Source organism: Erpetoichthys calabaricus, chromosome 4 (assembly GCF_900747795.2).
Source record: "Erpetoichthys calabaricus chromosome 4, fErpCal1.3, whole genome shotgun sequence".
Lineage (NCBI taxonomy): Eukaryota > Metazoa > Chordata > Cladistia > Polypteriformes > Polypteridae > Erpetoichthys > Erpetoichthys calabaricus.
Window position 1 is genome coordinate 193,025,865 of NC_041397.2, and position 123,725 is coordinate 193,149,589.

Sequence of the window (123,725 nt, forward strand, 5' to 3'; positions counted from 1 at the left end):
AATGTTTTTCCAGAACTGTGCTGGCTTTTTTAGATGTTCTTTAGCAAAGTCCAATCTAGCCTTTCTATTCTTGAGGCTTATGAGTGGCTTGCACCTTGCAGTGCACTTTCTGTATTTACTTCCATGCAGTCTTCTCTTTATGGTAGACTTGGATATCGATACGCCTACCCCCTGGAGAGTGTTGTTCACTTGGTTGGCTGTTGTGAAGGGGTTTCTCTTCACCATGGAAATGATTCTGCGATCATCCACCACTGTTGTCTTCCGTGGATGTCCAGGTCTTTTTGCGTTGCTGAGTTCACCAGTGCTTGCTTTCTTTCTCAGAATGTACCAAACTGTAGATTTTGCCACTCGTAATATTGTAGCAATTTCTCGGATGGGTTTTTTCTGTTTTCGCAGCTTAAGGATGGCTTCTTTCACCTGCATGGAGAGCTCCTTTCACCGCATGTTGTCTGTTCACAGCAAAATCTTCCACATGCAAGCGCCACACCTCAAATCAACTCCAGGCCTTTTATCTGCTTAATTGATAATGACATAACGATGGACTTGCCCACACCTGCCCATGAAGTAGCCTTTGAGTCAATTGTCCAATTGCTTTTGAGCCCCTGAAACGAAGGGATTGTGTTAAAAAAATGCTTTAGTTGCCTCACATTTTTATGCAATCGTTTTGTTCACCCCACTGAATTAAAGCTGAAAGTCTGCACTTCAACTGCATCTGAGTTGTTTCATTTAAAATTCATTGTGGTAATGTACAGAACCAAAATTAGAAAAAAGTTGTCTCTGTCCAAATATTTATGGACCTAACTGTACATTTGAAATGAAGATTAAATTGATTTTCTATTCCAGATAATTATTATTGTTATGTTTGTGTTTGTGATCTCAGAAGAAAAGACATAGAAAAAGAATATTATAAAAGATCCCAGGCTAGAAAATCTTTCATCCCTAACAATTAATGATGCCGGCAGTGAAATCTAACTACAACAACTGAAAATGATTAAGATATTTTTTGTCAACAAAACAGAAATGTCACCTCTAAAGTAAGCTTTGTGCTAGTTGTGACTGTGTATTTTTAATGCCCAAGAGATTAACTCTATATTTGCACAGTTTAGGATAGCAGAATTGGGTGGTGCAAGGCTAACAGTTAAGAGTAAAACACGAGCAATGTTTACAGTGATGAAGGGGATCAGAAAGACTGAAGGAGTTGGAGCCACAGCCAAATGGAGACAGAAAAGCTATGAAGGCATGGTATACCAATAATAGTGAGCAGATCTGTGTCAGTAAAATGGAAAGAACAAAAGAAAGGCTTGTGTGTGTCAAAGGCAATGTTGCTTAATTGGGCATATATCTGCTTAACCATTTTCCACTTGTCTACCTTTAGATTGGATTTTCAGGCCAGTTGCAATCATGTCCAGAGTGGTACAGAGTTTTAAATGACATTAACTAATTTTTAGGGTCTTTATGTGTTTCCTTTTCCTTTTTTGTTAAAGCTTGTCACTGTACTTCTGATGCATGGATGCTCCTTTTACTGCAAAATGCTATGCAAGTGTTATACAATAAAAAAAACAAATATCCGCGATGCCTTTTCCTCTGAAAATATGTAATCAAATCTTTATGCTTTCATTTTTTTTTTCCATTTTATTCTTCTTTTAAGGCAGCGGTAAGTTTTTAATGTAGCCCTTTGCTGTTAAATGTGAAAAGGCTCAAATTGCTTTAGTGTGTTGTGTTTTTTTTTTCTTTCAGATCAGCTTACTTTGCATTCTGTAAGTGTATATACATATACAGTGTATATAAATATTAAAGGTGTAACAGTTCATAGATTTGTTCTGAATTGTTTTGGATAAAGCTTATATTCCACTGATTAATAAGTTATAAAAAAATGTAAAAAAAAGTGTAATCTAACTTGTTAAAAAAAAAAAAACACCTAAGCAAGGTTATTTCCAATATGCATGCCTGCTGCACTATATTTTCATATGTAAAGCAGAGAGCAGAAGCCTCTTAATAATCCAGCAGGTATTTAATTTGCTTAAAGGCACATTATGGTGTTTTAGCATATTGTGTTCTTTTGTGTGAGAAAGTGTCATAATAGCTTTTGATACATTGTCTTACTTTGTATTTGAATGTGCAAAAATTTGGCAAGATTCAACTCACTTAACTTTCACTCCACTTATAATGGACAGGCAAGACCGCCTTATCTTTAGCAACACTTTCCAGCCTCACCTGGGGCATTTCTAAATTTTTTTCATGCCAGTTAAGAGAAATAATCCCTCCACTATTTCCTGGGTCTGTCCTAGCTTTTCGCCCAATGTGCTTGGCACAACAGACCAACAAGAAGCAACCGTGGACATCTTAACAGTATGTGCCCAAAGGAACTCACCTGACTTTTCTCAATTTGGAAAACAGTGGTTCCAAGCTCCTCCTAGTTGGCAAGCTTTCCTTAAAATTAACACTGTATGGCTTTATAGCTACATTTTCAAATTATCTAACTCCATGCCCATTTGAATTCCTTATGATTTCATAAAAGCTGCATTTATTAGTTGGAGATCTGTAATAAAGACAGAAAGATATAGGTATCATGCTGTACTTAAAGGTGCAGGTATAATTTTAGAAGGTCATCTTGCTTTTAACTGGAATGCTAGGTCCCCTTATGACATTCCTCCATACTCATCATTGGTAGGGAAAAATTGTGTAGTTAGAACCTTTTTTTACAGAACATTTTTACAGTTGATTCTTAGATTAAGTGCTTTGTACAGGACCCCACATAGTGCTGAGTCAGGAGCAGGATCAGTACAAGCAACTTTGTGATTTTGAATTATCTTTGACTCTAACACCATCTGTGCACAAAACATTAACTAGCACAATACCTGAAACAATGACTGCAGAGCATTGGGGCTGTATCAATAACCACTGCACCACCTTATCACCTTTTAGTTAAATCAAAAAGTTAAAAGCACTATTTTGTACATTAAGTGAAAAACTGTTCATGCAAGTAAACATAGCATTATGTAACTTTATGCTGTTCACAATTGTTGATGTTTGTCAATAAGTGCTTGCATTTCATTTCCTGTCTGATGTACTTAGCTTTGATTCCATTTCTCCTAAAATATAGTTTTGCAAAGTTTCTTATTAAAGTTACATTAAGATGGTATTACATAATGTCATATATATTTTAGGCTTAAACATCTGAATCTCAGTTATGACCTCAAATGACTGCCCTACTCCACAAACGTTAGGATTCATCTTACAGAGCTAGGGATAGACCATGTATCAAAGGGTATGTTATTTAATGTAACTCCATATTAGCATTTAATTTGGAGACTGTTCCAACAAGTTGAGATCCATTTACACATTTAAGATTTAAGTGGAATGAATTCAGTCAAGGCTTGTCTTTATTTTTCTTCTTTTAGACAACACATTTTTGCTTGTAAAAATATATGATTTTAAATTTAAGTCAAAAAGGGAATAATATATTACAATATTATATAGTAATGGAGAATAAAATCATAGTGCTATCTTCACTCACGGCCACTTTATTTTGGTACACCTGTTCAACTTCTTGTTAATGTAAATATCTATTCAATGAATCACATGGCAGAAACACAATGCATTTTGACATGTAGACATTGTCAAGATGACCTCCTGAAGTTCTGTCTCAGCTTAAGAATAGGGAAGAAAGGTGATTTAAGTGACTTTGAATGTGGCATGGTTGTTGGTGCCAGATGGGTTGGTCTGAGTATTTCAGAAACTGCTGATCTGCTGGGATTTTCGTGCACAATCATCTCTAGGGTTTACAGAGAATGGTCAAAAAAAGGAAAATATCCAGTGAGCAACAGTTCTCTGGGTGAAAATACCATGTTGATGCCAGGGGTCTGAGGAAAATGACCAGACTGGTTCTAGCTGATACAAAGGCAACAGCAACTCAAATAAACACTTGTTACAACCGAGCTATGCAGAAGAGCACCTCTGAATACATAACACTTTGAACCTTGAAACAGATGGGCTATAGCAGCAGGGGACCACACCAGGTGTGAATCTTGTCAGCTAAGAACAGGCAACTGAAGCTAAAATCCACACAGGCTCACCGAAATTCGACAATAGAAGACTACAAAATGTTGACAGCTCTGATGTGTCTCAATTTCTGATGCAACATTCCGACGGTGGGATCAGAATTTGGCATCAACAACATGAAAGCATAGATTCATCCTGCCTTGTATCAATGTTTCAGGCTGGTGGTGGTGGTGTAATGGTGTGGGGAATATCTTCTTGGCACACTTTGAGCCCCTTGGTACCAAATGAGCATCATTTAAATGCCACAGCCTACTTGAGTATTGTTGCTGACCATGTTCATCCCTTTATGACCACAATGTACTCATCTTCAAGCAGGATAACGCACTATGTCACAAAGCTCATATTATCTCAGACTGGTTTCTTGAGCATGACAATGAGTTCATTGTGCACAAATGGCCTCCACAGTCACCAGATCTCAATCCTATAGAACACTTTTGAGATAAGATGAAATGGGAGATTCGCATCATGGATTTGCAGCTGACAGATCTGCAGTAATTGCATGGTGCTCTCATGCCAATATGGGCCAAAGTTCCCGTGGAATGTTTTCAGCACCTTGTTGAATCTATGCCACAAAGAATTACAACAGTTCTGAAAATAAAACGGGGTCCAACCCAGTACTGGCAAGGTGTACCTAATAAAGTAGCTGCTGAGTCTATTAAGAAACTTGATAAAAAATAGCAGTATTATTGTATCGCATGTCAACTATTCTGTTTTTTTTTTTGTTTTTTTTATATGTTATATTAATTTCTAATTAATATATTATATGGACATTTGAAACTCCAGTAATACTGAAGGAGTAATGTTGGTTTTAATTTGTTTGGCATGGATGCTGTTAAACATGACAAGGTGACGCCTGTTCTTCACAGTAGTGCTTAGAAAATGAACCAGTGTCATCTGTTTTACAGTACATGAACACAAAAGCCAAATTTGTATTTGAAAATTGTTTGCCTTATATATATGGTAAAATATGTTACTTTTTACTCTTGAGTGATTAATTTTATTTCTAAGGTATACACAGATGTCTTCAACAAATGTCTTTTTTCCTTGTGATTTAAAACATGATTCAAGCCATTGAATTAGTGAACTGTTACACCCCTAATATATACACATACATATGGTATATACAGTCAGTTTGTTTTATATATATGTATTCATTTATACACATATATATATTGCACATTTTAAATCATCTGTCAAGTACCAATAATAGTTGCCAGTCTCTCACTGATTTGCTTCTGTGGCTTGCTAGTAACAGTGCATGTAGCCAAACCTAATTGTAACTGTTTTCTTTCCTGCTGTTAAACTCACTTTCTCATCTTTTTTTTATTTCTGCATCTGAGTTCTTATTTTGAGTTTTGCTGTTTTAATATTTTTAATTCTTATAGATTGTTAAACTGGGTCTTTATATGTAAAAGTGCTCATTTTGTTGGATAGAAATTGTTTATTTTAATTTTTCTCCAGTCTGGCACATCCATCTAGACTAAAAAAATAACTTAAACTTTGTTCTTTATTGTTTTACAACCCTATAGCAGTACCAGTTTACTGACAGTGAGACAGATGTCGAGGTAAATGAATTCTAGCAACGCAAGTAATGCAGTAATGTTGCTGCATTAGCGTTTGTGACTTTTGGTGTGGTTCTGTCAGTGTAGTCAGATCGCTCACCACTCGTGCTCCATTATTCCTGGCAGCACATCCATTTCAGCATCTCCGACTTTCTAGTGGGAAGGGAAGAGGGTGTATCTATTTCTGTCAACTTTATTTATTCTAAAAAAAAAAAATTGTCTTTTATTCTTTCACTGCATTGTTAAAGTGATAAACTCTTTTGCATAATTAAAAGTGATTACATATACTAAATTGTTAACTTATAAATAAGTTTCTCTTGAAAAATGAAAGGTGTTTGGTGACGCATGAAATGGATAGTCAAATCAAGTTTTCTGAAACAGAAAAACTTATATACTTACCCTGTCCTACCAACCCACTGAACTACTAAATGTTTGGCTTCTGTAATCCTTACTTGTATTTTTTTATTTAATTTTTTTTTCTTTTTTTATAGAAAGTAGTGTTAATATTAGTAGATTGTTGTTGTCAAGAAAAACATTTTTGTTGTCTTTAACAACCAAGACAATTCATCCCAAAGTCGTTAATCTGCTAATAAGGGTTCTTTTATGTGTGGATCTAGAACTGTGACAGCTCTTTATAAATAATTAATAGTAATATAAGTATATTCAGAGCTCACTTGCAAAAAAAAGGAAGTTTTAAAGCAAAAGTAAGCTGATGCAAAAATGATTGCTGTCAGTGTCTTTTGTTAAATTGCTCAAATTATGAATTTATTCATTTCATCCTTTGATTGTTACTAAACAATAACATTTTGAAAATGTACTGTAGCCTGCTCCAAATGCTGTTACTTCAGCACCTGGGACATCTGAATGAGTATTTTATTAAATTATCAAAATTATTTTACTTCTGTATAAAAGGATCAAACATTTTCATAGACTAAATTCTTAATATTCACTACAGTGGAAGGATGAAAACATTATGCTTCGATGCTTTAGCAACTTCAATCATAGAAAACTCAAAGCTAGCCTAAGAGATTTGGCTTGTTTGTTTTTTTCTTGCATTAAAACCGTCCAAACCTTTTTTTTTTATGTATCTCATTATTTTTGCCAGCGTTTCTCAAACTGATTTGACCATAATTTATTGTTGTTCTTTTGAATGCCTGGGGCTATAAGTAGAATTATTTTAATCTAATTTATGCTTCTTAATATGCTGGCTAAAAGATGAGTGTAATGTACTATGGTGATTATTGTGAAGGTTTTAATGCTGTGCAAATTATTGCAGTGTTGTTCTTCTTTTCTTAACTTTTGTATCTTTTACCCTTAAGGGGTTTTAACATCATTCCCACTTTTTTGTGTCTTTGAACCGTTGTATGCATTTTTTTTGCAATGAGAGTATTACATTTTAGAATTTTTAGTTAATATGAAGGATGTGCTGAATCCAAAATGTTCAGATGTAGTTTGCTACAGAGACATGACATAATTCACATTGCTATTTAAATAGAGATATCTAAGTAAACCAAATAAATATAAATACACTCCATGATAAAAAGTCCACATTTTATTAAAATATTTACATTCAGAGCAGGCGATTAGCAAGTAAGAGATTAAGTCTTAAACCAGAGAAAAATAGTAAATGATTGGCTCAAGCAGGAGCTCCATGTAAGTGTCATTAGTATCAGAGGGAGGTAAACATCCAAAGAGTAAAGCAGATAGTAGTGTAGAAAATTGACCTACACATGGTCCCTGCAAGACAGGGAAAGCAGAAGAGACATTTACCAGTGTGAGGATTGACAATATCTCACAAAAAGTTGTGTAGCTGCAGCAACCTAGTTTGCTTGAGGCTCACATCTGTCTAAGGATAGTTGATAATAGCAAGCATAAATCACAGTAAATGTCTTAAATTAAGTTCCACTTCTCCAGATTGCTGTTCAGTGGCATCGCCTGGCAGTTGGTGGAGGCTCCACTATTTAAAAGGTTAGAAATATTCAAAGAGACACATTTTACCCTTTTATTTTGTTGTTCCTCTGCGTCATCTAGAATATTCCCAATGGATGCGAATGCATTTGTACGAGTATGGTATTATCTTGCTGTCATATCTGTGTTGGTCAATATCTACTGATACATAGGACTAACCATCCTTCCTTATTTAGACCAGTAATTTGATACCTATCAGACTCTATCAGTGGCTCAATAAACTGACAGATACACTGGGGTTAAAGAGTACATTCAGTATACCTGATGAAAAGCTGAGTCTTGTACAATATCAGGTATGGATATTTGATCTTGAAAGATAAAGATGATATGCAGTCATGGCCGAAATTATCGCCACCCCTGGAATTTTCCCAGAAAATGCACCATTTCTCCCAGAAAATTATTACAATTACAAATGTTTTTGTATATACATGTTTATTTCCTTTATGTGCATTGGAACAACACAAAAAAACAGAGGAAAAAAAGCCAAATCTGTCATCATGTCACACAGAACTCCAAAAATGGGCTGGACAAAATTATTGGCACCCTTTCAAAATTGTGGGTAAATCGTTTTATTTCAAGCATATGATGCTCGTTTGAACTTACCTGTGGCAAGAAACAGGTGCTGCCAATATAGCAATCACACCTGAAGCCAGTTAAACCTTTCTGTTGTGTGTCTGAGTGTGCCACACTAAGCATGGAGAACAGAAAGAAGAGCAGAGAATTGTCTGAGGACTTGAGAACAAAAATTGTGGAAAAATATCAACAATCTCAAGGCTATAAGTCCATCTCCAGAGATCTTCATGTTCCTTTGTCCACTGTGCGCAACATAATCAAGAAGTTCACAACACGTGGCACTGTAGCTAATCTCCCAGGACGTGGACGGAAGAGAAAATTTGATAAAAGACTGCAACGAAGGATAGTCCGAATGGTGGATAAACGGCCCCAATCAACTTCAAAACATATTCAAGCTGTTCTGCAGATTCAGGGTGCAACAGTGTCAGCTCGAACTATCCGTCAACATCTGAATGAAATGAAACGCTATGGCAGGAGAGCCAGGAGGACCCCACTGCTGACACAGAAACATAAAAAAGCCAGACTGGAGTTTGCCAAAATGTACTTGAGGAAGCCAAAATCCTTCTGGGCGAACGTCTTGTGGACAGATGAGACCAAGGTAGAGCATTTTGGTAAAGCTCATCATTCTACTGTGTACAGAAAACAGAATGAGGCCTACGAAGAAAAAAACACAGTACCTACAGTCAAACATGGTGGAGGTTCTAAGATGTTTTGGGGATGTTTTGCTGCCTCTGGCACTGGATGCCTTGACTGTGTGCAAGGCATCATGAAATCTGAAGATTACCAAAAGATATTGGGGCACAATGTAGGGCCCAGTGTCAGAAAGCTGGGTCTGCGTTAGAGGTCACGGGTGTTCCAGCAGGACAATGACCCCAAACATACCTCAAAGTTCTGAAGTGGCCAGCAATGAGTCAGAATCTAAATCCGATTGAACACTTATGGAGAGATCTCAAAATTGGTGTTGGGAGAAGGCGCCCTTCAAATCTGAGAAAACTTGAGCAGTTTGCAAAAGAAGAGTGGTCGGAAATTCCAGTTGAGAGGTGTAACAAGCTTGTTGATGGCTATAGGAAGCGCTTGATTTCAGTTATTTTTTCCAAAGGGCGTGCAACCAAATATTATGTAGAGGGTGCCAATAATTTTGTCCAGCCTGGTTTTTGAGTTTTGTGTGAAATTATGTCAGATTTGGCTTTTTTTCTGTTTTTTTGTGTTGTTCCAATGCACATGAAGTAAATAAAAATGTGTATACCAAAACATTTGTAATTGCAACAATTTTCTGGGAGAAATGGTGCATTTTCAAGGAAAATTTCAGGGGTGCCGATAATAGTTTAATAAATAAGAAAAATAATTCTGTGCAATCAGTGTCTTGCATTGCCCTTTTTGTCTGAAGTATTGTCTTGTAGGTGTTTTTTATAATTGTCTATCAGTCTCTTATATTCATTTGAAAAGAAGTACTTGCCTACTCCTCTTTACAGAACTTCAGATTTGTGATGTTAGAGGACTTTCTTTTATATACTGCTCAAATCAAGTCCCCATGCTGGTTTTCCTTGATTGTGTTTGGTCTTCCTGGTAAGGTGCTTCAGTCTCCTTACCAGATGGTTGGTTCATGTTGACATAGAGACAAGATCTGTTCATTTCTTGAGGTCATCCTTATGGTCTCTGAGACTTTCCATATCAGTTTTGATGGAACAGCCTGGCCTGGATATATTGTCAGTGATTTGAAATTATCTCCATTTATAGTCTTTAACACAGTGGAGTGACTGATTAAAAATTTTTATTTTGGCCCAATGTACTTAGACACCGCATGAGCTAGGACCAAATCACACTTTAGCTTTCTGATATTTACATAAGGCAGGCCTCACTAACTTACTCTCTAATGAGGTTTTAATCATTTATCACTAATTCTAATTACAGACATGTAATACAGTGATAAATGTGGTGGTGTCGTAAGGTTTTTCATACAAAAAAATTATACTTCTGTTTACTTAATTAGTACAAATGAATAGAAAATGTTACTTGAGTGTTTTTTTTTAATTACATTACCTTTATCAGCATTGTTAAAACAAAGGTCAGATATTATTTTGTCAAAAATATAAAATAGGCCAACCATTTCATGGGATATACTTAGTTTTTCATACAACTGTACATTATAAAAGCACCCATGGTCTGTGGTAGAGACAGCCCACATGTTGAGGGCAATAAGTTCCTATGTTTTCAGTTTGCAGGCTGTTTTTGATAATCCTAAAATACGATCTTTAGTGTCAATTATGAGTAAAACAGACATACAAGTACAAATGCTTTCCTTTTCATACCTTGCTGTGCAATGTTATGATAATGGGATCAAAAAGCCTAACACTAAGAGGCACACATCATTCTAGTATAGGTGAATTGTTGTTTACTGTTAGTGCCTCTAATTGATTGCTATCCCACTGCGAGATATAGCAGCAGTGTAATTTAGTGCAGTCCTATTTAAATTACTTGCAAGTCTGATTGTTTAGCATAGCCAAATTTTGGAGCATGAATTTGTCACTAAGCAGTCTTGTTATTAAGTAGCTTAAGTCATAATATCTGTACATCTACCAAATTTCATTTTGCAAGATGATCTCAAATGCAGCTTCATAACGTTTTAACCTTTGTGCAGATTTTCAAAAATATTAATGTGATAGTCTGAATCAAATGTAAAATAATCTAGTTAAATCATAAACATGATGTTGGATTCAGTTCATCCCTAGTTAATATAGATCCAGTGATGAAATGAAATTTGCTTAAGCAGTTGTACATCTACATTATTGTACATCTGTTTCAATTGTTAGCTGTTTTCATGCTAATTCATAATATTAACTTGATTTGCAGGCTGCCAACAAAACGTCACATGTATGTTTAGTCATTGTCTTTTAAATCATATTAAACTATTTTAGAGTAAGTTATTATCAGTTACTGTATACTTTTCTGTGTGTGTGTATATGTTTTAATTAAATGTCTAGCAGAATGATTTTATGATTTTGACACTTTTTCTGCAGCCTTTGATTCCTAACTTATACCATTTTCTTTTACAGGGTTTCTTTGAAGATGAGGATGGCAAGGAATACATATACAAGGAACCTAAATTTACACCCCTATCTGAAATCTCACAACGGCTTCTTAAACTGTACTCTGACAAGTTCGGTCAAGAAAATGTGAAAATGATCCAGGATTCAGGAAGGGTAAATCAAGTTTATAGGAACAAATTAGTAATTGATAGCTTTTAGGAATTAAATTATCATGTATACTTCTGAAACCAGTTGTGCAGTGTTACTGTTTTTATTCATTGTTGTATACATGTACTGTAAAGTTTCCCGGCAAGGAACATCTTAATATATATATGGTAGATGCTTCTTATCTAGTAACTTAGGCAATCCTGCGGAGTGGTATACTCCAGCAACACGAGTAATTTTGCAATTTTGCAAGTAGGTGCCCAGTTTTCAAATACCTTCCATGATTAACTGCAATCCAAAATAAACCTCAGTAGTGGCTTATGTAACCAAGTATGCCAGTGAATCGAATGTCTCCATACAATTAAGGTAACAAACCCATTTGGTCTTGAAACATCCATCCATCCATCCATCCATTTTCCAACCCGCTGAATCCGAACACAGGGTCACGGGGGTCTGCTGGAGCCAATCCCAGCCAACACAGGGCACAAGGCAGGAACCAATCCTGGGCAGGGTGCCAACCCACCGCAGGACACACACAAACACACCCACACACCAAGCACACACTAGGGCCAATTTAGAATCGCCAATCCACCTAACCTGCATGTCTTTGGAATGTGGGAGGAAACCGGAGCGCCCAAAGGAAACCCACGCAGACATGGGGAGAACATGCAAACTCCACGCAGGGAGGACCCGGGAAGCGAACCCGGGTCCCCAGGTCTCCCAACTGCGAGGCAGCAGCGCTACCCACTGCGCCACCGTGCCGCCCGTCTTGAAACATATTTTCCCAAATTTTTTTATAAAGTTATAATACACATCAATGTTAAGTGTATGGCTAAATGTGCCTTTAATACTAAAACACTGATGTCATGTTTTATTGTGTTTGTGACAACTTAGCTAATAATATTTAAATGCTATAATAAGTCCAGTTCTGGTAGTCACATATTTTAGCTTATTTCTTAGAATAACATTTGGCAGTGCAATAGAGTAGCAATACAGTAGATTACTGATAACATGATACTCTCAAATGCTTTATCTGCATTTTACTTATCTGAATTCACATAAGACCACTGTCTACTTTTCCTAATTGTTTAAGAAGCATAATTCTCCTGAAGAATTTTTACTCTTCTACCAAATGTTTGGTTAAATATTGTTGACCATCACTTCTGCAACAAGGTGAATATCAGTTGATCCTTTTTTTCTTCTTTTTCTCTTCCATGTTCATGTGGGTCAATCCTTATTACATTGCAAGACATGTCAGATAACTCCATTGCACTCACTCACATTCATACTTGCATTGACAAACTTACAAGCAAATATTTGTCACATGTGAGGAGTGCATGGTTAAATGTCAGGGACTGTATAAATTCCATGAATGGAAAAAGATGGTGCTTATTTGCCCTTTTGGGCAGAAATCAATTTAATTTTCTACTTAAAATTGCTGATGTATATAAGGTGACATTCCAGTTTTGAACAGAATCTCCTACTCTCAAGAGCTTCAAGTTAGGCTTTTTTATTTGTTTTACGCTTTAATTCTGTTCTCTTTTATTGTAATCTTGAATCAGCAAAAGTCATTTTTTGCCAGCCTTGTTCAGATTTTTTTTGTTTGTTTAGTCATCTCAGAGGTAGGCTTAACCTTGTATAAAATATAACTCTCTCTGTTTTCTCAACATGTCACCAGAGCTTTACCACAAACAATTCAATAATTCAGTACTCTGTATGACTTTCTTCCCAACATGAAAATTTAAAATACTTCCCTTTGAACCTCAAAAATGTAACACTATATTTTCCATGTGCAACATTCTTTATATTTTACAAAGTGCTCATTTTAAAAAGTTTTAGTTTTGATTTGTAATCAAATGTAACTGTCTTCATAATCACTTTTAATTTCTTCTTTTTGCAGTAATAAAGAGGTTCAAAGACCCCTAACATATATAGGTTGTTCAAGACAGCTTACTGCAGAAACTGTTGATCAAGTTTTTATGTCAATAGATTTCTTAAATGTCTGTAAGAGTGTTATAATATTTAATTCAATAATGCATTCACTGTCAATAAAATTAATACTGGGTTGTAAGAAAATAAAAATGAATTGCAAATAGTCTTAGTACTCAACCTTCCAACCAGTCTGAAACAGCAGTTTATGGAACACAGTTGTGTTGAAACCACTGTAGAACTTTACTGCCTTTGATGAGTTAATCAGATAGCTATGAAGACATACATTCCTTATAGGTATAATAAGGAAGTAGCGCAGCACAATCTTCATGTCAGCATCCTTGGCTTGGCTTAATGTCTATGTGGACTCTGCACATTCTCCAAGAGTCTTTGTGCAATTTATCCAGGTTCACAGTTCCGGTTAGTTGGTAATTCTGATTTATGCAGTTGTTGTTTTTGTATTGAATCCTATTACCTAGTATCAGTGTCTCACAAATCACTTAAGGCTGATAAATATAGGCAGTATTCAAAGAAGTTCATGTCCTATACATATAGTCCTGAAACAACTAACTTGAAATTAAACTAGGCTACTTCAGATCCATCACTGAACCACAGAGTAATCATGTGAATAGCAAACATTAATAGCCAATAGAAACTGAAATGATCAAGACTAGATTTCAGATATTAGTAATGAATTGTATGGCTAAATATGTGTATTGCATAAAATTTCTTAAATAATGATGTGCCTGAATTTCATACACAAATTGATGTTGCTAGGAAGAGGTATGCGATAGAGACATTAAATGTGTGACTTTTTTAATTTCAGATATAAAAGTTAATTAATATAAAAAACACATTGCATAAAAGTTATAAATTGATTTGCATATCATTGAGAGAAATAAGTATTTGATCCCCTACAACCCAGCCAGAATTCTCGCTCCCACAGATTAGCTGTGTGCCCATGTGTCACACAGATTACAATCAATCAATCAATTACAGATACTCCTGATCTCAACTTATGTCGAGGGTTAGAGTTAGCGGGCGGGGCTCTGTCGTGCGTATCCCATGACGCGGGAGGAGGGTTAGAGTTGGCGGAGTTGGTGGGCGGGGCTCTGTCTTGCGTGCGTCTTGCTTGCCATGGATTTAGTGAATTATATATATATAGACTAAACATTAAGCCCGTTACAATAATGGACGCTTGAACAGTAGTGCATTCTCTTTGAGAATTTTTTTACGCTCATTTTCCTGTTCTTCTATAGATCTATTTGCTCTTCTGAGTCTTTCTCTTTTAGTGTTTTTCTGACGCTCATTTTCTTTTTCTTCTTTTTTGGCTGGCATGTTGTTAGTAGATAGTCACAGTAATATAGGCTTGTACGTCCGTAATATTTTCTGTTACAGTAATACTGGCTTGTATGTGGCTGTAATATGCGTCACTGTATTGTGTGCCTTTAATTTTCTCTCGCAGTAATACTGGTTTGTATTTCCATAAAATGCCTGTAATTTTCTCTTGACAGTTATATTGGCTTTGATGTCCGTAATATGCGTTTAATTTTCTGTCACAACAGTGGGCAATCAGCAGATTCTCCCCAGCAACTGGTGTAATGTGTGGCGTGTAGTTGATAATCATGCTTGTGGCGTCTCTCCAGCAAGTACTGTGCAGTTCCCCAGAAAGTATTTTAATCTGTGCTGTCGTGCAGCTGATTATTGTACAGTATGTGTGGCGTCTCCCCAGCAACAGATTTTATGTGCGCGAAAATAAATCTACTTTTAAAAGTCATCCTATTGTAATATCATGAAAATTCGTATATTTGCCCGAGTAGTCAACCCCACTTGTCTTAAGGTTATAGTTTCTGTTTAATAAGTTCCAATCTCTTATTGTAGTTTGTTAATGCACAGCACCAAATCCCTCAGTGCTTTAGTGATTTAATTTATTTTTTTAAATTTGATAGCCAATAAGGCATATGCAGGGCACGCTGAAAGGTAAACATGCACATAAATTTTAAAAATGCCATACTATTGTTTTTGTAATGTTTTTAATATGCATACAAGGGACAACGTTTCCTTGAGTTATGTGCGCATATATCTGATTGTTGATTTCATTTATAGAAGTGCTGGTATTTGTGTGAAGTTTTTGCAGCACCAGGGGTATTCTGAGCAAATACAGCTACTAGAATCTATAGTGCAGAAAATAGTGTAATTAACATTAGAGAATTTTTTTGTTTTAAATAAATAACTTTGTCTCATTTTTTCTGGTTGTGTATCTGGTGGCTCCTTCTTTCACATCTGTATTTTTTTAGTGAATTAATTTGTATTGGAATTATTATTCATTGATTTTTTTTAATACATTTTAATATAATTATGCCACAACCCAAAAGTATATTTTTCTAAATAAATTACAAGTTGTATATAATGCATCTCAATGAGGTCTTTGCTTACTTGTTGTATTATTAGGTTAATCCAAAAGATTTGGACTCCAAATATGCCTACATCCAAGTTACTCATGTAACTCCTTTCCTTGAGGAGAAAGAACTTGTTGACAGAAAAACAGATTTTGAGAAGTGCCACAATATTCGCCGTTTTGTGTTTGAAATGCCCTTCACAGTTTCAGGAAAGAAGCAGGGTGGTGTGGAAGAGCAATGCAAGAGAAGAACAGTTCTTACCAGTAGGTGTTTTTTTTTCTTTCTAATAGATTTATAGATTTGGCAGAAAAAAAATGTAATACATAAGTAGACTTGAATATTGTAATTATATGACATGTCTGACATGATTCTAGATCAGGGGTTCTCAAACTCAGTCCTGGGGACCCTCTGTAGCTACAGGCTTTTGTTCCAATCAGATTCACAATCAGTGATAATAATTGATCTCATTTAATTTTTTGGTCTTTTTCTCTTTTCTTATTCTACATTCAGAAAACCACACAGCGTTTTGTGAAAGTGTTTATTTGATCTTTGAACTTCAGGCTTCACACATTGTATAGTTTATGCCTACATTTTGTAACATTTAGTACTAAAATATGAAAAAGTTTCTGTTTTAACAATGTGTTTACACAGATTACTGTCGAAACAGAACACACATGAAATGCATGTGTTCCAAATAATGATCGGATTTATGGTGGGCCGGATTTACGTTTTCTTGTAGGCTGTGGTAATTCTAGTGTTAAAGCAACGACAAGTTTAATTTCAAAGAAAACATAATTCAGTCAGGTTTATATTTAAGATCACGGAGAAGCGATCACAACGCGAGCAGCAGAGACACGAAGTAGCAAAAAGGAAAGCAGCTGTACAGGCTTTAAAATGAAAAAAAAAAGCAGCTGCCCCCCTTCACAACGCGAGCAGCGTTATACGTCCTGCAAGAAAGAGATTTAACCATGCCCGGGGCCGGAAATTAAGGACAATTATTGTTTTTCAACGTCACGCAAGACAATGCAGTGAGCCATCATTTAAAACAAGTCCACAGGCATCTAACCTAGCAGTTGCTGGATTGCTTTTGGCAGACATGCATCATGTGCTCCCAGCTCGACATGCGACAAGCAGAACAAGCAGCTAGCCAACAGGAGAAAGACAGCAGATGATCCGACGGCATATCCTTAGCGTGTGTTCAGCCGCCTCCACCCCACTTTACAACGCGAGCAGCGTTATACGTCTTGCGAGAAAGAGATGTAACCACGCACAAGGCCGGAAATAAAGGACAAGTATTGTTTTTACAAAAGTTTTTAAAGTAAAAGTGAAAATAATGCATATGTAACAATTCCCATGAAAATAACAATCTCTTTAAATTGTATATCGGGTAAAACCAAACACAGGGGTGGGCGAGTGAAGCGAGTTTTTAAAAAGTAAAAATACATTTCCCATGTAACTGCTTAGTACATTTTGATAAAAATTTACCAAGGTTAGTTTTGTAATTTTTACTTTGACTCCAAAACACAGAAACTGTATAGTAACAGATCACTTCATTAAGCTAGCAGTCCAGTTGAAAACAGAAGTTGGCTGGAACAAAAACCTGCAGCCACAGTGGAGTGAGACTAAAACCACTGTTCTACATAATCTTTTTTTTTCCACAAGAACAATCTCTACAGTAAATAGAGGGAAAACAACAGATCTGAATTCCAGAAAAATCTGCATTTTTTTAAGTAATAGAAACAAACAGTTTTACAGTATGTAAAACTAGTCATGGACTGAAGCAGTTTTTGACAACATTATTTTAAGGAGGCTTTAAGGGAAAATAAACATGAAGAAAAAATTTTCTAGTATTTCTTCATGCATCTTGTATTTTCTCCATGTGGATTAAAGTTAAAAAGAGATTCTGAAAATCTATTTAATTAGTAGTAGTGATTCAAAGAATATTCTGTTAAATCAGAATGATTCAGTTATATGCATTGTTTTCATGGTGTGAAAGTGCAGGTAACTAGATGCAAGCAAAATGACAGACACATTGCTCCTAGAACCTGGCTGTAGATAGTACAGCTTTTATAGGATAATTTTATTTATTGTATTTGTGGTAATGAAACACTGTAATAAAATTGCTGAAAGAATGAATGATGTAAAAACCATTAAATACTATCTGTTATCACAATCTACACAAAATCAGGTAGCAAAACTGGCTTAACTTTCACATTTGTCACAACAACCTGGCAGAATATTCATGTGAAATCTTCCAATGGGTAGGTTAAATTTTCTCCTGACAGGTTGGGAAATGTTTCTGCTGGGAACATGAAGTATACAACTTCTCCTGAATCAAATAGTATACTTTTCTTGTATTATACAACTGCTGATAGTAAGAGAATCTTCAGTATTGTGAGCCAAAAGAAAGCTGAATTCTGATCAAGCATTTCCATTGATAACATCATGATCAGAAAATGATGATGAAAGAAAATGACTGTTGCTAACAAAGTGTTTTTAATATATTTTTATTTCAGCTACTCACTGCTTTCCCTATGTAAAAAAACGCATTGCAGTCATGTACCAGCATCATACAGATTTGAATCCTATTGAGGTAGCCATTGATGAAATGAGCAAGAAGGTGGCTGAACTAAAGCAGCTTTGTTCTTCCTCTGATGTTGATATGATAAAACTACAGCTGAAGTTACAGGGCAGTGTGAGTGTGCAGGTAAGGACCTGAAATCTTTTTGTTAAGGTATGGTTATGACTTGAGTATGGCTTTAACATTATATAGGTGGCATAAGACAGTTGAACTTAGAATCTATAAACCAGAGGAGTAATCCATAATATTAAAAATAATCTCTTTGTTAAAAACACAATTGTAATGAACTAAAGAAGAACACAACATATTCAACACTATAGTCTATTATTTCATGATCCTTCTGCACCACTGGCCATACAGTGAAGGAACATTTATAATCCAAAACTAAATGGACAGCCGCAGGCAAAGTATACACACCTTTTTTTGTTCATAGTACAATCGTGTATAAGTGGCACTATGCTGATGTAGAATTGTTCCTCACATGCATGATGGCCTTTTCTTAAAACATGGCATGGCCATGTATTGTAGTCTAGCAACATGCACAGTCAATATGTATAGATATGCACAGGATCTCCTGACACAAAAGCCTGGGGATACATAACCACAGACAAGCATGTCCATACAACAGGAACACTGACAATAGTTATGTCACTTGGAAGCTCATGGGTACACAAACTCTAAAAGTATAACCGGGCCTTAGGTCAGAATTGTAACATCTTATTCAGTGTTGCTTCCTCAGTGTGAGGTGTCACAGTATACTTATGGCCTCTGCAGTAAAAGCATACCAATGACCCCTTAACTTGGTTCTAGACTGTTGGCCCTTATTTATCCTAAGCAGAAACTCACATTTAGTACCTTTGTTGGACCTGCCTGCTGTCATTAGTCAACCTAAAAGAACAATGCCGGTATCTTTCATGCCAAGTGTCTTTGAGAGCTTCTTCACTAGACACTGGAAACTGTTGTCGACCAGCTTAAGTATATAGAGATGTTATCCATTCATTTGAGTGGGTTTCCCTGGCGGCCATATAAATGACCTCACTTCACTCTTTCAACTCTGTGCCTGTATCCCTACTCCCTGTAGCCCCTGGCAAACAATATAATCTTCAAAAATACATGACATGTTTTTTTTTTTTTTTGGACTAGTAAATGGTCTTCTAGGTATCAAATCTTTATTCTGTCTGTATCATCCAGTCCAGGATTCACTCAAACATTACGTTTTTCAAGTACTATAATATTTTCAGAATCCTTTATTTTCGCATTTTTCTCATTCACCTAACCAACAATTTAAAAGCTGGTTTTAGCATCACATAAATTGTTTCTTTTAAAAATATCCTTTAACATAAACGTTTCACAGTACCCTTTTTAGTTTGGGTATTATTGATATTTTGGAATATGTAAGTGTGATGAGTTTCCTAAATGTAATAGTTTTTCTGTGTTTCATATTTAGGTCAATGCTGGTCCTTTGGCATATGCAAGAGTTTTCCTAAGTGACAGCAGCACAAAGAGATACGCTGACAACAAAGTGAAACAGCTCAAAGAAGTATTTAGGTGAGAACAGACAGTCCTGTGGAATCGGGGAACTCTTGCAAATCTAGTTGCTGTTCACTGATTTTTGTTTTTCGCAATCATATTTACAGACAGTTTGTGGAAGCTTGTGGTCAAGGCTTAGGAATAAATGAACGGCTAATTAAAGAAGATCAGCTTGAATATCAGGAAGAAATGAAAGCCAATTACAGGGAAATGGTTAAAGAGCTTTCTGAAATTATGCATGAACAGGTATGTTCGACTTTTTATTCACACATCAAAAGTGTGTGTGTGTGTGTGTGTATATATAAAGACAAAGAAAGGAAAGTAAAAAGAATTGGAGTACCAGCTGATAACCTTGTTTAATGAAGACAAAGTGAAAACGTAAAGGCAAGGGTTTGATTCTTCCACCTTAATGGATGTTCCTCAAAAGAACCCTGACATCTGGTGGCTTTAATGGTTTGATACTGCCAGCATGTAAAGGGGTGGGGCTTTGTGACAGAAGCAGAAGTTAGGTCAGTTGTGGCCTGGCTGACAAGGATCTAGAAAAGCAGATGGTATTAATGTGAGTGCGCCCCCCCACCCCTGCTCTAGATAGTATTGCTAACCTTTTTGAGCCTTCAGGATGTTCCACAAGTGTGCATGCTCAACACTGTATTTGTGTGTACTCTATAATAGAGAATAGCTCCAAAATTGAAGTAGATAACACCATCAGTTTCACAGTTTACAAACTTCTTTTTCTTGGTTCCTTTTTCATTCCAGGGTGATGTATGCCTTTTCATTTTCCTTAACATTTCAGATTTGTTTTTTTTCTGTTAATCATTTTAATAATTTCTGATTGGTTTGATCTTTCAGAATGAATGTGGCTCTTTAACTGTGCTCTGATCCTAGTACGTATCTGTCTTTGCTGTCATTTTTGGAATCATCATTGTTAGGAACTCTGGCAACAGCATCATCAATCAGTTATTTTCAATTGGTTTTCCTTTGAATGCTCCAGTTTGTCTCCCACATTCCCAAACATATGCTCATTCAGTTGATTGGCTATGTCAAACTGACCTTTTCTGAATAGGTTTGTGGGTGATTGTGAATGGGCCCCACAATGGATTGGTGTTGTATCCAGAACTGTGTACTGACTTTCACCCAGTGATGCTGGAATTGGTTTCAGCACCCCACAATCTTGAAGCTAAATAAAGCAAAATTGTGAATTATTGTAATTTTGAGTTCCTGTTTTATTGTGTTCACCCTTTAAATTAGGTATTTATTGGCCACATTCATTTAACACAGGATTAAAACCATGATCACTTTTGTTGCAACTAAATTCAGTGTGACATTGAGTCACCAAGCAGTTTCAACTATGACACAAATGATACTGGCTCATGTAGTTATTAGCTGATGATAGCTCATTTCATCTGATCCCACTGATGGTCATTTAGACTGAGGTCTAGTAATTGGATTGACCACTGCATTAAGTTGAATTCTTTCTCAAAAAAAAAAAACAAAACAACTGTTTGCACTGGCATAAAAAAAGGCTCCTCGTCTGATTTCAGAAGCAATTTACTGTATATGTTACCAAGACAGTCAGTGTTTGAGATAAAAAAATGTACTATGTCATTACGCCACCACAACAGTTTTACTGAACAATGTTGACAACTAACATGTACTTTTCTCATTTTATTATATCCTGGTTAATCTTATTAGTGTGAATCAACAAAGGTTGAAATTCGTCAGAACAAGTATTTCCTTGTTTTCTCCATAGTAAACACACCTTCTTATTCAGTTATGTCAGAGATGGATCTTTGTTGAGTCATTGGCCACCATACCCCACTTTAAACAAAGTACTGAAAAATATTTTGTTGATTGCGACAAGCCTGTTACAACACCACTTTTGGAGCCACATGATGTAGTTCAATGAGCTTTTGCTAACAAGGCAAGAAAAAGAAACTCTCCTGGGTGTCTAAGCAGTTTATACTGACCAAGCAGAGACAGTTTGTTTTCTAGGTTGTTGTAGTTTAAAGCTGTTAGTTTACAGAACAGTTAAAGTGGTTCAAATCAGGTGTAACTGGGCCAGTTGAGGGTATACAGTCATGGCCGAAATTATCGGCACCCCTGGAATTTTCTCAGAAAATGCACCGTTTCTCCCAGAAAATTGTTGCAATTACAAATGTTTTGGTACAGTAATCCCTCCTCCATCGCGGGGGTTGCGTTCCAGAGCCACCCGCGAAATAAGAAAATCCGCAAAGTAGAAACCATATGTTTATATGGTTATTTTTATATTGTCATGCTTGGGTCACAGATTTGCGCAGAAACACAGGGGGTTGTAGAGAGACGGGAACGTTATTCAAACACTGCAAACAAACATTTGTCTCTTTTCCAAAAGTTTAAACTGTGCTCCATGACAAGACAGAGATGACAGTTCCGTCTCACAATTAAAAGAATGCAAACATATCTTCCTCTTCAGAGGAGTTCATAGAGCTGTTTGGCTTAAGTATGCGAAGCACCGCGGCAGAAAGCTGTTGAAGGCGGCAGCTCACACCCCCTCTGTCAGGAGCAGAGATAGAGAGAGACAGAGTTTGTTTTTCAAAAGAAAATCAATACGTGCCTTTCGAGCTTTTAAGTATGCGAAGCACTGTGCAGCATGTCGTTTCAGGAAGCAGCTGCACAAAAGATAGCAACGTGAAGATAATCTTTCAGCATTTTTACACGAGCGTCCGTATCGTCTAGGTGTGCGAACAGCCCCCCTGCTCAATCCCCCTACGTCAGGATCACAGAAAGTCAGCGCAAGAGAGAAAGAAAAGTAAGTTGGGTAGCTTCTCAGCCATCTGGCAATAGCGTCCCTTGTATGAAATCAACTGGGCAAACCAACTGAGGAAGCATATACCAGAAATTAAAAGACCCATTGTCCGCAGAAATCCGCGAACCAGCAAAAAATCTGCGATATATATTTAAATATGCTTACATATAAAATCCGCGATGGAGTGAAGCTGCGAAAGGCGAAGCGCGATATAGCGAGGGATTACTGTATACACGTTTATTTACTTTATGTGCTTTGGAACAACACAAAAAAACAGAAAAAAAAGCCAAATCTGACATCATGTGACACAAGACTCAAAAACTGGGCTGGACAAAATTATTGGCACCCTCAACTTAATATTTGGTTGCATGCCCTTTGGAAAAAATAACTGAAATCAAGTGCTTCCTATAACCATCAACAAGCTTGTTACACCTCTCAGCTGCAATTTCCAACTACTCTTCTTTTGCAAACTGTTCAAGGTCTCTCAGATTTGAAGGGCGCCTTCTCCCAACAGCAAGTTTGAGATCTCTCCATAAGTGTTCAATCGGATTTAGATTCGGACTCATTGCTGGCCACTTCAGAACTCTCCAGCTCTTTGTCTTCAACCATTTCTGAGTGCTTTTAGAGGCATGTTTGGAGTCATTGTCCTGCTGGAACACCCATGACCTCTGACGCAGACCCAGCTTTCTGACACTGGGCCCTACATTGCGCCCCAATATCTTTTGGTAGTCTTCAGATTTCATGATGCTTTGCACACAGTCAAGGCATCCAGTGCCAGAGGCAGCAAAACATCTTAGAACCTCCACCATGTTTGACTGTAGGTACTGTGTTCTTTTCTTCGTAGGCCTCATTCCATTTTCTGTAAACAGTAGAATGATGAGCTTTACCAAAAAGCTCTACCTTGGTCTCATCTGTCCATAAGACATTCGCCCAGAAGGATTTTGGCTTCCTCAAGTACATTTTGGCAAACTCCAGTCTGGCTTTTTTATGTTTCTGCGTCAGCAGTGGGGTCCTCCTGGCTCTCCTGCCATAGCGTTTCATTTCGTTCAAATGTTGACGGATAGTTCGAGCTGACACTGTTGCACCCTGAGTCAGCAGAACAGCTTGAATATGTTTTGAAGTTGATTGGGGTTGTTTATCCACCATTCGGACTATCCTTCATTGCAGTCTTTTATCAATTTTTCTCTTCCGTCCACGTCCACGGAGATTAGCTACAGTGCCATGTGTTGTGAACTTCTTGATTATGTTGCGCACAGTGGACAAAGGAACATGAAGATCTCTGGAGATAGACTTGTAGCCTTGAGATTATTGATATTTGTCTACAATTTTTGTTCTCAAGTCCTCAGACAATTCTTTGCTCTTCTTTCTGTTCTCCATGCTTAGTGTGGCACACTCAGACACACAACAGAAAGGTTGAGTCAACTTTTCTCCATTTTAACTGGCTTCAGGTGTGACTGTTATATTGCCAGCACCTGTTTCTTGCCACAGGTGAGTTCAGACGAGCATCATATGCTTGAAATAAAACGATTTACCCACAATTTTGAAAGGGTGCCAATAATTTTGTCCGGCCCATTTTTGGAGTTGTGTGTGACATGATGTCAGATTTTGGCTTTTTTTTCTCTGTTTTTTTGTGTTGGTCCAGTGCACATAAAGGAAATAAACGTGTGTATACCAAAACATTTGTAATTGCAACAATTTTCTGGGAGAAATGGTGCATTTTCTTGGAAAATCCCAGGGGTGCCAATAATTTCGGCCATGACTGTATAGTCATTGTCTATGAAGCATATTGGCTTTCTGAACTGTAAAGCACTGTCTTGGTAATTTCATGTTTTGTTTCTGGCAACCCCTTTCTCCCCAACTCCATTGTTGCTTTATTTAAATGTCTTTCTACTGATTTGGGCAGCATAAACTGCTATCATTTACAACCCTTTAAGAAAGTGAGGATTTCATTTGTTCTAGTTATTCACTTTGTTTTTATTTAATTCTTTGTTTTCCACACTGTATGAAGGTCAAAGTACAAATTAAAAGTCCACATTTCATTAACAGATATTTACTGCAATTATGTCAGGAATATCAAAATACTTCCTAAGTAGTGTACTTAGCCCCAGCCTAGGGTGAGGTTATTTTGGATCATCAGTTGCTAATAAAGAAGAAGTATTTCAGCATTTTCTTAACTCAAAAAATATTAAATTGAAAACATCCTTTGTTAATAAAACAAAATACTTAATCATTTTGTATAGTGTAACAAACAAATAATTGTATGAAACAATGAATGGGAGCATAAATTACTTTATTGTTTAATATTTCTGTTTTTTGTTTGTTTGTATTTTAGGAGTTTCAGTTTTTGCCACATCACATTCATTTTCCTTTATTATGTTCATCAGCAGCCCTTACTGAATGCAACTTATTATTTCCAAAGCTGAATAGTTTCCTCTAGTTCTGCTATTATATTTATCAAGCTATACATACAGTAAAAATAATTGTCCAGAATAAATTGACAGGTTGAAGTTCTGAAAATGTGTGCATTCAGTGAAGTTGACATCACATACTAATATTTTTTCTCTCTCTCTGTCTTGCTGTCATTTGCAGATTGGATGGTAATATACAAGTTTTTATGATAAAACCTTAGAAAACTTTTTTTTTATGGTTGCTTTCCTTACAGTTAAGGTGTTTATGTATAGTTTTGATTTATTTTTGACATGTACATACTGTGAGTTCTTAATTAAGGAATTAGTTTATCCTACATAGTGTTTTGCTATTTTTCTTTGTTAATCCCTAATCTTTCGTAAATAGTCTTAAATGTCTTAAGCTTCCTCATAGCCTATCCTATGCTTGAGAACCCCAAAATTATTAAATTCCAACCTGGTTCAGCACATATACGTAGCAGCATGTTATCTCATTTGTTGGCCTGCTTGCTCTCTGTGTCTCTTACTCTCTTTATATGTGTGTATAGATGTGCATGTATAGTAATATAAAAAGTAAATTCACCCTGTTTCAATTCCGAGTCCTAAAATTATTTATATCTAAACCCAGGTGAAAAGCAACAAGTGAAATATTTTACTTTATCATTGCTTCTTTATCAAATAAAATTAGCCTATGTATGAAAAGGTAAGTACACCTCACCACTGAGTAGTATGGACAACCACCTTAGTGAATGATAATTTGAAGTACCAGTGGTAGTAGTCATATTGTTACATGTAGAGAGTACAATGAACTTTTTACTTATGTGTCTGACCAACATGCAACACCTCACCACTCTCTGGTTCCATAATAAACAAGAAAGTATTTAAATGTACACAGTACATTAATTTAGGTTAATAGAATAGAACTTACCTGAAGTAATTGTTCACTGTATGAATTCATCAGTCTCTTATGTCATATTGGAGGAATCCTGGCCCATTTTTTCTCACAACACTATTTTAGTTCATTGATGTTTGAGGACCTACAATGAAATACCGCCATCTTGAATTCCAGGCACTGCATTTCAAATTTACTTCTGTGTAAATTTTGATTTGGCTATTCGCACGCCTTGATTCTTTACTTTTTCAGCTATTCTGCTGCAGATTTATTGAGGATTATCACCATATTTATGGCCCAATTTCAAGTAGTCTTTAGCTGTTTTGCAATTTTACTTTAAAATATTGTAGTATAGAGATTAATTTGTGGTGCACTCAGTGATTGTGAGATGTTCATATAAGTCAGGTCTTGAAACCCAAAAAATCGATCATAAAATCAGACCCTGACTTATACGTTTGTTCAAAAATCTGACACCAAATTTTTTTATTTTATTTTTTTTATACATCTTCTTGCTTCTTCCAATCTCGGAGCAGTTTCTCGGACACATCAAATTTTGTTGCAGCAGTGCAGTTACCAATTACTTTTGCCACTTCAACAACTTTTAATTTAAAACCAGCTTCATATTTTCTTCTGATCTAACACTCCATCATAGATAAGAGATGCTCTTTCGATAAAGATGTATGAGTGTTTGAGATACACAAAACAGTACAAACATCGCTTTGGAGTAGTTCTGGTATTACCGTGTAGTCATGTAGGCACAATACATAGAAAAAAAAGCAGTGTGCTCTGTGGTTACTCTCTCAGGTGGCTGTTAGCATATCATAATCTCTTGGACCAGTAGCAAGAGTTTTCCGCATTCAACTAGCATTATAAAATACCGGAAATTATACAGTAAAATCATGCCCCGACTTATCCTCGGGACAACTTGAACGTGAGTATATATGGTATATAAAGCCCAGTGCCACATCGATAATATGCTTTGCATTATTATCCATGAGCTGGAGTTACCATTTAAAACCGGTCTTAAAGAAGCCCTCTGTGGATGATAATGGGGTGACTCAGCTCCCCAAACACCAGACACAACACAGGCTCAGACACAAGTAAAGTAAACAAGAGGATTTTATTAATGGGACACTCTTACTGGCAAGTGTTTCCCACACCACAACCACAGATCCAAAGCACATAGTATTAAGTCACTCTGCAACTCTTGGTCTTCTTTCTCTCTCTGCCACTGGTCACTACCTCCTCCATGCAAGCTTCGTCCACCTTCCTCCCTACTCTGGCTCAACTCAAGTGTGGCAAGCAGGTCCTTTTATTCCTTTTATTTATTGCTGCTGGTGATATGAAACTGCGGCTTCAAAGCACTTCTGGTTGAGGTTGGAATCCTTTGGAATGAGGACTTCCAAATCCCACAGCTCTCCCTGGCAACCCCGACAGGGTTGTCCTCCGGGACTACAATACCTGGCATGCCTTGTGGGAGCCCATGTGGGGTTCCATGCTTAGGTTCGCCACCATATAGCATCCTGGGGGTGACAAAGCCCAGTGTGTAAGCTGTCTCTCTCTGTCCTTCCATTTTGAGGGCATCTCCCTACTCTGAAATAATAACATTAAAAGATTTATTACTGCTAATAAGGCGTTTCTATTTTCTTCATGGAAGAAAAAAATTGCAAAGCATCTGTACAGAGATTGGGGTAAAAAAGACATTCCAGCTGCGGAAACAACGACTTCAAACAATGGAGTGAGCCAGTCTCATGCCATGTCATAGTTGCACATCTAATATGTGCCTCAAGATTGGAAGTCTCTGAGTGCAATAGGTGTGTATGTATGTATGTACGTATGTATGTATGTGTGTGTGTGTGTGTGTATATTGTGAGAAGAATGAGTCTCCATATATTATAAAGGTTTGGGGCAGCCACCCATATATATTTTATCCCAGCTGCAAAAGTTTGAAATAATTGAACAGAGATGTTCACAAGACTGAGTCCAAAACAGAACTGAATACTTAGAGGTAAGATGGCGGTTTTAAGGGCTGGAGAAGGAAACGATGTCATCTATGCCGGACATCAGAGGTGCCGGGACCTGGCGAGATTTCCCAGGAATGGTCTGCAAGAAACAGAGAGAGACAGTCGGCATGCTCTGCCACCCCCCTGGTCTGGTGTAGTATTACATTTACTCAGGCCCTTTATTTCTTTTTTTTTTTGTTCTTTATTTCGCCTTATACAATTTCTTGTTTTAGGAATTTGTTAGTTTTCACATACCCCTTGGAGTCAGCGCGCAGGGTCAGCCATTGTACAGTGCCCCAGGAGCAATTACAGGTTAAGGGTCTTGCTCAAGGGCCCAGCAGAGTAGGATCTCTTTTGGGAATGACGGGGATTTGATCCGGCAACCTTCTGGATACTAGCACAGATCCTTAGCCTCAGAGCCACCACTCTGCCCCTTTAGCTGTCTCCTACAAATTAAATATATATATAGTGTATATAAATTTTTTTGTATTGTTAGTTTGTAACCATGTGTTGTATTTTGTTTAAGGTTATCGTTCTCTTTGTGTCTTTTGTCATTTGAGGCATGGTAATGCAGTGGTAAGCACTCACAGCTTTTCTCACACGTTAATCAGTCTAATAGTTGGCAGATGCTTCCCTAGGCTTGAGGGTCAATTAAAACACCCTTGCTCCATTGTAGTCCACACAAAACTAGTTCAGTTCCTCCTTCTCCATTAGCTTTAATGCAATTCACTGAGTTCCATGAAGTTGACAAATATTTCTGTAATTTTGCCAAACTCACAGAAAAGCAAACTTTGTAGGGTTCGCTTATCACTAATAATGACAAAACAACTTGTCTTTCTAGAAGACACTATTCTACAAGCCTTGTGTGGTTCATTCAGATACAGCTTGCAGACATTTTTTAATGCAATCGTTTCCTAATGGGAGAGTCATTAACTGCAGATCATTGGATGTAGCTTTTTGGTTCTCTGCAATTTCTTATTTCATATAGCAACAACAACATTTATTTATATAGCACATTTTCATACAAATAATGCAGCTCAAAGTGCTTTACATGATGAAGAAAGAGAAAAAAGACAAAATAAATAAGAATTAAAATAAGGGAACACTAATTAACATAGAATAAAAGTAAGGTCCGATGGCCAGGGAGGACAGAAAAAAACAAAAAACTCCAGATGGCTGGAGAAAAAAATAAATAAAATCTGCAGGGGTTCCAGGCCACGAGACCGTCCAGACCCCTAAATATAGTGCAGGTCTCCTGGGGCACCCAGTTGTTTTGAATGTTCTTTAAAGGGGTGGCATTCAGTTTTTTTTTTGTAACCATTCACCACCTGAGATGGGACTATTTAAACAAAAAAACAAAATAAGAGAGAAAAACAAGTGTTGAATGCACTTTCTTTTTCACAAGTGGCTGTTGTATGCTATTTTTTGATGTGTAAATAATGACAGCGTAATCTCATATTTGTTGCTTCTCACCTGAAGATAGAATTACATAATTTTAGAACTTTGTGAAGAGTTGATGTTGTTTAGTGTGTCCTGAAATAATAAATGTTTAAAGCTGCAATATGATTATGTGTATTTACTTTTTTATATGACTTGTATTTGTACAAACAATAGCAGTAGGCCACCCACATAATTCCTCATCATCTTTGATTGCCTCTCTGCTTTTAAAAGACATGGCAATTCACATGACTCATTATTGACAGCATAACGATTAATTAAATGTTAGAACTTCCAAAAGTTTCAAAGGGGTCATCTTGCAATGGATGGGGGCAAGGTGTCAACTGTATAGTTCAGCTGTTAAGATTTTCCATTATGCAGCTTTTTTTATATTTTTAAAATATATCTGTGTGTAATATTTTGTTTTTAACATTTTTATGAATTCAAAGATTCCAGGAGCAGAAGATGGGATGAAGAGCAGCGTGATGCCCAACTCCCTTCATATATTCAATGCAATCAGTGGAACTCCAACCAGCACCACTATCCACGGGATGCCTAGTTCCTCATCGGTGGTGTAAAAAGGTTACACAAAACTTTGAAATAAGAGCCATTTTTGTTATTTCTTTATTTGTGTTTACTTATTGTTTGCACACTCAGGTTTTCTCCAAAGCTAAGTATTGGGCACGTGCAAGCAATTCCTTGGGAGTGAGACTACCAAGCAGTCAGACCTCCACCTTGCCAGCTCTTTCTGTGTGTCTTGTTTAGAGGACCTATTGCATTTTTTTTTTAATACCAGTTTGCTGAAATCTGTATTGTTCTGTACATAATTAAATGTAACATCATGTTAAATATGGATTTTTTTAAACTTTGAAAAGCATTGTACAGCAGGAAAAAAAAGGGTATTTTAAGAATTTAGTAGAAATAAGCTTTTTATTTGAATGCTACACTGTATATTTTACTTATTGAGCAGTAACTGTATTGAGTTCTTGTGTAGTGTTTCCTGTGGAGACTTCAGAATGTGGATTTTAAGCAAGAACACTTTATGCATGTACTTGTTCTAATATATGGAACAAGTCTTTTGTATTAATGGACGTCAGAAATCTTGTCCATACTTTTCTATGTATCGAAATGTATTATATAAATGTCTATTCTTAAAAACAATAGTAAACTTTGGGGGATGTATTCATGAACATTCATTGCACTCGAGGTATATTGGTCTTCAAGTATTGTTCATGGCTGAGTTCATAGCTCTTCCTGTAAATGAAAATATTAGATTTCTACATGTAAAATGGTCTTATTATAAAATATCTCTTTAAGAAGAATTTTAATGCTTGAGCCATTAATTGTGTTAGACATATCTGTAACAAAAATAGATACAGTCAAGGCACAAGTAGTCGTGAAAGCCGTTGTCCGTTCTTGTTTCTGAATGAGTGCAATATGTGTCTTCAGCTGGCAGTCTGTTCTTTGTTTTTGGGATTGATACACTGTATACATAACATTCATCCTTTGCCAAAGTGATGGAGTAAGTAATTGGAAAACAGCACCATACCATTGAAACTGGTGAACAGAATTTTAAATCATTTTATTGTTCTTTTAAATTCATTAATTTTATATTTTAAAGTTTATTTAACTGATACATTCTGTATGTAAATTGTTACCTATTGCATCTGTTTAAATTAAAAGTTGCTGCGTTCTCAAATGTTTCCACCCATTTATTTATTGAAATTCCTAAACATTTCAAGTAATGAAGTATATTGCGGACTAATAATTGTGGCCGCCGTGTATTATAACCAGGACTGACAGCTGACCATTGCATCAGAGACTCAATTAGTCTGCACCGTTGTGTTGGAGCTTTTGTATTCCGATTAATTTATTTTACATCCTCACAAATCCTGTGTTACGGGTTTTTATTTGGAGCAGCAGAGGAACGACCAGGTTTGAGAAGGTTACACTGGACAACAAATATTTGGCCTCCTGAACACCCTTGCCACGTATCTGCTGATCCCAAAAATGAATTTAAATTGTTCCTTTCAGGTACTGTTTTATTGCCTATTTTTGTGATTGCCTCTTATAAGTATACCTATACAGTACAATAACTACAACTCAAATATATGTGGTGATCTGTAAATATTGGCATTGCTGCTAGTAATTCAACTTAGATTTAACAAGTACTGTTTGGTGAATGAGCAACCATACTAAAGAGTCTCCTTATGAAAAAAGAACTGACCATTGGTGGCACAGTGGCTCAGTGGTCGTGCTGCTGCTTTGCAATACTCCCTACAGGGAGTGGGTGTGCATGTTTTTCCAGTTTGGGTTTCCTCTGTGTTATTCGTTTTCCTCCCACTTTCCAAAGGCATGCAGGTTAGGTGATTTGATGACACTAAATTTGCCCTAGTGGTTGTGTGTTTTGTGAGTTTGTGTGTGAGTGGTTTGAGGGTGTATGCTCTCCCACGGTGGTCTGGTGCCCTATCCATGGGATGGTTCCTACCTTGTGCCCTGTCCTTGCCGGGATTAGCTGCAGCCCCCTGTTCAGGATTAAGAGGGTTTAGAACATGTGATGGTTTGTCCACTCCATAAGCATTTAGGTCTGGGACAGAAAAGTGTAGCACAAAGAGATTTTTTGCCTCCTCTTCATAAAAAACTCAAACTGATGAAAAAATCTGTTAAAAGTAATGAACAAGAAAGGTGAAACGTTTTATATTTTAGACAAATATTCGCATGATTAACTGTTGCCAAGATTGAGGAAGTCATTTTTGTTAGTTCACAAAGCAGACATAATCATTAACTACAGTATGTCCAACTGGCTGACAACATGTTCTAATCATATAAGAGCATAAATCTTCAGCACCTTGTTGCCCTTCATTTTCTGCAGTCACGCTTGGACTTATTCCTTATTCATCTTGATACAATCAGTGATGAACATCACGAAAGTTTTCACCAGGACATTGCAATGGTGCAAATGTTTTTAGCTCAGTTGAACAAATGTAATATTTCAGCCTCATTATGTGATTAAACACTAAATTCAGTAAAAGTAAATTTCAATAAAAGCAAATACGGAAGGAATACGAATACTTCTTGTTGTCCCAAACAAACGTTCATACAACATCACATCAAGAGAGTAGGCATGACATCATACACATAGCCGATTCTGAGTCAGTGCTCCTGTGAGCGTCTGCATGGTAGTTGTGTCGTGTGCACATACTGTACTGTTTGAGTTTCATAGTCCCTGTATCCAACTCGACATACTGGGTCAAACTCCATAAGGATGTTTGTAATCATTCCTTACAAGTGGAACACAGGCAGGTTAAGTGACTTGTTCAGCTCTCACAGTGAGTTGGAGTCTTGAGAAACAATACTTCATTATAGTTAAAAGAAAACTTACCTGATGTTCTTCTTACACCTGTTTCTGTGCCCAGTCATTAAGAGTATGGGATTCCACCCAGCCTCTGCATTTCATACACTGGATGTTAAATTGAATCCATTCAGTGTGGGCGATGAACGTCACTAAGAGTGTCACCTGCCACCATGACTGCTATGTATTGTATATCACAGCATTAGCCAAGGTTTGAAGTGTGCCTGGTTTGCAAACTGAAGGCCTTATCTCTGTTGTTTGCAGATGATGGCAGCCTCTTAAACCCCGGCTTTGGCCAGATGTAGGATTTCTTAAACAGTGGGCCCATTTGGGTTATGGGTTGCAACTATTGGGTCATGAGACACTGTATTTAAGACATTGTATTTAATGTGAATGGTTTGAGGGTGGGTTGAGTAAGCCATTGACATTGCTCTGACAATCTTCTCAAATTCCAACTACTCTTGACGATCAATCGTGATTCGCCAATAGAGACGCCACCCTAAGGATCAGCGGTGATTCTCAAGGCCGTGAATCTCCAATCAAGGACCTTCCCCATTCTGATGATCATCAAGGAATGAGACTCGAAAAACACGTAAGAAGGGCAAGATTGGGTCACAAAACCGTGTTTTAATCTTCCCCAAAATCATTTTTTGGTTTATTGATAGCTACAAAACCTTGAGACTGCTCGTCCACAGTGACATGCAAAGAGCCTTGGAGAAACTTGACTTGCAAACATTTGCATAATGGGGGTAGGCTCTTAAAGCAACTTCAGGGCTTCCTGTTTTAGCAGTAGACCACCTGAGGGGCTTGTCTGCTCAGGCAAATACTTCTCATTTCATCCAACTCTCTTTCAGGACATCTGTCACATAATTCAGAGATTATGTCTCTGTCCATCCCTAGTCTAACAATTGCCATTTTGAATTTCTCAGTCTTCATTTGTCTCCGTCAGGATCTTCCTTTATGCTGTGGTATTATGAACAGCAGTGACATCTTAACTGTACATATGTGATGGACAGAAGTGTGTAAAGAGTTGAAAGAATGAATACAGTAAGGACATGTAATCTAGACTTCCTTGGGCCAGAATCAAATGGCTGGTAATAATGTTTTCATATTTCAATAGGAACTTTCATTGTAGGTGTGCTGTGAAGAAGATCTAGAAAACCTTTAATAAGGACTAATTGTCTGAACATTCAAAACCCATTTGAAGCATCCAGTCTGAGTGAAGGAATACTCATGTGGCTCAGGTATGTGAAAGGTTCACTCGGAGACCCTCTTTATTCAGATGTCCCCGCTCTCAGCAGCACAACCTTTTGGTAGCAACAGTGGGATAAACTGTAGTTAAATGACAGATAAAGAGATTTAGGACGAATAAGTGCAATGCTCATGAAGGCTTCCAAGCAGAGTATGGTGTGTGGAAAATAACAGGATAAAATTTCTGCTTTTTATCTCATAAAAGGCTGGACTTAACAGACTAGTTTCTTTATTTTTTATAAAAATGTTATAAATATTTGAAGGCACATGACTACTTTTTTTTTTAACAGAGGGGATTTACTAATAAGGAGCAAATGCTTGTTCATTTTCTCTGAGCTTTTCTATCTCAGCAGTTTAGAAAAATGCTGTTACTTTAACCTCTTCCTCCTCTCATTGATATGAAAGAAAAATGCTACATTTGCATATTTAACTCATTATTAATATATCTGTTCGATTTCATCAGAAGGTCTCGCTTCAGTTTCGTGGGGTCAACCCCTAGAAATTCTGTGCTTGTATGGATGTGTGTACATGTGGATTAAGTCAAGTACTGAGACGATTTTAAATTCAATAGAATGGTTATTTGCTTAAAGCAACACAGAAAGGAGTGTAGGCCAAGTAATCAAACTCAGAATTGACTACCTGTACTCGAGTGAAGGTTTTAAAATATCTGAAATTAAGTATATTTAAGTGTCAAAATTAAAAGTAATTATGGGATCGCTTCCTGTTTTACAACTTTTTGTAGTACTTATAAATTTAATGCGAGTCGTGTTATATTTTCTAAAGTGTGAGCCCAGTAAGTAGAACCTAAAGCAGTGACATTCAGCACTTTAGTCTTCTCCAAAGAGTTCAACATCTGTTTTGGAGCTGTAATGTCCAGGATAATGTGGGAAGACACAACGGGTGCGTAAACCAGAGAATGTGAATTCACAAGCATGCCCTGCTCAGCTGTGGAAATAACTAATGTCGTCTCCAAGATCCCACCTTGTTCGACTGTATCGGCTGCTGTTGAGAATTTACTTCAGTTACATTTTTCCTGCCTCCTTTTGTATGAGTTGTCACTCAAATTGGATGTTTTCCATCTCAAGGATTCCAGTGGTGACATTAGCTTCTCACCTCGTTGTTTAGTGTAACGATATTATATCGGCCATTTTAGCTGACGCGCTGTTTATTTTGAGCTCCTGTTGTCTGGGCAGCACCCGCATCGTTGGAGGTGTATCCTCCGAGGTCGTGAACTGCTAATTACGGAATGTTGGGATAAAAGTTAATGTTCAAGGTCATTTCCACTGCTTTTTTAAAGCCCATATTAAATGGCATATAACACAAGCACTTGCATTGCGTGGTGCACTGCAAACATTAACGCTGAGGTTGATGTTGATTACATAAATTATAACCCATTATAAATGAACAGCACATCTACTTTATGTATATATTAATTTATAAGGAAAATAAATATTGTATGAAAGAAATAACAGTGGATTATATTCTTCCTGCGCTGCACAACACTTGATCTTAGTATTAGGGCTCATTTATACTTCACGCTCAGAACGCATACGCACCCACATCATGGCCGCCACACGTTCTGAGCGTTCATTTGATGCGTCCTCTGAGCAGGTCCTCAGAAATTAACGCGACGCGTGCGTGAGTTGCAGTACCAGCAAAAAGTCGGGGGGGCACAGTGTGCTAAAAGTTGGAATGTGACATCAGAGTCTCTATTTACTATTTACATGTGACAGCAAGCCGCTTTGCGGATCCTACGAGATCGGTGTGCGCACTTCGATGTTTGATAAATGGTTCAATGTGGTGAAGCAAAATGCCGACATACAGATGTATTTGTGGTGCTTTTATATTCAAGCGTCGCATATTCCCAATCGTAATGACACGATAAGTTTTAAAAGTCTCACATACCGTCTTCTGTGCCATCTTTTTTTCTAGGGCTTCCTCTGCTCCTGACAGCAGCGAATCGCCAACAATAGACTGCCACACTGAGCACATTAAATGTATGATATTCCAACTCTCTACACATTTAGAATCCTTAGATTTCTACTTGATATCACTTTCATGATGAAAAGCATTAAAGTATGTACAGTGGTGCCTCACACAACGAACTTAATTCGTTCCAGGAGCAAGTTTGTTATGCGAAAAGTTCGTTATGTGAAACGCGTTTTCCCATAACAATACATGTTAAAAAAAATAATTCGTTCTGTAGCATAAAATATGCTAAGATGACATAAAAAAAGATAAATTTTTTGTTATTATTTTTATTTAGATACATCTAAAAACATAATTTTTTTTTAAAAAAACACACATTTTTTTTAATTTTAAGACAGACTAAGTAGAGTCTACCGAATCTTGCACATCTTCATCCATTTTCTGCTTTTTGGCCGATGGTTTCATGAAAAACCTGTCCAAAGTCGTTTGTTTTTCTCTTTTCTTCAACATCTGCCGGAAATAACGGACAAGAGTATCGGAGTAAAGATCGTTGATCCTGTTTGCTTCAGCTGAATCCGGATAGTGGGCATTGGTAAACTCCTGAACTGCTTTCCATTTGACCAGGATGTTCTTGATGTCAGCAGTTGGGATTGGTTGATTGTTTGATTGTTGCTCCTCGTTATCAGATGACGCTTCCCTTTGAGCATTGTCCTGTTGCTGGACCAGAAGTGCTTGGAGCTCTTCAGTTGTCAGCTCTTCTTCGTGTTCCTCAATAAGCTCCTCTACATCCTCTTCCTCTACCTCTAATTCCAACCTTTGGGCCACTGTGATGATGTCCTTCACCACTTCTGTGTCATCAACTACTGCTTCTTCCTGGGTCCACGAAGGCACAAGCATCTTCCAAGCAGAAATGAGGGTCCTTTGTGACACTTCTTCCCAGGCCTTCTGTATAAGTCGTATTGCCATAAGGACATCAAATTTCTCCTTCCAAAACTTTCGGACAGTCATATTGTCTCCACCAAACTCGCATTCTTCAAACACCTTATTAAAGAGGGCTCTAGTGTAGAGTTTTTTAAAGTTCGCAATAACTTGCTGATCCATTGGCTGAAGAATGGATGTGGTGTTTGGTGGCAAATACTGCACCTTGATAAAAGGATAATTTTCCTGCAATATTTCCTCTAGGTCTTTTGAGTGAGAAGGGGCATTGTCAAGTATCAGAAGGGCTTTGAGCGGCAGTTCTTTTTCCAGCAAGAATTTCTTCACGGCAGGAGCAAAGGTTTCCAGAATCCATTCGTTGAAGATAACTTGGGTCACCCAGGCTTTTTGATTGGACTTGCAATGGACGGGCAGTTTGGACTTAATAACGTTATTTTTCTTGAAAATTCTGGGATTTTCAGAGTGATAAACCAATAGAGGTTTGATCTTGAGGTCTCCGCTGGCATTAGACGAAAACATAAGGGTAAGTCTGTCCTTCATGGCTTTGTGTCCTGGCAATTTCTTCTCCTCTTTTGTAATGAAGGTTCTGCTCGGCATTCTTTTCCAGAAAAGACCCGTTTCATCGGCATTGAACACTTGTTGTGGGCAGTATCCTTCATCCTTAATACATTTTTGAAAGTTAATAGAGAACTTTTCTGCTTCTTTCTTGTCAGCACTGCCAGCCTCACCATGCATAGTAACGCTGTGGATTCCACACCTTTTCTTAAATCTAAAAAACCACCCCCTGCTGGCTTTGAATTCTTCTTCATTATCTTGATTGCTGCTACTTCCAGGGACGTTTTTCTTTAGATCGTCATAAATTCTCTTGGCTTTGTGACAGATAATATCTTGGGTTGTTACGTCACCTTTCACCTGCCTGTCCTTAATCCAAATCGCTAATAGCCTCTCCATTTCCTCGTGGATTGAAGACCTATGTTTTTCATGAAATAGTTTTGATACTCCTTTGGCTGATTTGATTGCATCCTTATTTGTCAAAATGGTGAAAATGGTGGTCTTGCTGAGGCCAAACTCTTTGACGAGGTCACACTGTTTTACCCCACATTCACTCCTCCTAATTATTTCCTGTTTCATTTCAACAGAAATCACCTTCCTGCTTTTTTTAGAAGCCATGATATAAAAAAAATATTGAGTTTAACTTAAAAGGACGACTGCCGTGATACGTGCGTGATTTAATTCGTAATGAAGAAAGATTGCCGCGATACGTGCTTAAGTTAAGCGCAGTGACTAACGACTGCCTGCAGTGCCTGCGCGGAAGGATGCAATACATCGGCAGCGATCGTGGAAGCTCGGGCGAAGCAGTCGTGGAAGCTCGGGCAAAGCGGTCGTGGAAGCTCGGGCAAAGCGGTCGTGGAAGCTCGGGCTACTTCGTTGTGTGAAACGAAGTTCGTTGTATGAATCATGAAATGAAGTTCGTTGTGTGCAGCGTTCGCTGTGCGAGGCGTTCTTTATGCGAGGCACCACTGTATATTACATTTTACAGGTAAATCGGTAATTTCATTTAAATAATGAATACTGTTAATAATTACACACATGGGGTGAGACAGTGGCGGAGTGTTAGCGCTGCTGTCTTGCAGGGAGTGACATCGCTGATATTCCCTGCCTGGAGTTTACATGTTTTCCTACTGGGTTTCCTCGGTGTGCTCCAGTTTCCTTCCAAAGATATGCAGATTTGGGGATTTGGTGCCGCTAAAATGACGCTAGTGTATTCACCTTGCGATGAGCCTCGTCCAGGAATTGTTTCTCACTCGTGCCCAGTGCTTGCTGGAATGGACACCTCCCTGGATTTAATCAATAAACATCCTTTTCAGAGATATTGCGGGAAGGTGTCATCGGAATTTAATGGGTGTTCTAGGCAATTCACAACACAGAGAAGCTGAACATGTTCTCACCGTGATGATATCTCGCACTGCCACCTGGCAGATTCCTCCAGATTTACGTAAAGTACACGCGCAAGTATAAACATTTCAATGCTTGTGTAGCAGGAGCGTCCGCTGCAGCATGCGTCGCATCATGTGAAGTATAACTCCGGCCTTAGTGTATCCATCTGGTTGCTATGTCTCTGTCAATCCAAAAGATGGCACATCACAAACATTTTTATTAATGAAATGCATTGCATTTGTCATTCCAACAGATGGTACATAACAAGCATGTTTAGTAATAAATTTGTTTCATTTGCCATTCCAACAGCTGGTGCATCACAAACATTAACACTGCTTTTACAAATCCCATACCAAATGGCATATAACAGAGACATATGTACGACGTGGTGCCCATTCTACATTAATTCTGAGGTCTGTGTTGATACTTGATTTCAACCCATCTTTGATTAGTAGCACAGCTAGACTACGTTAATAAAAGGACAAGTGTCTGTGTGTTTTTCTGGTTGCTATGTCCCCATTGTTCCAAAAAATAGCGCATCACAAACATTTTTAGAAATTAAATGCATTGCATTTATCATTTCAACAGATGACACATCACAAGCTTTAACACTGCTGAAGTGTACATTGATTACATAGATTTAAACCTGTCCTAGATGGGTAGCACAAGTTGAGCAAAGACCCAATAAGCGGTACACAAAGCTGGCATACCAGGCTTCTTGGGATGCTTAGAACACATAAGCAGGATATGGCATCAACTGCAGTCTGCAAGAAGGACAGCCTTCGACTTCTTTCATGGTAGGTAACTGTTTCTAAGATTTGCAATTCTGTGTTACAACCACAGAGTACACAGCCTCGTGGCAGAGGTTGGAAGTGGGAATAATGGCAGAGTGCACCTTCTACCCCCACCCCTAGCTTTCACAATGCCAATGGAAGTGATCATCCAGGCCTCAAAATGGGTTATTGAGGAGAGCGTTTGTAGTCTGGACAGCGATTACCTCCCATTCTTGCCTACATGGATAACATCACCACCTTGATATTAACTGTCACATGTACCAAGCATTTGCTGAAAAAGCTGCATGCCAACATAACATGGTTTAGGTTGAAGATGAAACCCAACAAATCCAGGACTATAGAGACTCAGAGGGAAACTTGTGGACCAGAGATTTCACATCACTGAGACACCAATTCTGATGGTGTTGGAGATGCCAGTCAAGAGCCTAAGGCGGTGGTACAATGCAAGTCTCAAAGACTCAGACCAGAGTGACCAACTAAGTGGAAAAAAAAAAATCAAAGGCCTTGCTAGTACACACAAGACCGCTCTTCCGGGCAGGATGAAATTGTGGTGTCTGTAGTTTGGATTGCTCCCCTGTCTGATGTGGCCTCTTAATGGTCTATGAAATCCCCATCTCCAAACTTGAGAAGCTGCAGAGGACAGTCAGTTCATTCATTAAGAAGTGGTTAGGTCTCCTGTGGTGACTTAGCAGCATCAGCTTGTTATGGACATGGAGCTGCCTGTCTGAAGCCTCACAGTGGAGTACAAATGCAACAAAGTAATGCTGGACATAACTCTGATGGAGTCTCAAGATGCTACAGTATGAGGGGCTGCTCCTAGGCAGGCAAGAGGGAGGAAATGGACTCCGTCTGACACTGTACAGTTAGCAATATCTGCTCTCAGGCATTAAGACATTGTGTTACATGTGCAACAAGGAAGAGGTGCATTAGGGTTACTGGCAAGTCAACCTACATGGCGTAGAGCAACATCTATCCAGAGAAGAAAGCAGATGGTTACTGAGGTCTGGCAGCAAGAAGAGGCAGAGAGACATGCAAGGGGAGTCTCACAGTCCAAGCAGGGCCTGTGGACTAGCTGGGAAAATCTGAAGCATCAGGAGCTCACCTGGAAGGATCTGTGGGAAATGGAAGGAAGCTGAATCAGTTTCTTCATCAGAGCCACCCACAATATTCTTCTCACACCTATGAACCTACATCAGTGTTTTGGAGAAGATCCATCATTTTCTCTCTGCCAAACCCTAGCCGCTATACTTGGAGGCACATCCAGTTTTTACAGCAACTGGCAATTACCCTGGAAGAAAAGAGATCTACCACCAGTGCCCTCCCACTCCCAACGCAAAAGCTTTCATAAGAGTAGGACAACCTCCAGTGAAACCATCTACAAGAAAGGAACCTGGGGACTGCCCAGGACTGGAAGGTGCTGATTGATCTAAATCAGAAGCTAATTTTTCCTCCAGAAATTATTCCATCCAGTCTTATGCTGGACCTGATCTTGTGGTCAGCCTCGCAGTTAGTCCTTGTTTATCGTGGAGTTAACTTTGCCATGGAAGGCAGAAATTGATGAAGCATATGAACACAAAATTCTTAGGTATTTAGACATAGCAGCCAAGGCAGCACCCATAACCAGGTGCTCCCAGTAGAAGTAGGGTGTAGAGGGGATGGGAGCCACGTCAATACTCAGGCTTATGAAGGAGATGGGAGTATGAAGGCAGGCCTTCCGACAAGCCATCAAGCTGCTATCAGAAGCTGCCAAACAAAGCAGCAACTGGATTTGGCTGCAAAGATGGGGTCCCAACTAGGCTGCAAAATGACAAGTAAGGGGGGAAAAATGGTGGGGTGCACACCCAGGATACCAGGTGTCACTGTTGAGCCTTATGGAAGTGTCGTGAGCCTATCAGCAAAACATCAGTGAATCAGGGTTCCCCACGTGATGACCCTAATGATGCGATTACCCCATTCCCATTCAAAACATCAAGAAAGTGCCGCATATTGTATTGTCATGTTAAGTCCTATGAGCTTGACCTTATGATGACATTAATGGTTTTTCTCCAAGTTCTAACTAAAATCTGGAACCATCTAAATTTAAGATAATGTTCCAATTGAGTTAAGTGAGGTCGATTTGGGTTCTTCCCACTGAGCAAGATGAGATTTTGTGCAAGCAACACACTCCAGGTTGTCACGGCGGATTTTTCCTTGAATGTTAACCCATCTGGTGTCATTCCAAATTGTTGCGAGCAATCTGAAGGATATGCAGAAACTGTAAGCCAAAACGTAGTGAGTCCCATCAACAGCAGGGTCCAGGGACAGAGCTGTCCTAACAAGCCCCTCCTCAGCTTCAGCCTCACAGCATATTGGCCAATAATCAGAACCATAACATCCCAAACACAGATTATGTAACATTTCAACCCAAATGAAAACATTGCCACCATGTATGTTTTTTTTTCTACATTGTAATCCAAGCACACAAGATATGCAGTGCATATTTTATAAAGCTTCAGTTTAAATGCAGCAAATCTCCTATTAGCATCATGTTAAACAAATACAAACAGGCCCATCTTACTGCACTCATTCCTGCAGAATCCACCTCAGAACATTCATGGGTGTAAACTCATTAATAAAGTCTGCAAAATTCTCAACACAGAAGCTCTCATTCAATGGGCCAGCAACATACAGTGGTGTGAAAAACTATTTGCCCCCTTCCTGATTTCTTATTCTTTTGCATGTTTGTCACACAAAATGTTTCTGATCATCAAACACATTTAACCATTAGTCAAATATAACACAAGTAAACACAAAATGCAGTTTGTAAATGGTGGTTTTTATTATTTAGGGAGAAAAAAAAATCCAAACCTACATGGTACTGTGTGAAAAAGTAATTGCCCCCTGAACCTAATAACTGGTTGGGCCACCCTTAGCAGCAATAACTGCAATCAAGCGTTTGCGATAACTTGCAATGAGTCTTTTACAGCGCTCTGGAGGAATTTTGGCCCACTCATCTTTGCAAAATTGTTGTAATTCAGCTTTATTTGAGGGTTTTCTAGCATGAACCGCCTTTTTAAGGTCATGCCATAGCATCTCAATTGGATTCAGGTCAGGACTTTGACTAGGCCACTCCAAAGTCTTCATTTTGTTTTTCTTCAGCCATTCAGAGGTGGATTTGCTGGTGTGTTTTGGGTCATTGTCTTGTTGCAGCACCCAAGATCGCTTCAGCTTGAGTTGACGAACAGATGGCCGGACATTCTCCTTCAGGATTTTTTGGTAGACAGTAAATTCATGGTTCCATCTATCACAGCAAGCCTTCCAGGTCCTGAAGCAGCAAAACAACCCCAGACCATCACACTACCACCACCATATTTTACTGTTGGTATGATGTTCTTTTTCTGAAATGCTGTGTTCCTTTTACGCCAGATGTAACGGGACATTTGCCTTCCAAAAAGTTCAACTTTTGACTCATCAGTCCACAAGGTATTTTCCCAAAAGTCTTGGCAATCATTGAGATGTTTCTTAGCAAAACTGAGACGAGCCCTAATGTTCTTTTTGCTTAACAGTGGTTTGCGTCTTGGAAATCTGCCATGCAGGCCATTTTTGCCCAGTCTCTTTCTTATGGTGGAGTCGTGAACACTGACCTTAATTGAGGCAAGTGAGGCCTGCAGTTCTTTAGACGTTGTCCTGGGGTCTTTTGTGACCTCTCGGATGAGTCGTCTCTGCGCTCTTGGGGTAATTTTGGTCAGCCGGCCACTCCTGGGAAGGTTCACCACTGTTCCATGTTTTTGCCATTTGTGGATAATGGCTCTCACTGTGGTTCACTGGAGTCCCAAAGCTTTAGAAATGGCTTTATAACCTTTACCAGACTGATAGATCTCAATTACTTCTGTTCTCATTTGTTCCTGAATTTCTTTGGATCTTGGCATGATGTCTAGCTTTTGAGGTGCTTTTGGTCTACTTCTCTGTGTCAGGCAGCTCCTATTTAAGTGATTTCTTGATTGAAACAGGTGTGGCAGTAATCAGGCCTGGGGGTGGCTACGGAAATTGAACTCAGGTGTGATACACCACAGTTAGGTTATTTTTTAACAAGGGGGCAATTACTTTTTCACACAGGGCCATGTAGGTTTGGATTTTTTTTCTCCCTAAATAATAAACACCATCATTTAAAAACTGCATTTTGTGTTTACTTGTGTTATATTTGACTAATGGTTAAATGTGTTTGATGATCAGAAACATTTTGTGTGACAAACACGCAAAAGAATAAGAAATCAGGAAGGGGGCAAATAGTTTTTCACACCACTGTAAGACCATTACACCGTCTGTTGAGCATAAGTCACTTTTAATTCAATTCACTTTACTAAAGCAATGATCTGCCCCGGCCATGGAGTAACATGCCAAAAATACGCAGTGCGGCACACCTCTGCTTAAGTTCTTCATTCACTGTACGGAATTAAGCAATTAAAGAGGGGTCTCCACTCCTTTTTAAAACCAGCACAGGATGGCTTCTTCAGGGACTTCATTTGACATCTCAAAAATTCAGACGTTACTAATAGCACAGTTAACACAGACAATACATTTGTGCCAGACCATCCTGAGCCCCCCGCACCAGCCCATGGAATGGGACCGCTGTTTCCATTTCCACCAAGCCAGCACTTCCTGCCAGTGAGGAAGCGAACTGGTGAACTCTCTCAAGTGTTTTGTGACGCTGACGTCTGAAGATAGCCGAGGCAGCGTCCCCTGTTGGCATACGGAGCTAACTGGGCAGTTTGTACAGTCATGTCCAGGTTTCATGTTGTTTTGTGTGCAGTAACACATTTTGGCCTCCGCGACTTCTGTTTAATGATTATTGCAGCAGTTTTTTGGGTGCACAGACATCTCTCAAATCCTGATGACCTCTGTGAGCGCCCAGACTCCTGGCCTTTCATTCAAATCAGCAGTCGCGTCTGTGCAGTATAAACGTTAGCCCAGTGTAGGACAATGCTCAATATATGCACAAGGTTAATAATAATAATTCTTTCTGTTTCTATAGCACTTTTCTCACTACTTAAAGCGCTTTCATAGTGAATGGGGAGCCACGTCAAGCACCACTAATATGTAGCATTCACATGGATGTTGTGATGGCAGCCATTTTTGTGCCAGTACTCTCAGCACACTTGAGCCAGTTGGTAGTGAAGGAGTGAGAGAAGGTCAGTGTCACACACATGCAAGTAGGAGACAGCTAAAGAGCCTGTGTAATAGTAATTCCATGCCAGACCTGGGGGAGTCAAGGTGTACTAACTGTCTTTCTCAATCCCTTGCAGACCATTCTTGGGAAATTCCTCACGGTTTCCAGCGCCTCTGATGACGTCACCTCCAGTTACAGCACCTCCAATGACATCACTTCTGGCGCATCCGATGATGTCACCTCCAGTCCTGAAGACGTCACTTCTGGTTCTGGTCTTGATGACATCACTACCTACACTGGCCTTTAAAGCCGCCATCTTGCCACCACATTGTAAGTTCTGTTTTGGACTCAGTCTTGTGATCATCTCGCAATTATCCTTTTTGCAGCCAAGGCACATGATACAGGTGGCTGCCCCAAACCTTTACGATGTTTTCGTGTCGTTCTTGTGGCATCACTTAGGATATGAGAGCACAAGTGAACAGGGGTGAGGAGTAAGCTGATTTCTATTTACCATTAAACAAAGTTCTGTATTTTAATTCATCCTTTCATGGCCCTGGAGAGTGGCGTCACGTTGCACATTGGTCAGACCTCCAAATGAGGTTTGCACTGTACCCCTGTACACGTCACAATACAGACAGAAGGCCCTGCATTTTTATACGCTTCAAACTAATAAGGATTAGATTACAGTTTTCGAAAATGGAGTAGGTGGGTGGTAATGTTAGATGCTAAGTAATTACGTGTCTACGCCGTTCACAAACACACAGCAAATGTACTCCGGCAGACGCAGAGTCACTTGCCACGAGTCTCTGTTCCAGTAATCCACCATGTCAGCGCTTATTAGGAAAGCCATCCAAAGCAGCACTGTGTTTGCACAGATGGTTACATATTGATATCCAACCAATTTCTGACTAATGAGTGTATCCCAGCCCTGGAAGGAGTTTACTGCAGGGCGGGCATTTCAAAATCCCTAAATTAACAAAGCTCAGTTTTCTGAAAAGGCACACAGAGCAATGGCTTCACATATAAATCAACATAAAATGTCTGTTGCTGTGTGCTGTGGCTACTGCCGCCACCTGTTTGGAGTCTTTAGTAGCAGCGCCTGCACAGGGGAAGCTCGAACAGTAGATAGATAGATAGATAGATAGATAGATAGATAGATAGATAGATAGATAGATAGATAGATAGATAGATAGATAGATAGATAGATAGATAGGAACTACGGTTGGCCAACTTGCCTGGCTGTTTTCACGAGGTGGTGGCAGTCGCTGTGTGACACAATCTGGTTTGTACCTCTTGTCATCATAAGTGGTGGTCCTCCCAGGCGAACGTTGGTGTAGGTGCATCAGCTACAAAAATGTGTTCAGTGCTACGATCATCTGGGGACAGATCACCTGATGCTGGTACCTCACCTTTGTTTTCGATCTCCATCTCCAGATCACTTGCATCAAAATCGGAGTCCGACAAGTCAGAGTCTAATTCAGCGGTAATACACAAAACGTCATCCACGGAGTATTTTGCTTTGCGCATTCGCTTTGGTCTCCCGCCAGATGTCGATGCCATTTTTAAAGGCTGGCTGCTCTTCGCTACTCATGCACACGCAAGGAATTGAAAAGCTAACTTTCCTTCTAGCAAAGTGACTCAAATTAAAGCATAACGGTGAATTCTGCCAAAGTTTTCAGCTGATTACCATCCCCTACCCCTGAATTTTGACAAAAGTCGACATCCGCCCTGAAACTGTTAAACCTCTCCTGTCTTCTGTGTAGACTTAGCCATGATCTTCTTGTTGCTGTCTGGCTGAGCTGCCAAGGCCACCTTGCTGTGTTAAGTTTTCAGTAATCACAGAGATGGCTGCACACCATTCCAGGCCAGACATGCCAATACCCCGCAGGCAGGTTATCACCTTGATGCAGCCATTCATTTTTAGATTACAGTGGGCATCGATGTGCAGGAGCTGATTGGCTAAGCTGGACATGGATCCCAGGCCTGCTGTCATAACCACACAGTCATGCTGCACGACATGTAGTCTGTCGGTGAACGTCAATATTTTGTTCTGGATTTCTACTTTATTTAGCATGCAGAAGCTCAGTTCATGGTCAACAAGGATTGCTTGGCTGATGCATGGCACTGGAGACAGAGGCCCTCTAAGAATGCTGAGGAACAATAGCAATGACAGCCCGTCTTTGAGCTCCCTGGTGTACGCCACAAGTTGTTCCTTTAATGTCCAGCTTAACCGATTCATCAGTGCTTGTTCTAATACAGCAGTGCAATGTGTTATTAAGGGGAGCTTCCGTGTCCATCAGTAAAACAAACATTTTTCACTCCCTATCAGCTCTAAACCCACCCACAAGCGTGGACCTTCACTGATGGAAGTAAGCTGCCTGTGCTTGTTTAAATAGACCAGTTCTGGAAAAGACGCATTGTGGGCGCGCATCAACACTGTTTGCACTTGTTCTGCTGCACAGCATATTTGCTAGAGAAACTTCTAAAAGCCTGAAAGCTTGGTGCCTGTCATTTCCCTGCTTCTTGCACTCAATGCCATAAAAAAAGGCAGCGCCCTTCCCAGTTAAGCCCTTATCACCAGAAAGATTGCGCAGGGATCAAGTCCAGCTTTAAAGATAACATCCCAGAACCACTCTGTCTTCTCTCTGGGGGACACTGGGCAGAAAGGACTGTCTGCACCAAGGAGCAGCATGGCAGCAGGTTGGTAGCCGCTTCTCTATTCTCTGCAAGCCTACTCTGTGGTCAGTGGTGAAGCTAAGATAGCTGAGGGTCAGGTGCTAAAAGATGGGGTGGGGGGGGGGGTCTTTTTACAGTCTGTTATTGTTAATTTGCTCTTCTTGTCAGGGCAACCGAGAGCACCAGTTGCTGAAGGAGAGCAGAAAAAGTTATTACTAGAAGTAAAAGGCTGTTTATTAAACCCTTTGGCACCCTGCCTCTCCTAAGGGTCTTGGAAGAGGAGACGTTCAAAGTATCAATCAGTCGAATTTACAGCCCATGTGATGTGATGGTCACCATCAAACATTTTACACTGCTTTTGAGTGGAAGAATAAGAGAAACACACAAATGCTAGGAAGGAGTTTCTTGACACAGAGAACCACAGACACCTGGAAGTAAATGACCAACTGGTGTGGTGCAGAGCAGGGCTTTAGGGGTCTTCAGGGGTCTTCACAGCTTCATTTGATCTTATTTGAAAAAGGACAAAAGTTAGAAGTTAATGCAGGATGATGCAAGCAAAAAGAAACTGCAAGCAACATTTGGAGTGCATATATGGAAATGGTTAAATAAATAAAAATAAAAGTAAGCAGTTATAGGAGTTCATATTTAGAAATTATTTATTTAAAAAAGTAAGTACTTATTGGAGTTCATTTTTCAAAATTGTTTAAAAGTAAAAACAAGCAGTTATAGGAGTTCATATTTCGAAATTGTTAAAAAAAAAGTAAGCATTTATTGGAGTTCATATTTCAAAATTGTTTAAAAGTAAAAACAAGCAGTTATAGGAGTTCATATTTCGAAATTGTTTATTTAAAAAAGTAAGTACTTATTGGAGTTCATTTTTCGAAATTGTTTAAAAAAAAAAGTAAGCATTTAATGGAGTTCATATTTTGAAATTGTTTAAAAGTAAAAACAAGCAGTTATAGGAGTACATATTTAGAAATTATTTATTTAAAAAAGTTGTTTAAAAGTAAACACATACACAGTTATTGGAGTTCATATATGGAAATAATTCAAAAACAGTAACCACTTATTTAAGTTTATATTTGGAAATTGTTTAAAAGAAACAAACCTTAAGCAGTTATTTGAGTTTATATAAATCGTTTAAAAGAAGTATGCAGTTATTGCAGTTCATATTTGGAAATACTTTTAAAAAAATGGCAAGCACTTATTAGAGTTTATATTTGGGAATTTTTTTAAAAGAAAAAACATAAGCATTTATTGGAGTTCATAGATATAAATAATTCAAAAACGCTTATTTAAGTTTATATTTGGAAATTATTTAAAAGAAGAAAAAAGTAGTTATTGGAGTTCATATTTGGAAACAATTAAAAAGAAAACTAAGCACTTATTAGAGTTCATATATGGAAATCATTTTTTAAAAAGTAAGCACTTATCAGAGTTCATATTTGGAAATGTATTTTAAAAAAAAGCATAAGCACTTATGGAGTTCATATATGGAAATAATTAAAAAAGAAAATAAGCAGTCATTGGAGTTTGTAAGCACTTACTGGACTTCATATTTTGAAATTGTTTAAAAGAAAGAAACAAGAATTGATTGAAGTTCATACATGGAATTAGTTTTAAAAAAATAGTAAGCATTTATTGGACTTATATTTGGAAATGTTTTTAAAGAAAAAACATAAGCAATTTTTGGAGTTCATATATGAAAATCAATTAAAAGAAAAAACTAAAGCAGTCAGTAGAGTTTGTAATTAGAAAATGTTTAGAAGGAAAAAAAACATAAGCATTTATTAGATTTCAAATTTGGAAATCGTTTAAAAGAAAAACATGCAAGCAGTTACTGGAGCTAATAATTTTACGTTTTTTTTTTGTTTTTGTTTTTTTTTTGTAAGCAGTTATTGAAATTCACATTTGAAAATCGTTTATAAACCCTTGCACAAATTTTTGTCAAAGAACCCAGGGTTTATTTCAAAACTCCCAAGGGGTTTGAGGAAGATGGAATTAGATAATGGTGGCCATTTTAACGTTTCAAGCACTCCTTGCAAAAATCCATAATGGAACAAATTCCTGAGCCTTTCATGACTTGAACCTTTTGTGAATTCCATGTATGAGAAAGTCCTTTGAGGTGCTCTAAAACGGGACCAAAATCCAACGTTTAAATCAGGGTGGAGGTCCACAGTGGCAGCAGGTTTTCATATCGGCCACTTTCGTAATTATTAGCCAATCACTGCTGCTAATTAAACAGACTTCTTCTGCCTTTGACATTCAGAGCTCTTTTTTCTTAACCTATAAATAAAGAGATGTGAAGCTTACCAGCAGATGACCAGCTAACTTAGTGGTCTCACACTCCTATTTCTGCTTTGTTCATTTGATGAAGCGAGTTCTTGTTGTTAAACTTACATGTTATTTAATTCTATGGCCTCTTTGTGCTCTCCTTCTCCCACCCAAGTCTCTACTAACGCTGTTGATTTTTTAATATTTCCTGCCAGCACCGTATAGTTGTTACAAGGTCAAGAACGGCTGAGTATTTCTCAGCGTATCACTTTTTTCTTTTCAAATATTTTATTGAAACAGATGTTGTAAGACAGACACATAGTTACTGGTCATCTGCTCATTTTTCATCTCATTCTTTTTGGGCTAATGGTTAAAGAATCTAAAAAAAAACACATTGATTCAAATTAAAGCAAAAGAACTGAGCTCTATTAGCATTACTAACTGAAGAAAATGGCTGGAATGAAAACCTGCGGCCACGGCGTCACTCCAGTGCTGCAGTTTGACTCCCCTCTTGCAAATGTGTTGTTTCATCCAAATCTTACTACAGGAGTTATAATGGCTGGCATCACATTTATTATAATGAGTCCAGCGCCTCTCAGTCCATAGCAGGGTGGGTGCTTGCAACTAAATGGAAGAAGATGTCACTAACTATAAATTCTGAAATATTGCCATTGGAATATCTTGACTAGTTTAAACCTGCTGCAGTGGGCTGTCACCCTGCCCGGAGGTTTGTTTCCTGCCTTGCGCCCTGTGTTGGCTGGGATTGGCTCCAGCAGACCCCCATTACCCTGTAGTTAGGATATAGCGGGTTGGATAATGGATGGATGGTTTAAACCTGAGCATTATTTTAATATCTCTGTTTATTCTTTCTCCTCCCTATAGACAAGGAACATGTGAAGAAGCCAAAGTCGAAGGTACTGTCAATTAATTTTTTCCACTCGGTGCCGTTCAGTGCACAGCCTGCAGCTTTGTGGTTTTTCTCCCACACTTTCAAGGTGCAAGCATTGGGTGAATTGCCTTTAGTGATGGGTGCCTGCAGGAGTGTGTGTATGAGGGACTGGTTCCTCCATTAAATCCAGTAAGACCCAATGCAGCTCCTGATGACCATGAAACACCTGGATGAAGCGAATGTTTGGCTCAGTGTCCGTGCTCTGAAGAAATGGTGTTTGTTTAACTATGGTTGGGATGTTTGGGCTGTCTGACTCCCTTTTGACGTTCCAACAGGGAAGCCATCACAGTTTCCATGACTTTCATTTTAGTTCAGGTTATTTTTGTATAGCTGAGTGCAGGCACAAAGCGCTGTGAAATGGAAGTATAATATCCAATTTTACAAATTACAAAATGAAGAATGAATACACATAAAGACATACATTTGTGTCCATACATGGAAACCAACAATGTCTGTCCGTTAATCAGTTGCTGTCGATTGCAAGTTTGAGAGGGTCCATGACAGACTTGCGTCTCAGGCAGCTTGACCCCTTAAACCCATTGCTGCTGAGGGTCTTCATGATCCTTTAGAGATTAGACGGGTGACTACTCGAGAAATTCAAATTCTAAAGCATGGACAATACTAATACTAAATTATTTTTCCTTCCATTTCTAAGAAGTATCTGGATGAGATATTGTGACAGCTAAACAAACGGGTATGATGGACTGAATGGTCTCCTCTCGTTTGTCACATTTATTATGTTTCTAATATGTCAGACCAAGATGTCAACTATGTAGTGGTGACTTACTAAAGTGTTAAAAAAGAAACTGCTCAGATAGGCTAAACTATCACAGATGCATCTTCTGCATCGCAGCATGTCAGCAGTTTTTGAATGTTAAGAGTTTAATGAGTGGCTATAAACGATCAGCGCCTTGCAAGACAAGTACAAATAGCTAAATGGCAAATGCTAAGTTAAAAATTAAACGAGCCTTTGCTTCATTTCTTTTTTTTTAAACAAAAGACACAATGGTGACACTTTCAGCTGTCAAAGTAAAGTGACATTGACAACATTCTGTGAAGTCAGCTCTTATATGGAATGTAGCTTAAAACAAATGGCAGGTGCTTTGCACGTCGCCCACAGTTCTCAGGCCCCATTTCCAGCCTGACTGACACCTGAGTAGAGTGTGGATGTGGCTGGCTAGCCACCTCTGAGCATGTGCCTTCAGACTACATTTGGGACCTTTGATGGCCTCGTATCTCCCTGCCTTGTAGCCATTTGCTCTCTGTGACCCTGATCAGAAAAATGGATGGGCAGTGTCAGAAGTACGACAAAGAGTCACACAAAAAAAAAGGTTTGAGGCAGCCACCCGTAGATTGTTCCTGGCTGCAAATGGATAGAATCAAGGTAGAGATTTGTACAGGTTGGAGTCCACAACTGAACTGATATGCTGGCACCAAGATGGCGGCATTAAGAGGGACCAGAGGATGTGACGTCATCAGTAGGGCTGGAACCGAAAGTGGCATCATTGGGCCCGGGACCAGAAGTGATGTCATCACTGGGGCCGGAACCAGAAAGTGCTGTCATTGAGGCCAGAACCGGAAGTGACGTCTTCGGGGCCAGGCGGAATTTCCCGTAACTGGTCAGCAGAGAACTAAGAGAAAGAGTTAGTGCACACCACTGCCCCTTGGTCTGGCATGAAATTACTTTCATTCAAGCCTTTTAGCTGCCCCCCAACGTGTGTGACAGCAGATAATTGCAAACGTCTGAAATGAAAGAAAAGTCACTGTGGGCTGGGTAATTCTCTTGGGTGGGTTGGATGATCTGCAACAGTCTCCTTCAGGCCTCCAAGCCACACAAATTTCTACTAAATTTCTGCTTCTTAAAGCCCATCAAATACCCTACTAAATATCGGACTGCTTTAAAACAAGCTTACTGTAAAATTGGGAATGTCAGTGATACTATAGAAAAATCACCCATTAGACACATTAGAGGACATTCAAAGTTTGACGCATGCAAGCAAGACGTTCACTGTACTCTACATTTTACAATAGTTTCCCTGTAAACATATGAATATAAAGAGTAGTAATATAACAAAACTACGAGGATGGTGTTGATGTAATATACCAACCCATACGTTTAATCACCCCAAAACCAACTTATTAAAATACTTGTGACACGAGCGTACATATGGTCCTAAAAGAAAATGGCACAAAAGGCCCGATATAAATAAAAGTAAACAATAAGTAATAAACATAATTCTGCGCCTTGGAAGACAATAGATGGGCTTGCGAGCGACCATGGTTTAATTATCATTAACATGTTTGACCATCAGAATTCCACAACATAAAATTTTTTCAGTTTCCACAACATATAAGGTTATAAGTTTTTGATAAGACCTAGATCAAGGCTCTAGCCCCATTAGTTTGGAAGCAATCATGTGGCAGATGGTGTGGACTACAGGGAGGATCACTGAGCCCCAAACCTTGGTGACAACTAACATGAGCACAGTCATGGGTTCAAATACAATGGTTCTAATTTCTCCCAAATACCTTTATAGGTCCTTTATAAATGTTTCCCACAGCACAATATACATAAGATAGAGATGGCAAATCCTTCCTCTTTCTCTTCTTCCTCCCTGCTCCTCTTCCTCCGTACAAGTGTCCTTTGCCTCATGACTTCAACTCCCTGTGGTGACAAGGAGGGCTCCTTTTTAATCTGGATAGTGGAACTACTCCTGGTGTTTGAACATGGTCTGGAGGAGGTACTTCCAAAACAGGAGGACGTTTGTATAAAGAACAAACAGTTCATCCCTGTAGCTCCCCATGGCATGCAGCAGGGCTGTCCTCCTGGACTATGATTCCCAGCATGCCTCGTATTCAGATAAACAGGAGCGGCGACATGGGAGCACTGCACTGTAGCATGTTGGGCGAGTATATACTCCTCTGGTCCTTTCATTTTTCGGGCCTCCCTTGCTGGCAAGGGATCCATTCCCAACCTGATCAGGACACCAGTCTATTCTTGTCCTTCCATTCTGGCGCACTTTCTTGGCAAGGAACCACCCTTCCTCCTGGATGGGATGCTGGATATTTTCCTTAAAACTGTCCTTCAGTACATTCCCTTAGAATAAAATATGCACACTTTGTTTTCCACCACCTGTCTGATATCAGTGCGCATTTCCTTTATCTTTGCTGTATTCTGTGCCAGTTAACAAAGTCTTCCAGTCAGTGCTACTCCTCCTCATCCTCTTTTTAAAATAAAAAGAGACCAAATATTTCAATCTGATTGCATTTCTCTCTGGATGAGAAGCTTACCAGCTATTAATGTAAACATGAAAGCATAAATGAGGATACACAGCAGCCTTGAGCAAAGGGGAAGAAGTGACTGCATAGGTCATATTTCCATTAGTCAGTTTGGACACATAGACACCATTGACTGAAAAAATGCTTGGTGACTCTTTGAGCCCATGGGCAAAGGGAGTGTCCTCCCACTGTCAACACTCTTTAATTTTTAATTTTTTTTTTACCTTAAATACAGGAGGAATCTGGATATGTGCACTTAGGATGTGTTAGCGATATGTGCAGATGTCTGGAAATAATTACAGTAAAAGAAATGTAGAGCATGCCAACGTGTTACCGAAAGAAACCAAGAGCATTCCCAAATAAGAAAAACCCATGCAAATGTTCATTTGAATGTATTTGGAGCTCACGTGTAGAAATGAAAATTCCTGTAAAGCAGATGCAGAAGCAGACTGAATATTATCTCTCTTCACATGTTGTAAAAAAAGCATCCAATTCCAGCCACAGTAAAGGCAATGGGCTGAAGGTCTGAGAACACTGAAAGGGCTGCTCTCTCCTGACTCCAAAACACCCAAAAGCCCAATCCTGAGCATCTATGGATGATCTGCATTGCGACTTGTGTGTGAGTGTGTGCAACTGTGTTTGGGAGAGCAGTTGCATGTTCCTTGGGATTTGATCTTCAAATGCTTGCCCCTTCTGTTACACCATCAGGACTAGCCATGTAATGCAGGATTTCTTCTTCAGATGCTTTCCTTAGGATGCTGCAGCTTATTCAGGTGGTTTCAATCTCTGATGCAAAACTGGCCATCTGGGGTTACTGTAAAATGGATATTCATATTTCATATTGCCAAAACCATCAGGAAGCATCATGATTTGAACTCATGGATATTCATTTAGAGTAGTATGCACTGCTCCTCATCTTTGAGTGTGATTTGAAAAGAATATTTTGTTGCCTTTTTTTAATGTAGATGGAGGTATGTGGCTATCCACTAAGCATCTTCATCATCGTCGTCAATGAATTCTGTGAAAGGTTCTCCTACTATGGAATGCGAGGTACGGTAATCATCATTCTTTTGTCATATTGCTGTGTCAAGAACAATGCAATAAAAGTTAAACTGCTCAGTTTAAAAGAAATGAAAAATGATTGGTGGGATGCCCTTATGTTTTTCTTTTCTTGCTTTCAATGGTTTCGGAATGAAATAGAAGTGGGATAGAGAGATCAGCGCTCAATGAGTACTTGTCGTTAAAAGTGGTGTCCGATGTTTCTTTTGAAATCAGTGAACACAGAAAAAATTAACTTTTTTTGGGGAGATGGTCAAACCATTCTTAGGGGAAAAAAAAGGTCGAAACTCTCAGTTACTCGAAAACACAAGTGGGAATACAGTAAATCCAATTGCAGCCCACAAAATACAAATATTTAATGCATTACACATTAACATTTATAGAAAACTTTGCAGATGTTTGGAACAGTGTAGGGATGTGTCAGTATCTGCAAAGTAAAAATCAGGGCCATCTTAATAGTTAGGCACACTGGGCAGTTGCACTGGGCATGGGTCCCACAAGCACAGGGGCCCCATGCTAATCTGTGTATGTTGTAACTTGCTGGGTGGTTGTGTAGGTAGGGGCTCCAGGGCACTGCTTTGTCCGGGGGCTTATAATGCTGTTAAGATTGCCCTTGGAAAAATATGTTAAAGGTTACTTCCATGCTGAAAAGAAAAGAAGGTAAAAGACGGCCTATTAAAGGTAAAAGAAAGGCTATAAAATTGAAAGGTTCTCCTACTATGGAATGCGAGGTATGGTAATCATCACTCTTTTGTCATATTGCTGTGTCAAGAACAATGCAATAAAAGTTAAACTGCTCAGTTTAAAAGAAATGAAAAATGATTGGTGGGATGCCCTTATGTTTTTCTTTTCTTGCTTTCAATGGTTTCGGAATGAAATAGAAGTGGGATAGAGAGATCAGCGCTCAATGAGTACTTGTCGTTAAAAGTGGTGTCTGATGTTTCTTTTGAAATCAGTGAACAAAGAAAAAATCAACTTTTTTTGGGGAGATGGTCAAACCATTCTTAGGGGAAAAAAAAGGTCGAAACTCTCAGTTACTCGAAAACACAAGTGGGAATACAGTTAATCCAATTGCAGCCCACAAAATACAAATATTTAATGCATTACACTTTTTACATTTATAGAAAACTGTGCAGATGCTTGGAACAGTGTAGGGATGTTTCAGTATCTGCAAAGTAAAAATCAGGGCTGTCTTAACGCATGGGCACACTGAGCAGTTGCACTGGGCATGGGTCCCACAAGCACAGGGGCCCCATGCTAATCTGTGTATGTTGTAACTTGCTGGGTGGTTGTGTAGGTAGGGGCTCCAGGGCACTGCTTTGTCCGGGGGCTTATAATGCTGTTAAGATGGCCCTTGGAAAAATATGTTAAAGGTTACTTCCATGCTGAAAAGAAAAGAAGGTAAAAGAAGGTAAGAAGGTAAAAGACGGCCTATTGAAGGTAAAAGAAAGGCTATAAAATTGAAAGCTTGGGTCTTTTACCTTCTTCTCTTTTCAGTGTGGAAAGAACTTTTCCCGTTTGCTGATATTTAAAGTATCAGAAAAGGATGTGTACAATGGAAAAACAGAGAAAAATACTGTCCATCTTTAAATGTGAAATTACTTAAAGGAAGCTGGATAATTTGTCCTGAAATAAAGGAAAAGTAAACCAATGGCCATCTCATACACAGATGAGACCATCTGTTTGAAAAATGCACTCTGTCATTTCTAAGGAGATGATCTCCAGTTCACAACCAGTAGGTAGTGTGGAGCATTGTGATGCCACAGAGTGAATTCCACAGCGGAGACAGCACCTATGAAACTATTTCAGGTTCTTTCTCAACCCCTTAATCTTCTCGTATTGCTTTAGGCTTTGTTGTCACAAATTAATATCTTAGTCTCTCTTGCTGCTTTAGGCTCCCTCTGCACCTTAATATTTAAGTCGCTCATACTGCTTTAGGCTATGTCTGCACACACTAATATCTAGGCCTCCCTCACCACACCATAGTATTGAGGCCTATTTCACTACTTCAGACTCTTAATTTTTAAGCCTCACAAACCCGACACAGACAGACACAGGACACAAGTTCTGCACACACGTTTTTACTTTTTATCTTTTTCCTCATGGGAAACACCTTCCCGTTTCCCACCTGTACAACACACAGAATAAAATATTTTCTTTTCTTCTGCTTTCTCTTCCTCTCAATCCACCTCCACTCCTCCTGGCATGCGACGTCTCCCTTCCTCCCAACTCTGGCTCCCGGAGTAGTGGCAGCTACCGCCTTTTATAGGCCTCCCGGTGTCCAGTGATTTTCTTCTGGCAGCACTTCTGGGTGTGGCGGAAGTGCTGCACCAAAGGGCTCAGCCGTTCCTGCAATGCCACCTGGTGGCGCCCACGTCAACTTTCAAGGAGCCCTGTGGGAGTCTGAGACAGCAATGACACTCAGGGAGGCTGCCATCTAGCATTCCGGGGGAGGTAATGCCTTGAATATGCTCTCTCCCCCAGTCTTTTACTATGTAGGCGTCCCAGCTGGGCAGGGGCCCTGGCCGTCTGCCACAATGCACACCTTAACATTTGCACTTTACACGCTACTTCAGTTTCTATCTCTACACTTTAATATCACACTGCTTTTGACTCTTTCAGGTCTGTCACACTACTTGAGGCTCTACGTGCACTCCTTAATTTTTAGGCCTTACACTGCCATGGGCTCCATCCACACCTTAACATTTGCACTTACCTTATTATTTCAGGTTCTACGTCCACGCATAAATATCTGGCCCCCCTCACACTGTTTTTGAGTCTGTTCCTGCACTTCAACAATGAGGTCTTTCACACTACTTGAGGCTCCTATCTCCACTTCTGAATTTTTAGGCCTCACACTGCCATGGGCTCCATCCACAGCTTAACTTCTGCACTTAGATACAGCACTTCCACGCTACTTCAGTGTCTACCTCCATGCATTTGTATCTAGTCCTCTCATGCTGCTTTTGAGTCTGTTCCTAAAGCTAAAATGTCTCACACAACTTGAGTCCCAATCTCCATGATAAGCCTCTCAAGCCTCTTTAGGTTCTGTTTTCACACATTAATATTTGGACCTATCGTTCTGTTTTAGACTCATCTCCTCACCTTTATGTTTAGGAGTCTCACCCTGTTTTAGTATCCCTCCATTCCTTCATATCTGCACTACCTTCTGGTCTTTCTCCTCCTCCTTTTGTACAGTTTTAGACTTCACAATTGACTGAGTGTCTCACAATCCTTCAGGCTTGACTGTTACATCACTCCCTGGTATTTGGTTATGACTCAGAGTTGTCTGCCCAGCTGTTTCTCTGGCCCTTTTTTCACAGCTTTGTGCTCTCCTGCCTTGCCAGTGAGTTTCTTTTCTGTAATACCCATTCTGACAAAATATTCTCCAATTTCTGTCAAAATGTGCTGCTTATTAAGTTAGTTTTAAGTATATGGCCTACCTCACGGTGTTTTCAAGTTCAGTCCTGGTGTCTCACTTCAGGCTTGGCTTTCATTCCAACATTTCATGAATCAGTGGGTCTCTCTTCTGTCTCATCAATCCAATTGTTTAGCTGACCTTTTTCTTTTCTTATTCTGTATGAAGAAAATGCTCAGGTATGATATTTGAACTTAGAATAAAATCAGCAATGTGGTTTCTTTGTCAGTATTTTACTCTTCTCGATTCACCTTATTTCTGTGGAGGTCACTCCCTTAATTGTATCCAAATGTTCACAATTAGTGATGAGAAGTGCGGACACGGGAGCAAATGACACTGAATGTTAAAGCAGAACTGCTACTTCAATGTTTCATTCATTTGTGAGCTCCGCAACTAAGTGGTCTTCAAATTCAGTCCAGGAAAACCACCTTGACTACGGGAGTTCATCCCAACCACCTTCTGTTTTTAACGGAACTCCTGCCTTAGTCAAACAAGCTCCTATTTTCAAGTTTATGCCCTTTTGTCAATCTCAAAATAACAAAATGGTTCTGCTAAATGTTTATTGGAAAGAAGCGAGTATTTATGTGTGTGACATTATTGTCCTTTTTCTTGGTTTTTATGATTGTTGCTGTTTATGTTCTGGTCATATAATCCTTTTCTTATTAACTAGCTGTGTAAGCCTGTGCAGTAAAAAGCCCAGGCTCCTAGAAACTATTGAAATCGTCAGAAAAATAATTGAAATGCAGAGTTGTCGGTTTCGTGTTGTGGATGTGCTCGTCCCCCCTTGTCTTTCAGTGGCTAAGCGAGTTTCTCTCTCCTCAGAGATTTTGTTTTGCTGATGTGCTCACCTTGATTGTGTATTAGCATCTAAGTGAGTTTGTGTTTCGTCGGTGGTTTCACTTTGGCGATGGAGTCGCTTTCTTTCAGCTTCATGCTTTAGCCTCGTACTTCTTTCTTCTTCCGACTCGTTACCTTGGGGCCACCTTGCCGGCTCTTTGAGCTTCCTGTTGTAGCCTCGCACTTCTGAGCCAGACAGACAGACAGACACACTTCCACGTATAGATGTTTATATATAAGATTAGCTCGTAAATTAATTGCATACTAAAGTAGCTACTTCCATGTAGTGTTCAGTGTCATTTGCTCCCGGGTCTGCTCATCCTCAATCGTCAGGGTTTGGATACTAAACTGCAGTAAAAGGTTAATTAAAATATTATGGTAAAAGAAAGTTATCATTTAAAGATGTGGTAACAAATTCAAATTTTGTTTTGCATGTAAATACGCTAGTGCATATTTCAGAATGGAAAATAGTAGACTAACTAAACAATTCAATCATGTAGAAGAGAGACTGGACCATTTATTTGTAAAACTGGTTGGATTGAAAACCTGCAGCCACACTGGGACCACTAGACTAAACCTGGGGCCCCCTGGACTCAATTGATTTAACAGGAAAACTGAAGGTGCAAATATGTCTTCCCTTTTCTTTTTTAAGCTAGAAGTGTGCATTGATCACAATGGCCCTCCAATCTTCTTCCACTGGTTTCACTGCATGCTACCTTTCCAGAATGACTTCCAGAATCAACTTTGCACACTAAACATTTTGATAAAAATGTAAGACACAGCAAAATTTCAGAGCGGAAACCAGAGAGGCAAACTGCCCTGCTCCACGTGTGCTCGTTGCCACTGACCCCTGGACTCTTTCTCATACTTACAGACTCATCACATTCAGTTTCATTTGCCAGTGGTTTATGGTTACACTTATCAGGTGTCACATCCAGTAATTGGTAGGCTTGGCACTGGGCAGGCCAGGATTGTGGCAGTGTGTTCTGTTTAAGGAATCACTAATCCCGCTATGGTAAACACTTCAGGCCTACCTCAAATATACTTAACTCAAAAGAGTCCCACCTCTCTTTAGCTCTGTGTGTCTGCTTTGCAGTCGTTTCATCAGTCTCTGAAACCAATTGTCGATTTCCCCAAATTAAGAACATAATATAACATAGCGTTCTCAAAAGCCTCTTGAGGGTACCAGAGCCTTGTACTGGCAGCCCCAGGTACAAGGCAGGAAACAGCCCTGGACAGAGTACCAGTCCGTCACATTGTGGAGAATGTACAAATTCCACACAGACAGGTATTTTCAATACAAATCATTTAAGAATTCAATTAATAGGCAACAGTTAAATATGGATAGCTTTTAAAAATTCACTTTATGTGTTGTGATTTTCTGTCTGCCGACAAATCTGAAAAAGGTGAAAGGCCACAAAAATGAAAGTCAGACCTGCACTGCATAACACTGCATGTCACAGAACTGTCACAAAATGGCGAGTGTAGCTTTTAATTTGGAGAGTTGCGACTCGGGTTGGTAGAGTAGGTGAGGGAAGGGCTGAAGGGCGAGCTGTCATGGAGCGGTTAATGGGGAAAATAGCTAATTAAGCAGGGACGTGTGATAGAGAGTTCACTAAAGAAAGAAAGAAAGAAAGAAAGAAAGAAAGAAAGAAAGAAAGAAAGAAAGAAAGAAAGAAAGAAAGAAAGAAAGAAAGAAAGAAAGAAAGAAAGAAAGAAAGATAGATCTGAGAGGACCAAAGGAAGTGAGAACCGGTCTGGTGAAAGTCTCTGGGTAAATGAGCAGCAGTTTGGAGCGGTGGGAACATGTGGTCTCATAGCAGTGACTGATGGGGGTGGCTAAGAGGGAGCCTTGGAGGCCGAGTTAAGTGGCATCCCCTAAATAAGTGAGTGAGCACCAAATAGAAGAATCGTTTGCTAGGATTTTAACTGTGTGTTTTCGTTATTTACTGGATTTACCCCACAACACTGTTGTAATTAATGAATTATTTAAACTTATTATTTAAAGAATTTTTAACTGTACAATGCCACTTTTGATTATTTAATAAACCTGCACTTTTGCCCTTTTCGCACTAAAACGTGTTTTTGTTTCCCTCACTTGCCTTAGACCATCTTGGTTCATGAATTACTAGTTCTCCCAAGAGAGAATTGTGCTCATGGCTGCGAGCACCGGGGTACAACACACTTTTGCATAGATCTGACCCAAAAATGTAGGCCTCTCCACTCCAAAGCATCCTGGCCCCAAACACCAGATGGAGGCTTACAGCCTGCACAGACCGAATAGTGGAGCAAAGGGTTTAAAGTCAAACTATCCACAAAAGGAGACAGAAAACTGTAAAAAAAAAAAAAACTCTAATCCATGAAAACAGAATAAAGTTTCTCTATTATTTAAAGGTTTATTTTAAGTTCAACAACTATACAAAGCAGATCACAGGCTGGAGATAAGAAATGGGAAACACAGAAAGATTTGTCTTTAATAGTGAACAAATCCAAGACAAAATCCAATGACAGTATGTTTTAACAAAAGCCAGGAGTTAAAAAGGGAGGAAATCCAATCACAAATCCCAAAATTTAAAAACAAACGATGCTGAAGCTGCCATTTAATGCACTTAATGATCTTCAGTAACGCTGGAAGTGGTCCATAGCTGCAATTGCAGGTGACCCCACGTCCTTTGGCTCACCATAAAGAACACAAGGAACATAACATAAAGGACTATTAAATATGCCGTAATCGTAACATAATAGCAGGCCCAGCTCCAGGGGCTAATTAGCAGGGCTAAGCCCCCTAAAATATTATGTTGAGCCCCCCTACCCATATTGTCGGGTTTAGAGTTACTTTTTGGATTTTTGGGAATTTATTACGCCCCAACTCCGGATTTCAGAAGCCCCCCTTACCCTTTTGATCTGGAGCTATGGGCCACATATTATTATTAAGTAGTATTAAATATTCATAACAATAGAAGAAATAAAAATAAAAATATCCGAGCCAGGGACAAAGCCCTAGCTGAATCATAACATTATGAGGTTGCTTCTTTCTGTCTTTTTATCTACATTCTTGAGATCATTTTCTGCCCCATTAATTTGCATTCACAGAAGCCCTTGTGGAAGCATCAGGAGCAAAGATGAGACAATGCTAGGCCAAACTCTCAGGCTCCAGAGTTCAAGGCTCAGATCCCACTCTGATCAGCAGCACTTCTGGAGAATGCTTGATCTCTCTTTGTTTGTTTAAGTTTTTTTTCCTCCTAGATTCCCAAAAATTTGCAGGTTCGCTTAATTTGCCTGGTGCAAGTGAAAGTGTTTCACGATTGAGTTGTGTCCCATCTTGTGCCGGATGAAGAAGAGATAGACTCGGGCTTCACTTAACACTATATTGGAAGAAATGGGTTCAGGAAATTGATAGAATTCCCCATATCACGACATTTTAGGATTTTTTCTGTTCTTCTTGTAATTTAACATAAAATACCATTCTCAGAACGGCTTTGTCCATTTTATGGTCGTGTTTGGAAAGAGCTTGTCCAAGCATTAAGCAAAACCCCTTGAAGAGAGCTGCAAATATTTCTCAGTGAAAACCCACCAGTCTCTATGAGTCGATCCACAAGTCCATAATCAAGTTCTTTAAGGTGTCTCTGAAATATAAAGAAACAAAATACTTGAAACCTTCTGGGGCTTTATTTTTAGGTTCATCATTTAAATCAGCTCAAGCGTTTATCCTGAATCGTCTAGTGTGGCCTAGCTTGCAATTACTGCACCCTAATGTAAAGATACTTAAGATAGTCCTCACAGGTGGCGCAGTGGTAGTGCTGCTGCTTTGCAGTAAGGAGCTGTGGAAGATTGTGAGTTCGCTTCCCGGGTCCTCCCTGTGTGGATAGCACTTTGAGTACTGAGAAAAGCGCTATATAAATGTAATGAATTATTATTATAGTTAGCACTTTCCACGTCTCTTTACTTTTTTTCTCTCTATGACTGTTTCCTTCTCCTGTCTGGGTCAGGATACTCATATTTATATCGGTAGTAAACACTGACGAGTGTTTCACTGAGGCCAATGAGTTGTTTGTCTGCTGGAGGCAAAGCTTCATTCTCTCTGGGAAGCAAACACCGTTTTGGGCAAAGTCAAGTTAACACTGCGTAACACTTAAGTTTATGTACTGCAAAAATGCATTTACTCTTATGTAACAAGTCCTTTACAAAAGGCGTCTTTGTGTCTTTGTAACTCTTGCAAAGTGTCAGTAAAGTGTTTAATGATCTCTGTAATGTGATCCACTAACAAGACTTTACTTTGCAGTGGACTGAGATGTCTTAGCTGAGACTCATTTCTCCTGATATTACATATTTAGTATAAGACCTGTGTATCCTTCATATTAACAAGTCATTTTACCATCAAGTCAGTATGTGACACTGCAATGGTGTAGAATAACCCATCTACTGATGTTTTATAATTATGAAAACCAAAAGAATCCTTTGTTAAGGTCTTGTTACATAAGACTAAATGAGTAATAGATGCAGTTTTGCAGGACCTAAACTAAAGTGTTACCCAAATCTGTACTATTTTATGTCTAATAATGGACAGCTATAGAACATCGGGTAGGACTCAGCTGTTGCATTCTAATTGTTTAAAAAGCATATAATGCTACAATTCAAAGTTAAAGGCTTCATCCATACTATTATGTTTTCACTTAAAAACAATCTTCATCCACACTAGTGCTTTCACACCTTTTACTAAAGCATCTCTGTCCACACTAAAACATCCAAAAATACATATATGTGTGTAATGATGGAAAAAATCCTTAAAGGGATTGTAACATCACTAGCCACAGGATTTATTCATGTAGCATCCAGTAAATTATTTGTCTTTTGCACATGTATGCAGTATTCAAACTGTACAAAACACAATTTAGATGCATACATGTAAGGAGCACAACAAGCGCCATGAAAAGTAACTCCTCTATGTGTTTTATGTTGGAAAATGAGCTTCTTCAGTCAAGGAATGAGATAAGCAGAAATCCAATCAGGAAAGGACTACATAATAAGCATGAACAAAGTAGTCTGCAATTTCAAAAGTCTACCATTTCTACTTGTCAGTATTGCAGTAGCGAGTAGGCCTTTTCAGAAATGTATGGCTCTGTCGATTGTTTTCAAAAGTCTCAGTTTTCTGGGTTTAAAAACAACAGGTTAGTGTGGATGAAAGGAGAAAATGCAGACTAATGTCTGCATTATAAAACCAAAACATAGTAGTGTGGATGCAGCCGAAGATTCATGTACAGTGTTCTAGGTTATCTTTTTTTTCCATTTTCTTTGTTTTAATAGTGCCCCATTTCCAATGACTGCTTGCATTATTTTTTATTGTTGATGTTACCGATCTCGTAGTATGAACGTACTCATTCCAAGTAACATCCACACCTACTGAGGTGCTGTTAGCCATTTGTGAGACTGTCAAGTCAGTGTCAAGCACAGAATTTCACTTCCCACTTTCTCGGTTTCAGCCGTGCTGGTCCTGTATTTCAAGTATTTCCTTCGCTGGGACGACGACACTGCTACCGCCATCTACCACAGCTTTGTTGCCGTCTGCTATTTGACTCCTATCTTTGGGGCGATAATCGCAGACTCATGGCTGGGCAAATTTAAGTAAGTGTTGCTTTTTCATTAGTTTTTACCATTAACATTAATGTTTTTGCATGAAAGACGTCATTTTAATCTGTCCCTTATCTCCACTGTTGATATTCCGTATTTTACAACAGGTAATATAGTTAAGTTCACTTTAGTGTTTACTAAAATCAAAGCGTGACTATGATTTGCAAGTGTTGTTTTCATGGAGTGGAAAGATGAGGAAAGTGATTCACTGTTTTAATATTCCATAACATGAACTTGTGCTCCTTATTTAGAGACTGTAAAACTGAAACCCTACTTTGACGGTGCCATGTTGTTTATGGTTGTTACACGCTTTTTGACAACCAAACAACAAAATGGCAGTGAAACCCAGAAAACAAACACAGATTTTTCGAACAAAAATCAATTCCATTTGCTTCCTGAATATCATGTCATTCTTTTGTTATTTAATGGCGTGCAATAATTTAGCAAAGGAAATCTGGAATTTTTAGATGTATTGGCAGATTTCTAAACATGTAGTCAGTTGATAATCCCTATATTTCTCTTGTATTCCCAAAAATCTTCAGTTGCGTTTTAGATAGAAAGACATTTGCAGGCTCATGTAAAGTAATGAATATTCACTTGCTTCTTTTAATTTTCTTTTCTCACAGAACCATCTTTTCCCTGTCAATAGTCTACACGATTGGACAAGCTGTAATGGCAGTGAGCTCCATCCATGATTTGACTGATAGTAATAAAGATGGAACCCCTGACAGCCTTCAAACCCATGTGTAAGTTCCTCTTATACTGTAGTAATGGTTGATTCTGCCATGGCAATCGTGATATAGTTCTTTAAGTTCCTTTGGTTTCTGTGAAAGCCCTTGATGTGGAGGGTGCTATGTATCAGTTTCTGACATTTCATGTTATTACAAGCTTTATGATCTGGGGAATGGGAACTGTCTCTGAGATTACTGGTGTAACTTTGAATGGTACCAAACCTTTTATCAGAAGATAATGAGTGAGAAAAGTGACTGCACGGTATAGCTGACATCATTAACAATCCTATACGTGTGTTACTGATGTCCTGAAAATGGTGCCATTCATGATTTGTGCCACCTGTGGTCTTACCCTTTGAGCAGAATAGGTACCACATACCAGGATGTTATGCCACCAATAATGATGGACTCCACTGCACACTTACTAAGAATTCCAAGCTTCATCAGATATCTGAGGAAGCAAAGGTGCTGGTGAGCCTTCTGAACAATAGCCAAAATGTGTTTTGCCATCATTTTACACAAGCGATTTGTCTCATGTTGAAGATGAGGGTACATTTAGTCTTCCAGATGAACTGTATTGTTCTAAAAGGAGACTTGGGATCCTCATTTACTATTTTTGCAGTTTTTGTAGATTTATTAAATGCTTACACAGCCCTCAAAATATTCTCATGTCATGTTGGTCACATGACTTTGGTGCCATCTTGGTGTTCGTTGTTATTTTTTCTAGGTTTGAATGGCCATCATCATGTTGTTCATGCTGATGACTTTTGTTGCCAGCCTTGTGATTGGACGTCATCGTTACATACAACATCTGCACTTCTTATTTGGAATTTTACCATGGAAAGTGCTTTATGTGTTGATTTGGAAAGCAAAATAAATGTTTTTTTGTTGTATAGTTAGGGGATAACAAGTCTACACAATGCAAGGAACTTCTTTGCTTGCTCTCTTTCAACCTTTCAATGTCTTAGGCGTTTGACGATCACAACCTTAGACTTGCATTTTGAGAACTCCTTAGTGTTCAAAGAAGCTCAAATGCACGTTTAATAAGACTTCCATTCCATTCAGAGAACCTTTCTTGTTTTTGCTTTTTCTACATTAAACTAATAAGTGTAATACAATGTATCTGTGTTACTTTGACCTTCGAAGATTGCTTACAATTTCTTCCATCTCCTTAAAATCCTGTATTGATTTGAATAAGCTTGTCCTTTTCTGCTCTTCTGTTCTTCTCTTTTCATAAAATAGGCAGAAGTCTCTGATACCTGTTAAAAAGAAAGTTAACCAAGCTGTGTTCACTTAAAACATGGCTCTTCAGGGAGTGTATTGTTTTTCTGTTCTGCAAAAGCAAATATTCATATCCGTGTAAACCTTGGTTTTTCTCCATTGTTTGCTTTAATAATTTTTCAGGCTGTAGTGTGATTTTTTTTTTTCTTCTCTTCAGACAAACACCTACGTGACATTTAGAATTGTGTATAAATATGAAAAACCTACCTAATGCTGTGTTAATTTACTGTGACGAGTTTAGCAAGGCAATACTGCACAACAAAAAGGCACACTCACATCTCCGTTTGAGGACGTGCAATCAAAAAGGTTGTTGTGACATTCGTTCCAGGATTCACTCAGGCTGAAAGGAGTGAGTGTAGCATTTACATTTACATTTATTTGCTTGATAGACTCTTTTATCCAAAGTGACTTACAAAAGAGGTAAACAATCAAGTAATATTAGGCTAGGGCTTGCTTGTTCAGCAAGTGTAATAGGACTAAATAAAAAAATTTGATTGCCGTAAGTGAAAAGATGTAATAAGTAATACATATACAATCATGGATTACAATCGATAAAGCATTTAAAAATAATATAACAATAAATTATCCAACAATATAAAATATCATAGGGCAAAGTTTTTCAATATCAATTAAATATTCACAGAACAGATGGGTCTTCAATTGCTTCTTAAATACATTGAGAGTCAACAATACAGATGGAGATGTGTGGCCTGTTCCAGCAACTAGGACACACAGGAAAAGAGTCTGGATTGAGACTTGATACCATGCAGAGGTGGCATCACCAGACGCTGTTCACTGGAAGACCTGAGTGGTCAAAAAGGAGCATAGCACTTCACCAGTGTCTCCATATAGTCAGGTGCTGTCCCATTGACTACTCTGTAGGCAAGCATCAGGGATCTGAAGTTAATGCGTGGTGCTACAGGGAGCCAATGTAGCGACCTGAAGAGAGGAGTGACATGTGCCTGTCTTGGCAAGTTAAATACAAGATGGGCTGCTACATTCTGGATCATCTGCAGCGGCTTGATAGACCATGCAGGTACTCCTACCAGAACAAAGTTTCAGTAGTCCAGACATGACAAGACCAAAGCCTTTGCTAAAAGTTGTTCTGTATATTCTGTCAGATAAGACCTGATCTTGTGGATGTTGTACAGCGTCAAGCTGCAAGAACAAGAAACACCAAAATGTGGTCAGCAAAAGATAGCTGCTCATCAGTCTAAACTCCAAGGTTGCATACCGACATGGCAGGTGTTATTGACAGTGATCCACGATGTACAGAGATGGGGAGTTGAACAGACTGGCTGGCTGGGTTCACAAGATGCTCAGATTTTGCCATGTTCGTCGTTCATCTATTGTTTGCTTCAATAGAATGTGTTCTCACTGCTGTATTCAAAATTGTAATCACAATATTATAGATGACCAAAAGTTTGAGTGGTGATGCTATCTCTAGCATGATATATGTGTCAAAAAACCATGTGGGAGAGAAGTTGTTGTTGCAAATTACACTTTATTAGTACTATATGGGATGCCCAAAGCCAACCTTAGAAACAAAACACAGAGGCAAAAGCCAAAATAACAAAATAAAGAGGCAGTTTTAACAACAAAAGAAAGAATAATTACTTTAAGGGATTCTACGATATGAATGAAGGAATACTAAAAACCCGTTACATGCTGCAGTATCTATTAGAATATAACAGCACACTCAATCACCTTCCTGTCTCCACAAACCACTACCCTTTATCAAACTGACCTTCCTTCTGCTCATTCAGTTGAGTTCTTAACAACCTGAAGCTCCCTGACTGAGAGGGAAGGAAGACCTTTAAGCAAGGGCTCATGGCCACTTTTGACTGCCCACTCCCTTCTGTGGCCCATATTATAGGTTTAGAGGATCATTATTGCCATGTCTGCATAGTACTTGTTTGTGCTAACATGCAACACATTGTTGCTCTCTCTGGTATATGATTGGTAAGTAGAATAACCTTAACTCAAAACTTCTGTCTTCCTTACTTTGATACTTCTTGTTTTCCTAACGCTCCTTACAATGTGATCTACCCATATTAGACATTAAGTTTTATTCAAATCACACTGCAGGTCTAAGGGAAAGAAGTCTCTCATATAAAACAAATTGTCAGCATTATTTTCCCTATAAAAGTAATATTTTTAATAGAGATCATAGATTTTCCTTGGCCGCATATTGTCCCATATGATGTAACTGCTTTAAGTTCCTGTGTGTTCACATTTCTCAGGATCTTTCATAGTTCCTCAACACCTCTGTCCTGGTCAAAAAGGCATAGAAGCATCCCTACTTTCTGATGAGGCTGAGGAAAGTCCAACTGCCTCATCAGATTCTAGTGGACTGCTACCTTGAGAGTATTCTGATCAACTGTTTTACAGTATAATATGATAACTGCATGCTCTCAGACCAGAAGTCTATGCAGCAGGTGGTGAACATTGTCCATCATGTCATCGGTGCCTTGTTATCTGCCATTGAGGACCTCCAGTACAAATAGTGCCTTCGGAGGGCATGTAGCATCATCAGGGACTTTTCACACCAGCTATGGTTTGTTTATTCTGTTACCTTCTGGGATCTGTACTGCACTAGAAGGCTCAGGGACAGCTTGAACCCTGTTGGCCTTCTAAACTCAAAATCTACCCTCCTCACCCCACATTAAAACCATACATGTTCACCCTAGGACTTTGAACCCAACATAGGCCTGTTATATGTGGTGTGGACTATACTCCTTGCCAGTACAAGGTTGGACCCCCTTTTGCTTTCAGAACTGCCATAAGTTTTCATGGCATAGATTCAACAAGGTGCTCGAAAACATTGCTCAGGGATTTTGGTCCATATTGACATGATAGCATCTCACAGTTGCTGCAGATTTGTCAGCTGCATATCCATGATGTGAATCTCCTGTTCCACCACATACCAAACGTGCTCCATTAGATTGAGATCTGATGGCTGTGGATGCCATTTGGACACAATGAACTCATTGTCTGTTTCAGGAAACCATTTTAAGATGATCTGATTCTTTGTGACATAGTGCCTTATCCTGCTGGAAGTACCCATCAGAGGATGAGTACACTGCGGCCATAAAGGGATGGATATGGTCAGCAACAATACTGAGGTAGGCTGTGGCATTTAAGCAATGCTCAGTTCTTACTAAGGGATCCAAAGTGTGCCAAGAAAATATCCTCCACACTGTTACACCACCACCATCAGCCTGAACTGTTAATGGATCCATGCTTTCATGATGTTGACGCCAAATTCTGACCCTACCATCTGAATGTTACTGAAAAAATCGAGAGTCATCAGACCAGGCAACGTTTTTCAAATTGTCTATTGTCCAATTATGGTGAGCCAGTGTGAATTGTAGCCTCAGTTGTCTGTTCTTAGCTGATAGGAGTCACACCCAGTGTGGTCTCCTGCTGCTGTAGCCCGTCTGCTTCAAGGTTCAATGTGTTGTGCATTCAGAGATGCCCTTCTGTATACATCAGTTGTATCGAGTGGTTATTTGAGTTTCTGTTGCCTTTCTATCAGCTCAAATCAGTCTGTCCATTCACCTCTGACATCAGCAAGGCATTTTTGCTCAGAGAACTACTGCTCATTGTAGATTTTCCCTTTTTCAGACCATTCTCTGTAAATTCTAGAGTGTGAAAATCCCAGTAGATCAGCAGTTTCTATTTGCACATCTGGTTAGAAGCAAAGATGCATTTCATTGTTAAGGTACTTGTGCTTTGTTCAATGACAGTAAAGCTGAGTCTAATCTAATTGGCTCATTAATCTGTAAAGCTCCCTCTAGTGGCACCAAGTGTCCCTGCACATCTTCCCTACAAAAGACATAATCTGGTAAGATCCTAAATGGCTGATCTCTGTAGAGGCCTTCTGTGGATATAACATACTAACCTCTACTGGCTTGGAGAACTTGAAACACATCCATCCATCCATCCATCCATCCATCCATCCATCCATCCATCCATCCATCCATCCATCCATCCTCTTCCGCTTATCCAAGGTCGGGTCGCGGGGGCAGCAGCTTGAGCAGAGATACCCAGACTTCCCTCTCCCTGGCCACTTCTTCTAGCTCTTCTGGGAGAATCCCGAGGCGTTCCCAGGCCAGCCGAGAGACATAGTCCCTCCAGCGTGTCCTGGGTCTTCCCCGGGGCCTCCTCCCGGTTGGACATGCCCGGAACACCTCATCAGGGAGGTGTCCAGGAGGCATCCTGATCAGATGCCCGAGCCACCTCATCTGACTCCTCTCGATGCGGAGGAGCAGCGGCTCTACTCTGAGCACCTCCCAGATGACTGAGCTTCTCACCCTATCTTTAAGGGAGAGCCCAGACACCCTGCGGAGGAAACTCATTTCAGCCGCTTGTATTCGCACAAACACATTGAAACACATTAATAGCACTAATCCAACTTGAATCCAGGTCTTCAACTCCTGTTGGCTATGACAGGTGTTGCTGCCTGTATATCCCTCACAACATATTCTCACGTGCTATCAGGGATACAAATACCCAGGTAACCTGGCGTTATAAAGAGGTCACCAGCTCTCTTGTATGCTGATGCCAGGAAGGGCATCCATCCAGTTGTAAAAACAATTTCTCCAAAACCCTCAAAAAGGACAATCCACCAGCCTGGATGAACCCTGAATATTTATCATATACTAAGAATCTCCTGGACCTTGCCATGGCCGAGTTAAGGTTTACGACTGCATTAAACATAAAGTTTTTATCTGTTTCAGAGCTCTGTCCATGATTGGCTTGCTTCTCATTGCGATTGGCACTGGAGGAATCAAACCTTGTGTTTCTGCATTTGGGGGAGACCAGTTTGAAGATAACCAGGTAAATTCAGAATGTTAAGCAACTCAACTTTTTCATTTCTTACAGAACAGCACTTTGCATAACTTTTCACTTATTCACAGCAGATTTATGACTCAAGTCTCACTAGTTTTGTACAAAGTTCCAAAGTTCCAGTTTCCTGGAAGTCTTCTTGCTGATAAGGTACAGTGCAAAAAATAAATACTGAAACCATGTCACAGGGTCAAAATGTGTAAAAAAAGCTTTGAAAACCCAAGTACAAGCAATGTGCTAATCTGCTTCAGGACTCTGCCTAATACAAATAAAAGCCTGTTTGTCCAGGAATGGCAGAGCCACCTCCAGCAGTGTAACGCGACCACTCCCAGTCCAAAGTAAAGAGCAATTAGCAGACGTGGTACATGGCCATCCAGCCCACGCAGGGTGACCCTCTCAACTAGGAGGGGATGTTTTTAAACCTTGAAGATGGAATGTACAGTAATTAACAACTAAACGTCTTAAGGGGTCAGTATTCAACTCTTTTTTTACACAGATTCACATTTTTGTTTTCTTAAAGACTCGAAAAAGAACGAATTCTGTATTGGCAAAGCAAACATGTTTATCTCTCTATATGTCAGACTCATGCTATTGCTATGCTTCATTCATCCATCCATTTTTTGAAACCCTCCTAATCCCCTTTAGGGTTTGTTCGGTTCTGTTATGATATATTTGTATGCCTATACTACGAGGGACATTCAAAAAGTTTCTGCACTCTTTTTTAACTCTGTTTAGTAAGAATTTCAAAAACAAATTACATCATTTTTCTACATAGTCACCTTCCTTAGCAATGGAATTTTCCCAGCACTCACATCTGTTATTCTCCTGTTTTCGTGAATCTGTTCCGGGGTTCTTTCTTTATTCCTCGTGGTAATTGCTGTAGCTGGATGTCTGGAGTACTCTGCATCCATGACAATAGTACGGCCATTTTCCACTCATAGTCGACTCTATAAGAGAGAACTTTATCTCCATACTAAGCACACATGCGGAGATGAATTTGTGCTCCCGACACATCTTTTGCCCACAAAAAGCGTATAACAGAACGCTGTTCCTCTTTGGTTCAATTTATACATTTCACAGCCATCTTACTAAACTGCAAAAGCAGCCGGCTTGCCAGACAGAACTAGTCAAATGACACTCTCAGACACAACCAATTACTACTTCTCCCGTCTTCACCGTTTCCAAAGGAAATATAAAAGTGCGGAAACTTTTTGAACATCACTCGTACAGAGTACTGTACTATACTATGTAGTGACTTACATTTTATATGGTAGTCTGTGGGTGTTTTTATGATATGGCATTATTCAAAATGTAGCTGCACTCGTCTGGTTTCCAAAAGTTCAGCAACTTCTGCTTTCTAATGGGGTTTAGGCAATAAGTATGACTAGACACGTATGCAAATAATTCTACAGTTCAAGTGTCTTCATTTTAAAAGTGTTAGTAAACATTTAAAGCAAAATGGTTTACACAAAAATAAAGAGAGAAATTGATAATACAAAAGATTTTATTCGAGTCCTGTATATCTTAAGTCTTAAATCTTAAATCTGAGTTTCTCTTAAAGGTTCTCAATATAACATACAGTCATATGTTCTTATGTTAGACTTGCAGACGTGATACATGAACAGTTTAGGACAGTCATTACCACACTGAAAACAAGGCAAACCAATCGGTTCTGTTTCTAGCTTACTAAAGGTCTACAACAATTCTGTTACTGGAGTTTACATAAAGTTGAGCATTAAGGAAGTTCCATTATAAGTTAGCTTGAGAGGTTAAACAGAATCATCCATTATCTACTGTATGAGAAACATTCTAAACAAATGAAGCTGTCATTCCTGTGCATTTTAACATTAACTTACACTAACCCAACATGAAGTTTGGGATTCTGACTGTACTGGAGAAATTACCGTTTAGATAGATAAATGCATACACAGATAAATAGATAGACTGAACTTCATTTGTCTTCAGGGTGATATTTGTTTTTTCCCAGAAGCTCTTTAAATGCATAAATATATATACAGTATGTCAAACACTGCGGTATATAAATACATATAAATAATATAGCAAACCACAAATCCCCAAACACATGAGATCTCCAGTCTTAGATGTTGGAGAGCTGCTGCTGTCATTAAACAGGTTTGTAGGTGGCAATAAGATGGTCAGATGTGTCCAGATGCACAATAAAGGTGTTAACATCTGAATACAGCAAGTCCAGCTTGTTGTGTCCACAGAAGGAAGACGCCGTTTAGAAGTTTCTTCAGAATGACTCCTGGTTAGATTCTTGAAGTCAGAGTGAATCATTTCTCTCTCTGAGTTTAAAAATAAACATCAACAGGATGATGCAACGCCCTCCTAGGTAGTAATGTGGACGGATTCAGTTATGCATTTCAAAGACTGGATCACACATATCAGCTTTAATAGTATTGTGCGTATGTATTTCTAACATTTCTCATTCACATAAGTTTCCAGATGCTGTCCTGCTTTTTCCACCCTGCCTGATGATATCAGATGAAACCTGTCCAGCCTTAAGTGGCATCTAAAATGAGAGGTATAAGCTGCTTTGGCATGGTAACAAAAATGCCACAGTACCTGTATTTGCTGTAATTCACCATGAGATGTGACTGTTCCTTCAATTTAACAAGCAATTGAACATTCCTCTTTACATGGAGGTTGGCCAGTTTTGAATTCTTTCAACTTTGCGTTTATCCTAACTTTGGAGCTTGGTCCCCTTTCCATCCTCAGTCGAGCTGCTCCGCCAATATGGTGCGAGATACGGTAGTTTTTTACTTTTGGCGGTAGTGAACACAGTGCAACAAGCTGAGTATGGGAATATTTAATATGCCTCAGTTTATGTCCTCAGAGTCTCTTACATACTCATATGCTTTAGACATAAGGTAGCCTTAGATCCACTATACCCACCTTGTTACACCCCTCAAAAGTTCACAGCTCATCCAAAAAGGAAGTTGAGATGAAGTGAAACTTGGGTCTGCAATGACAGCAGCACATGTTCAATTCAATTTAAAAGACAATTTGTAGAAGGGAGCAGCCGAAAGAAGAAGAAGATAGTAACAAGTAATAGGCTAGAGGCCAAGTCTTAACATTATTAATTAATAAAATTCATTAAAAAAGAAGATAAGACAGAGAACGTCTATAAAAAGGTTTCTCCATTGCCCGGCACCAAGAATTTTGTAATTTTAACCATGAAGGCAAGAAAACCTAATTAAATCATTCGTTCATTTTCTAAATCTCTTAATTCAATAAACTGTCACTAAAGGCATGTAAAAGGTAGAAGTAAATAAAATAATAAGGATACGCATATATATATATATATATATATATATATATATATATATATATATATATATATATATATATATATATAGTTAAAAAGTATGAAGTGATTCTTCAAAGTCTATATGTTACTTTCCAGGAAACAACTTAAAGATAATCTTATTTCATTTTTGAACAGCAAAGGCCAAAGGTTTACTGCTTCTTTTGCGCAGTACAGTACTTGATATTTTAGGTAATCCTCCTTGTTTTATTAAAGATTGTTGGTATGTCATTGTAGGAAAAGCAGAGGAGCAGATTCTTTTCCATCTTTTACTTGTCCATCAATGCTGGCAGTCTTCTGTCCACTGTGATCACGCCAATCCTGAGAGGTATGAATGTCTGACCCAACTCTTAACTACTCCTAACTCTTTTCTGTTTTCCCTACGCATGTCTAGCCTAACTTCACTAAAACCTTTTTTTTCCTGGCTATTACACTATTAAATTTTATGTATGTGAGGTGCTACGTTATTTGATGAAAAAAAAGCAAAAAGTGACAAACTGTGACAAGGGATCTTCATATTCCACACTACTAAACACACCTCAAGCCCATTAAGTTTACATCCAGTGGTCCTGACCTTGATGCTTGCACACTGTCTCCTTGTTCTCGGGTCATCCATCACCATCGTAGGAATTTGGGATAAAACTCCTGTAGACATTGGACATTCAGAATACTTATCAGAATTACAAGTGACATTGTGTGGGCTGATCTGAATGGTATATTCAGTTAATATAGTTGTTTAGGGCAGTATGGATGTACAAGTATAACTGGCATGAAAATTACTTACTTACTTACTAACCTCAAAAAGTCTCTCATAAGTTGATGTCCAGATATGTACACAGGGCTCAAAGAGATGGTTATAAAATAATATAAATGACTAAAATATAGTAGTCAGCCTAGTCAAATATTACCTACAGTTTTTGACTGTATGAGACTCAAGTCAAAATTGGACTTAATAAAAGCATGTAAGTTACAACCATTTGAATAGCACTAGAGGCAAACAGCCTTTTCATAAACCATCTATCCATCTTCTAACCTGCTAATTGAGTTCAAGGTCACAAGGACTGAAGCCTAACCTCGCAGAACTGCCTGAACAAAGCCTGCACAGGACAGAAGTTGACTGTAGGGTAGAGTCACTTGCACACATTCACTCATACCGGGCCAGTTTGGAATCTCTACTCAACCTTGTGATATGGAAGAAAAACTGGAAAACTCAAAGGAGGACCCATGGAAACACAGACAGAATGTGTGAACTCCACAAAGGCAGTACCACGATTTAAGCCCAAGACTTCAGAACTGTGAGACAGCCACACAAGTCACTGTGCTGCCATGCCACACCACTCACGATGATTATATATTCATATATTAATACCAGTACAGTTTAGGAAGTACTGTATTGCTAAAAATGTTATATTAGTTGTATGTATGGATAATCCAAACTTTCATACGTCATATCTGCTCATTCACCTTTTGGCTACGTGATAAGCAAACATCAGACAGGGGTTTGGATGGCATCCTCTTTCTTACTTAAACTGATTATTTCAGAGGTCCTCAAGAGTCTGCTGGGTTTTGCTCCAACACAGTTTCTTAGTTAGAAGCCAGACTCTGCCAAAAACAGAACATACTTCATTGTATGGCTAATTGATTCATTCTGCCATGTCAGGTTATTCTTATATATTAATTTTTTCGTTTCTGAGAATGTCATCCAAGCGATTTGTTGAGCTTAGCAGCTTCATTATTCTCCATCCTTTTCTTCCATTTCTTTCCAAATATTTTTTGAAGGAGATACTGCACTTCATGATGAACACATATATCCCTTCACAATTGATCTTGAGGGCCCCTGGATTATATTATTGAAGAAAATGCAAAATTTTGACATATGTTAATGTTATATGTTTATTTTCCTAAAAAAGGAGTTTTATCGACTTTAATGGTAAACACATACACTTAAGTTTAATAAGCAAAAGTAATTATCAATTCATTACACAAGGCAGTCTGTTCCAGTTTTTAACCTTTACACTAGGCCCCTGGGTGACTTAGCTCCTTAACAGAGTTGATCATACTTTTAACAACGCAGTGCAAGGACATCAGGGGCCTCATGCATAACTCTGTGCATAGAATTCACACTAAAACATGGCGTACAGACAAAAGCAGAAAAGTTTGTATGCACAAAAAATCCAGATATATAAATCTGTGTGTACGCCAACTTCCACGTTCTTACGCTACATAAATCCCGGTCAGCGTGAAAAGTAACACATGTGCACGCGCCTGCTGCCACTCCCCAAACTCCTCCCAGAATGACGCCTCTTTAAATATGCAAATCAATATAAATAGCCCTTAAGCTCAGCGTTCTGTGAAAAGGCAATGGCAAAAGCACAGGGTAAAATAGAAGAATTTCAGCAAATACCAAGTGGAGGCAAGGAAAAATGCGCTATTTGTTGGTTTACACAGTGGTATAAACAACAAAAGGAAGTTGATCGAGTGACAGAGTGTCGGAGAAACTCGAAAGCTCAAGTTCACAAAGTCTCACAGTGCCCGAAATAAAAGAAGGAGTTGTCAGATATCAAAGTCACCATGAAAAGGCAAGTCGTAGCCCATCGTCTGAGTGTCATATGAAAGCTTATTAGAGTACAGAGAAAAGAAAACAAAATAGGGAAACAGTGGGAAAAAAGCTCAAAATGTCAACTTTAATCTTGAAATTTCCACTTTAATCACATAGTTTATTTTGTCATTAAAGTAGAACATCATAAACTTCATCTTTAAATCATTTAATTTACTAGCTTCTCAAATCCCATTGTAACTAAAGTAGCACATCAAATGCTTTGTATTGTATTTGTTCTTCTATGTGTGTGAATCACTATGTGCTTCTTAAACGGGCTTTCTCTTCCTCCGACAGGACACAAAATCCATTACATTTATGATATTACAGCTCTCTGAATAATTTAAATACTGAGATGTATACTTGATATCATTTTCATGATGATAGGAATTAAAGCATGTTATTAAACATGGGAACATGGTGGCACAGTGATAGTGATGAGCTGGCGCCTCGTCCAGAGATTGTTCATGCCTCATGCAAGATGCTTGCAACAGTACTGTCTCTTTCAAACGTACTAACCCCCAATTCCTGTCCTTCCTTTTCTTTCTCCATATACCCAATCACCACACAATCAGCTCAGTAATAGACGTTAAGCCATCTGTAAGCTTAGAATGCCGATTCTTCAAAACGTTTAAGGAACATTGAAATATCTTCATAGTACATGTTTAATTATTCCATCCATCTATCCATCCAGTGTTGCGCCAGTCCCAGCTAGAATACAGTGCAAGGTAGGAACAATCACTGAACAGGGAGCCAGCTCCTTGCTAGCGCTGCGACATTGTGTCCTCACATGTTTAATTATTAAAAATATAGATTATTTGAATAATGTTAACATTTTATCTGTATAATGTAATAGGCATATTTTGCTGCATTTCATCTTAAAAATGATATCGTCATCATATTTAAATACACGCTTTATAAAGTGGCGCAGGTTGTGCAACATTATAAATGTATCGCAGTTTACAGTGAGGTAATTGACCTTATAAGTATAAACAGTTCTACAAGGAGCACTTGATGGACTGATTGATTACGTTTATAGTTCTTGGGATGAAACTGTTTCTGAACCGCGAGGTCCGTACAGGAAAGGCTCTGAAGCGTTTGCCATATGAGAGCAGTTCAAATAGGCAGCATGTGCTAGATGCTGTATATCGATAATTCTCTTTCCGATCAGCTGCTGTAGAGCTGTGATTTCACAATCAGATTCAGTGATATAAATACTCCGAGTGGTGCAGTGAGAGTAATATGGAAAAAGATGATCCGCTATGGCAACCCCTAACAGGAGTAGCTGAAAGAAGAAGAAGAAGGTACAGTGAGAGTAACAATACTAAAACTATGGTATTTGGAATAGTTTGGCCATTCCATGGACCATTATATTGTTACAATTTTATTACAATCAGATGCCTTAAACTAATAAACAATATGTGGTTAATTTCAGTGTATATGATAAAGCCGCATCAGGGATGTGGATCTAAAAAAGAAAGGGAAACCACACTGGAACAAAAGCACTGCTTTGACGCTGGGTGCCGCCAGTTTGCAAAACCGAGCTGAGAACTTGTGTACGCCAGGATTTGAGCTAGCGTGAAAATGTAGCATGAAAATGTGCGTGGCTTTACGCCAACTTTAGGTTTTATACATCGCAATGTGAGCATGGATATGGGAGTACGCAACATTTTTGTGCATATGCACCGTTTATACATGAGGCCCCCAGGTCTTTTAATGCAGAGTGATATTTCTCACTTTTGATTTTGGCTCAGAACTTGATCACTCGTCCCTCTTGATCATTTCAGCTTGTGGATACTTGAATGTTTCATCAAGCTTAATGCTCCATCACTTCCTCGAACTTTGTTTGGTGATGAGGCCTCTTGCCGTAACGGGCCCCTGTGCACACACCCAGGTCACCCTGATGATACATCAGCCCCTGCCTTTGCATTAGTTTATGTGCTTTGTAGTGCTATTTACATCTCAGTTTATTGCTAAGTGGCTGTTGTCATCTACAGTAATTCCGCAAAAACATCTTAGCCTTTTCTGTGCATTTCCATACATTAGGATATAACTAAAGGCTGCTTTTATAAAAGTTTGGCTTGTTTTTTAATGCTATTTTTGGTTTGATTACAGGTCAGGAGTGTGGCATCCACACACAGCAAAAGTGCTACCCCTTAGCCTTTGGAGTTCCAGCTGCACTGATGCTTGTTGCCCTACGTAAGTCCTCCTAATGTTTTAAAAGTGCTGTCAAGTAGTAGTGAAAGGTAAAGGTGATATAGAATATAAAGAGAGTAAAATAGAAATGTTTGAACTTGCATTTTATTGAAGTTTATACATGTGAAGTAGTTGATAACCTCCCAAAAGTAACAGGGACTATTAAGGAGGTGCTTGGTGACTTGGAAATTATAGAGGGAGAAGTACCGTTTAGATTAAAAATGCTGAAATCTAACACCTCTCTGAAGGGGAAGGGGAAGGAGCCTGAGCTAGTGCGCGAAGTTGAGAGGTTCCGGCTAGATATAGTCGGACTCACCTCGACGCACAGCTTGGACTCTGGAACCAATCTCCTTGAGAGGGGCTGGACTCTGTACCACTCTGGAGTTGCCCCCGGTGAGAGGTGCCGAGCGGGTGTGGGTATACTTATTGCCCCCCGACTTGGAGCCTGTACATTGGGGTTTACCCCTGTGGACGAGAGGGTAGCCTCCCTTCGCCTTCGGGTGGGGGGACGGGTCCTAACTGTTGTTTGTGCGTATGCACCGAACAGCAGTTCGGAGTACCCACCCTTTTTGGAGTCCCTGGAGGGTGTGCTAGAGGGCATACCTTCTGGGGACTCCCTCGTTCTGCTGGGAGACTTCAATGCTCACGTGGGCAATGACAGTGAGACCTGGAAGGGCGTGATTGGGAGGAATGGCCCCCCGGATCTGAACCCGAGCAGTGTTTTGTTATTGGACTTCTGTTCTCGTCACGGATTGTCCATAACGAACACCATGTTCAAGCATAGGGGTGTTCATATGTGCACTTGGCACCAGGACACCCTAGGCCTCAGTTCAATGATCGACTTTGTGGTCGTGTCGTCGGACTTGCGGCTACATGTCTTGGACACTCGGGTGAAGAGAGGGGCGGAGCTGTCAACTGATCACCACCTGGTGGTGAGTTGGCTTCGATGGTGGGGGAGGATGCCGGTCAGGCGTGGTAGGCCCAAACGTGTTGTGAGGGTCTGCTGGGAACGTCTGGCAGAGCCCCCAGTCAGGAGTAGCTTCAACTCCCACCTCCGGCAGAACTTCGACCACATCCCGAGGGAGGTGGGGGACATTGAGTCCGAATGGGCCATGTTCCGTGCCTCTATTGTTGAAGCAGCTGACCGGAGTTGTGGCTGTAAGGTGGTCGGTGCCTGTCGTGGCGGCAATCCCCGAACCCGTTGGTGGACACCGGCGGTGAAGGATGCCGTCAAGCTGAAGAAGGAGTCCTACCGGTCCCTTTTGTCCTGTGGGACCCTGGAGGCAGCTGATAGGTACCGGCAGTCCAAGCGGAATGCGGCTTTGGTGGTTGCTGAGGCAAAAACTCGGGCGTGGGAGGAGTTTGGGGAGGCCATGGAGAACGACTTTCGGACGGCTTCGAGGAGATTCTGGTCCACCATCCGGCGTCTTAGGAAGGGGAAGCAGTGCAGTGTCAACACTGTATATGGTGGGGATGGTGCGCTGCTGACCTCGACTCGGGACGTTGTGGGTCGGTGGGGGGAGTACTTCGAAGACCTCCTCAATCCCATTAACATGCCTTCCAATGAGGAAGCAGAGCCTGGGGACTCAGAGGTGGGCTCCCCCATCTCTGGGACTGAGGTCACCGAGGTGGTCACAAAACTCCTTGGTGGCAGGGCCCCGGGGGTGGATGAGATACGCCCGGAGTTCCTCAAGGCTCTGGATGTTGTAGGACTGTCTTGGTTGACACGCCTCTGCAACATCGCATGGACATCAGGGACAGTGCCTCTGGATTGGCAGACCGGGGTGGTGGTCCCCCTCTTTAAGAAGGGGGATCGGAGGGTGTGTTCCAACTACAGAGGGGTCACACTCCTCAGCCTCCCTGGAAAAGTCTATTCAGGGGTCCTGGAGAGGAGGGTCCGTCGGATAGTCGAGCCTTGGATTCAGGAGGAACAGTGTGGTTTTCGTCCTGGTCGCGGAACAGTGGACCAGCTCTATACCCTTAGCAGGGTCCTGGAGGGTGCATGGGAGTTTGCCCAACCAGTCTACCTGTGTTTTGTGGACTTGGAAAAGGCATTCGACCGTGTCCCTCGGGGAATCCTGTGGGGGGTACTCCGAGAGTATGGGGTACCGGCCCCCTTGATAAGGGCTGTTCGGTCCCTGTACGATCGTTGCCAGAGCCTGGTCCGCATTGCCGGCAGTAAGTCGAACCCATTTCCAGTGAGAGTTGGACTCCGCCAGGGCTGCCCTTTGTCACCGATTCTGTTCATAACTTTTATGGACAGAATTTCTAGGCGCAGCCAGGGCGTTGTGGGGGTCCGGTTTGGTGGGCTCAGGATTGGGTCACTGCTTTTTGCAGATGATGTTGTCCTGTTTGCTTCATCAGGCCGTGATCTTCAGCTCTCTCTGGATCGGTTCGCAGCCGACTGTGAAGCGGCTGGGATGAGAATCAGCACCTCCAAATCCGAGACCATGGTCCTCAGCCGGAAAAGGGTGGAGTGCCCTCTCAGGGTTGGGAGCGAGATCCTGCCCCAAGTGGAGGAGTTCAAGTATCTCGGGGTCTTGTTCACGAGTGAGGGAAGAATGGAGCGTGAGATCGACAGGCGGATCGGTGCGGCATCCACAGTAATGCGGGCGCTGCATCGGTCAGTCGTGGTGAAAAAGGAGCTGAGCCGCAAGGCGAAGCTCTCAATTTACCAGTCGATCTGTGTTCCTACCCTCACCTATGGTCATGAGCTATGGGTAGTGACCGAAAGAATGAGATCGCGAATACAAGCGGCTGAAATGAGTTTCCTCCGCAGGGTGTCTGGGCTTTCCCTTAAAGATAGGGTGAGAAGCTCAGTCATCCGGGAGGGGCTCAGAGTAGAGCCGCTGCTCCTCCGCATCGAGAGGAGTCAGATGAGGTGGCTCGGGCATCTGATCAGGATGCCTCCTGGACGCCTCCCTGGTGAGGTGTTCCGGGCACGTCTAACCGGGAGGAGGCCCTGGGGAAGACCCAGGACACGCTGGAGGGACTATGTCTCCCGGCTGGCCTGGGAACGCCTCAGGATTCTCCCGGAAGAGCTAGAAGAAGTGGCCGGGGAGAGGGAAGTCTGGGCATCTCTGCTCAAGCTGCTGCCCCCGCGACCCGACCTCGGATAAGCGGGAGACAATGGATGGATGAAATCTAACAAATCACTGGCACCAGATGACTTTCAGTTTTCAAGGTGATTAGAGAGTAAATATACTGCATAAACCCTTGATGCATAGTCACTGTACACTGGAAAATTCCTAAGAACCAGAAAATTGCAAATATAGCAGACAATATCAAACTATGTTGAAGAGCAGATAATGTAGGATCAGCTAACTTGTTACAAAGGAACTTGGGCTAGACAGATTTGTGACAGATGAAATTTAATCTAAGTAAATGTAAAGAGATAGAAAATGTTAGATTTGAATACACAATGGGAGTTCTGAAATGGAAAGTACCCATTATGAGAAGGGCCCGGGAATCGTATCAACATCAAGACATCAGACAAAAACAATCAAAGTGGCTAATAGTATGTTAGGTTTTATAGCCTGATGTGTGGAGTACAAGTCAAGAGAGATTATGCTTATGTGATATAACATACTAGTATGGCCTCACCTGGAGTACTGCATATAGGTTTGGTCTCCATATTACCAAAAAGACACAATTGGAGAAAGTCCAGAGAAGAGCAGATACGCTAATTCAGGCGCTGGAGGTTATGAGCTGTAAGGAGAGATTGGGGAAACCAGTCATTGGCTGAACCTTTCCACTTTAAGAAAAGAGATATCAAAGGGTGACATGATTGCAATATTTAAAATTATGAAAGGAACTAGTACTGTGGATCCCACCCATTGCTGAAAAGTAATTTCTTTAACAAGAGCACAGGGAACATGATTGGAAACTTAAGGGATGATTTTCCACAGATGTTAGAACGTTTTTCTTCATACCAAGAAACCAAAGACACATGGAAATAATTTACAAAGTAGTGTGGTAGAGAGTAGCACTTTAGGGTCCTACAAAGCTCGACTTGATGTTACTTTGGACAACCTTGGTGAACAGAATTGGTAAACTTGTTGGGCTGAGTGGCCTGTTCTCATCACAATTGTTTGAGCGTCCTAATGTTCTGATCCATGAATCACAACTAAAGTGGCCAAAATGGTACTTCTCTCATTGAAGAGGGGCAAGGCAAAGGCACCAATGGTTTGTTTGAAGAGAAAGAGTAAAGGGCAACAGGGTAGAGGACAAAAATGAGTTCTCCACTTGCTAATTTTTGATTTTTATTTTTTCTGCAGTTGTTTTCCTTGCTGGCAGCGGCCTGTATAAAAAGGTGTCCCCACAGGGTAATGTAATGCTTAAAGTCACCAAATGTATCGGGGTAAGTAAACATGGTCCAGTTGTTTGTTTCTCACATATTCAGAATGGTGATATCATGTACACTTTTTTATCTCACTGGTTTACCAGAATTCTTGATTTTTCACACATTGTAAGAAATGTAAAGATTATTCAATTCATCAGACTCATTTGGTTAGCAATTGCTCACCGGGCTCTTTCACATATTTATTACTTATAATTACGGCATTTTACATTTAAATTAAGTGAAATGAAATGCTGTCCTCCTCAGCACATTCATGGCTCCCAGTACTTCACCTTATACAGGTACACCCTGGAAGAAGGTCATGTACCCTTTCACTTTTGTTGTCACTGCTCTTGAGTTATAATGTGGCATGTTAATTTTTATGCTAAGGTGCCACCATTTTCTGTTTCACTACAGTTTGCCCTAAAGAACAGATGGAGGCACCGGAGCAAGCAGTTCCCCAAAAGAGAGCACTGGATGGACTGGGCAGATGAAAAGTATGATGTAGGTACCTTGTTACTTGTAAATGTGATGTAATTATGTCATTGTGCCCTCAAGGAAAAAGTAAAATAACTCTTTATTGCAGAGCACCCTTCACGTGGATAATTTTCATAACTTGTCTCACACCACTGCACCAAAGGCAAAGTCAGGCAAAAAAAAAAAAGGAATGAATTGTAAATGATATACAGTAAGCTCAAAAAAACTGCTATAAAGTATGACAGTTCTCTCTGCAGAAGAACACCCACCCTGACTGTCAACTCCTCCTAAGCCCTGGCTATTAGACTTCAGAGAACATTGCTAACTTTCCATACCTCTGCCCTCCAAGTCTCACTAAATCCATCTAAGTAAGCTAGTTAAGTCTGCATTCAACTGTTGATGTCAAATGTCACACCACCAAAAAAAAATTGTGCCATACATCTACGTACCTCTTTCCAACTGTCCACTTATAGATGTAAATTTTTGCCTTGTGTAGCAGCAGTAAGTGAATGTTTAGGTTTGCACTAATGCTTACTTTACAGTCATAGGGTTGATTACTGGGGGGGTGGAGACAGAATATAGGATAGAGGTGGCACGACTCGTGGCTTGGTGTCAGGAAAACAACCTCTCCCTGAATACAGATAAAACCAAGGAGATGATTATTGACCTAAGGCAGAGGAAGCTGCAGCACACTCCCATTTACATCGGTGAGGATGAGGTGGAGAGAGTAAAAAATCTTCAAATTCCTTGGAACCCACATCAGCGAGGACCTGACTTGGTCTTACAATACACAACAACTCATTAACCAAGCTCACAAAAGACTGTACTTTTTGAGGAAGTTGAAGGAATTTGGCATGCCAACCAAAATTCTCCCCAATTTTTACAGGGGTACAAATAGAGAGTGTCATCACCCGCTCTATTATTGTATGACACGGTAACTGCTCCTTGCAGGAAAAGAAGGCACTTCAGCATGTAATTAAAACTGTACAGCACATCTCTGGAGCAACCTTCCCCTCCCTATAGGACATCTACACTAGTAGGGTCATCAGGAGGGTGTGCAACATAATTAAAGACAATACGCATCCTCAACACACGCTTTTCACGCTGCTTCCCTCAGGGAGGCACTACATGAGTGTGAAATCACGCACCACAAGACTGACGCATAGTTTTTTTTCCCCAAGCAATCAGACTCCTCAATAATGCTAAAAGTTAAAGTCAATCCAAACTATAATTCATAGCTTCATAAATGTACTGACTGCAGCGGTATGTCATCAGGCACTGTGCACCTTATTTTGTAATCTTATAATTGTAATTGCTATTTATTTTTATACTTCTTTTGTCTTTTCTGTCTTTGTATATGAAGGTGAGCAAGCAAAGTAAGAATTTCATTACATGGTTTTAACGTGTTTTTTACTGTATATTTGACAATAAACCTCTTGTATCTTATATATAGTAGACCCCAAATTCACATAAACTAATCTGGGATTCCACTGCTCCTTGGCTGTGCTGACAGAGAATTAATTTTAAATTTTTTTTTATATGGACCTCTGCATATTGTTGAAAAAAAAATAATAATGCTATAGACAGCCCCTGGCAGGCATGGCATGTCTAAAGTGTAAATGTCCATTGGCTAGAATGTCAGATTTCGAAAGAACCTAACCTTGTTATTGGAGTTTTTCTGTAGTATAGTTACTTTCTTTCTAATTTTTTTTGATTTAGACTTTTTTTAAAAAACATTTTAGTTGTTGAAACGATTGTCATGTACAGAGCCACACTCTGTCAATGCATGACTGCCAACATCTGATGCCAGTTGCCGCTATGCTATATAAGAAGGAGGATTGCTTTTTGTAAGGAAAAAGTGAATGGAAAATCAAACCCTAATAAAAACGTCAGGGATTTTAGGAACCCGACTTCTGTGAGCTTCGACTCCTGTTTTCCCTTACCATTGTACTCTAGATACCACGTTAGTAGTTATGATCCTTGCTGCTCCAACTACTTTATCGTCTTGCGTTTTGCTTTGACTTTGTCACTTTATCCCTTCCTGAGCAATACATTTTTTATCGCTGTGGACAGACATAGTGATATTAGGACATGTATAGGGTACCATGAAATTCTTCTTTACTATCGAACACATCACCATTCTCTGGCACCATGATAAACAAAAATGTAGTTTATTTCATTAAAAAGCACAAATCAGCTTACCTAATGTACTTCAGATGTATCCACTGTCTCGGAGAAGAAAACTTCAGTTATTTTATCTTATTCAGGGAAATCTGAAGCTGAAGTAAGAAACAAAATGGAAATAAGAGAAGCTAATAATAATACATTTTATTTAACAGCACCTTTCAAGTTATCCGTGGGCACTGTATGCCATTACAAAAGATTAAAATATATCATTAAACAGGCCAATGTATACACAAAGTTAACAAAATCAACAAAAAGCATTATTAAAAAGATAAATTTCAAGTTTAGATTTAAAAACAGAAAGTGAGGTACAAGTACGAAGCTTCAAAGTCAGGACATTCTATAGCCCTGGGCCTGATACTTTAAAAGCTCCATGTCACTCATAGTCTGCATAGTGGGATGGTTAACAGTACAGAATCAAAGAGCAATGATGGAAAAAAATATGGGTTCAATAAGGAAAAAACTGTAGATAACAGGGGGCCAGACCATGAAGGCCCTTAAAAATTATGAGAAGTTTATATTGAATGCAACAACGTTCTTGCAGCCTAGATTGCAGCTTTTTAGATCTTCATAGCTTCCCGGAGCGGTGTGTGTGTACTTACTGAAAATCAACATACCTGTCTCCATGTTAATCATCACAGCCATTTGGAAGGGGGAGCAAAACTGACGTCAACCCTGCACCCCATGCTGGCACTTGTCAGTCCGACACCACCAGTCAACAACTCAACTCAGCTCAACTCAACTTTAATTTTATTATCCCATGTAAGGAAATTGATTTGATTTGTGCATCAAGAATAAATTTACATTTACATAGATTTTAATTATAATAAACCAAGAAAGGAGAAATACAGTATAGGGAACCACATATATCTGAACACCAATGTGCATATATATGCTAAACCTACAAACACTGTACAATATTTGTCTAAAATTTAATGGCTAAATGACTAACAACTGAGCTGCCAATTGTTTAACTGAGAAAAACCTGTCAGGAGCATAGAGCAGGGTGTGGTTTGTCTCAGCAAGATTAATGCAATTAACAATTATCATTCTGTCATCATTAATGTTACGTTAAATTGTTTCTCCCTCTGTTTAAATTACATTTTCTAATTATGACAAATCAAAACAATTCATGCTCAAAAATTCAATGATGTAATTTTTAAGTTATTGCATCCCTACAGTGCACTTTTCATTCCTTTATGTGAGTTTAACCTAACATTTAATAACAGTAAAGAATTTAAAAATGTCAACACACCGTTATTTTAGTCATTGGCTGTAACCCATCGTTTACGGAATGCTGTTCAAGTTGTCCAGTGGAGAAGGAAACAATGCTTTTCTGATATAACCAACAAAATTTCCGAGTATTTTGAAAATAACACAATTATGGTTAGTTTCCATAACCACAAAAAACATTGAAAAACTATTTTGATAACCACCATTAAATGTTTGTTTCTCAAAGGGCAAAAATATGAGATTTATAAGGAAAAATGAGCAGTGTTACTGCAAAGGGGGCGTTCCCTTATGCAAATATATTTACTTTATGTAAATTTAGAATTCTGTACCTTTGAGAGTTTATGGCAGTGCAACAATTACTCATAATAGAGTCTTGCATATTAAAGCCATGAATTGATATTGACTCCAAAGACGATGCTGAAATGTAAATGTACGTGCATTCGTTTTTTACTGTAAAAATATATGATTAATGTAATGCATTTTTACTGGATTTTTATAGTGATACCTGCACATACAAATACAAATGCTAAAAAATGTTTTGCCCATTTATACAGTGGTGCTTATGAAAGTCATTGATGGAAGAAAATTCTGGTTACCTGTTCAGCCTAATTGCTGTGAGGCACAAATGTTTTCTGTTATATCTGGAAGTTTTTATTCAACGTTTTAAGAATCTGTTTACTGCCACAGAGCTAATATTAAATTTATGATGTAGTGGGTGTGTGGGATCATTGAGGATTTGAGGTTTTTAAGAATCATATTGTCATATGATTGTTGCATTGATTTTTGTTCCACCCTAATGACCTTACCCGGTACTTTAATCAGGCGCTGGAGTCACACACACTAATTAAGTTGCAGTCCATCTTCTCATGCTTATAAAAAAATAATTGCAGACACCTTTACATATTTGAGTAAAGCACCAAACAAAATTCCTACTTTAGCTAATAATGAAATCTGCTCTGTGCCTCTAATGTCCCACTGAAAACAATCTGTGTCACCCAGGGCCCTGCTCACACCTTGAGATGGCTTTGCCATACATTGTGCCAGCTCCATGGCGAATTGCATTAGCCTACCCACACTGTTTCTAGGCTCCCTGCAATGTGTACCCACCGTAGACTAGTAGCCATCATGGCAGCCAGTTACCCACTGCACTTTACAAAGTAGTTTGTCTCTGGCCAATATGGCCACACTCAGGTAAACACACTGTTACCTGCCTGCCAGATAACCCTTTTTCCCACTGGGCTCCCTTTGGACTACCCTGTACCCTGTCAAACAATAAATCGTAAAAGATCCATTTTTCTCTTTGCCTGGCTAACATTATAAACCTTAAGAAATAAGACCTGCTCAATGAAAACAATTTTTTTTTTCTTGCACCCTTTTATTATTATTATTACATTTCTTTGTTTATTTCCCACAGAAACGCCTAATTTCTCAGATCAAAATGGTGCTGAAGGTTTTATTCCTGTACATCCCCCTTCCTATGTTCTGGGCTCTTTTTGATCAACAGGTAATATATTTCAAACTCTTCCTTGCTACTTCAAGATGTATGATTAAAAATATTGGGGAACACTTACTAAATAAAGACATCTGGCAAAAAGAAATAATTTATGACAAGGAATATCTTGCTCATAGATGTGTGTTAGAATGTTGCATTGTACCTTTTATTGTTGACAGATGCAAAATATCATCATTTGCTGTAAGGCAGACAAACAAATGAAGCAGATTACTATTCCAAGCTCTACATCATACAGTATATGGTTTACATATTGCAAATAAATCATCACGCAATTATTATTAAAGAATACGATGATGTGAGAAGTAAAAGCAAGCAAGAGGGCCCTCAAGCTAAAGACAACTAGAAGCAGCGGTAAAGCTCAGTGACCTCATCCATAAACTGCTCTGTATGTACTGCAGCACCAAATTGACACTTTATTATTTTAGGCTCACAAGTTCAGAGTACTATAAAATTCCTACTTGCAGATCCGCCCAACATACTACAAGTCATCATTCTTGGACACTTTGATAAAGTACTGTATATAAGGTAGAAGAAAAAAATGAGTTCCAAAAAAGACTTATGGGTACAATGGAGTGCAAGAGAATTATTCTGAGCACTTGAAAATACTGGGAGATGGTAAAAAAAATGAAGTGGTCTGGTACACCAAACCCGCAAGATCAAACCAAACCAGACAATCAGGAATCATAAGAACCAGACGTTACTTAAGAGAAAAATGCACAGTGAAGCTGGAACCAGAATACACATTCCTACCACTAGGGTGTTCTTGGGAAATGAGCTAATGAAGACTAAGAAGTTTTAAGGAGTAGTTTATCTACCGAGGGACAACACATAGTGTGTGATTGCTGCCATATTTATTGGATCACTTCCATGATGCCACCATTAGGACGATTGTGGTCACGATTTACGAACGGCATCATGTACAGTAAATAAAGAAAACTATGACTTTAATCAAATTTACCTTTGTAAGCTTAATTCCAAATGTATAAAAAAATCATCATGATATGAATCCTCATAAGTCAAATCCCTAACCCTACCCTCAACCCCACAATATGCAAAACTCAACAAATAAAAATATTTATTACTACATTGGGCAGAATTCCTCACAAACTGGCTTTCATTCTTGAGGCAGGCTTTAGCATTTCTAAGCTGTTGGACTTGTGAGTCAAGCTTTTAATTTTGACAAACAGATTTTCAGGAATACATTTTCTCATCTCAATAACACAAATAAACAAATAATGTTTCGTGTTTGAGGACATTATACATGTATGAAGTACAATAAAGCATACTGGGGTTAGATATCAAGTGATCTTTTCAGTAAACACAACCACTAAAATAGAATTACAGTATGTTCTCTTACCTTACAGTACATCATAGCATCCATTGGTGCTTCTCTTAGTTAAAGTAAGCATGGCTTGGAGATGCCTTATAGATGACAGTCATTAAAATTTGAAACTGGAATTGCATCTAAGCTCCGCATGTTTCTGATGAAGTGACACCTTTACCCTTTATAGGATTATGAAGCATTTATAATATTGACAATCCCTGTTGAAACACTCTTGCAGTCTGGCAACAATAGTAATCGTACAAATCCTTGCCAAGTTAACATTTACTGTCATTGTTATAGGAAGTATTAGCAGCAATACTTTACAACAGTGATTGTTCATTAAATACAAATTGGTCCATGATTGTCATCCAAAGCATGGTGTTTTAAAACCAAAATGACTTTTATGATGTCATAAGAGGAAATTAAATTCACAAAATGGTAACACTTAAGAAGAATGTGTAAATAATTAGGCTATATTTATCTGTACTTGTTAGGGACTTATTTACATGTGGCAGCCATCTTTAGCTGCTAAATTCATTATATGATGTTTGGTGATAAGCCACAATTGAGTACATAATGAATTACCTAACAATGGAGTTGCTAATTCTAAAGAAGTAACATATCAACACGGTGTGACTATTGGTCTAAATAAGCAAACAAAATGATTCTTCTTCTGCAGTTTGCAAGTTTGGAAGATCTAAGATGTTGTGCCACTGTTATAATTGGTAACTTTATTAATTTTTCAAATGTTTTTGACAAAGTATTCATCTATTTTGGAGATAAGTAATTGAATTCTTCCTGTTTTTTTGGTATAAAACATTCTACAAAATTGAAATGTTTTTGTGTTTTGCTGTGATGCTGTTTTTCTTTTAATATGGGTGCCGCCATTTTCAGACTTTAGCATTGGTAGCTATCGTAGCAATATTAATCTGAATTAACCCAGAGTGCATAACACATGATGTTGTCAGCATAAAGATCATCATGTGCAGTTTTGCATCATCAAAGACAGGAGGATATACAAGAAGGATAACTGTGTCCTGACAAAAAAAAATAATCAGTGTATTTTCTGATGTGTAACACTTCAATGTGTGACATTTAGACTTCGATTCTTGGTTAGTGTATTGGCTTGATGAAACAGTGGCTAGAATTTTAGTTAAGGAATTTGGCTTATTCTCTGACTACATCTCATGCCCTGGTCATTTCACATAAAATAATTATTACCACTTCTGAGTCAGTCCAGTCCCATGATGGATGTAATCATATCGGAGATGTATCAGCAAATGAACAACACCGAGTCTAGATCATGTTGTCAGCCATCTAAATTGTAATTAGTATTGAAAACTCAAGTTTCCCTTTAAAGACTGAAGTTATCATAACGTGACATTCTTTGACATCGCTTCATATATAGAAACAAGGTTAATGCAAATGGAGAGATGTTGCTAGGCTTTTTGAGTCCCTGTCCTGTGGTTGGAACTTGGCAAACTGAAAGCTAAACACTAAGATTCGTATTTAAGAGTTGCCCACATGTTATAAGTAAACAACAACAATAATATATTTTCATATAACCGAACATCACACAAAGAACACCTCAATTAGGCCCTGTTTAACTGTTAGCCCACCAGCCCTGACTCTCTACATAGAAAAGAAAAAAACTTGTAGAAAAAAGAAGCATCTTGGTAAGAGCAATTCAAAGAGAGGCCCACAATGCATGAAGCATAAAGCACAGGCGTACTCCAGCAGGTTTTCTAGTATGTCTGTGTTGCTCCAAGGCAAACTTTTTAAAACCTTTAAACTCAAATTTTGCAGGTAGGATTTTTAAAATGTCCAGATCATCATGGGTACAGAATGAAACACACAATTTAAAAAGTAGACAAGCAGGTTGTATTTTCTTGAGATTAGATTGTCATTTAGTTTGAGATAATGTCTCTCTAAGATAAACCCCTCTATGACCCGCAAAAACCGCAAAGCACAGCATATTTGTTATCAGCCTCATTTAGCTTTCTGAGAGTAAACAAGTTAGAATCTTCTAAACTTCAGTTGCCAAGGATCAGGCAGTGATCATTTTTCCATTTCTTATTTTTGCTCATGCCCTCTTTGGATCAACCTTCATTTTGCATTTAGCTGTATTTTTTTACAGATAACAGTGCATTTCAAATAAACACCTACTGTGAGATCTTCCTACCAATGTCTTGTCTCCCACAACCTTGAGCTAGGATTAAGTGTGGTTTAAGAATCGTCACTGTGCCTTCTCAACATTAAATTAGTCACTGCATTCTGTATATCATCTCTCTGTGCTGAAGGAAACATATGTAGCTGTCAATGTTCAGTTAATGACAACCCTTCATTTGTGACACTCATTGCAATAAAGTGAATTTAAATATGGTTCCTAGGGTAGGGCATGGAGTCATTGCTGAGTCATTATTAACATAATAATAAAGATGTATTGATGTTGATTTGCATGATAAACAGCATGCATGTTAAAGTATAAGAAAAAACAAACTAAAAACAAAATTAAAAACCAAGTCGTTGATGAAATATGGTTCAAAATTGTAATCGAAACAACACAAGATGCCTATTTTTTTTTTTGATTATTAAGAAAGGTCTATACAAAGAAACCATGTACAGTAGCACATGCAGGATGGGTTGTGTGTGTTTCCATTCATTGTATACAAGAGTTTCAGCAAAAGTTCAGGAGCTCTGCTCTTCCAGCATGGAGACTAACTATAATTTTCAACTGTAATTTAGGGCTCAAGATGGACATTACAAGCTACTACCATGGATGGCAATTTTGTGAGTTGTTCTCAATATTTTTACTATAGCTATTTAATTTTTATATATTTTTTTCAAGCCAGAACAGACAACGCTGTAAAATGTTTTTAATTTATTTCACTGCAGGGTCTCATGACGATTCAGCCAGACCAAATGCAGGTATGTGTTCTTTTTTCTGTAGCTTATTATCATTTTATATTGAATCATTCATCTATTTGGCAAAATATTAATCCTGAATATTAATTAAGTTCTTTGAATTCTTTGACAGACTGTAAATCCAATTCTCATTATTGTACTTGTTCCAGTTGTGGATGGCCTTTTGTATCCTCTGATTGCCAAGTGCAAGCTTAACTTCACGTAAGTAGGAATAAATAAGGTTGGGAAAATTGGTTTTACTTTCATTGCGAGTTAACCTCATGTTTCAAAATAATATAACTTTAATCCATCCATCCATCCATTTTCCAACCCACTGAATCCGAACACAGGGTCACGGGGGTCTGCTGGAGCCAATCCCAGCCAACACAGGGCACAAGGCAGGGAACCAATCCCGGGCAGGGTGCCAACCCACCGCAGGACACACACAAACACACCCACACACCAAGCACACACTAGGGCCAATTTAGAATCGCCAATCCACCTAACCTGCATGTCTTTGGACTGTGGGAGGAAACCGGAGCATCCGGAGGAAACCCACGCAGACACGGGGAGAACATGCAAACTCCACGCAGGGAGGACCCGGGAAGTGAACCCAGGTCCCCAGGTCTCCCAACTGCGAGGCAGCAGCGCTACCCACTGTGCCACCGCGCCGCCCATAACTTTAATCTTCTTATTAATATATTCATAATTTGTCATTTTCATCATTTATTTTTAAACATGCACAATATCTACTGATGTCTAGGCACAAGTGACATGAGTTATTGCTGCTCTCATTTTATGTTTAATGGACTCAAATGGAATTAGTACTCCCTCTATCATTCTTTTTCAATTCCTATATTTCCCCCCTCCCCCCCTTTACATTTCCTGTGACCATAGATAAGAATATAGATTTAATAATTAACCAAAGTAAGTACTTTGCTACCTCTTCATGATTACAGTCTGGTAGAAAAATGCTGTTGCTGAACTGATTGTTTCAACCTGATAATCACCCAATTAGCCCTCACTGCTGGGTAGACAAGGGTAGCGATTGATGTGGTTGAGTTCGGATGTCAGACCCCTCTTGTATTCCATAATTCCTCTACTCACTGTGGACCATGGAATTTGAGCAAGGTCCACTGTGTGACACAAGATGGGGAGGGAACTGATGTCAGACCCCTTCCGTATCCAGTAATCCTCTGTTTGGTATGCAATGGCTAAGCATCAGCATGTACAATATTAGATGTGTGTTTATTCGATCAGTTCATTAGTAATGGTATCTTTATGTATTTGATTCCCTAGTAATGATATTGTTAATTTATTCATCACCATTGTACCGGAATGCAGCAATATTATATATTGGCATAGATGCACTCCCATGATGTCAGTGTTGTTTTAAGACAGCAGTATTAGGACAGCGGTTAAGGTTAGGGCTTAGTGTGAATGCTAAATGAAAGCATGACCATCTGCCCAAGCCTACATGTAACCCCAGCCCCTGATGCATCTCCAGTTACCTAACTTATAATCATGACCTCGAGGTGCCTGAACTCCTTTACTTGGGTTATGAATTCCACATGGGATTGTGATCTTAAAGTAAGTTGGGTGTATTTGTGATCCTTAGAACTACTGTATGTTATCTGAAGATATGTATTCCTGACAGAGCTACCTATGTCAAAATGGTCTGGGCTTGGTGCCTGATAAAGAACAATCCATAAATGACTTGTGAAAGATAGATCCAGTTAAATCTAAGAGAATATCACATGGGACAGGTATATTTGGGACCTATTTCTAGTTCCAAAGTTAGGAGTATTGTTTACCAGTGAGCACCTGGTGGATGAATATATACAGGTGCCATATGGGCTCACTACCCACTAGGCAAACTATGCAATGTTAATCAAAAACAGATATACTGTATATATACACTCATTGGCCACTTTATTAGGTACACCCTACCAATACTGGGTTGGACTCCCTTTTGCCTACAGTACTGCCGTAATTCTTCATGGCATAGATTCAACAAGGTGCTGGAAACACTCCTCAGGGACTTTGGTCCATATTGACGTAATAGCATCACGCAGTTGCTGCAGATTTGACGGCTGGACATCCATGATGTGAATCTCCTGTTCCACCACATCCCAAAGGTGGCCGTTTGGAATAAAATATTGTGAATGTGAAAGCCATTTGAGTACAGTTAACTCATTGACATGTTCAAGAATCCAGTTTGAGATGATGGCACATTTTCTTGCTAGAATGATGTGTACACTGCAGTCATAAAAGAATGGACATCATCAGCAACAATACTCAAGTAGGCTGTGACATTTAAACGATGCTCATTTGGTACTAAGAGGCCCAAAGTGTGCCAAGAAAATACCCCCCTTACCATTACACCACCACCACCAGCCTGAACCATTGATACAAGGCATCATGGATGCATACTTTCATGTTGTTGACACCAAATTCTGCCCCTACCATCCGAATGTTGCAGCAGAAATTGAGATCCATCAGACCAGGCAACGTTTTTCAAATCTTCTATTGTCCAATTTTGGTTAGCCTGCGTGAATTGTAGTCTCAGGTGTCTGTTCTTAGCTAACAGGAATGGTACCTCCTGTGGCCTCCTGTTGCTGTAGCCCATCTGCGTCAAGATTTATTTATTTATTTATTTTTTATTTTATTAAACTTTATTAATCCCGAAGGAAATTACTTAGTTTTTCGCATACCCCTTGGGGTTAGAGCGCAGGGTCAGCCATTGCACAATGCCCTTGGAGCAATAGAAGGTTAAGGGCCTTGCTCAAGGGCCCAGCAGAGTAGCATCTATTTTGATGTGTTGTGCATTCAGAGATGCTCTTCTGTGCACCTTGGTTGTAATGAGTGCTTATTTGCCCAGAGAACTGCTGCTCACTGGGTATTTTCCCTTTTTTGGACCATTCTCTGTAAACACCAGAGATGGTTGTGTGTAAAAACCCCAGCAGATCAGCAGTTTCTGAAATACTCAGACCAGCCTGCCTGGCACCAACAACCATGCCACATTGAAAGACACTTAAATCACCTTTCTTCCCCATTCTGATGCACGGTTTGAACTTCATCAGATCATCTTGACAATGTCTACATGCCTAAATACATTGAGCTGCCTGTGATTGGCTGATTGGCTGATTAGATATTTGCATTAACAAGCAGTTGAATAGGTGTACCTAATAAATAAATAAATATATATATATATATATATATATATATATATATATATACATACAATACATACACACACAAAACTAAAAACATCTAAATGCACATATATGAATATTGGTATGTATATTTTCTATATTTTCATGTTTTTTTTCAAGAGATAGATAAAAGATACAATAATAGATAGATAGATATGAAGGCACCATATAAAATACAGTATAGGTAGACAGGTATGAAATGCACACTATGATAGATGGATAGATAGATTTATTGTCACCTTTAGTTTTTAGTGGTCATTTTAATACACTAACTGTACTTACTTATACTATACATTTTGAGAAAATCATTTATCTTATTGTTTTTCATTTTATTTCTAGGCCGCTGAAGAGAATGACTGTTGGGATGCTTCTGGCTGCTTCTGCTTTTGTGGTAGCTGCTGTAGTACAAATTCAGATCGATGTGAGTCACACAAGTACTTTTACTACTACAACCAGCTGTCTATGTTCTCAGTTCCGTGTGCTCTTGTCTGTCTTGCCTGATGCCTTCTGCAGTGCAAAGATGATTGGAGCTTTGATACATTAGCTGTGAAATAAGTGAAAACTGTTTTTGGTTTATTTGGATCAAGAAAATATTTTTATATTCTTGCCCTTACTCTTTGTTGATTACACTCAGTGTGATTCAACAATCCAGAGTATATTAAACTTTACATAGAATGTATAGAGACAGAAAAATCCATTAATTGACACGTACAGGCTGTATACTTTAATGACATAACGTGTTTGTCCTTGTTGACATGATAGTTCTGATAATACTAACTGAGCAGTAGCAGTTGAGTATTTGCATTATAAAAGTGTGATATCCAAATTTAAGACATAAGGAAAAAAAGGAAAAAAGTGTGCAAATGTAAAAAATACACTCATGTAACAAATGCATTGCATTTTATTAGCATGCATTATTACAAGCTGGTACATACACTGCAAATCTTTTAATATGACAAATAAACATCTCAGATTGCTGCTTAAATCTTTCTGAAGGAGTTCTTCTTTAAAAAAAAATGTCAAGTATATATATATGGTGTTGGATAGTCCTTTTTAACCAAATTACGCAGTTATGTTCAAATCTGTTTCTACAACTACAGTGTGATAATGTAAAGAGCAACAGCTAGCTGTCAAAGACTATTTTGTAAAATAAAATCAGGAATGGATTTTAATAAAAGTACATTAACCAACAGGCAAAAATAACCTATTAATATTTAAGTACAGCTTACGAGATACAACTAATAGACAATCAAACAGTTGCATTATTTTATTGTTTGCAAATGTATGATGTTTCTATAAAACACACTTGATCTGTTATAGATGCATTATACAATGCTCATCAAATATTAACTATATACATATTTAATAAACACCTAATCAAACATATGTTTGCTTTTTAATTAAGTGTAATGAATATAGGGTGGTCCAGATATAACTATGCAACTTTTAATACAATGCAATGCAATAATTGCATAATTAGATTTGGACCACCCTGTACAATAATACAGATTTAGGAACTATATATCTAAATGTTTATGTGTTTACATTATAATTTCTATAAATATATGCATGACAATGGAGTGCTATTGGGTCTCCCAACTGAAAGATAAGGAACAAAAAACCAGAGAGGTCTCATGTCACCTGAATCCACAAACCACCGACTGAAGTATCATTAACGACGGATAAGAGAGATGTACCAGGAAATTCAGTGTCTTCAGGGTCAAAAGGTTTTGCCTGTCTGATAGGTTTAGGGTGTTAGCAGCACTGGCCAGTAATCTGAAGTGTTGGAGCCATAAGCTTTGTAAGATAGCAGCAGACTTTTAAAATGCATGTTTTCATTGTTTATACCGCCAATGTATAAATGTGAGACAAAACTATGTAGTGCAATATGTAATTTTTATTTGCATTACATCATTTTGTGATTAAAAAATGTCAGATTAATGCAATTTATATTGTCCTGCAGCCTCTGCTTTACATATTAATTTGTGATATTTTTTGTACACTACAATGTTAACCTATTGTACGTGCAGAATATTCCACAGACAAGTGCCATTTTGACTGTATGGTAAATTGTATTGATTAACCTTTCAGAATAGATGCTGCTGAAATTACCCAGAGAAAATCATACTGTATCTTGATAGTGGAATAACATTTGTACCAAGAGATTGAAAACGTGTTACGTGCAGCTGACTGCATTTGCTTGTATGATTAAGTAAAGGGGTGTCCCTAATTGAAATTGTGCGGCCAAAGGGGGAAGTTACAGTGACCTTCCAGTCCTAGTTATCAGCCAGGCTGTTGGAGCACAAAACGAGCAGATCACTTCATTATGGTCTGGGGTGGAAGGCATGGCACTGTGTGCTATTTAAAAGAATGCCCAGCTTTTGCCATTTGCTTTTCCAGTATTTTGTGACTTGTGTTATGAAATATTTTTGATGTTAACTTTTTCAGGAAAGAATACATTTTTCTTAGCAAATGTAGAACCCTCCTGGCATGTTATTTAGCAGCAGGAATCTGTGGGTGCACTTATATTCCTTACTTGAAACTTAGATCAAAAATTTTTTTTTTTTTCATTTTTATTTTGTGGGGGCATCACAATTTTGTGGCTTCGTTACCACGTGGCACTCGGGGGGTGCAAGGGGCTTGCCTCTGGAAGTGGCGCCCAATGGTCATCAGCTTGATGATATCAGTAGCTTCCTTTTGGGTCATTCCAGTGTTCAACTTTTAGAAGGATTTTGTGTGCCATATTTGTTTTTTTGTACTTTGTTTTTTGCTTTACCTCTGAATGCTTGGTTTTCGGATTCATTTTCTGGTAACGACCCTATTTGTCTGACAGCTTTTCCTTCATGTTCCTTTCAGTCTGCTAATGGTAACAGAACAACATGTTGTGCACTCACTTTAACTAAATATAAGATACAAACTACCATATACACTCTAATTTAATGGCTATGCGATGTGACACAATGTAAAATCATTGATGCTTATGGAAAACTCGAGTGCTAAAAGTCATGGTAAATACTGTTCACACCTCGCCACCTCACATTCAAGTACTTCAGTTTGTAGAAACTCTATTAATGAAAACATAACAACAGACGCCACATTCGATTACACAGGTTTGAAACCATCATTAATAAAACGATCTTATTTAAAGTTCCCTTGTAGTGTTCTTTGTTTTTATATTCAAGAATTAAACTTCATAAGATCAACAGTTGATGTTTTTAGCAATTATTATCCATGCACTTGCAAATGTTTAAAGCTGAAAAGTGAAATCACTTATATTTTAATTTTATTTATTAGGCAACACTTCCAAATTTCCCTGAGTCTGGCCAATCACAGCTTAAAGTCATAAATCTTGGCAATGAAACTGTCACCGCAAAGTGGAAGGACAAATTCTTGAAATTAGACCAATGGACGGTAAGCCGGCAATTTTTCTGTTTCGGTCTGTTTGTAAGTGGCACGTTGCTGTAAGGTAACAATACCTGTGTGTTAAAGAGGAATGTTTATATTTAACCAAAAGTGTAACTCCATTTCCTTATATTCTTTACTGAGTGATACAATATAACAAACAAGTAAGGAAACAGTTGCAACATTTTTTGCAGTTTTGGTCTCCACATTTCAAGAAGTATATAACATCACTAGAGAAAGTTCAGAGAAAAGCGTTGAGACAAGACATGACATTGGTGTATGAGTTATGAGAACAGAAGAAAGTGAACCCTTCTAGTTCAAACTAATTTTTTTTTCTTTTTTTTTTAAATTAGTTCTTCACCTAGAAAATGGAGACGCACATGGAAGATTACAAACATTTTCCTTACAAAGAGAACCATAGATATGGGGGAATAAATGATTAAATAGTGTGTCACATGGGGACCTTAAGGTCTGGATGATATTTTACAGATGTAAACAGTGATTGACAAGCTTTGTTTGTCTGAATGGCTTGTTCCTATCAAAATTGTTACGGTGTTCTTATGGTGGTCTTATACTTTGGATTAAATAGAAAATTATCCAAATTTCAAATGAAATACCCATGTTTCGTAAAGAAGGAAGCAACTTTTTTATCTTTAGCTTTTTGTAGGTGTATTATAAATATCTACTCTTGTAGTTAAAATTGTTGCAAATTTAACAATAGTACCTGAACAAAAATGAATGTGTGATGGTTAGAGGAGCTGCCTAAGAGCAGCAGAAAACTCAAAAGTGATATTTTGGTAAATGACTAGTCTGAATTGGCCCAGAGAGATGTGTGTACGTGTGCCCAGTGTCCATGTACCTGATGCTTCCGTGATACACTACTGCTCATCATGACACAAAAACTGGATTCAGAGTGTGCAATAAATTAGCTGGACAGAAAGTGATCGCCAACGTGCAAAGCCTATTTGTATAATACTTTAGTTTTCTCAAAAATTTAATTGAAGTGATTGCACTGCGGTGGGTTGGCACCCTGCCCGGGATTGGTTCCTGCCTTGTGCCCTGTGTTGGCTGGGATTGGCTCCAGCAGACCCCCGTGACCCTGTGTTTGGATTCAGCGGGTTGGAAAATGGATGGATGGATGGATGAATTTGCATTGAGCTATAGAACTTTTGTTTCATTTCACATTTTAAGCTGCAACATTTCTAAATTATTTCTAAAATGCTGTCTTGTTACTGAGTTGTCTAATGACAAAAATATTTATTGTTTTTGTTTCAAGCTTATTTATTAGAGACAAGTCATTTTATTATTTTTATCAGTTTTAGACAAAGTAGCATGGAGACAAAATAAACAGCCTTATTATCACAGTCAAAGGTTCTTTGCTTATAGTGACAGGCTTTCATTAACTGCACATTTGCGAAACTCAACAGTAAGCCTAAAAAGTAAAAAAATAATAATAATAGTAATAACCAGGCCTGAAAAATAACAAGGTACCTCACTAAGCAAACCTGGCCCTCCAACAAACAGGTTTATAAACTTTTTGTATCATTATCTTCTACAACTCTGTGATGTCCAGTCCAGTTTTCTAAGCTGTGGTGTGCTGGGCCAGTAGCATCACTTCAAGAGATGCCCACCAAATCAAACAGGCTATCTAAAAGGGAAAGCTCAGTTATAGGACACATTCTGGACCCCCTGGAGGTTGTAGCAAAGGAGAGAATTAAAACAAAACTGCGTGCCATTATGAACAAAGCTGCACATCCTCTCTCTTACACACTAACACTGAGGGCTTTCAACCAATGAATCATTCAGTACAGGAATGTGACTGGGGCTCCTTTATACCAACAGTAATACGTCTGCATAGCCTCACAGGGACTTGGACTGCCAAGTCAGAAGTTTTCTTTATTTTTAAATCTTCTTCCATTTTAGTAATTCTGGTGTGTGTTCAGACCAAAGTGTATGTGATTTTATCTATTTATGTTTTTATTTATTTAAAGAGCTTCTTTAAAAAAGCCAAATTTTCCCTTGGGGACAAATAAAGATCTATCTATCTATCTATCTATCTATCTATCTATCTATCTATCTATCTATCTATCTATCTATCTATCTATCTATCTATCTATCTATCTATCTATCTATCTATCTATCTATCTATCTATCTATCTATCTATCTATCTATCTGTTCATGAATAATATATTTTTTTTACATTTAATTAACATGATCACAAATAATGACACATTTATGCTTATGTTCTTTTAGTATATGTCTAAATTCTGCCACATTTTAAAGTAGTCATATTTAAGAATGATTATCATTTTTTATTATTTGATAATAGTATTTAGTGGAAACTTCATAAAATAATTAAGGAGTTTAATGAATTCTGTTACAGAACAGCGCATACGAGGATAGCAAGAGTGAACAAATACGGTTATCTGTAGAATATGGACAAAATGAAAGAAACTACAGTCTGGATCTGCAGAGTGGCACTCGTCAGACATTGTTACTGACTAATTCTCTGCCTGCGTACAATATGGTAAGCATCATTTTTACTTTTTATAATAAACTACAGCACTTTGATGGAAACACATTTTCTGACAGTGTTTATAAGTTAAGGAGCTGTCTGGTCACCAGCACTTATATGACAATAAAACAGTGTGTGTCTGTCTGTAAACAGATGAATAACACCTACACCAAACTGTTTTATTTCTAAGTAATTGCAATTAAGTTGATTTTTAAGTAAAGTAATTGCAATTAAGTATCATAACATCATGTGTGTAACAAGAACTAAAAATCTGAACAGTGGAGTGTGAAGATCAGATGCTAGCTGGCATTCAGTAAATGTACCTGCAGGTAAGTTTTTTTTCCCCCAGTAGAGTGAAAATACCATCTGACATATAGTTTCAAATTAGTTTTTCATCCAGAAAAAAATTAGATATATTTGTTGATTTTTGGTGTTATTTAGTGTTGAATTAGTGTTGTCATCAAAGTGTTATTCACAGCGAATATGCAGTGTTTGCCAGTGACCTTGGTTGCCAAATATTTTCCTGTAAATTCACCTTACATCTGGTTTATGCAAACATTTTTTTCCCCAGTGCCTCATGATGCTTTGCGAGGCCTGCGTGACATCACAGAGAGGTAGCAGCCATGTGCAAGACTATCATGCCTATTGTCAGATCAATATCGATCTGCTTTAATGAGTACTGCCATTGGATATATAACACTGGTTCCTGTGCAGCAGCACCACATGGCTAATTTGCATGCTACATCTCAAAACAAGCCTTAAAGGAGACCTCCCCCTCCTCCACTTAGAATGAGACTCTGTGAAATAATAGTAATGACAGATTTGTTACTCTTTACAAGTTGTTTCTTTCTCCTTTGTGGAAGAAAAAAATGTGAAGCATTTACATAGATACTCGGGAAAACAAAAAAAGATATTCTAGCTGCTGCAACTTCAAAAAGCAAGAAAGCCATTCCTACACTGCCACTTCACGGCATGGCCAATATGTGCCCTAAGATTGAACTCTGTGACTGCAATGATGTATAAAGTTATTTCCTTTTTGCTAGTTTGTGTCCATTTGTTGTAATAGACTCAATAGTATGTATGGTTAGTTGCATTATGATACTATCCAGTTTCAGATACTAATTACATTTCTTTCTAAGAAGACATTACATTTATATAGTGCTTTTATGGAAAGTGGGGAGACACTTCAACCACTGCTAATGTATAGCATCCACCTGGAAGATATAACATTAACCATTTTTGGTTCAGTACTCTCACCACAGATTATATATTAGGTGGTGAAGTAGTGAGAGAGATACTTAGCCAGTTAGGGACAGGGGGTGATTAGAGGACCAGAATGACCAGGCCATGATGGATAATTTAGTCAGGACATAAAGGTACACCCTATGCAGGATGTTCAGGGATCTTTTAATGACCACAGTGAGTTAGGATCTCGGTTTTGTGCCCCATCCATAGGACAGCACCATTTTTGGTGTCCCTGTCACTCCACTGAGGCATTGGGATTCACATACAGACCACCAGGTAGCACCTCCTGTTAGGTTCTCCAACATCTCTTCCAGCAGCACCCCAAGTTTTCCTAGGTGGTCTCCCATCCAAGTACTGCCTGGGCCCGAACATGCTTAGCTTCATTAGTTTCATGAATTACCTGAAGTGCACAGGTAAAACAGCCTGCACTGCTGGTGAATGTGCAGGAATGTGTGAATACTGTGATATAAATAAACAATGAATGGATATAATGCTGAGCAAAATAAAATAAGGCAACTTTAAAGGAATGGTTATGTACTGATTGTAAAACTGAACTGCATTTGGGTGGTGAGAATAGGGAACAGTGGAAAGGAAGTTACACTCTTCTTGTTCTCTTTATTTAAAAACATTTTCATTTAATAATGGGGCAAAAATGGAAGGCACAACACTTCTAAACAGCAGGAGCACAAAATACAACCCTATTAATAGTAGAGATGCGAATGACTGTAGTGCCTTCATCCACTTTCTGCAGTGGCAGGTCTACTTATGTTTTGCTGTTTGTGAGTGTGCACTTTTATTTGTTTTCAGATGCAAATTGAGAATATATAGGATTTCAGTGTGGTTAGTGAAGTTTGGATAGAAATATTCGCTACTAGCAGCAATTTATGGACAGACAGAATACAAGAGTGAAGGACTGGTGTACAGTTACATAGTAAAAGCCAACAATACAAATCGTATAAAAGCTTGAAACATTTGCAAAGAAACAGAAAACCTGAAAACACAATATAATTAATAGTTTTTCCACAGTAATTCCAATCCAAATCTATTAATGCAAAGATGGCAATACTGAAATAAAAAGTATAACCTGGCTCTCCAGGGCAGGCAACAGAGAGCGTGTGCAGACACCCATGATGGTGGCACAGTGGTCAATATTGCTGCCTTACGTGTGTACTGTCCATGTGGAGTTTGGTGATTATAAATTGGCCCTGTATGAATGACTGTAAACCAAATGATTTGTAAATTAACTGATGACAAACATTATTTAGATTTTTTCAAAAGTCATGGGGCTTGATAACAGCTCGGGAAACCATAAACAGGAGCCTTTGGAACCAAAAAACAAAAAGAAAATGGCAGCAAAATAACATCACCAGCATAACAATAAAATAAATAAATAAATAAATAAGAGAAAAATTAAATATCAGTGTTCAAAAAAGAAAAAAAATGTTAAGAATCACAACACTTCTTTATTTTTCCATAGCTCACGGACATTGGGGAAAAGCCTGAGCAAGGAAGCAATGCCATTAGGTAAGTTTACACATTTTATAGTACACATTTTTTGTCAAGTTTGGACTATCGTTTTACTTTTATTGTCAAGGGTGACTAATTGGAGATTATGAATTGCAGGCTCATCTCAAAAATCAAAATAAGCTCTAAAATTCAAAAACCAGGCTTGCATATCAAAAAGGCTGGAAAAATAACTGGTGGGCCTGTGATGGTGTGGGTCGCTCAGCTGGAGTAGCCTTCTCCAGCCCCTGATTGTCATCTGCACACTCCTCAAGGGACTATCCTTCCGGCTGCCTGCTTCCTCGCTCTCTTCTTTAACCTCAGTTGTTCTCTTTCTCGTTCCTTTCATTTCTCCCCCCTCTGTCCCATGCAGTGATGTCCCGTTTATCAGCTGTTATGAATTGAGACTCCGCGGCATAATTTAGGTGCCTTACTGATTCATTTGCCTTTGCAAGTGTATACGGCACGGCCAACCACTGCCTCAATTAACCACGGAGCGAAACACACTCACACATACCTGCACCTGACTGGAGTCTGCACCTTTCTGGGAGCGATTATTTATTTAAAACTGGCCACTAATTTCCTAGCCGTGGACCTGTTATTCCACAGGGCCTCACTAAAAAAGTTGCAGGCTTTGCGACCTGCACAGGCAAGAGGAAGCTCAAATTTCTAATGCTCAGAAAGGGAGAAACCCCTAACATAACAAAAACAATGCTTCTTAATAATTAAGGAGTCCATTAAATAAAAGGCTGAAAAAGAAAGCAAGAACAAAAAAGTGTAATGAAAGGTTGCCTAAAGTGCAACAAAGCCAAGCCACATCCATAATCTAAAAATTGAAGACAAATGCACTAATTCAAAAACAAGAATAATCAAAAGAAGAGCACTTGCAAAACCAGGGAATCTAAAAATGAGCTAAACAGCAACAGAAGGAAAACTACTTCCTTAGCGCTGGTTGTAAGGCATGGGTGGTTCCTCTGCTGCAGTATCTGGTAGGCCCCACCCCTGTTGGCTCAACACTAAGAAGACAAGGACAATAACATTACAAACAGCAAACTAAAATAACAGATTAGACTACTGCAGGGAGCTACAGTCCACAGGATTTTGAAGGGTGAAATCCTACTTAAATTCTCTTATTGTGAGGTCCTTGAACAGTGAGCCGCACTGTAGTTTTGTCAGACTTTCTAATTAAGCCTGGACAGCCACCCATACAAAGTTTGTAAACTTAAACACACATTTGTATGTGCTTTCTTCCATGAACTTCTTTTCATCCATACTTCCAAAAGTACACTTTGAGATTAATTTGTGACTCTTATTTTGTTTATGTGAGCATGCGATTGTAAGGTGTAATCCAGTCTTCAGCTGTGACTTGTAGAAAATCCTTAATAAATACCACTAATGAAATTGGAAAATAGATTGGTACTACAATGAATATGCTTTACTTAAGCATCCATTATCCTAATTTTCACGTTGTCCTTGGGGAATGTTTTTCTTTAAGAGTGGCACAAGTTAGTGTTATTCAAGTAAATGGACAGCTTTTCCTCCATAGTTTATTATGCTTTTCTTCCAGGATCTGATGGTATTTTCCATGTTCTGCATGTTCAAGAAGATTATAAAAAAAATGTTTTTTTTTTCCTTACAGATTTGTGAACGGCATTAATCAACCTGTTAAAATTAGTGTGGGTGGGATAGACTTGGGAAATGTCAATTTCCTCTCATCTACAAACTACACTCTTGTAAAAGATGGAACGTAAGCACCAATTAATTAGCTTCAAAGTTTAGAAGAATTCAATTCCCCAAAATGTTTTTAAAACAGTCAATAATGGTCACAACTGCCCTTTCCTTTATTAGGAGCAACTTCAACATTTCTTCGAATGGATTTTTCTGCAACAGTTCAAAAACTTTCGGATTTGGCAGCTCTTACACCATTGTCATTAAGGAGATAGTGAGTACAGTATATTGATTTAAAAAAATTATAATAATAGCATCTGATGTCTACAGATGTAATAGCAATAATCATAATAATGATAATAATGTTTACTTATTTAACACTTATTTGGCAGATAATTAAAAGATCAGGATGCATATATGTTTTTGTCTTTTTAATTCAAGCATAGGCAGGTCACAAAGTTCTTTGGAGGTGGAAGCTGAACTGGTTGTCTTTTGTTTAAATGTTTAGTGTGCGAGCCACTAGGCTACACTACCTGCCTATTTATCATAGAATTTCCCAAATTTGCCCCCTCCCAAGAGGGTCTGAGGGAGAATAGCATTTTTCTTGAACAGTGTATTTTCCTAGATAGACAACTGGTTAAACTGTCAGAGATGAAGATGTTTACTTTAATACATTTTGTTCTCCTCATTTTATGACACCCCTATTTAGAAATGTTATAGGTTATATTAGCGGTGCTTGACGTGAGCAGTTATTGTAAACATACTGGTAGGTACCAAAACTTCACCCCTCATATAACAATATAGTTTGTATTTATAATTGCACTTTTCAGACTTTCAAGGGGGATGCTGTAAAGTACTGTCAGTTTTGCGAAGGTTTCTGTATATCATTCCGCTTTCTGATCTCAAAGGGGGAGGCTATGGAGTACCACCAGTTATTTTTTCCTATATCAACTACTGGATATTAGTACATTTGTTTTCTGTTAGGAATGCCAAACCTCTTTCAAAGCTTAGGGGCAAAATTAACAAGATTACCAGATTCATTAAGTTTATAATAATAAGTCTGCCAAAATGAATTTAGGATGAGTTTAGGACTACACAAGATTCTATCGGTCATAGGTCTTTACAATGAATAACCCAAATGAATAACCCAAACCAAACAAAGCCAAGCCACATCCATAATCCAAAAATTGAAGACAGATTCATTAAGATTATAATAATAAGTCTGCCAAAATTAATTTAGGATAAATTTAGGACTGCACAAGATTCTACCGGTCATAGGTCTTCACAATGAATAACCCAAATGTTCACAGCCTCAGTTTTGCATAACATCTTATACGGTGAACTCCAAAATACTTTCAAGATAAACTGCAGCTTATAATGACAAAAATACTTACAGTTAAATACTCAGTCAGTTAAGTGAATTTCTCATGTTGAACAACTGGTGAGATTTGAAATCACAATCTGTTGTGTTCAGTTGACCTCCTTGGCTAAAATATCCTATTCACTTCAATTGAACACAAAATAAAATCAATTGTTGGCTTTTTTAGATGCAATCTAACAGGTGGTTCACAATTCTTGTCAGTCGTAACAACAAATATTTTGAAACTGTAAGACGTGAAATGTAGCATAGGTGCAATTTGTCCTAAATTTGAAATTAACAATAGGGCTCAGAAAGAATGTAGTCCATTAAGTTAATTATTTTCATGAATTGCTGACCAATTATGCCACTTGCCCTTCCTTACATGGACAGTGGTATAAATAGAAGTTTATTCCCTTTTATCTTTAAATGTTATGTGGAAACCAGACTGATCAAACAAAGCACATGCCACCTACAGGTTGCGATTATAAAAGTTTGCTTTTACCTTAGATTTAGTGTAGCAATAGGTTATGGTGAGTTTCTAAAAACAATCTTTTTCCAGTGAAACTCTTGCTAACATTCTGCTAACCACAATGTTTTCTTTCCTGCTAGTGTGCACAAAATACAGCCTTGAATCTGATGTATGTTGAAGATATTCAAGCCAACACCATTCATATGGCCTGGCAAATACCTCAGTATTTCCTGATTACCTCTGGTGAAGTCGTATTTTCAGTGACTGGGCTGGAGTTTTCTTACTCTCAGGTATGTGGTGCTATGAAAATTTTAAGTAACAAGCCAAAATGTGCAGTGCACATTCTTAAAGAACTCACATTCATGCCCTAATGGGGTATTTGCATGCAGTAATGGAGTGTTTCTCAAGCACTGGTTTGCTGCCGATGGGTCATGGATGTTGTGCTCTGTGTTGGCTGGGATTGGCTCCAGCAGATCCCCGTGACTCTGTGTTCGGATTCAACGTGTTGGAAAATGGATGGATGGATGGATGGATGGATGGGTCATGGAGGGTCAGTTCTGCAACATTTTTATCCCAGTTTGTATCTATGGACATTTCATGAACAGGGATCTCCCTCTACGCACATACTTGTACATTTGTGCTCATTTCACCAAAAGGGACCCCACACCCCTGCCCTCTCATTACATCAAAGGGTACCCACCCGTCAACCCCTCTTACAACCGCATTTGTTTCACCAAGGGGTACTCCCCATTCCCCCACTCTTATATTTGTACTCGTTTCAGCAATTGGGAAGCAAACTTCACTTCCTCGTTTGTGGGGCATCAATAAGCTTATAAAAGGTGAAAACTGAGTCACAAGAGAGTAGGTTGAGAAACACTCCACTAACGGAAAGATTTATAGGCCCATTACTAGATATTAGGGATATGATTTGTCTAAAACTGTATGAGTAATTCACAAATTGTATGCAGCTGCATAGTGAATGCACTAAAAGATAGACACCATTCACAAGTGGCTATAAAAATGGTCAGAGCTTAGTTACTTTCTGTGATACCTCTACTGAAGAAAGGCCTTTCACAGCATATTGTGACATAGTGATCTCATATTTTACTGACCTTCCAGCTAGCCAGTGAATAAAATGGGCCCTGGACCCATTAGTGTGACTTTACCATATTTAAATTCCGAAGACTTGGAAAACCAAACCTAGTTTGGATTCTCTACTATAAATTGTCCAAAAAAGACTGGATTTATTAAAGTTTATTTTTAGGGAATAATCATTCTCCAAGTATTTTATATTATTAACAGATGGAATAGGTCTCTAAATGTTCAACATGTTGATCAATCGGCAGGATAAAAGAAATGATTTTAAAAGCTGTGGGAATAAAACTGATCCACTTTTGGCAGGGATAGACTTGTAACCGCATGTCTGCTGCAATTCCATTGAAAAATGTCTAAAAAGAAACACATCCCAGCAGAATGAGGGAAGAAATTTATCATTAAAGGTATTCACAAATGAGATTAAAAGAGTATTCAATTAGTTAACCAATAACAAAAATGAATGAATCAGAATTATGTACTGACTTTGACTGTTGCGATTTTCTCAGTCACGAGAGATAATATTGCATAAATGAACACTGGCAAATACAATAAAAGCAATGCACAAGATTATGACATGAAACATTTTGCGTCCAGCAGGAGGCGTTTCAGTATGCACAGTGGAAATATTAAGGCAAGACAAAAATGGTAGAAAAAAGATGTTTATATATTTAACCTGCTTTAAAATGCAGCTTTCACTCCCAATATACATTTTAGTGTAAATCATTTATGCTGAAACGAAGCCATTGGAACAGTACAATCATCATCCAATTCTTCAGTGGGGAATGCTGATGACTGTAGTACAGGTTCGGTGCAGCACAGGAGGCCTTGTTCTGGCGTCTGTCTAGACATTCCCTGACACGTCATACAAACACCCACACATTTCACATATTCAATGAGCAATTTATGATCAAATTCCAGGTATGGCCTTAAACACCCACATGTTTCCCATATTCAGTAAGCTATTTGTGATCAATACCATATATGATTAGGCTGTCTATAGCGCCAATATAGCAGCTCCATCCCTATCTCCCATCTGTTCTAATTGCCCATTGCCTCTGCCTTAAAGTGCTGGGTCAGGCCTGCTTTACGCACTGAAGAATCTTGCCTGAAAAAACTGTCCTTGCTTCACAACTGACAATATGGGATGGTTATTTTTCAATTCTGGTTATAGTAATGGGCGAAAGTTTTTTTGGTAAAACTGATGCAGACTTGCTCATATTCATATATAGTAGGCTTAATGGTGTGAAGTCATCTTCTATTACAGTGGTGAACATTATCTAAGTAACTATGGTTGTGAATTTTTGTTTAGAAATCTGTCCATTTAATTTTGTTCATTTTTACTATTTTTTTGTACAGTCACTGTCATTTTGTGACTGTCTTTCCACTGTCACGTCAATAATTTTTACAGGCGATTTGTATATTGACAAAATATTTGAATATTGGAACAACTAGTATTCATTTAGTCAAGCTACACTTGTGTTTCAGAAAGAGGTTACCACCTTAGAATAATGTTAGGCAACTTTGGTAACAGGATCTTTCAAGTATATTATTGAAAGTACACGGTATGATTCAAATCAGTATTGTTCACTGCCTATATTTGTTTTGACTCAGATCATGGAAAATGAATGACCCTACTGTACTTCAGAGAAATTTTGTCAGACACTTGTTTACCTGGGAGACATGTTTTAGGAATGTTTCTTGCTTAGATTGTACTGGAAAATAGTCTTCACTTCTTTATTCTAAAGTCATGGAATCATAATAAACCTGAATCATTTAACAACTATATTTGGAGTAGGAAGGGACCTTGCTGCTTAATGAACAATTTTGTGGTACAGTATCTTCCAAAATGCTGCTAGCATACCATCTTATTTTGCTCTCCTAAAAGAATTCTAGCTCACCTATCATAACACATTGGGAAAAGGATCTTTTTCTTCTTCCTCTTTCAATTCATCTTTTCCCACTTCTGTGTGGAGCTGATATGCTTGGTCAACCTTCTCCATACAGCTTGGTCCTGCACTTTCTCCTCAGTCAAATCCTTTTCCTTCAAATCTTCTTTTACTTTATCCATCCACCTCCACTTTGGCCTTCCTCGCTTTCACTTCCCCTTTACTTCCATTCCCATCACTCTTTTGCCCACATATTCATTGTATCTTCTCATCACATGTCCATATCATTTCACCCTAACTTCCTGTACTTTCTTAGGTATCTTTCCTACTTTTGTTGTACCTCTGTCTATCTCATTTCTTATTTTGTCCTTTTCTGCAACTCCATCTATCCATCTCAACATTTTCATTTCTGCCACATCCAAATTCTTCTTCTGTACAGCCACCAAGGGCAAACAATGCCCTATTTGATGACTGTCCCAAGCCTGGATAAATAGGGTTTAGAGGGTTAGGTAAGAGAGTTAGTGTCAAGAAGGGTGTCCAGCTGTGAAACTTTAGCTAAAAACCTTCAGGATGGAATCAGTCCATTTAAGAAAAGGATGTCCTGTTTACTTTAAAAATTAGAAAAAGTTCAATTCACCTTATGACAAACAAATTTCAAAAATGTCTTGTACTTGTTGTTCTCAAGTAGTTGAACCTGCTGAAATGTTGATAATCATTTTGATATATGTGTGATTACTACATTATTCACATTTTTCTGTTTTTTCCTATCTAAGAAGAATGAAGTACCCTATATCTTGTAAAAATGAAACTAGAGACAGGGAAATGAGAGTTGGTATTCTGTAGGAAGCCCTGTTAATTTGAAATGGCTGACGGACAAAAATGAAAGCACAAATGTGCTACAAATGGCATCTGTGTTTTGCTGTGGTTTTAAATAAAGAAAAAAAATGCTACAGAGGCTCGGAGCTCCATCTACCTCTAAAGGCAGTCTTGAGTGAATGGTGACTTCTTGTAGGACTCTTGATTATATATCACCCAACCCAGAAAAGTGTCTGGTTTTGGGCATTGAGGAACTGATCTCAGTCCTCCAGGTTTTTCTCTTCCTCCTCAGTGACAGGTGAAACAAGAATTAACTGTGATGTTACACTTAAATCCCTTCCTGTATTTGTCTCTGTACTGATGTATCTGACTGTGCATGTATAATGAAACACTGAGGTCAATAAAACAATTGGGTAATAAGGACTGGCTCTAAAAATTAAAACATTTGTTCGATACAGTAGATGTTAGAAGATGCTTTCAACAACAGTAGAAATTCAGTATACTGAACAGCATGACTCTTAGAATTCAGACACATTACATCTTGCCTGAAGAAGGGGCCTGAGTTGCCTCGAAAGCTTGCATATTCTAATCTTTTTAGTTAGCCAATAAACGGTGTCATTTTGATTGACTTCTCACTACATTCAAAATGGCTAACATGGTAAAACACCCTAGTAATCCAGACACATAAAAATAGAAATAAGTAACATGATCTTATTATTTAAACTGACTGATTCAAACTTTGGTTTGAATCTGTAGGAGAAGTAGTTCAGCTTTACCAGTAATAGATTAGACAAAGATTTAAAAATAAAAACACTGACTGTCTTGTAAGCTTCTCTAAAACTGCAAAAATGTAAGAGTTATTGTATAATGGAAAACCAAATGATCTAAAGGGAACATTGTGATATTACAGTCTGGAAGAAAATAAAAGGAGAACAGGCAGGCGTAAAGGTAGATAGAGTCTAAGGAGGAAAAACCCTGTTTAATGAGTGTAGGCAAAAACATGGTTAACCTTAAATAATGTGGAACTTCAAAGTGTCTGTCCATGAAGTGATTTCCACTTCCTGTAGTGCCTTCTTTTGAAACTGTAAGGGGGTTGCGGAACAGAAGTGACGTTAAGTGGCTTTCTTCTGGGCCATTTTCCTCCATTGTAAGTAGAAGTAGAAAACGGGTCAAAGACTGTGCAGTACTCTTACTCCCGACTCTGTCAACCGTTAAATCGGTCCTTGTGAGACACTCGCCATACTTATGTGCTTGACAAGCAAAGTATTTCTGAAATACTTAAGGATGAAGGATGTTAAACACTTTTAAGAAGTTAAAATGAAGTTATAGACATGTAATTGAAACAACAGATACTGTAAACTGTAATAATTCAGCAATGTAAAGTGTCATTCAGAAAGAATCATTGTATTTTTAATATAAATACTAACAACTTGTTTTATAAGTTCTCACTTTTTATAATGCTGCCTCTTTTTCTTAACAGGCACCTAGCAATATGAAATCAGTTCTGCAGGCAGGCTGGCTCTTGACTGTAGCTGTTGGAAATATCATTGTGCTGATTGTGGCTGAAGCTGGAGAATTCCCAAAGCAGGTAGGTGGCCCAGTGCAGGCTAATAGGCTTAAAGAACAGGAGCTGCTTTGTAAATCATATTATTAAATCCTATTAAAATTCAGTCTTATACTGTATGTTTAATGTTAGGCAGCGAGTTGTAATTCATTATCTGGATAAATCTAAAAAAATAAAACTACACTTTTAGCCAGTATTTAAACAATGTTACATACAGCCTCCAAGTGAAAAAAAATTCTAAACAACTCCAAACATTAAATTATCAATTGGTCAAGTAAAGGACTGCAAGTTCCATTAGAAAGCGTTGGTGCACAAACCCAGTTGTCTTTGTTTAATCAAACTAAAAAAAAATAAACATTAAATATGACCACAAATTACAACAGAAAGGTCCAAAGTTAACAGAGAGCTCTGTCTTGAGGTGTGTTCTATTTAGAATGGAACATCGCCATCCGGTGGCTGTGGGATTTATAGGTGGGGGACCAGAAGAGGTGGAGTCGATTGCTATCATTGGGCTTCTTCTCAGTACTGTGCAGGAAATAGAAGAGGACAAAGCTAGCACCAGCTCTCAATCTGGGCTAGTAGAATATACCTCAGATGAGTCCGAAGGGTGTTCCACAGACACACGTGTGGCAATATATTTTTTTTTTGGATAAAATGCAAAAGAAATACAGGAAAACAACAATAATAACTGATTTTTGTGCTTTATAAGATCAAAAACAAACTCCACTCCACCCAATACAGCTAATTATTTAGAAGCATAATAAGAGAAAAAAAAGAGTTGGCACAACACACACACAAGAGTGTACAGCAAAGTAAGGGAAAAAAACAAGGAAAGGTGGAAAGGAGAAACTGCCTCATGGAGTAACCCCAAGCAGCTTTTTACTAACTGATCAGCATGAAGCCAGTTGTGGATAGTAGACCTGGAACAGTCATTGATCCAAGTTGCGGAAAGTTCATGATGGGTAAGATTGTAAAATGAACACTTCCAGATTACAGGACAAACAAGGGCAGGAGATTGAAGGAGGTTATGCTGAAGCTTTATAACACACCGGTGAGGCCTTATCTGGAGTACTGTGTGCAGTTTTGGCCTAGAGGCAACAAAAAAGACATAGCAACACTAGAAAAGGTCCAGAGAAGAATGACCAGACTGATTCCATGATTACAAAGTTATGAAGAAAGATTAAAAGAGCTGAGTCTTTTAGCCCTCAGTTTAAGCAAAAGAAGATTAAGAAGAGACAGGATTGAAGTGTTTAAAATTATGAAGAGAATTATTACAGTGGATCAAGTCTGTTATTTTAAAATGAGTTCATCAAGAACACAGGGACACAGTTGGAAACTTGTTAAGGGTAAATTTCACACAAAACTGGGAATAAACTACCAAGTAGTGTGGTAGACAGTAGGACTTTAGACACCTTCAAAATTCAACTTGATGTTATTTTGGAAGTGGACTGGCAAGCCTCCATCCATCCATCCATTGTCTCCCGCTTATCTGAGGTCGGGTCGCGGGGGCAGCAGCTTGAGCAGAGATGCCCAGACTTCCCTCTCCCCGGCCACTTCTTCTAGCTCTTCCGGGAGAATCCCAAGGCGTTCCCAGGCCAGTCGAGAGACATAGTCCCTCCAACATGTCCTGGGTCTTCCCCGGGGCCTCCTCCCGGTTAGATGTGCCCGGAACACCTCACCAGGGAGGCGTCCAGGAGGCATCCTGATCAGATGCACGAGCCACCTCATCTGACTCCTCTCAATGCGGAGGAGCAGTGGCTCTACTCTGAGCCCCTCCCGGATGACTGAGCTTCTCACCCTATCTTTAAGGGAAAGCCCAGACACCCTGTGGAGGAAACTCATTTCAGCCGCTTGTATTCGCGATCTCGTTCTTTCGGTCACTACCCATAGCTCATGACCATAGGTGAGGGTAGGAACATAGATCGACTGGTAAATTGATTTTTCACCACGACTGACCGATGCAGCGCCCTCATTACTGCGGATGCCGCACCGATCCGCCTGTCGATCTCACGCTCCATTCTTCCCTCACTCGTGAACAAGACCCCGAGATACTTGAACTCCTCCACTTGGGGCAGGATCTCGCTCCCAACCCTGAGAGGGCACTCCACCCTTTTCCGGCTGAGGACCATGGTCTCGGATTTGGAGGTGCTGATTCTCATCCCAGCCGCTTCACACTTGGCTGCGAACCGATCCAGAGGGAGCTGAAGATCACGGCCTGATGAAGCAAACAGGACAACATCATCTGCAAAAAGCAGTGACCCAATCCTGAGCCCACCAAACCGGACCCCCTCAACGCCCTGGCTGCGCCTAGAAATTCTGTCCATAAAAGTTATGAACAGAATCGGTGACAAAGGGCAGCCCTGGCGAGTGTCCAACTCTCACTGGAAACGGGTTCGAATTACTGCCGGCAATGCGGACCAAGCTCTGGCACCGATCGTACAGGGACCGAACAGCCCTTATCAGGGGGGCCGGTACCCCATACTCTCGGAGTACCCCCCACAGGATTCCCCGAGGGACACGGTCGAATGCCTTTTCCAAGTCCACAAAACACATGTAGACTGGTTGGGCAAACTCCCATGCACCCTCCAGGACCCTGCTAAGGGTGTAGAGCTGGTCCACTGTTCCGCGACCAGGACGAAAACCACACTGTTCCTCCTGAATCCGAGGCTCGACTATCCGACGGACCCTCCTCTCCAGGACCCCTGAATAGACTTTTCCAGGGAGGCTGAGGAGTGTGATCCCTCTGTAGTTGGAACACACCCTCCGATCCCCCTTCTTAAAGAGGGGGACCACCACCCCGGTCTGCCAATCCAGAGGCACTGTCCCTGATGTCCATACGATGTTGCAGAGACGTGTCAACCAAGACAGTCCTACAACATCCAGAGCCTTGAGGAACTCCGGGCCTATCTCATCCACCCCCAGGGCCCTGCCACCAAGGAGTTTTTTGACCACCTGGGTGACCTCAGTCCCAGAGATGGGGGGGGCCCACCTCTGAGTCCCCAGGCTCTGCTTCCTCATTGGAAGGCATGTTAATGGGATTGAGGAGGTCTTCGAAGTACTCCCCCCACCGACCCACAACGTCCCGAGTCGAGGTCAGCAGCGCACCATCCCCACCATATAAGGACTGGCAAGCCTTATTGGGCCAAATGGCCTATTCTTGTCCAGATTGTTTGAATATTCTGATTTCCCCATTGAGAGGCTAACAACAAGTTAGCTACAATGGTTGGGGTTATTAAAAGCCTCCACTAGGTGAGAGAAAGGGATAGTGAGGAGAGGAAAGTAGGGTCTGTGAGGACAAGAATTTGAAGGGACAAAGGAATGGGGAATTATGTTTGATGAACATGTAAATTATCTTTAATAAAAAATTAGCTAAACCATAGTGATCAGATAGCTTATCCTGCTTTCCTTGGTGTTTTCACTTACTTCCATGATGGACAATGTACTTACCTCTGAACATTGTAGTTTTTACCATTTCACATTTCCATTTATCAAGTTATTATTTTGAAATTGCACATACTGTAGTTTAGTCTCTTAATATAATTATCAGTTCAAGACCATTTAAATCATTATGTCTGACTGGATACCTGAAGATGATGCCTGGAGTACTTCCGGTGCCAGGGCCACTGCCCAATGGAAGCAACTGAAAACTGTTGTGGTGAAAAATTGTCACCAGAAGGCTGTTTACCTGAAATGAAGGCTATTAGGACTCAGAGGACAGGCAAACAGAGTCTATAGTTTTATTGCAATAAAATAACCATAATAATAACATGGACTCAACCCAATACAGTGAACCCTCGTTTATCACGGTTAATCCGTTCCAGACTCCACCGCGATAAATGAATTTTCGCAAAGTAGGATTCTTTATTTATAAATCGAATATTTTCGCAGTTAGAGTATAGAAAACCTGTTTACAACCTTCTAAATACATTTTTTAACATTATTAGAGCCCTCTAGACATGAAATAACACCCTTTAGTCACCATTACACTTGTATTACCCAATATATAAGAGAAAATAAGACATATTAGACGTTACAAATATCATATTATTATTATTGTACTGTACATTTAATTACACACACACACAGTTCTTACACACAACCACTATCCTATGAAGGCACGACCTAAGTAGGAGAGTCTTCAGGTGGTACAGTATCTTCAGCAAGTGCGTCGTTGTCTTCTTCCGCTGAAGGAGTACTTAGGAGTAGGCAGTGGGTGTCTGGGTGCGCAGCTGAAGAACATCTTGATAGGCAGTTGCTGGCGCTGTCTTTTCATATGCGTGAGGAGGCTTTTGTAGGGTATTGCCATCTTTGATCATATCCAAGAGCTTCACCTTCTCCTGGATGGTAAGCATCTTCCTCTGGCGCTTAGTTTCATTGTCAGAAGGCTTAGGAAAAGCAGCATGTTTAGGAGCCATCGTGGGGCTTAGATAAAAGTTCTCAGAAAGTGCATGCATAGTGACGTAAGCGTGTATGAGAAAAAATCGCGATAGAGTGAAGCCGCGAAAGTCGAAGCGTGATATAGCGAGGGATCACTGTACGGCCAAATTGAGCTGAGCCCTGAACAGTTCAGGACTCCAAACTTATATAGTCATTTCTTATCACTCTGACCTCGCTCAGATTAGCTCATTTGCTGTTTTCTCTGATTCCCCTCTGCGCCTGCCCAGCCGATACCTCAAGTTCTCATGGGAGCCATTATTATCTCCTGATTTTCCCTGCAGCTGCCCCTGGTATTTCTACTGTCTATTATTCATCTCTAGTTTCTGTTTTTGCTTATTTCTTTCACTGGCCAAGGCCTTTCTTCCATTTATGGATTTCCTCTCGTCATTTTCCCTTCCTAGTCTATTTGGTGGTCAAAGCTAAGTTTTAATTTAAAAAGAAATATGGCATGTGCCTTTATTTAATCATTTGCTTGGCATGCTTGATTTACATTAGTATCTAAACTAAGGTTAATGCTTATATATTTGTCTATATTTATTTACGGTAATACATGAATACACTAATTTTACTTTCCATACATTACATCATCTTCCTTTTGCTGTTTCTGCTAACTCACTGTTCCAGCTGGCTTCTTACGTGCCTACCAGAACCATTTTTTCTATATTAAGTCAGTGGTATCGTTCCTCAGCTTCCTAACCTTCGAACACAGGTGTCCTGGTCCCCCCTTCTTCTGTTCTCAGGTAGTTTCTATGTGTCATTCTTTTTCTATTCTGTCCTTCCCTTCTTAATACTGGTAATTTTCTTTTTTTACTAGAAAATGCAATATGACTGATTTTTTAGTTAACCATTTGCTTGACATCTTATTTGCTTAACATTCTAATTTATGTTAAATCTAATGCGTCAGAAGCTATTAATTACTTTTATGGCTATTTATGCTAATATGCTATTTATTCCTAATGTATAAATTTTTTTACCTTCCATAAAACTAACCCCAATGTATATATCACCAGTGTTATTATTTAACACTGGAATTTAAAATGTGATTTAAAATATAAAAGGAGAAAGCATGGATGGATGAGGTCCCACTTAAAATAATTCAAAATATAAGCATGAAAATATGAAGAAGTAGGTAAAATGTTCAAGAGTTTGATTGGGCAACAAGAAAGGCAAGAATATAAGAAAGCAAAATGAATGACGGACTAGATCTTACACACAGAGCAGTAGAAGGCAGCTCACATATTAAATACATTAATATTAATTTAAATGCATTAATTATGTTAAGCTAACGTATGGTAATATGGTGGAATGCATGTTATCATTGTCTGTATTTGTCACTAATGCCTATTATTTGTTTCTTGAACTCCTATTCAGTGGGCTGAGTACATACTGTTTGCCTGCCTTCTGTTGGCCGTATCGGTCCTGTTTGCAGTCATGGCATATTTCTATACATATGTGGATCCAGTAGAAATTGAAGCCCAGTTTGACGACGAAGAACGCAAGAAGAACCACATTAAAGTGAATGGAGTAAGCACCTATGAAATGGAAGAAGACTTCAAGGCCCATGAAGATAAGCAGAATGATGTCAAACAGACAAAAATCTAAGATGTGTTCATATATACCTTTTATATTAATTACAATTACAAAGTGAACTTATTAATGTGCAACAGAAATGAGCTTGCTAAACATAAATGACTTTAATAAATTTACCTTGTGTATATTAAGTAACTGTACAGGTTTACTTATTCACACTTTTGAGCTCTGCTATCAGATCTGAACAGTTGTCTTTTATAATAGTTGACTTATTTTGCACCATAAACCTTTGTGGGTATTTCTCCTGAAACTGTTGTATGCAATTTGTTGTATACTATAATCAAAGCAAAAGTGATTTATATTGCACTTAAATACAAGATTCTTAATATATTGTATATTAACCTAAATATACTCAGGGGTGTTTTGCTGGCTGGTAGCAACACAATTTGTTTTGTAAATCAAGGTTTTAAAAAATTAGCTGATTTCTGTATATATACAGCATATCAATAGTCTCTAGAGACTATTTACGTTTGTTTAATTGAAGGGCATAATATTTTATTTGCCTAATAAATGGACCTTTTCCTGACATTGCATTGTTATTTTAATGTGATGTTTACAGAAATAGAATAGAATAATCAAATAACAAACTTCCCTTATTGTACCAGCAAAAGCAAATGTAGATGTTTTCATAACTGAAACTAAGTTTCAGGAAAGTCGGAATGCAATTAGTTGATGATCTGATTCTTGTGCAGGAGTTTAACAAGAAAGCATAACCGTTTGCATCATCTCATTTTTGCTATTTATAAATGACTTTTAAGTTTGAGCAGATGACTACGACCCTCAGGGTCTTTCTGTTCTGGATTTGTTTAATTTCAGCCATTTGGAATGTTGCGTTCTCAGCCTTTCCATATTGAGCCTCTTGTTGACTGCAGCGTGAAGTTCCTATGTGTTGTTTGATAAACTAGGTGTAACTTGTAACTTGGTCACTCCAACAAGGGGGCTTCTCCCTCACACACTTCCCGTTTGGGACATCTTTCAGATGAGGGAGGAGAACCCAAGCAGAAGGAGACAAATGTATAAGGTAGCTCTGCAAGGACGCAGTACTGGTGTGGGAATCAAGCCCATGATTTTTGACCCATGATGCAGCAGCAGCACCACATAATTAAAAAGTTTTTTAAAATTAAAGAAAGAGATTTGCTTTCACTGGTATATATGAATAGCAAACAGTAGAGGATCAGGAATGTGGTTTTCTATGGCTACGTTAATGTTGAAGGGCTGAAATAATTTTTTTTTCTTTTTAAGTTTAATTTTGATTGACCATTTGTGTTAATATTTGCAAGTCATACTTTTGCACCTGAAGGGTGCTGGAATGACAGGTACGCATTAATGAGCGAGCGCCTAGTCTTTTGGAATCAAGCTTATATAAATCACGTTGTGTAACAGTATGTGTAAACGAAGGTAATCACATGGAAAACAGCCTTTTAAATTGATGTTGGCATTTCGGCTATGATTACTTTTAGGCCTTGTCAACCATACCAAAAGGTGTTTCGTTAAATAAAGTTTTAATTCATACCCTAAAGTCAAATTAAATACAGGAAATTCCTATAGCACCAATGATCTTGAAGTCAGTTATTTTTTAATTGAGCTTTGGTTTCAGGCTAATCGGTGACGATGCAAACAGTAACATGAAAAAATAATTTTTAAAAACGCAATGTGAACATCTGCACGTGGATTTCATTTCATCATTTTAATCTGTGTATCTTTTTTCTTGTTACAATGCATGGAAAAAAATCAATGTTCAGTCAAATTCAAATTATGTTCAGTGAAGCTGTCAATGGAATCACAGTTAACGCTAAAGTGCTGAAAAAAATTATGGAAATGCCAGCATGAGAAAGGAGAATAACGGAGGTAAACCGAAATATACCATAGTAGGCTAACTGCCAGTTAACAACACGTGTCTGCTACAAACAAGGCCTGATAAGTGGAGATTTCAAAGCAGTGTAAGGCCGATGAGTGAGTTCCAAAGAAGCCAACTCCTTGTGCCTGAAATTGCAGGGGCATCAGTCACAAAAATGGCATAATTACTACATGTATCAAGGGGAACAGTCTCAGAAATAATGGCAGAGTATACTAAATATGGACAAACTGCATCGACACAGTTTGAATCATATCAACAGTGATAGACGCGTTACAAGATAGTTGCAAAATTGCCAAAAATAACTGCAGAACTGAATCAGCATTCCTGTGACTCAGTCTCAGCAAAAACGTTATGTCATGAGCGTCATAAAGCTGGAGTTCATGGACGGGTTGGGATTTGAAAGCTGCTTGCACAAAAACATATATTCTGATGTAAAAAGCACAAAACATTGAACCCTGAGCACTATGTTCTGATGAGTCACCTTCACACAATTTCTTACATCCACAAACGTTTAGTTTCAGAAAAAGCAAAAGGGTTATTTCAATTTACAATCCATAATGGTATGTGAAGCCATCTTGGGTGGTTCATTAGATCCATTGATTACTCTTCGTAGTCATATAACAAGAACAACAACATTTATTTATAGAGCATGTTTTCATACAAATGATGTAACTCAAAGTGCTTTACAAGATAAAGAAAGAAAAAAGACAAAGTGTAAAAATTAGGCAATACTAATTAACAAAGAATGAAGTAAGGTGTGATAGCCAGGGAGGACAGAAAAAAAAAACTCCAGATGGCTGGAGAAAAAAAATAAAATCTGCAGGGGTTCCAAGGCCACAAGACCACCCAGCCCCCTCTAGTCATTCTACCTAATATAAATGATCTCAATCCGTCTTGATGGTTTTCAGGGTTTACTAGCCCTCATTCCATCAATGTTAGGACATCACGGTGCTTTGATCAGGTGGTGGTGGCGCAGATCGCCACCACAGAAAACCGGAAAAGGAACAGCAGAGAAAGTAATAATAATAATAACGGCTAAAGAATATAAGTCAATCATCCTGTGGTGTACACACTGTCACCACCTAGTGCTCTCCTAGGCCATGATGATAAACCCTGCTAAATGAATTCAAGACTGGTGTCATGAAAGGCAGGATGAACTCAAACCACCTTCAATTGTCTTCCATCCATTAAACCTTCCTGGGAAGTTCTGGAGTGCTGAGGGTAAAGCTGATTTTCACCTTCATTCTTTAAAGGATTATAGGCTTTCCTTCTTGAAGAATTAGGTAAGGTAAAGGTGACTCTGCTTCTTATCAGCTCCATGATTTGCACATATTGTCGGGTGTTTCTGGTACTTTCTCCAC

The 123,725-nt window shown here is 38.8% G+C and overlaps 2 protein-coding genes across 13 annotated transcripts in view; both read left to right on the top strand.

Moving 5' to 3' along the window:
* dock9b (dedicator of cytokinesis 9b) overlaps positions 1 to 31,016 on the top strand; it is a 441,285-nt gene extending 410,269 nt beyond the window's left edge. For all 11 annotated transcript variants that reach the window (XM_051926266.1, XM_051926269.1, XM_051926275.1 and 8 more), the window contains 6 exons: positions 11,219 to 11,365; positions 15,737 to 15,947; positions 18,201 to 18,391; positions 19,713 to 19,813; positions 19,903 to 20,041; positions 29,767 to 31,016. In XM_051926266.1, the coding sequence (XP_051782226.1) occupies positions 11,219 to 11,365; positions 15,737 to 15,947; positions 18,201 to 18,391; positions 19,713 to 19,813; positions 19,903 to 20,041; positions 29,767 to 29,895 (918 nt within the window). In that variant the 3' untranslated portion in view covers positions 29,896 to 31,016. The remainder of the gene's footprint in view (positions 1 to 11,218; positions 11,366 to 15,736; positions 15,948 to 18,200; positions 18,392 to 19,712; positions 19,814 to 19,902; positions 20,042 to 29,766) is intronic.
* A 16,219-nt stretch (positions 31,017 to 47,235) lies between these two features.
* On the top strand, positions 47,236 to 120,611 carry LOC114650466 (solute carrier family 15 member 1-like). Of its 2 annotated transcripts, XM_028800116.2 has the most exons (23): positions 47,236 to 47,363; positions 50,496 to 50,527; positions 54,807 to 54,891; positions 64,636 to 64,777; positions 65,410 to 65,529; positions 71,538 to 71,637; positions 75,212 to 75,302; positions 79,686 to 79,769; positions 84,044 to 84,126; positions 84,523 to 84,609; positions 89,414 to 89,503; positions 93,582 to 93,626; positions 93,732 to 93,764; positions 93,874 to 93,962; positions 97,295 to 97,376; positions 100,250 to 100,366; positions 102,742 to 102,885; positions 105,596 to 105,642; positions 107,261 to 107,368; positions 107,470 to 107,563; positions 109,259 to 109,408; positions 114,396 to 114,503; positions 120,288 to 120,611. In XM_028800116.2, exons 1-23 carry the CDS (start codon positions 47,354 to 47,356, stop codon positions 120,516 to 120,518), a joined length of 2,172 nt encoding a protein of 723 aa, XP_028655949.1. In that variant the 5' UTR covers positions 47,236 to 47,353; the 3' UTR covers positions 120,519 to 120,611. The 2 variants fall into 2 exon arrangements, with proteins under 2 accessions (XP_028655949.1, XP_051782237.1); XM_051926277.1 differs by lacking the exons at positions 47,236 to 47,363; positions 50,496 to 50,527; positions 54,807 to 54,891 and adding an exon at positions 55,609 to 55,631.
* Positions 120,612 to 123,725: the final 3,114 nt, after the last annotated feature.

What these genes read in the sequence shown, in the direction of transcription:
- LOC114650466 (XM_028800116.2), top strand. An exon ending in AAGTGCAAGCTTAACTTCAC is followed by an intron (nt 93,963 to 97,294) that starts GTAAGTAGGAAT and finishes TTTTATTTCTAG; the next exon opens with GCCGCTGAAGAGAATGACTG. An exon ending in TGGAGTTTTCTTACTCTCAG is followed by an intron (nt 109,409 to 114,395) that starts GTATGTGGTGCT and finishes TTTTCTTAACAG; the next exon opens with GCACCTAGCAATATGAAATC.